Source organism: Heterodontus francisci, chromosome 6 (assembly GCF_036365525.1).
Source record: "Heterodontus francisci isolate sHetFra1 chromosome 6, sHetFra1.hap1, whole genome shotgun sequence".
NCBI classification, from domain to species: Eukaryota; Metazoa; Chordata; class Chondrichthyes; order Heterodontiformes; family Heterodontidae; genus Heterodontus; species Heterodontus francisci.
In genome coordinates this window covers 26,716,727-26,859,402 of record NC_090376.1, presented here as the reverse complement: position 1 = coordinate 26,859,402, position 142,676 = coordinate 26,716,727, and the positions used below count along the sequence as shown (strand labels likewise).

General features: G+C 43.9%; 2 protein-coding genes across 3 annotated transcripts; one reads left to right on the top strand and one right to left on the bottom strand.

Annotated features, from left to right (window-relative positions):
* Positions 1-24,747: 24,747 nt before the first annotated feature.
* Positions 24,748-97,750, top strand: dnajb13 (DnaJ heat shock protein family (Hsp40) member B13). 2 transcript variants are annotated; one of them, XM_068033368.1, is made up of 8 exons: positions 24,748-24,900; positions 26,931-27,034; positions 42,939-43,100; positions 67,071-67,225; positions 71,342-71,455; positions 83,800-83,913; positions 90,570-90,646; positions 95,026-97,750. In XM_068033368.1, the coding sequence occupies exons 1-8, from the start codon at positions 24,833-24,835 to the stop codon at positions 95,177-95,179; spliced, it is 948 nt and encodes a 315-aa protein (XP_067889469.1). In that variant the 5' UTR covers positions 24,748-24,832; the 3' UTR covers positions 95,180-97,750. The 2 variants fall into 2 exon arrangements, with proteins under 2 accessions (XP_067889469.1, XP_067889470.1); XM_068033369.1 differs by lacking the exons at positions 90,570-90,646; positions 95,026-97,750 and adding an exon at positions 85,892-86,034.
* Positions 97,751-102,494: 4,744 nt separating this feature from the next.
* LOC137371204 (dicarboxylate carrier UCP2-like) lies at positions 102,495-130,871 on the bottom strand. The gene is made up of 8 exons (XM_068033371.1): positions 130,718-130,871; positions 130,147-130,307; positions 112,716-112,944; positions 111,724-111,931; positions 110,679-110,876; positions 107,911-108,012; positions 103,755-103,935; positions 102,495-103,196 (listed from the first exon to the last, which is right to left on the bottom strand). Exons 3-8 carry the CDS (start codon positions 112,839-112,841, stop codon positions 103,097-103,099), a joined length of 915 nt encoding a protein of 304 aa, XP_067889472.1. The 5' UTR covers positions 112,842-112,944; positions 130,147-130,307; positions 130,718-130,871; the 3' UTR covers positions 102,495-103,096.
* Between the last annotated feature and the right edge of the window lie 11,805 nt (positions 130,872-142,676).

The following is a 142,676-nucleotide window of genomic DNA, read 5'->3' as shown; positions in this document are numbered from 1 at the left end:
TCTACGAATGTGTTCCAGTCCTTCATTAGCCCCGTGTCCTTTTATTGACTGGATATTTTCGATGGTTGCCTATCAAATTCAAATGCTTTTCCACCCTAACAATTGAGGCTCATCGATCATGTATATATTGCATATTTCTTGTGCTAGCGTGCATTACGTTATGTTTATTCCCACATCAAATTCTTGTCTGCTTTCCCTAACACATCTACTACCCAGTAAAGAAAGTGTAAAAATAGTCATACACCCTACTGACCATGTAAACAAAAATATATCTATCAAAATACTCTGACAATTTCAAAAAAGTCACATTTCCAACCTCACTGAAGATCCATTACTTTTAAGCCTCTTGCCTGCTGTAGTGACACCACTTATAGAGCCACCCAAATGGCTCAACTTTATTTTAATGGAGCCTATGACTCACCATTGTCCTGGCAGATGATCTGGAGTAAAGCATGTACATTTGATATTGAGGGGGTGTGGAGTGTAGGGAGAAATGAGTCATTCATCCACCACCAGAAAAAAGATACCACCTAAGTAAGGGGAGAAAAAGAAACATCAAGAGTACTTGTTACAATTTGAACTAGTTCTAAACAGTACTTGGGCCTCTGGGCTAAAAAATATGGCCTTTTACCACAGGGTTATATTGAAAATAGCATTGTATACTTTCTGGCACTTTTTGGAAGACTGACATAATATATTCCAGGCCAAATTAATAAATCAAATACATACAAAACTGACCTAAATAGCAATATAATACTTAACTGTATGACATAAACAATATTTAGACCAAACTGAAGTGGTACAAGCAGAATAGTTTTCCAGAATATAACCTTATCTCAAAGTTCTGTCCTGCCACAGTTGCTTGGACATGGATTCAAACAAATGAACAAAATATTTCAAGGCCTTTATCATAAAAGATGCCTTTCTTATTAGTGGTGCAAATTTTGAGGCAGTGGCTTGTTTAGCAGCTTGTGCCCTGAACAGGGCTGCCAGAAAAGATAATGGCGCTCTCATTGTGGCAAATTTGCACATATCGGGCAGGATTTTGTGCGGTTGTTTAAAGCAGGAACGGTGGCGTGGGGGGCAGAGAATCGTGGAATCATCCACCCGGAAATCCAGTGTTGTGACGTTGGCTCCAGATTTCGTCAGCAGCAGAAAAGCGCCAAGGCGGCATTGCTGCCCTGACATGATGAGAATCTATTTTAAGTTGCTGATCAGTTGTTCATAAAGCATTTACATCTAAATTATCCTTGATTTAATGGTTGGCTCTTGATTTAGTGGACAGTGAGCAGCACGCCAGTGCCTTTGTGTTCACAACATTAAAACCTGGTGGCACTGAGGCAAAAGGCTTCTGTGCTGTGATGGGGAGGCAGCCATGAATAGTGCTGCATAGGGGAAGAGGGTGGTTCGGAGGCCATTGTCAGACTTTGTTGCTGTATGCTTTGCGAGAGAGGTCGAGGTCTTGGGGAACTCAGCAGGAGGAGTCGGCAAATGGAAGTTTGGGTTTGGGGACTGTATTGGGTGACCAAACTGCTGTGTGAGTTGTTTGGTTGCCCGTACTTCTGGATGAGAGAGTCGGCTGTCACCAAGGGTGGGAACTGAGGGCCATCAGGGGGTGTGCTGGGAGACTTATTAAAAACTCAGTAGCCAAGGCAGGTTCATCTTTGCATCGGCAGCGATCTGTAGGCCCGCTGATCACCTGGCATGGGTTTCATCCATCCTGCCTTTTTGGACATCTGTGGTGTGATGCGGCACCTTCGACGGAAGGCCAGGAGACAGCTGCATCTTCCCATGAAGCTCCACGATGAGCAGCAGCAGCCAGCCATGCCAAGAAGGGCCCACCCATGCCAGAGAGTATATCAGACTCGAATCAGCCACCTCCAACTGTTCAAGCGCCATTGTCAGCGAAGACTGCGGCTCCCCAGGAAGGCCATTACCGACTTATGCGCCCTGCTGTAGGCGAGTTGTGCCCTATGGGATTTGGGGGTCACCCCATTCCAGTAGCCCTGAAGATCACAGTGGCACTAAACTTGTCCTCATCTGGATCTTTCTGGGGATCCACCAAGGACGTGTGGGGTTTCCCAGGCAGCAGCCCGCATCTGCAACAAGGAGGCGACCAATGCCCTGTTCAAGAGGGCCGGCGACTATATCCACTACCGGACCAACCCTGACAGTCAGGTCAAGAGAGCCATCAGATTTGGGGCCATTGCTGGCTTTCGCCAGTTGCAAGGTGTGATAGACTGCACGCACATGGCCATCAAGGCTCCCACAGTCTAGCAAGTTGCCTTCAACAACAGGACGGGCTTCGATTCAAACTACGTTCAACTGGTCTGCGACCATAGGAAATAGGGGCAAGAGTAGGCCATCCAACCCCTCGAGCCTGCTCTGCCATTCAACCAGATCATGGCTGATCATCTACCTCAATGCCATTTTCCCACACAATCCCCATATCCCTTGATATTTTAATATCTAGAAATCTATCAATCTCTGTCTTGAATATACTCAATGACTGAGCCTCCACAGCCCTCTGGGCTAAATTACAAAGATTCACCACCCTCTGAGTGAAGAAATTCCTCCTCATCTCTGTCCTAAATGGCCTACCTCTTATTCTGAGACTGTGTCCCCTGGTTCTAGACCCTCACTCAGCCAGGGAAAACATCCTTCCTCCATCAACCCTGTTGAGACCTGTAAGACTTTTGTAGGTTTCAAGGAGACGGTGGCGTAGTGGCATTGTCACTGGACTAATAACCCAGAGACCCAGGGTATTGCTCTGGGGACATGGGTTTGAATCCCACCACAGCAGAAGGTGGAAATTGATGTCAATTAATAAATTTGGAATTAAAAACTAGTCTAATGAAGGCCATGAAACCATTGTTGATTGTTGCAAAAACCCATCTGGTTCACGGGGCGGCACAGTGGCGCAGTGGTTAGCACCGCAGCCTCACAGCTCCAGGGACCTGGGTTCGATTCCGGGTACTGCCTGTGTGGAGTTTGCAAGTTCTCCCTGTGTCTGCGTGGGTTTTCTCCGGGTGCTCCGGTTTCCTCCCACAAGCCAAAAGACTTGCAGGTTGATAGGTAAATTGGCCATTATAAATTGTCACTAGTATAGGTAGGTGGTAGGGAAATATAGGGACAGGTGGGGATGTTTGGTAGGAATATGGGATTAGTGTAGGATTAGTATAAATGGGTGGTTGATGTTCGGCACAGACTCGGTGGGCTGAAGGGCCTGTTTCAGTGCTGTATCTCTAATCTAATCTAATCTAATGTCATTTAGGCAAGGAGATATGCTGTCCTTACCTGGCCTGACCCACATATGACTCCAGACCCACAGCAATGTGGTTTACTCTTAAATGCCCTCTGAAATGGCCTAGCAAGCCACTCAGTTGTATCTAACCGCTACGAGGTCAATAAAAAGGAATGAAACTGGACGGACCACCTGGCATGGTCCTAGGCACCGGAAACAACAACAGCAAACCCAGCCCTGTTGACCCTGCAAAGTCCTCCTTACTAACATCTAGGGGCTTGTGCCAAAGTTGGGCGAGCTGTCCCACAGATGAGTCAAGCAACAGTCTGACATAGTCATACTCACGGAATCAAACCTTACAGATAATGTCCCAGACACTGCCATCACCATCCCCGGTTTTGTCCTATCCCACTGGCAGGACAGACCCAGCAGAGGTGGCAGCACAGTGGTATACAGTTGGGAAGGAGTTGCCCTGGGAGTCCTCTACATCGACTCTCAACCCCATGAAGTCTCATGGCATCAGGTCAAACATGGGCAAGGAAACCTCCTGCTGATTACCACCTGCTGCCCTCCCTCAGCTGATGAATCAGTACTCCATGTTGAACATCACTTGGAGGAAGCACTGAGGGTGGCAAGCGTGCAGAATGTACTCTGGGTGGGGGACTTCAATGTCCATCACCAAGAGGGGTTCGGTAGCACCACTACTGACTGAGCTGGCTGAGTGCCAAAGGGCATAGCTGCTAGACTGGGTCTGTGGCAGGTGGTGAGGGAACCAACACGAGGGAAAAACATACTTGACCTCGTCCTCACCAATCTGCCTGCTGCAGATGCTTCTGTCCATGACAGTATTGGTAGGAGTGACCATCGCACAGTCCTTGTGGAGACGAAGTCCCGCCTTCACATTGAGGATACTCTCCATCGTGTTGTGTGGCAGCACCACCATGTTAAATGGAATAAATTTCGAACAGATCTAACAATGCAAAACTGGGCATCCATGAGGCACTGTGGGCCATCAGCAGCAGCAGAATTGTACTCAACCACAATCTGTAACCTCATGGCCCAGCATATCCCTCACTCTACTGTTACCATCAAGCCAGGAGACCAACCCTGGTTCAATGAAGAGTGCAGGAGGGCATGCCAGGAGCAGCACCAGGCATACCTCAAAATGAGGTGTCAGCCTGGTGAAGCTACAACACAGGACTACTTGCATGCCAAACTGTGTAAGCAGCATGCGATAGACAGAGCTAAGTGATCCCATAACCAACGAATCAGATCTAAGCTCTGCACTCCTGCCACATCCAGATGGTGGTGGAATTAAACAACTAACTGGAGGAGGTGGCTCCACAAATATCCTTATCCTCAACAATGGGGGAGCCCAGTACATCAGTGCAAAAGAGAAGGCTGAAGCATTTACAACAATCTTCAGTCAGAAGTGCTGAGTTGATGATCCATCTCGGCCTCCTCCTGAAGTTACCAGCATCACAGATGCCAGACTTCAACCAATTCGATTCACTCCGTGTGATATCAAGAAACGACTGAAGGCACTGGATACTGCAAAGGCTATGGACTCTGACAATATTCCGGCAATAGTACTGAAGACCTGTGCTCCAGAACTTGCTGCGCCCTGAGACAAGCTGTTCCAGTACAGCAACAACGCTGGCATCGACCCAGCAATGTGGAAAATTGCCTGGGTATGTCCTGTACACAAAAGGCAGGACAAGTCCAATCCAGCCAATTATCGCCCCATCAGTCTACTCTCAATCATCAGTAAAGTGATGGAAGATGTCATCAACAGTGCTATCAAGCGGCACTTGCTTAGCAATAACCTGCTCAGTGACGCTCAGTTTGGGTTCCGCCAGGGCCACTCAGCTCCTGACCTCATTACAGCCTTGGCTCAAACATGGACAAAAGAGCTGAACTCAAGAGGTGAGGTGAGAGTGACTGCCCTTGACATCAAGGCAGCATTTGACCGAGTATGGCATCAAGGAGCCCTAGCAAAACTGAAGTCACTGGGAATTAGTGGGAAAACTCTCTGCTGGGTGGAGTCACACCTAGCGCAAAGAAGGATGGTTGTGGTTGTTGGAGGTCAACCATCTCCGCTCCAGGACATCACTGCAGGAGTTCCTCAGGGTAGTGTCCTAGGCCCAACCATCTTTAGCTGCTTCATCAATGACCTTCCTTTAATCATTAGGTCAGAAGTGGGGATGTTCACTGATGAATGCACAATGTTCAACACCATTCGTGACTCCTCAGATACTGAAGCAATCTATGTAGAAATGCAGCAAGACCTGGACAATATCCAGGCTAGGGCTGATATGTGGCAAGTAATATTCGCACCACACAAGTGCCAGGCAATGATCATCTCCAACAAGAGAGAATCTAACCAACTCCCCTTGGCATTCAATGGCATTACGATCACTGAATCCCCCACTATCAATATTGGGGGGGTTACCATTGACCAGAAACTGAACTGGAGTAGCCGTATAAATACTGTGGCTACAAGAGCAGGTCAGAAGCATCGGAATTCTGCGGTGAGTAACTCACCACCTGACTCCACAAAGCCCTGTCCACCATCGATAAGGCAGAAGTCAGATGTGTGATGGAATACTCTCCACTTGCCTGGATGGGTGCAGCTCCAACAACACTCAAGAAGCTCGACACCATCCAGGACAAAGCAGCCCGCTTGATTGGCACCCCATCCAGAAACATTCACTCTTTCCTCCACCGATGGACAGTAGCAGCAGTGTGTACCATCTACAAGATGCATTGCAGCAACACACCAAGCCTCCTTAGACAGCACCTTACAAACCCGCGACCTCTACCAACTAGAAGGACAAGGGCAGCAAATGCATGGGAACACCACCACCTGCAAGTTCCCCTCCAAGTCACACACCATCCTGACTTGGAACTATATCGCCGTTCCTTCACTGTCGCTGGGTCAAAATCCTGGAACTCCCTTCCTAACAGCACTGTGGGTGTACCTACCTCACATGGACTGCAGCGGTTCAAGAAGGCAGCTCTCAAGGGCAATTAGCGATGGGCAAGAAATGATGGCCTAGCCAGCAACGCCCACATCCCATGAATGAATTTTTAAAAATCACCTCTCATTCTTCTAAACTCTAAAGAATACAGGCCTAGTCTCCTCAATCTCTCCTCATAGGACAATCCCGCCATCTAAGGAATCAGTCTCGTGAACCTTCATTTCACTCTCTCTGATAAGCATATCCTTCCTTAGGTAAGGAGGCCAAAACTGTACACCATAAGCATTTCCTGCAAGGATTTACCCGCTTCCTGGAAGCAGTCACCACACCTACCTCCTTCGACAGTCCCAGGTGCCACAGCTTTTCAGGCCCGCCGCTTGCCTTCATGGTTGGATTCTTGGGGACAAGGACAAGGGAAGTAAAAGCAAAATACTGCAGATGCTGGAAATCTGAAATAAAAACAGAAAATGCTGGAAATACTCAGGTGGTCTGGCAGCATCTGTGGAGAGGGAACCAGAGTTAACATTTCAGTTCTTGACCTTCAGAACTGGTAAAGCTTAGAAATGTAATAGGTTTTCAGCAAGTGAAGCGGGGGTGAGGGGGAAGAGAACAAAAGAGAAGGTGTGTGATAGGGCAGAGGGCAGGAGAGATTAAATGACAAAGATGGATGGGACAAAGGCAATGGGAGTGCTAATGGTGTGGTGAAAGAGAAAGCATGAGTCCAGAGAGAGAGTGTTAATGACGGAATAACAGCTCTGTCCAAAAGCACAAACATGAAAAACCAAGTTTAAAGCAGGCACATGGTTAAAATTTAAACTAAAATAAAATAATAATGAAAAGGGCCAATCACACTCTGAAATTATTGAACTCACCATTGAGTCCAGAAGGCCAAATTGGAAAATGAGGTGCTTTCCCTCAAGCTTGCATTGATGTTCACTGGAATACTGCAGCAGGCCAAGGACAGAAATATGGGTGTGGAGCAGAGTACTGAATTGAAATGGCAAGCAACTGGAAGCTCGGGGTCATTCTTGCGGACTGAGCAGTGGTGTTCCGCAAAGCAGTCACCCAATCTGCATTTGGTCTCCCCAATGTCGAGGGGAACGCATTATGAGCAGCGAATCTTCTTTGGCCTCCTTGTCTCGGGAGACAATGGGTAAGCGCCTGCAGGTGGTCAGTGGTTTGTGGAGCAGCGCCTGGAGTGGCTATAAAGGCCAATTCTAGAGTGACAGGCTCTTCCACAGGTGCTGCAGAAAAAATTGGTTGTCAGGGCTGTTACACAGTTGGCTCTCCCCTTGTGCTTCTGTCTTTTTTCCTGCCAAATGCTAAGTCTCTTCGACTCGCCACACTTTAGCCCCGCCTTTAGGCTGCCCGCCAGCTCTGGTGATCGCTGGCAACTGATTCCCACAACTTGTGATCAATGTCACAGGACTTCATGTCGCGTTTGCAGACGTCTTTAAAGCGGAGACATGGACGACCGGTGGGTCTGATACCAGTGGCGAGCTCGCTGTACAATGTGTCCTTGGGGATCCTGCCATCTTCCATGCGACTCACATGGCCAAGCCATCTCAAGCGCCGCTGACTCAGTAGGGTGTATAAGCTGGGGATGTTGGCCGCCTCGAGGACTTCTGTGTTGGAGATACGGTCCTGCCACCTGATGCCAAGGATTGTCCGGAGGCGGCGAAGATGGAATGAATTGCGACGTCGCTCTTGGCTGACATACATTGTCCAGGCCTCGATGCCGTAGAGCAAGGTACTGAGGACACAGGCTTGATACATGCGGACTTTTGTGTGCCGTGTCAGTGCGCCATTTTCCCACACTGTCTTGGCCAGTCTGGACATAGCAGTGGAAGCCTTTCCCATGCGCTTGTTGATTTCTGCATCGAGAGACAGGTTACTGGTGATAGTTGAGCCGAGGTAGGTGAACTCTTGAACCACTTCCAGAGCGTGGTTGCCGATATTGATGGATGGAGTATTTCTGACGTCCTGTCCCATGATGTTCGTTTTCTTGAGGCTGATGGTTCGGCCAAATTCGTTGCAGGCAGCCGCAAACCTGTCGATGAGATTCTGCAGACACTCTTCAGTGTGAGATGTTAATGCAGCATCATCAGCAAAGAGAAGTTCCCTGATGAGGACTTTCCGTACTTTGGTCTTCGCTCTTAGACGGGCAAGGTTGAACAACCTGCCACCTGATCTTGCGTGGAGGAAAATTCCTTCTGAAGACTTGAACGCATGTGAGAGCAGCAGGGAGAAGAAAATCCCAAACAGTGTAGGTGCGAGAACACATTGTCCACCTTGCTCGTAATGTCTTCATAGAATTCCAAAAGATTTGTCAAGCATGACCTGCCCTTCATGAACCCATGCTGCGTCTGCCCAACGGGACAATTTCTATCGAGATGCCCTGCTATTTCTTCCTTGATAATAGACTCAAGCATCTTCCCCACTACAGAGGTTAAGCTAACCGGTCTATAATTCCCCATCTTTTGTCTACCTCCCTTTTTAAACAGTGGCGTCACATCTGCTGTTTTCCAATCTGCTGGGACTACCCCAGAGTCCAGCGAATTTTGGAAAATTACCGCCAGTGCACCTGCTATTTCTCCCGCCATCTCTTTTAGTACCCTGGGATGCATTCCATCAGGGCCAGGAGACTTATCAATCCTTAGCTCCATTAGCTTGCCCAACACTACCTCTTCCGTAATAATGATTGTTTCCAGGTCCTCACCTACATTCGTCTCTTTGTCAATTACTGGCATGTTATTAGTGTCCTCCACTGTGAAGACCGATACAAAATACCTGTTCAATGCCTCGGCCATTTCATCATATCCCATAACTAAATTCCCCTTCTCATTCTCTAAAGGACCAACGTTTACTTTAGCCACTCTTTTTCGTTTTATATATTTATACAAACTTTTGCTATCTGTCTTTATATTTTGTGCTAGTTTTTTCTCATGTTCTATCTTACTTTTCTTTATAGCTCTTTTTGTGGCTTTCTGTTGACCTTTAAAGTTTTCCCAATCTTCTAGTTTCATGCTATTTTTGGCCACTTTGTATGCCTTCTCTTTCAATTTGATAGCCTCCCTTATTTCCTTAGACACCCATGGCAGATTACCCCTTTTCTTCCAGTCCTTCCTTTTCACTGGAATATACTTTTGCTGAGCACTTTGAAAAATTGCTTTGAAAGTCCTCCACTGCTCGTCAACTGTCCCACCATAAAATCTTTGTTTCCAGTCTACTTTAGCCACGTCCTCCCTCATTCTATTGTAGTCCCCCTTGTTCAAGCGCAGGACCCTGGTATTGGATTTTATCTTCACACTCTCCATCTGTATTCTAAATTCAACCATACTGTGATCACTCCTTCCAAGAGGATCCCTAACTATGAGGTCATTAATTATTCCTGTCTCATTACACAGGACTAGATCTAGGATAGCTTGCTCCCTCGTCGGTTCCATTACATACTGTTCAAGAAAACTATCACGGATACACTCAACGAACTCCTCCTCAAGGCTATCCTGACTGAGCTGGTTTGACCAATCTACATGTAGATTAAAATCCCCCATGATAATTGCCGTACCATTTTTACAGGCATTAGTTATTTCTTTGTTTATTGCCCGCCCCAATGTGATGTTATTATTTGGTGGCCTATAGACTACGCCTATCAGTGACTTTTTCTTCTTAGAGTTTCTAATTTCCACCCAAATGGATTCAACCTCATTCTCCATAGAACCTATATCATCTCTCAGCACCGCCCTGATGTCGTCCTTGAATATCAGAGCTACACCACCTCCCTTACCTTCCTGTCTGTCCTCCCGAATAGTCTGGTACCCCTGGATGTTTAACTCCCAGTCGTGACCAACCTGTAACCATGTCTCCGTAATGGCTACCAAATCATATTCATTCGCGATGATTTGTGCCGTTAACTCATCAACCTTGTTACGAATGCTATGAGCATTCAGGTAAAGTGCCTTTATGCTAGCTTTCTTACCCTCATGATTTCCAACATCTCTAATAATATCTCCTGAGTTATCCTTCCTTTCAATGGTCAATCTCTCTGCTCGAAAGCCACACTGTGCCTCAGGGTAGACACGCTCGGCCAGCTTCTGGAGCCTGTTTAAAGCGACTCGAGCGAAGACTTTCCCCACTATGCTGAGCAGGGAGATTCCATGGTAGTTGTTGCAGTCACCGCGGTCACCTTTCTTTTTATAGAGGGTGATGATATTGGCATCGCGCATGTCCTGTGGTACTGCTCCCTCATCCCGGCACAGGCAAAGCAGAATACAGAATACAGTATACTAAATTGAAAGAAGTACAAGTAAATCGTTGCTTCACCTGGAAGGAGTGTTTGGAGCCTTGGATGGTGAGGAGAGGAGGTAAAAAGGCAGGTCCTGCGATCGCATGGGAAGATGCCGTGGAAGGGGATGAGGTATTGGGGGTAATGGAAGAGTGGGCCAGGGTGTCGTGGAGGGAATGATCCCTTCAGAATGCTGACAGGGGAGGTGAGGGGGAGATGTGTTTGATAGTGCCATCATGCTGGAGGTAGCGGAAATGGCTGAGGATGATCCTTTGTATACGTAGGCTGGTGGAGTGGAAAGTGAGGACAAGGGGAACGCTGTTGCAGTTCTGGGAGGGACGGGAAGGGATGAGGGCAGAAATGCCCATTGAAGACTTAGCTACTGATGCCTGTGAGGAACCTTCACAATACAGCACAGAAGAGATACAACACTTGCCACGGTTCCAATCGAGTGACCATCGAGCAGGCCATTGGGGCTACTGAAGCTGCCTCGAGCAACTTGATGGAACCCTCTTCTCCCTTCTCTGTCACTCCTTGTCACTCAGGTGGAGGAGTGTCACTCAGGCATCTAACCGTCATGCAAGGTCTTCCCCCTCTGCAGTGCTAGATTGTGCAGAGCACAGCAGACCACCATAATACGTGAGACCCTTGCTGGGGCATACTGCAGGGCTGCGCCGGATCTCTTCTCCGCTGCACTATGAGGGTTCCTCACAGGCATGAGCAGCCAAGTTTTCAATGGGTAGCCTTTGTCCCCGAGAATCTATCCCTGAAGACGAGTGGGGAGGCCTGAAAATCTGTGGCACCTGGGACTGTCGATGTATGTAGGTGTTGTGGCTGCTTCCCGAGAAATGGGCGCACACCCGCAGGAAACGCTTTCGGTGGTTGCAGACCAGTTGAACGTTGATGGAATGAAAGCCCTTTCTGTTGATGAAGGCGGCTGGCTGGTCCATGGGAGTCTTGATGGCCACGTGTGCAATCTATCACACCTACTGGCACCTGGGAAATCCAGCAATGGCCCCGAATCCGATGGCTCGCTCTGTCTTACTGTCAGGGTCAGCCCGGTAGCATAGTGCATAGTCACTGGCCCTCCTGAACAGGGCATTAGTCAACTCCTTGCTGGAGCACTGGGCTGCTGCCTGGGAGACCTCACACATGTCCCCAGAGGATTCTTGGAATGATCTAGACGCATGAAAGTTTAGTGCCAATGTGATCTTCAGAGCCACTGGCATAGGGTGACCCCCAAATCCCATAGGCCGCAACTCATTCTGCAGCAGGTCATGCACGTCAATAACAGCCTTCCTGGAGAGGCATAGTCTTCGCTGACAATGCTGCTTGGACATTGGGAGGTAGCGGATTCGTGTTTGGTACATTCTCTGATGCAGGTGAGCCCTTCTTAGTATGGGTGGCTGCTGCTGTCATTGTGGAGCTGCCTCTTGACCCTCCCTCTGCCAGAGGCGGCGCATCACACCACGGGTATCCAAAAGCACAGGGTGTATGAGACCCATGCAAGGTGACCAGTGGGCTTACAAAGCGCTGGCGATGCAGAGACGACCTGTCCTGGCAACGGAGGATTTTTGCTACTTCTCGGAAAAATCCCTGATGGCCGTCAGAGCCCACTCTTGCTGATGGCCAACCCTCTGATTCAGCAGTATGGGCAAACACACATCTCACCCAACAGTTGTTCACCAGATACAACCATCCAAACCCAAGCCCCCACCTTGCAAAGCCCCCGAGATCCCGACTCCCCCCTTGCAGAGCACATAGCACTACAGTCTGAAAATGGCCTCTGAAACCCCTTCTCCCCCATGCAGTGCTGGTCATGGCTGCCTACCCCTCACGGCACTGAAGCCTCGCCTCAGTGCCGCCATCTTTCAGTGGTCCTGAACCCGAAGGCAAATGAGTGCCGCCTACAGTACACTTAATCCCAAGCCCCCCATTAAATCATGACAAATGAGACGCTAATCTATTGATATTAAGTGTTCTACGATTTAAAATACATTCCCGTCGTGTTAGGGTGTCAATTCCAACTTGGTGCTTTCCTGCCGCTGACTAAATCCAGAACTGATCTCATGATACCAGATTTACGGGCAGACACTTCCGATGCAATTCCCTGTCCCCCACACCACAATTCCCACTTCAAACGGCCGCACAAAATTCTGCCCTAAGTATTTGTGTCACTTCCTCCATTTGACTCTTATTTTCAAGGAGTATTAAGCCTTATTCTTCCTTTCAAAATGAATCACCTCACACTTATCTGTCTTGAAATTAATTTGTTAATTGAGACTTTAGAGAAGATACAACACAGATTCACCATAAGAACATCAAGAAATACGAGCAGGAATAGACCATACAGCCCCTCCAGCCTGCTCCGCCAACCAATACAATCATGGCTGATTTTGGACCTCAACACTTTCCCGCCTGCTCCCCATATCTCTTGATTCCCTGAGAGATCAAAAATCTGTCAATCTTTGCCTTAAATTTACTCAACAGTAGAGCATCTACAATCCTCTGGGTTAGACAATTCCAAAGATTCAGAACCCTTTTAGTGAAGAAATTTCTCCTTATCCCAGTCCTAAATAATTGACCCCTTATGCTGAGACAATGCCCCCATGTTCTAGATTCCCCAGTCAGGAGAAACAATCCCTCACTGTCTATCATGTCCAGAATCTAGGACAATTCTACCATTCCAGAAACCAGTCTAGTGAACCTTTGCTGTACCACCTCCAATGCAAAAATAACCTTCCTTAAACATGGAGACCCAAACTCCACACAGTACTCGAGGTGTGGTTTAAGCAAAGCGCTATACAATTGTAGCAAGACTTCCTTATTATTCTTGTACTCCAATCCCCTTACAATAAAGGTCAACATGCCATTTGTCTTCCTAATTGTTTGCTGTACCTGCATGCTAACTTTCTATGTTCCTTGTATGAGTACACCAAGTCTCTCTGAACATCAACAGTTAAAACTTTCACGGCTGTTAAAAATATTCTGCTTTTCTATTAGTACCAAAATGAATAACCTCAAACTTTTCCACATTATACTTCACCTGTCTATATCTCTTTACATCCTCCTTATGTCTTCCTCACAGCTAACATTCCCATCTAGCTTTGCATTATCAGCAAACTTGAATACATTACTCTTGGTCACTTCATCTAAGTCATTGAGATTGTAAATAGCTCAGCCCAAAGCAATGATCCTTGCAGCACTTTATTAGTTACAGCCTGCCAACTTGAAAATGCCCCATTTATCCCTACTCTTTGCTTCCTGACCAATCTTCCATCCATGCTAATACATTACCCTCAACTCCATGAGCCCTTATCTTGCATATTAACTTTTTGTGTGGCACCTTATTGAATGCCTTTTGAAAATCCAAGTATATTACATCTACTGGGTCCCCTTATCCACTCTAGTAGTTACATCCTCAAAAAACTCTGATAAATTTGTCAAACATGACATCTCTTTCGTAAATCCATGTTGACTCTGTTGATCACACTATGATTTTCCAAGTGCATTGTTAAGACTTCCTTAATAATAGATTCCAGCATTATCCCTGATGACTGATGTCAAGCTAATTGGCCGGCAGTTCCCTGTTCTCGCTCCCTTCTTTCTTGGATGTTTGTCTGGACTGAAGAAATATAAGTACTTGAGAAACTTGGGTGTTTTTTAAATTAGAACAATGCAGATTATGGGCAAAATGATAGATATTTTTTAAATCATGGAAGAATGGGACAGGATTGACCACAGTTGGAAGATGAGGGGCCATACATACACATTATGGTATAAGGTAGAAATGTTTTACAACACACTCTGCTTAAATATTGCAATGTTTTAAGCATTTTACAATCCAGCAACTGGGGAGCAATGTTTCATTAGTTACTGCATGGTAATTACAGCCCTTTTTCCTAAAGGAATAAAAGAAATAATGATTGTACAAAATCTTTCTAATTAAAATAAAACTAAATGTTCTATAAATCTTGATTACCATTTGTTGTGTGCCTTTAAATTTAAACCAGTTAGGGTTGCTAAATCAGCTCAATTTCCCCCACCCCCATGTGTATTCTTTATAAGCAACTCACTCCTTGATTTGAAGGTGTGAGTGTTCTACTTGTAACTTGACCGGATCTGCCTGCAAGCACAAGTCCATATGTCAAAACATCTGCTGATGCATATTCAGTGCAAATTCTTGGAAATGACAGTGCACCCAGATACTGTATATGCATGATAGGAAGGACCATTGCACAAGAAAATGGTAATTCTGTGCTGTACAAAAATCCATCGGCATCACAGATGATTTGCAAAGGTGCCTGGCAGATTCTGTCAGATTACTTCAAAAAGCAGACTTGACAGGGGTATACAATTAGCTATATTTGTACAGAAGGAAAATACTGCTGATGCTGGAAATCTGAAATAAAAACAGAGAATGCTGGACGTACTCAGCAAGCCAGGCAGCATCTGTGAAGACAGAAATAGTGTTAAAGTTTCAGGTCAATGACCTTTTATCATGTAATGTTTAACTCTGTTTCTCTAAGCGCAGATGCTGCCTGACCTGTTGAGTATTCCTAGTATTCGCTAATATATTTGTAAATAGGGAAGCGTCCCGTTATAGTCATAGAGTCATACAGCACAGAAACAGGCCCTTCAGCCCATCGTGTCTGTGCTGGCCATCAAGCATCTATCTATTCTAATCCCATTTTCCAGCATTTAGTTATGCCCCAAAGAGTTCATCCAGTGATTAAGTGAGACATGCACTAAAAATATGCCTTTAGAATGGCATTCCTAAAATAGAGAATGCGATTTTGGAGCAATTCCCAGAAAGGTGGACTGAGCAGGATGAAAAGGGAGAGATGGTGAAAACAGTCACAGAGTTTTAAAGAGGCTTTGAACACAATACGGTGGTATGGCAGAGGAAGTTCCAGAGGTAAGGAGAAATAGTAGATGAAGCAAACAGACTAGGAAGGTCCCAGGTTCCATCCCCGATCTTTGCTGAGCTAGCTGTAAACACGGTTGCTGTTTTTAATGCAGCAATATGCAGCAAGACCTGGACAATATCCGGCTTGGACTGAAAAGTGGCATGTAACATTCGCGCAACACAAGTTCCAGGCAACGACCATCTCCAACAAGAGAGAATCTAACCATCTCCCCTTGACATTCAATGGCATTACAATTGCTGAATCCCCCCACTATCAATATCCTGGGAGTTACTATTGACCAGAAACTGAACTGGAGTAGCCATATAAACACTGTGGCCAGGTCAGAGGCTAGGAATTCTGTGATGAGTAACTCACCTCCTGACTCTGCAAAGCCTGTCCACCATCTACAAGGCACAAGTCAGGAGTGTGTCGAAATACTTTCCACTTGCCTGGATGAGTGCAGCTCCAACAACACTCAAGAGGCTTGACACCATCCAGGACAAAACAACCCGCTTGATTGGCACACCATCCACAAATATTCACTCCCTCCACCACCGACGCACAGTGGCAGCAGTGTGTACCATCTACAAGGTGCACTGCAGCAACTCACCAAGGCTCCTTAGACAGCACCTTACAAACCATGACCTCTACCACCGAGAAGGACAAGGGCAGCAGATGCATGGGAACACCGCCATCTGCAAGTTCCTCTCCAAGCCATACACCATCCTGACTTGGAACTATATCGCCATTCCTTCACTTTCTCTGATTCAAAATCCTGGAACTTCCTTCCTAACAGCACTGTACGTGTACCTACACCATATGGACTGCAGCGGTTCAAGAAGGCAGCTCACCACCACCTTCTCAAGGGCAATTAGGGATGGGCAATAAATGCTGGCCTAGCCAGCGACGCTCACATCCCAGGAACGAATAAAAAAAAATTGTTATCCATGGATCGAGAATGGAAGTGCACGTGTCTTAGTCACAGCGTTAACCTCCTTTCACTATTTTCAAAGGTCCACTCACACAAATAAATAATTGTTACAAGAATGCAGTACCAGAACATGGGAAAGCAAAAACATCCAACTGTTCAATTTTCTTGCCTACATAAATAAGATAAAAAGACATTTATGAAATCCTTAACATACACAAAGAAAGTTAATTGCTAAACGTTTCACAATGGGGATTATTTCATTCCATTTATATCTGCCAGTTGCACTCTCTGATATCGCTTGAATAAAAATAGCAAAGTTTTTCTTGCATAGGATGATTCATATTAGGGCAGCACAGTGGCGCAGTGGTTAGCACCACAGCCTCACAGCTCCAGTGACCCGGGTTCAGTTCTGGGTACTGACTGTGCGGCGTTTGCAAGTTCTCCCTGTGACTGCGTGGGTTTCTGCCGTGTGCTCCGGTTTCCTCCCACAGCCAAAGACTTGCAGGTTGATAGGTAAATTGGCCATTGTAAATTGCCCCTAGTGTAGGTAGGTGGTAGGAGAATGGTGGGGATGTAGTAGGGAATATGGGATTAATGTAGGATTAGTATAAATGGGTGGTTGTTGGTCGGCACAGACTCGGTGGGCCGAAGGGCCTGTTTCAGTGCTGTATCACTAAATAAAATAAGTAAATATATCAGAACTGGTCAGTAAGTCTGTAGGAAGTTAGTTCATCCTTAAAGCCACTCCTGCCCCCACCATTGGAACAAAGGGTGTTTAAACAATAGTTTATGGTGCATATTTGGGCTGAGGACCGTGATCTGCAGCTATAGTCACGTTTTCACCCTCCTACAGAGGCCAATTGTGTGCTCTGTTTCCCCCGTTCCTGTAATCAGCTCCATATAGCCACCAGGCCCATCCGAACAGTGATATTTCAACTAAACGTTTGTCCCAAAAGATGAAGTACAAATAAACTCCAAAAGCATATTTACCCATATTGTAATTGTCATAATTGAGGGGAGTAAATTCATTTTTATATTTATCTACCTGTTAGTAGGTAAGGAAATTGCCAGGATCTAGTCAAAATATGTCACTGTCTGTAAACACATCTCTCAGACCAGTTTCAGTTTTAAGTAACTTACCTTTTGTTCCAGCAGCTTTTTCTGAAGCAGCGATAGTGCGAGCGAGGTGTCAGCTGGGAAGGTGAGTTTCAGTTTTAAGTAACTTACCTTTTGTTTCGGCGGACCACGGGGACTGCTGGGTAAGTAAACTTATATATTTGGGCAGTGGCTAAACCCGAAACACTACACGTGTAGTGTCTCCCACCCATCCTCTTCCTCCAACCAAAAAAAAAAGGACTCTTGTGTGGAGGGTTTGGTAAGGTAAGGTTTTCCTTTTTTTTAAAATCTCTGTTGTCAATTTAGTGCAGAGGGGATGGAAGCTAGGGCAGTTGCATGCTCCTCTTGCAGGATGTGGGAGGTGAGGGTCACCACTGGTGTCCCTGCTGACTTCACCTGTGAGAAGTGCATCCAACTCCAGCTCCTCGCAGACCGCATTAGGAAACTGGAGCTGGAGCTGGATGAACTTCGGATCATTCAGGATGCTGAGGTGGTGATAGAGAGCAGTTATAGGGAAGTAGTGACACCTAAGTTACAGGATAAAGGTAGCTGGGTGACCGTCAGGGGAGGGAAAGGGAATAGGCGCACAGTGCAGGGATCCCCTGTGGCCGTCCCCCTCAATAATAAGTATACCGTTTTGGATACGGTTGAGGGGGATGACCTACCAGGGGAAAGCCACATTGGCCAGGTCTCTGGCACTGAGCCTGGCCCAGTGGCTCAGAAGGGAAGGGGGGAGAATAGGAGAGCGATAGTGATAGGAGATTCAATGGTTAGAGGAACAGACAGGAGATTCTGTGGTCGTGAACGAGACTCCTGGATGGTATGTTGCCTCCCGGGAGCCAGGGTCAGGGATGCCTCGGACCGAGTCTACAGGATTCTTAAGGGGGAGGGGGAGCAGCCAGAGGTCGTGGTACATATCGGTACCAATGACATAGCTAGGAAAAGGGATGAGGACCTGAAAAGCGAATATAGGGAGTTAGGTTGGAAGCTGAAAGGCAGGACGAGCAGAGTAATATTCTCAGGATTGTTACCGGTGCCACGTGCCAGTGAGGCTAGAAACAGAGAGCGAGTGCAGCTGAACACGTGGCTACAGAACTGGTGTAGGAGGGAGCGATTCAGATATGTGGATCATTGGGATACCTTCTGGGGAAAGTGGGACCTGTACAAGAATGACGGGTTGCATCTGAACTGGAGGGGCACCAATATCCTGGGCGGGAGGTTTGCTAGAACTCTTCGGGAGGGTTTAAACTAGTTTGGCAGGGGGATGGGAACCGGAGCTACGAATCAGTGGATGGGGTAGCTGTTGAACAGGCAGATACCGAGAGCAGAGAGTCTGTGAGGAAGGTTAGACAGTTGACAGGGCAAAGTTGCAGCCAGTATGATGGGTTGAAGTGTGTCTATTTTAACGCAAGAAGTGTCAGGAATAAGGGTGATGAACTTAGAGCATGGATCAGTACTTGGAGCTACGATGTTGTGGCCATGACGGAGACGTGGATATCACAGGGGCAGGAATGGATGTTGGATGTTCCGGGGTTTAGATGATTCAAAAGGAATAGGGAGGGAGGTAAAAGAGTTGGGGGAGTGGCATTGCTAATCAGGGATAGTATCACAGCTGCAGAAAGGGAGGTCGTCGAGGAGGGTTTGTCTACTGAGTCATTATGGGTGGAAGTCAGAAACAGGAAAGGAGCAGTCACTTTACTGGGAGTTTTCTATAGACCCCCCCAATAGCAACAGAGACACGGAGGAACAGATTGGGAGGCAGATTTTGGAAAGGTGCAGAAGTAACAGGGTTGTTGTCATGGGTGACTTCAACTTCCCTAATATTGATTGGAACCTCCTTAGTGCAAATAGTTTGGATGGAGCAGTTTTTGTCAGGTGTGTCCAGGAAGGTTTCCTGACTCAATATGTAGATAGGCCGACTAGAGGGGAGACTATGTTGGACTTGGTGCTTGGCAACGAACCAGGCCAGGTGGCAGATCTATCGGTGGGTGATAGTGATCACAACTCCCTGACCTTTACTATAGTCATGGAGAGGGACAGGAGCAGACGGGATGGGAAAATATTTAATTGGGGGAGGGGGAATTATAATGCAATTAGGCAGGAACTGGGGAGCATAAATTGGGAACAGATGTTCTCAGGGAAATGCATGACAGAAATGTGGAGGTTGTTCAGGGAGCACTTGCTGTGACTGCTGGATGAGGCAGGGAAGGGATTGCAGGGTGAAGGAACCTTGGATGACAAGAGATGTGAAACAGCTAGTCAAGAGGAAGAAGGAAGCTTACTTAAGGTTGAGGAAGCAAGGATCAGACAGGGCTCTAGAGGGTTACAAGGTAGCCAGGAAGGAACTGAAGAATGGACTTAGGAGAGCTAGAAGGGGACATGAAAATGTCTTGGCGGGTAGGATTAAGGAAAATCCCAAGGCATTCTACACTTATGTGAGCAACAAGGGGATGGCCAGAGTGAGGGTAGGGCCGATCAGGGAGAGTGGAGGGAACTTGTGCCTGGAGTCGGAGGAGGTAGAGGAGGTCCTAAATGAATACTTTGCTTCAGTATTCACTAGTGAGAGGGACCTGGTCGTTTGTGAGGACAGCGTGGAACAGGCTGATATGCTCGAACAGGTTGAGGTTAAGAGGGAGGATGTGCTGGAAATTTTGAATGATATGAGGACAGATAAGTTCCCGGGGCCAGAAGGGATACAAAGAACAAAAGAAAATTACAGCACAGGAACAGGCCCTTCGGCCCTCCAAGCCTGCGCCGATCCAGATCCTCTATCTAAACATGTCGCCTATTTTCTAAGGGTCTGTATCTCTTTGCTTCCTGCCCATTCATGTATCTGTCTAGATACATCTTAAAAGACGCTATCGTGCCCGCGTCTACCACCTCCGCTGGCAACGCGTTCCAGGCACCCACCACCCTCTGCGTAAAGAACTTTCCACGCATATCCCCCCTAAACTTTTCCCCTCTCACTTTGAACTCGTGACCCCTAGTAATTGAATCCCCCACTCTGGGAAAAAGCTTCTTGCTATCCACCCTGTCTATACCTCTCATGATTTTGTACACCTCAATCAGGTCCCCCCTCAACCTCCGTCTTTCTAATGAAAATAATCCTAATCTGCTCAACCTCTCTTCATAGCTAGCGCCCTCCATACCAGGCAACATCCTGGTGAACCTCCTCTGCACCCTCTCCAAAGCATCTACATCCTTTTGGTAATGTGGCGACCAGAACTGCACGCAGTATTCCAAATGTGGCCAAACCAAAGTCTTATACAACTGTAACATGACCTGCCAACCCTTGTACTCAATACCCCGTCCTATGAAGGAAAGCATGCCGTATGCCTTCTTGACCACTCTATTGACCTGCGTTGCCACCTTCAGGGAACAATGGACCTGAACACCCAAATCTCTTTGTACATCAACTTTCCCCAGGACTTTTCCATTTACTGTATAATTCACTCTTGAATTGGATCTTCCAAAATGCATCACCTTGCATTTGCCCTGATTGAACTCCATCTGCCATTTTTCTGCCCAACTCTCCAATCTATTTATATTCTGCTGTATTCTCTGACAGTCCCCTTCACTATCTGCTACTCCACCAATCTTAGTGTCGTCTGCAAACTTGCTAATCAGACCACCTATACTTTCCTCCAAATCATTTATGTATATCACAAACAACAGTGGTCCCAGCACGGATCCCTGTGGAACACCACTGGTCACACGTCTCCATTTTGAGAAACTCCCTTCCACTGCTACTCTCTGTCTCCTGTTGCCCAGCCAGTTCTTTATCCATCTAGCTAGTACACCTTGGACCCCATGCGACTTCACTTTCTCCATCAGCCTACCATGGTGAACCTTATCAAACGCCTTACTGAAGTCCATGTATATGACATCTACAGCCCTTCCCTCATCAATCAACTTTGTCACTTCCTCAAAGAATTCTATTAAGTTGGTAAGACATGACCTTCCCTGCACAAAACCATGTTGCCTATCACTGATAAGCCCATTTTCTTCCAAATGGGAATAGATCCTATCCCTCAGTATCTTCTCCAGCAGCTTCCCTACCACTGACGTCAGGCTCACCGGTCTATAATTACCTGGATTTTCCCTGCTACCCTTCTTAAACAAGGGGACAACATTAGCAATTCTCCAGTCCTCCGGGACCTCACCCGTGTTTAAGGATGTTGCAAAGATATCTGTTAAGGCCCCAGCTATTTCCCCTCTCGCTTCCCTCAGTGACCTGGGATAGATCCCATCCGGACCTGGGGACTTGTCCACCTTAATGCCTTTTAGAATACCCAACACTTCCTCCCTCCTTATGCCGACTTGACTTAGAGTAATCAAACATCTGTCCCTAACCTCAACATCCGTCATGTCCCTCTCCTCGGTGAATACCAATGCAAAGTACTCATTTAGAATCTCACCCATTTTCCCTGACTCCACGCATAACTTTCCTCCTTTGTCCTTGAGTGGGCCAATCCTTTCTCTAGTTACCCTCTTGCTCCTTATATATGAATAAAAGGCTTTGGGATTTTCCTTAACCCTGTTTGCTAAAGATATTTCATGACCCCTTTTAGCTCTCTAAATTCCTCGTTTCAGATTGGTCCTACATTCCCGATATTCTTTCAAAGCTTCGTCTTTCTTCAGCCTCCTAGACCTTATGTATGCTTCCTTTTTCCTCGTGGCTAGTCTCACAATTTCACCTGTCATCCATGGTTCCCTAATCTTGCCATTTCTATCCCTCATTTTCACAGGAACATGTCTCTCCTGCACGCTAATCAACCTCTCTTTAAAAGCCTCCCACATATCAAATGTGGATTGACCTTCAAACAGCTGCTCCCAATCTACATTCCCCAGCTCCTGCCGAATTTTGGTATAGTTGGCCTTCCCCCAATTTAGCACTCTTCCTTTGGGACCACTCTCGTCTTTGTCCATGAGTATTCTAAAACTTACGGAATTGTGATCACTATTCCCAAAGTAGTCCCCTACTGAAACTTCAACCACTTGGCTGGGCTCATTCCCCAACACCAGATCCAGTATGGCCCCTTCCCGAGTTGGACTATTTACATACTGCTCTAGAAAACCCTCCTGGATGCTCCTTACAAATTCTGCTCCATCTGGACCTCTAACACTAAGTGAATCCCAGTCGATGTTGGGAAAATTAAAATCTCCTATCACCACCACCCTGTTGCTCCTACATCTTTCCATAATCTGTTTACATATTTGTGATATATTTGGGATATACCCAAGGATATTACGGGAAGCGAGGGAAGAGATTGCTGTGCCTTTGGCGATGATCTTTGCGTCTTCACTGTCCACTGGAGTAGTGCCGGATGATTGGAGGGTGGCAAATGTTGTTCCCTTGTTCAAGAAAGGGAATAGGGATAACCCTGGGAATTATAAACCAGTCAGTCTTACGTCGGTAGTGGGCAAATTATTGGAGAGGATTCTGAGAGACAGGATTTATGATTATTTGGAAAAGCATAATTTGATTCGAGACAGCATGGCTTTGTGAGGGGCAGGTCATGCCTCACAAGCCTTATTGAATTCTTTGAAGCTGTGACAAAACACGTTGATGAAGGAAGAGCAGTGGATGTGGTGTGTATGGATTTTAGCAAGGCGTTTGATAAGGTTCCTCATGGTAGGCTCATTCAGAAAATAAGGAGGCATGGAATACAGGGAACGTTGGCTGTCTCGATACAGAATTGGCTAGCCCATAGAAGACAGAGGGTGGTAGTAGATGGAAAGTATTCAGCATGGAGCTCGGTGACCAGTGGTGTTCCGCAGGGATCTGTTCTGGGACCTCTGCTCTTTGTGATTTTTATAAATGACTTGGATGAGGAATTGGAAGGCTGGGTTAGCAAGTTTGCCGATGACACGAAGGTTGTTGGAGTTGTGGATAGTGTGGAAGGCTGTTGTAGGTTGCAACGGGACATTGACAGGATGCAGAGCTGGGCTGAGAAGTGGCAGATGGAGTTCAACCTGGAAAAGTGTGAAGTGATTCATTTTGGAAGGTCGAATTTGAATGCGGAATACAGGCTTAAAGACAGGATTCTTGGTAGTGTGGAGAAACAGAGGGATCTTGGGGTCCATGTCCATAGATCGCTCAAAGTTGCCACCCAAGTTGATAGGGTTGTTAAGAAGGCGTATGGTGTGTTGGCTTTCATTAATAGGGGTATTGAGTTTAAGAGCCGCGAGGTTATGCTGCAGCTCTATAAGGCCCTGGTTCGACCACCCTTGGAATATTGTGTTCAGTTCTGGTCGCCTCATTATAGGAAGGATGTGGAAGCTTTAGAGAGGGTGCAGAGGAGATTTACCAGGATGCTGCCTGGACTGGAGGGCATGTCCTACGAAGAAAGATTGAGGGAGCTGGGGCTTTTCTCATTGGAGCGAAGAAGGATGAGAGGTGACTTGATAGAGGGGTACAAGATGATGAGAGGCATAGATAGAGTGGATAGCCAGAGACTTTTTCCCAGGGTGGAAAGGGCTATCACCAGGGGGCACAATTTTAAGGTGATTGGAGGAAGGTTTCGGGGAGATGTCAGAGGTAGGTTCTTTGCACAGAGAGTGGTGGGTGCGTGGAATGCGCTGCCAGCGGTGGTAGTCGAAGCAGATACATTAGGGGCATTTAAGCGACTCTTGGATAGGTACATGGATGATAGTAGAATGAAGGGTAGGTAGTTAGTTTGATCTTAGAGTAGGTTAAAGGTTCGGCACAACATCGTGGGCCGAAGGGCCTGTACTGTGCTGTACTGTTCTATGTTCTATGTTCTAGACCAGGGTAACTTCCAGTTGACCATGACCAATGCAACAGGAGATCCCAACATTTCAATATTGAAAGTGAACAAGAATTTTAATGTGACTCTAGGAATCAAAATCAGAGATAACCCAAACCTTAAAAGGCACTGCTTTTGTTGTAATAAAGGAGAATGCATCAGGTTGCAAAGTGTTTGACAAACTTTTTTGTTAGTTTTGACACTTTCCGATGAATAACGTGGCTTTTTTTTAACAATACCAAAACAAAGGTTGTTTGAAATTGTTTCAATATCAAACCAATTAAACATACTGACTTTAATTTTTGCATTATCAGACGTGTTTAAAAAGAATAGATTAAGTAATTTCAAAAACACATGGTTACTTTTTTTTAAAAAAGAAAAGACCTTTAACAGAAAGCAATTTTGCAGACAAGCTTGCACAAGAACTACAATTCCCAGAAGACCGTGCGCTGGTCGCCATGGCACCCGCAGCAACCGCTGCCATCTTGCGGCCGTTGTCATAGCAACGGAGGCCCGCAAGGAAGAGCACGTCGTGGAGAAGTGAGCAAAGCACCATCATTTTAACATAATACAGTGGAAAACTGCTCAACAGAAGATGGGTCAGGATTACTACAGCATTCTGGGCATCATTAGGGATGCGAAGGATGCGGATATAAAGAAAGCGTGAGTGATAATATCGGTCCTTGCATTACAAATAGGAACAGGAGCAGATCGTTTCGCCCCGCACACTTGTGCCACCATTCTGTGAGACCGTTGCTGATCTGCGACCTAACTCCTTAGCCCCATATCCGTTAATACAAAAAAAAATCAATCTTAGATTTAAAATTTACAATTGGCCTCGCATCAATTGCCATTTGTGAAAGAGAGTTCCTAACTTCTGCCACCCTTTGTACAGGAGTTTACTAATTTCATTTCTGGAAGGTCTGGCTCTAATCTTCAGACTATGCCCCAGTCCTCGACTCCCTAGCCAGCGGAAATAGTTTCTCTCTATCTACCCTATCTGTTCCTCTTAATATCTTCAAGCTTTGATCAAATGCGGTGGGTCAGATTGAGAACGTGGTTTAAAAGGCATATGGGATCCTGAGTTTTGTAAATAGAGGCATAAGTACAAAAGCAAAGAAATTATGATGAACCTTAATAAAACACTGGTTTGGCCTCAACTTGAGTATTATGTCAAATTCTGGGCACCACACTTTAGAAAAGGTATGAAGGCTTTAGAGAGGGTGTAGAAAAAACTTATGAGAATGTTTCCAGGGATGAAGGACTTCAGTTACATGGATGGATTGCAGAAGCTGAGGTTGTTTTCTTCAGAGGAGAGAATGTTGAGAGGAGTTTTGATAGAGGTGTTCAAAATTATGAGCAGTCTAGACAGAGTGGAAAGAGAGAAGCTGTTCCCATTGTCAAAAGGGTGGAGAACCAGAGATCACCGATTTAAGGTGATTGGCAAAAGAACCGATGGTGACATGAGGAAAAAGTGTCGTATATCCGTAGGCGTATTAGAGTTTAAGTTTTAATAAAATTTCATTTTTTTTAAACCTCAGAAAACCTGTGTGAATTGGTTTCTTTGTCTTATAATTGGAAAGTTGTGAACAAGGATTCACAAAGGGGGAGCTCAAAACACAGTGTGTTTAAAATTAAACCCTGTTACAATAAGACCCGGTAAAGATATAACAGACCCCGAGACACCTTTCTAACATAGTCATACCAATGGTCAAATATTGATTTTAATTGGGATGTTTTCTTCAGCTGCATTGTCAATATAAGGATGTAATGAATAAAATGAGTGACAGTGGAAAAACTTTTGTCTTTCTTAATGGCATTGTGAGGGACAGCCTCAAATTGCCAGTTCTGGGCATTTCTGAATTGCACTCCTTTTTGTAGTGTTTATGGGCTGACCCGCCTCAGGATCCAGCATGCTCCACTCAACTATAATAAAAGCAAAATACTGCGGATGCTGGAAATCTGAAATAAAAACAAGAAATGCTGGAACCACTCAGCAGGTCTGGCAGCATCTGTGGAAAGAGAAGCAGAGTTAACGTTTCGGGTCAGTGACCCTTCTTTGGAACTCCGAAGTTCCGAAGAAGGGTCACTGACCCGAAACGTTAACTCTGCTTCTCTTTCCACAGATGCTGCCAGACCTGCTGAGTGCTCCACTCAACACTATTTTTGGCTTTGAATGCAGAATTACAGCAGACTTCAAAATGCTGGAAATACACCGAAAAGTATCAAGAATCAAAATTACCTTACAGCCATGAATAATGAATGTGATCACAAAACACTGATAACAATTCAGAAATCCAGTGTAATAAAAAGGAATGAAACACATTTAGTCACCTTGAACCAGTGGCCTTAGCCACAAGTCTTTATTTTCAAATGAAAGATCATTGACCTGAAATGTTAACTCTGTTTCTCTCCACAGATGCTGCCAGACCTGCTGAGTATTTCCAACATTTTCTGTTTTTATTTCCATCTTTACTTGGGGCTATTTTTCAGTTGTGTGCCGTATTTTGAGTTATTAAATTTTTTCAAATTGTGTCGGCTTTTTTGAAACTGATCGTCAGCTTTTGTGAGTTTTGTAAGGTGGCGTGTATGAGAGTGGGCAGTGCAATTCTTTATTAAACCATTGGGGAAATAAATGGTAAGTGAGAAGAATCTTATTGCATTTTACTGAGGATGTATATCTGCCATTGTAGGTACCGTAAATTGGCCCTAAAGTACCATCCAGTCAAAAGTACAGATCCATGTGCAGAGGAAAAGTTCTTACAAATTGCAGAAGCTTATGATGTTCTAAGTGATTGTGAGTATTGCAATCTTTATAATTGGGAGCTGTAAAAAAAAGTATTGTTATGACAAGGCGGGAGCAGTGCACAGTCGTTTCTATTTCTGCTTCTCCACAGGTTACAACATATATTTAAATGTTTACCCAGATACCAATACGGTCAATCATATACTTTTTATCCCAGAATAAAATACACAAATCAGGTTTCTTTAATAAACAACAAAATTATCAGTTTATTATAAAACAAGTCTTAACCAGTAACGAAACAAAGCATTAACACACAGATTGAAATATGAAAGTTCCCTTTTTACCATAGGTCCACACACACACACACATATACCTGGTTAACCGAAAAATAAAGAGATTTTCCCTTTAGAGCTCTGTTACAAAAAAAGACAAAAAAGAATCCTTTGGTCAAATACTTGCTAATTCTTGACGAACAAAGAGAAAATATGGAAAGATGTCAGATGTCCCTTTTTTTTGTCTGGCGGCATCAAGGATTTATCCGGCAAGTTTTTCCAGCATCTCTGGAGAAATGTGGCAACAGGGGTTTCAAGCAGGCCTTTCAGGAGGAATACAGCATCAATTTCTCTATTTCTTACACTCGCTTCTAAGAGCTTCTCAAAGAGATGGAAAAACTGGCAGGCTTTTCAAAGAGCTGGAAAAGGCCGAGTTGGAGGTTTGCCCTTGGCAGGTTGATTTTTTAAATTCCTTTTCAAAACACTGGCCATACCCCAACTGACTGTCCAAAGTGAAACCAAAACAATATCTCAAGAGTCAAGCCTCCTGACCCCTATAAATATTGACCTGTCACTTTTCTGCAAACATCTTCCCAAGGTCAAAACGTCCCTGCTGGGTACTTATCTGAAGACAGGTTACTTCCAGTTAGGGTTGTTTACAAACCAAGTCCAAAAGACCTTTCGATGACCTTTTTAAAAAAAACACAAAGTTCAACATTTATAAAATCTTTACAATTTAAATAGAAGTCCTAAAAAAAAAGCATAGTCATAACAGTATATGTCCGCTAAAGCAAGACAAGTATCTCTACACATTTTAATGATATGAGCATTGCCACCTTAGTATATCTTATCGTATACCTTGATTGGCCCTGATGTATTCTAATTGTAGCATTTATTGGTTTTAAAATGAATTACAAAATTAAATTATTACTTTTGTCATTTTGTAAAACAGTCGAGGCTTGAATTGGAAGGTTTTAGATGTGCTTCACGAATTCCAACTTTTTAGATACATATGGAGTTATGCTTTTTAGATCTAGCAGTCACAGAACTTGACAAGCAAGCAATAAAAATAAAGTTAGCGATTGGCAATGAAGGTCTCCATCACATCAACACTTCTGGACCATCAGAAGCGGGCCAGAAATACCCATCCAGACTCTGGTCTATGCTGGAAGACCAACTGAGAGTCAAGGTCAATTTCAGGATCCAGCGACTTGAACTGATGGCCTATAGACAACAGCCCAAAGAAACTATTGACCAGTTTCTTGGTAGATGTCGAGAAAAAAGCAAGGATTGCAATTTCTTAGATGAAGAACTCTCCGAGAGGATAATTGAGCTCGTAATTGCATCAACTCCAATAGAGGCATTCTAAAAGGATATGCTTTATAAGGAAAAAGGATACAGCATTGACAATCTCCTCAAAGATGACAGAAAATATGAAGCAATAGTTGAGACAATATATACAAGCACTTGGAGCAGCAACAACCATAGATGAGGTAGCCAAGGCACCTGTACAGGGCAAGGCGTGCGGCAAGTGTGGTCTAGTGCATCGGCCACATAACTGTTCTGCATTCAGAGATACCTGCAAGGCATGTAGTTTAAAGGGACACTAGGCAAGACTGTGTAGGAAATCTGGCAGCAAAGAAGCTTCAGAAGCCACAGCTCAATCAAAAGCAGATCCTGCCTTGTGGCAAAAAGAAAAAAGAGTTCACCAAGTACCAGTTCAAGGACAGGCATGTCCATGAGATAGGCAAAGACCTGGACAGTGAAGAATGCACTGAAAGTGAACAAGCTTTCCATATGGTGACAGTTGCACAGCACATGGATGCAAATACACAACTGGCAGCCTTCACCGCAGTCAAAATTATATGTCCTAACAAAAGTGGGAAGCACAAACTATGACTGAAGACAGATAGTGGGGCAACGTAGGAAATAGGAGCAGGAGTAGGCTATTCTGCCCCTTGAATTTGCTCCGCCATTCAACTAGATCATGGCTGATCTTCTATCTCAACACCATTTTTCCGCACTATCCCCATATCCCTTGATGCCTTTAATGTCTAGAAATCTATCAATATCTGCCTCCACTGACCTCTGGGGTAGAGAATTCCAAAGATTCACCACCCTCTGAGTGAAGAAATTCCTCCTCATCTCAGTCCTAAATGGTTTACTCCTTATTCTGTGACTGTGTCCCCTAGTTCTAGGCCCCCCACCCTCCCTCAGCCAGGGTAAACATCCTTCTTGCATCTATCCTGTCGAGCACTGTAAGAATTTTGTATGTTTCAATGAGATCACCTTTCATTCTTCTAAACTCTAGAAAATACAGGCCCAGCTTCCTCAATCTCTCCTCATAGGACAACCCCACCATCTCAGGAATTAGTCTGGTGAGCCTTTGTTGCACTCCCTCTATGGCAAATATAGGTAAGGAGACCAAAACTGCACACAATACTCCAGGTGTGGTCTCACCAAGGCTCTATACAATTGCAACAAGACATCTTTACTCCTGTACTTAAATCCTCTTGCAATAAAAGCCAACACACCATTTGTCTTCCCAGTTGTTTGCTGCACCTGCATGTTACTTTCAGTGACTCATGAACAAGGACATTCAGGTCCCTTTGGACATCAACACTTCCCAATCTCTCACCATTTAAGAAATCCTACCAAAGTGGATAACTTCACATTTTTCCACATTATATTCCATTTGTCATGTTCTTGCCCACTCACTGAGCCTGTCTAAATCCCCTTGAAGCCTCTTTACACCCTCCTGAAAACTCACATCCCACCTAGTTTTGTGTCATTAGCAAACTTGGAAATATTACATTTGGTTCCCACATCCAAATCATTGATGTAGATTGTGAATAGCTGGGGCCCAAGCACTGATCCTTATGGTACCCCACTAGTCACAACCTGCCAACAACCCTTTTATTTAGAGATACAGCACTGAAACAGGCCCTTCGGCCCACCGAGTCTATGCCAACCATCAACCACCCATTTATACTAATCCTACATTAATCCCATATTCCTACCACATCCCCACCTTCCCTCAATTCCCCTACCACCTACCTATACTAGGGACAATTTACAATGTCCAATTTACCTATCAACCTGCAAATCTTTGGCTGTGGGAGGAAACCGGAGCACCCGGCGAAAACCCACGTGGTCACAGGGAGAACTTGCAAAGTCCACACAGGCAGTACCCAGAATTGAACCCAGGTCACTGGAGCTGTGAGGCTGCTGTGCTAACCACTGCGCCACTGTGCTGCCCATTCCTACTCTCTGTTTTCTGTCCGTTAACTAATTCTCAAATCATGCCAGTATAGTGCCACCAATACCATGTGCTCTAATTTAGTTTACTAACCTCTTGTGTGGGACCTTATCAAAATCATTCTGATAATCCAAATACATCACATTCACTGGTTTCCCCCTTATCTGCTCTGCTAGTTACATCCTCAGAAAACTCCAACAGGTTTGTCAAACATAATTTCCCTTTCATAAATCCATGTTGACTCTGCCCAATCCTACCATAATTTTCTAAGTGTCCAGTTATCACATCCTTTAGAATAGATTCCAGCATTTCCCGTTTTTTTCTCTCCTTTCTTAAATAGTGGGGTTACATATGCTACCTTCAACTGAAGGAACTGTTCCAGGATCTATAAAATTCTGTAAGATAACCACCAATGCTTCCACTATCTCTACAGCCAGCTCTTTCAATACTCTGGGATGTAGATGATCAGGTCCAGATGATTTACGAACTTTCAATCCCATTAATTTCTCCAGTACTACTTTTTTACTAATACTAATTTCAAATAGCCGTTTGGTAGTGCAGAACTTGATTATTGCTGAAAGTAGAGACATTTTGTCGAAGCTTTTCGTTTTGCACTCATCAGGACAATTTGCAAGAATACCAATGTAAGCGAAACAACAAATTTTTACTGTATGAGAAGAGAGTGCTGATTGGTTGGCAAGTGGACTGATTGGTAGAGGCATTGCCCTGGTGAATGTACCAGTTTATGGTGACTGACAGTTAACTGCCAAGCTTTGTTTGCAATTTAAACCAAGCAGCTTGACTCTGATTGGTCAAGGCATCACCCTGAGGAATGGACCAGTGAATGACTGTCACTTATTTGTTTAGCTGAGACAAGTGTAATGTGTGTACATGCTTTTTCTGTCTGCAAAGAACAGGGCCCTGTGTATTAATATATGTAGCTTCCAGTACGCGCAAATGCACCACACTGCGAGCCTGACTGACAATCTTTAATTGGTTGTCAGCGTAATTCTTAGCACACTGAGGATTATTTAGCAAATGTTGTCCAATCATGGAATCACATCTAATGTTGGACACTTTTTAGTTTTGCAAGCACGGGTTGGTTGGGTACGGCCTGTACTTTGCCCGTTGCGAACAGCGGAAGGGACATGTTGTTTGATACGATCCGCCAGTCTTTGGGATGCCTTTGCATACCTATAGATGCTTTAACAGTCTGTTTTTATGTTTCTCACTAGTTAATTTTTATATTCTATTTTCCCTTCATCAATTTCTTGGTCCTCCGTTGCTGAATTCTAAAATGCTGCCAATTCTCAGGCTTACTACTTTTTTGGCAACTTTATAAGCCTATTCTTTTGATAGAACATATAGAACAGTACAGCACAGTACAGGCCCTTCGGCCCACGATGTTGTGCCGAACCTTTAACCTACTCTAGGATCAAACTACCTACATACCCTTCATACTACTATCATCCATGTACCTATCCAAGAGTCGCTTAATAGAACATATAGAACAGTACAGCACATTTTTAACTTCTCTTGTTAGATCACTTGTCCTGTAGGGTTTTTTTGCCTCAAAGGAATGTATATTTGTTGCAAACCATGTACTAATTCTTTAAATGCTAGCCACTGCCTGTTTACCATCATACCTTTTAATGTAGTTTCCCAATCTATGACAGCCAACTTGTCCCTCATACCTTCGAAGTTTTCTTTGTTTATATTTAAGACCCTAGTTTCAGACATCACTTTCAAACTTAATGTAAAATTCTTCATATTATGGTCACTCTTCCTTAAAGGCTCCTTTACAATGAGATTATTATTTAACCCTTTCTCATTGCACAATACTAGATCTAAAATAGTCCATTCTCTAGTTGGTACCTCAACATACATTCTAGAAAACCATCTTGTATAAATTCCATGAATTCGTCCTGCACAGCATTAGTGCTAATTAGATTTACCCAGTCTACGTGTAGATTGAAGTCCACCATGATTACTGTATTACCCTTGTTACATGCACCTCTAATTTCCTGATTTATACCATGCCCTACATTACCACTACTGTTTGGTGGTCCAAAACAACACCTACTGATGTTTGCTGCCCCTTGCTATTTCTTAGCTACACCTAAACTGATACTACATCTTGAACTTTGGATCTCAGATCCTCTCTCACTAATGTACTGATCTCATCCTTTATTAACAGTGCTACCCCACTTCCTTTTCCTTTTTGCCGATCCTTCCTAAATGTCGAACACCGTTATATATTCAGTTCCCACCTTTGGTCACCCTGCAGCCATGACTCCATAATGGCAATTAGATCATTTTTCATTTTTTTTATTCATTCATCGGATGTGGGCATCACTGGCTAGGACAGCATATCTTGCCCATCCCTAAATGCCCTTGAGAAGGTGGTGGTGAGCTGCCTTCTTGAACCGCTGCAGTCCATGTGGGGTAGGTACACCCACAGTGCTGTTAGGAAGGGAGTTCCAGGATTTTGACCCAGCGACAGTGAAGGAACGGCAATATAGTTCCAAGTCAGGATGGTGTGTGACTTGGAGGGGAACTTGCAGCTGGTGGTGTTCCCATGCAACTGCTGCCTCCGTCCTTCTAGGTGATAGAGGTCGTGGGTTTGGAAGGTGCTGTCTAAGGAGGCTTGGTGCATTGCTGCTGTGCATCTTGTAGATGGTACACACTGCTGCCACTTTGCGTCGGTGGTGGAGGGAGTGAATGTTTGTGGATGGGCTGCTGATCAAGCCGGCTGCTTTGTCCTGGATGGTGTCGAGTGTTGTTGGAGCTGCACTCATCCAGGCAAGTGGAGAGTATTCCATCACACTCCTGACTTGTGCCTTGTAGATGGTGGACAGGCTTTGGGGAGTCAGGAGGTGAGTTACTCGCCTCAGGATTCCTAGCCTCTGATGTGTTCTTAGCCACGGTATTTATATGGTGACCCCAGTTCAGTTTCTGGTCAATGGTAACCTCAGTATGTTGATAGTGGGGGATTCAGCGATGGTAATGCCATTGAATGTCAGGGGGAGATGGTTAGATTCTCTCTTGTTGGAGCTGGTCATTGCCTGGCACTTGTGTGGCATGAATGTTACGTGCCACTTGTCAGCCCAAGCCTGGATATTGTCCAGGTCTTGTTGCATGCAGGGACGGACTATTTCAGTATCTGAGGAGTTGTGAATGGTACTGAACATTGTGCAATCATCAGTGAAATCCCCACTTCTGACCTTACGATAGAGGGAAGGTCATTGATGAAGCAGCTGAAGATGGTTGGGCCTAGGACACTACCCTGAGTAACTCCTGCAGTGATGTCTTGGAGCTGAGATGATTGACCTCCAACAACCACAACCATCTTTCTTTGCGCTTGGTATGACTCCAACCAGCGGAGAGTTTTCCCCCTGATTCCCATTGTCTCCAGTTTTGCTAGGGCTGCTTGATGCCATACTCGGTCAAATGCTGCCTTGATGTCAAGGGCAGTCACTCTTACCTCACTTCTTGAGTTCAGCTCTTTTGTCCATGTTTGAACCAAGGCTGTAATGAGGTCAGGAGCTGAGTGGCCCTGACGGAACCCAAACTGAGTGTCACTGAGCAGGTTGTTGCTAAGCAAGTGCCGCTTGATAGCACTGTTGACTACACCTTCCATCACTTCCTACCTATTTACTTCTATTTGTGCCATCAAATCATTTACCTTGTTGTGAATTCTGCATGCGTTCAAATAGAGTGCTTTTAATTTTGCCTTTTTAACATATTTCTGTATTTTGACCCTGTTTGATGCTGGCCTTTGTTTCCACTGCCTTCTAATTTTGCTTACTACTTTTCTTACTACCATTACCAGCTTTGTTTCTCTCCTGTCTGAAATCCTCTCAGGTTCCCATCCCCCTGCCAAGCTAGTTTAAACCCTCCTGAACAGCACTAGCAAATCTCCCTGCGAGGATATTGGTCCACCTGCCCCAGAGCAAGTCCCAATGCCTCAGAAATCTAAAGCCCTCCCTCCTGCACCATCTCTCCAGCCACGTGTTCATTTGCTCTATCCTCCTATTTCTGTATTCACTAACATGTGGCACTGAGAGTAATCCTGAGATTACTGCCTTTGAAGTCCTGCTTTTTAATCTCTTTCCTAGCTCTCTAAAATCTGCTTTCTAATCCTGATCCCTCTTTCTACTTATGTCATTGGTACCGGTATGGACCACAACCTCTGGCTGTTCACCCTCCCCCATAAGAATGTGCTGCAGCCGCACAGTGACATCCTTGACCCTGGCACCAGGGAGGCAACATGCCATCCTGGAATCATGTCTACGACCACAGAAACGCCTGTCTCTTCCCCTAACTATTGAATCCCCGACCACTATTGCTCTTCCACTCTTCTTCCTACCTCCTATGCAGCTGAGCCAACCGTGGTGCAACCAACATAGCTCTAGCCTCTGAGGAACATCGCCCTCACCAGTTTCCAAAACGGATAACCGGTTAGTGAGCGAGATGGACTCAGGGGACTCCTGCACTACCTGCCTGGTCCTCCTAGACTGTCTGGCAGTCACCCATTCCCTCTCTGCCCACACTCTCTTAAGCTGCGGTGTGACAACCTCTCTAAACATGCTATCCATGTAGTTCTCAGCCTTGCGGATAGGAACATAGGACTTAGGAGCAGGAGTAGGCCATTTGGCCCTTTGAGCCTGCTGCACCATTTGATAAAATCATGGCTGATCTGGTTGTCGTCTCAACTCTACTTTCCTGTCTGCCCCCCATAACCCTTCACTCCCTTGTCTATCAAAAATCGATCTAACTCAGCCTTGAATAAATTCAATGACCCAGCTCCGCTGCTTTCTGCGGAAGAGAATTCCACAGACTAACGACCCTTTGAGAAAATAAATTTCTCCTCATTTCCACGTTAAAAGGGGACCTCTTATTCTTAAGCTGTGTCGCCTAGTTCTAGTCTTCCCAATAGGAGGAAACATCCTCCTGGTATTCACTCTTTTAAGTCCCCTCAGGATCGTATATGTTTCAATAAGATCACCTTTCATTCTTCTAAACTCCAATGGGTATAGGTCCAACCTGTTCAACCTTACTTCATAAGATAAGCTATTCATCTCCGGAATTAGTCGAGTGCACCTTCACTGAACTGCATCTAATGCAATTATATCCTTTTTTAATAAGGCAACCAAATCTGTACACAGTACTCCAGTTGTTTCACCAAGGTCCTGTACAGCTGCAGTAAAACTTCCCCACTTTTCTACTTGATTCACCTTGCAATAAACGCCAAAATTCCATTTACCTTCCGAATCACTTGCTGTACCTGCATACTAACCTTTTGTGATTCATGTACCAGGACACCCAGATCCCTCTGTACCACTGAGTTCTGCAATTTTTCTCCATTTCTTCCTGCCAAAGTGGACAGATGCACGTTTTCCCAAGTTGTACTCCATCTACCAATTTTTTGTCCACTCACTTAACCTATCTATATCTTTTTGTAGATTCTTAACCTCTTCTTGACAACTTACTTTCCTTCCTTTCTTGGTGTCATCGGCAAATTTAGCTACCATATATTCGGTCCCTTCATCCAAGTCATTGATAAAAATTGTAAATAGTTGAGGTGCCAGCACTGATCCCCTGGCACTCCACTAGTTACAACTTTCCAACTAAAAAAGACCTATTTATCCCTACTCTATGCTTCCTGTTAGCAAACCAGTCCTTTATCCTTGCTAATATGTTACACCATGTGCTCTTATCTTGTGTGGTAACCTTTAATGTGGCACTTTATCAAGTGCCTTTTGGAAATCTAAGTACACCATATCTACAGGTTCCCTTTTATCCAACTTGCTTGTTACTTCGAAGAAATCTAATAAATGAGTTAAACATGATTTCCCTTTCACAAAACAATGTTGACTCTGTCTGATCCCATTATGATTTTCTAAGTATCTTGCTATAATCCTCCTTAATAATGGATTCTAGTAATTTCCCTTTGTCAGATGTTAGGGCTAACTGGCCTATAGTATCCTGCTTTCTGTCTCCCTACTTTCTTGAATGATGGTGGTACACTTGCTATTTTTGGATCTGCTGAGACTCTTCCAGAATCTATGGAATTTTGGAAGATTATAACCAAAGCCTTTACTATCTCTGCAGCCACTTATTTTAAGACCATAGTATGTAGGCCATCTAGTCCTGGGGAATTGTCAGCTTTTAGATCTAATAGCTTTCCCAGCACCTTTTCCCTGGTGATGGCGATTGTTTTAAGTTCCTCCCTCCCTTTCACCTCTTGATTTTCAAGTATCTTTGACAGGTTTTTTAAGTCTTCTACAGTGAAAACAGACGCAAAATACCTGTTCAGTGCCTCCGCTATTTCCTTGTTTTCCATTATCAATTCCCCAGACTCTCACTCTGGAGGATCAACTCCAACTTTAGTTACTCTTTTCCTATTTAAATACTTGTATGAACTCTTACTATCTGTTTTTATATTACTAGCTAATTTTCTCTCATGCTCTAATTTCTCCCTCTTAATTTTTTTTGTCATTCTTTGCTTGTTCTCAAAATCTGTCCAATCTTCTGACCTACCACTAATCTTTGCAAATTTGTACAGTTTTTCTTTCAATTTGATACTATCCTTAACTTCTTTATTTAGCCACGGATGATGCATCTTTCTCAAAGAATCTTTCTTTCTCACTGGGATAAATCTTTGCTGAGAGTTACTAAATATCTTCTTAAAAGTCTGCCATTGCATCTCTACTGTCCTTCCTTTTAACCTAGTTTCTCATTCATTTTAACTAGCTCTGCCTTCATACCCTTGAAATTACCTTTATTTAGGCTTAAAACACTGGTATTAGACCCACACTTCTCCCTTTCAAACGGAATTCTATCACGTTATGATCGTTGTCACCTGGAGGTTCCTTTACCATGAGGTTATTGATTAATCCTGTCTCATTGCACATTGCCATGTCTCGAATAGCCTGCTCCCTAGTTGGTTCTAAAACATACTACCCCAATAAATTGTCCTGAATACTCTATGAACTCTTTTCCCAGCTACCTTTGCCAATCTGATTCATCCAATCTACATGTAGATTAAGGTCACCAGTGACTATTGCGGTACCTTTCTTACACGCCCTATTTATTTCTTCCTGCATACTCTGTCCTACAGTGTAGCAACTGTAGCATTGTGAACTGTGAGGAGGATAGTGTAGAACTTCAAAAGGACATAGACAAGTTGGTGGAATGGACAGACAGGTGGCAGATGAAGTTCAATACAGAGAAATCTGAAGTGATTCATTTTGGTAGGAAGAACATGGAGAAACAATATAGAATAAAGGGTGCAATTCTAAAGGGGTTGCAGGAGCAAAGGGACCTAGGTGTATATTTGCATAAGTCATTGAAGGTGACAGGACAGGTTGAGAGAGTGTTTCATAAAGCATACAATATCCTGGGCTTTATTAATAGGGGCATAGAGTACAAGAGCAAGGAAGCTATGTTGAACTTGTATAAGACACTAGTTCGGCCTCAGCTGGAGTATTGCGTCCAATTCTGGGTGCAGCACTTTAGGAAAGACGTGAGGCATTGGAGAGAATACAGAAAAGATTCATGAGAATGGTTCCAGGTATGAGGAATTTCAGATATGAAGATAGATTGGAGAATTAGGACTGTTTTCCTTGGAGAAGGGAAGGCTGAGAGGTGATTTGATAGAGGTATTCAAAATCATGAGGGGTCTGGACAGAGTAGATAGAGAGAAACTGTTCCCACTTGAAAAGGATCGAGAACAAGAGGGCACAGATTTAAAGTATTTGGGAAGAGAAAGAAAAGAGACATGAGGAAAAACTTTTTCACGCAGTGAGTGGTTAAGGTCTGGAATGCGCTGCCTCAGAACGTGGTGGAAGCAGGTTTAATTGAAGCATTCAAAAGGGAATTAGACAGTTATATGAAAAGGAAGAATGTGCAGGGTTACAGGGAGAAGGCAGGGGAATGGAACTGAGGGAGTTGCACTTTCAGAGTGCCGGTGCGGACATGATGGGCCGAATGGCCTCCTTCTACTCTGTAACAATTCTGTGATTCTGTGTTCAGGAGCCTATAAACTACTCCCACAAGTGCCCTCTTGCCTTTCCTATTCCTTATTTTTCCTATTTCTAATCTCTAATGCGCCACAGTGACTCCCGCCATCGCTCGAGTTCTGAAATTTGGAGCTCAAGTTTCTGTAGCTGGTAACACTTCCTGCGCGTGTGGTCATCTAGGTCACAGGAAGCGTCCATGACTTCTCACATGTCACAGGATGCGCATTCCACATGGCTGAGCTGTCCTGCCATGCCTTAACTTTACTTTGCACACTATTTATTCTAAACTGGAGACTAGAAAGTAGAATTACTCATCAGCTATTCACCTTCGCCAATGTCACCTTTTGTTCCTGACGTCACGTTTCAAACTCTGCCTGTGCTTCATGCTCTCCGCCATTTTTTGATGCCCCAAATGCCAACATTTTATCACTGCGGATAGTCAAAGACATGTACCTAGCGAAGTGGAAGTCTCTGTTACAGCCAACGAGAGCTAGACCCATTGCATATAACGATTCACCAAACTGCTGCATGGGAGCATTGATGTTAAAGTGCAGATATAGAAGTTCTGCATGGTCACCACAAGTATTCTATGTTGTTGACACCAGTGGTCCAGTGGTAGCAGAACTACCAGTATACAGTGAACTCCTGATCATGACGATTCACGAGATCAGTAAAGCAGCAATGCTAGATAATCAAAGCAAGTGTAACCCTATTGAGTCTGTTCAAGATCTGCAACAGAAATACTTGGATAGATTTGACACCATGGGCAGTTTTATAGGAGACGCTGTCCTTCATCTGAAAGACGACACAGTTCCCTCTGTAGATTCATCAAGGAAGTACAGTGTCAACATAAAGGACAAGCTAAACACTGAGCTTGACATGATGGAACGATAAGGGATAATTTACCATGTTCAGCAACACACTGATTGGTGTAGCTGTATAAACACTGTAATTGAGAATGACGGTACCATTAGAGCATGTCTGAATCCTAGGACATTGAATCGTGCACTCAATAGATGTCCTCACAGTAGTCACTGTTACACTGGAAATTGTAATGTAGTGGTTATGCTTCTGGATTAGTAATGCAGAGGCCTGGACATGAGTTCAAATTCCACCATGGCAGAATTTGAAATCAGGTTTAAGAAAATCTAAAAATAAATGGCTCATATCAGTAAAAGTAACCATGAAGCTGTTGGAATGTTGTAAAAAGCCAGCTAATTCACCAATGTATTCGAGTGAAGTAAACCTGCCATCTGTACCCATTCTAGCCAATATGCCGCTCCAATCCCACACCAACGTGATTGTCTTTTAACTGCCCCCTGAAATGGCATAGCAAGCCACTCAGTTGTATCAAATTGCTCCAAAGAATACACCACAGGATTGCAGCTGTTCAAGATGTCCCACCTCCAGTCATCTAAGGATGGGCAATAAATACCAGCCTTGTCAGCAATGTATACACCCTGAGAATGAATATAAAAGGATACCCATTGGGCGGCACAGTGGCGCAGTGGTTAGCACTGCAGCCTCACAGCTCCAGCGACCCGGGTTCAGTTCTGGGTACTGCCTGTGCGGAGTTTGCAAGTTCTCCCTGTGTCTGCGTGGGTTTCTGCCGGGTGCTCCGGTTTCCTCCCACAGCCAAAGACTTGCAGGTTGATGGGTAAATTGGCCATTGTAAATTGCCCCTAGTGTAGCTAGCAGGTAGGAGAATGGTGGGGATGTGGTAGAGAATATGGGGTTAATGTAGGATTAGTATAAATGGATGGTTGTTGGTCGGCACAGACTCGGTGGGCCGAAGGGCCTGTTTCAGTGCTGTATCTCTTTCTTTCTTTTGGGCCTCCTTATCTCGAGAGACAATGGATACGCGCCTGGAGGTGGTCAGTGGTTTGTGAAGCAGCGCCTGGAGTGGCTATAAAGGCCAATTCTGGAGTGACAGGCTCTTCCACAGGTGCTGCAGAGAAATTTGTTTGTTGGGGCTGTTGCACAGTTGGCTCTCCCCTTGCGCCTCTGTCTTTTTTCCTGCCAACTACTAAGTCTCTTCGACTCGCCACAATTTAGCCCTGTCTTTATGGCTGCCCGCCAGCTCTGGCGAATGCTGGCAACTGACTCCCACGACTTGTGATCAATGTCACACGATTTCATGTCGCGTTTGCAGACGTCTTTATAACGGAGACATGGACGGCCGGTGGGTCTGATACCAGTGGCGAGCTCGCTGTACAATGTGTCTTTGGGGATCCTGCCATCTTCCATGCAGCTCACATGGCCAAGCCATCTCAAGCGCCGCTGACTCAGTAGTGTGTATAAGCTGGGGGTGTTGGCCGCTTCAAGGACTTCTGTGTTGGAGATATAGTCCTGCCACCTGATGCCAAGTATTCTCCGAAGGCAGCGAAGATGGAATGAATTGAGACGTCGCTCTTGGCTGGCATACGTTGTCCAGGCCTCGCTGCCGTAGAGCAAGGTACTGAGGACACAGGCCTGATACACTCGGACTTTTGTGTTCCGTGTCAGTGCGCCATTTTCCCACACTCTCTTGGCCAGTCTGGACATAGCAGTGGAAGCCTTACCCATGCGCTTGTTGATTTCTGCATCTAGAGACAGGTTACTGGTGATAGTTGAGCCTAGGTAGGTGAACTCTTGAACCACTTCCAGAGCGTGGTCGCCAATATTGATGGATGGAGCATTTCTGACATCCTGCCCCATGATGTTCGTTTTCTTGAGGCTGATGGTTAGGCCAAATTCATTGCAGGCAGACGCAAACCTGTCGATGAGACTCTGCAGGCATTCTTCAGTGTGAGATGTTAAAGCAGCATCGTCAGCAAAGAGGAGTTCTCTGATGAGGACTTTCCGTACTTTGGACTTCGCTCTTAGACGGGCAAGGTTGAACAACCTGCCCCCTGATCTTGTGTGGAGGAAAATTCCTTCTTCAGAGGATTTGAACGCATGTGAAAGCAGCAGGGATCTCTTAATAAATAAAAAAATAAAGAGCTGCCTCTGTGTTCCAAGTTATGTTAAAGTCTGCTTCCATTTGATGGAAAAGCTTTTGTTTTATTTGTTCATGGGATGTAAGTGTTGCTGGCAAGGCAAGCATTTATTGTTTATCCCTAATTGCTCTTGAGAAGATGATGGTGAGCTGCTTTCTTGAACTGCTGCAGTCCATGTGGTGTAGGCCCATTACTATGCTGTTAGGGAGGGAGTTCCAGGATTTTGATTTCGCGACAGTGAAGGAATGGCGATATATTTCCAATTCAGGATGGTGTGTGACTTGGAGGGGAAGTTGCAACTCTCACCTCACCTCAGCTATGTGGCTACCTTGTTCATGAAGCAGGGATGCTCAAGATAGGTCTCTGACATGTTCAGGAAAGGCTGTTTGAGCCGGTAATCTGAGTCCTGATGTCAGATTAGGTGCATGCATAACACATGAGGCACAGTTATACCTGCCTTTCTTGTCGAGCTAAGATGTACTCTTTTGCCTCCTTCAATCTGTGCCATTGGAACCCCGCTAAGACTTTCTATATTGCCTGTCTTAGATGGTGCAAATAAAGTGGCATCTGTAAGCAAAACAAATGTAATAAATGGAATTGGAATGAAATGCTTTGAAATGCAATAACTGATGGCTAGATAGTAACAAAAATTAATGGCACTAATAAAACTGTAGATAAAACAGTTAAGAAGTCACCAAATTTAAAAAGTGAAACTCAGCTTTAAGAGGCCTATTCCTACAGTCCAGGCCATCTGTACATTACTTCACCCACGTAAAATGGGTGAGCAGCACGGTCGTGACAAAGACACAACATCCTAAATTTAAACGAAATCTATATGTATAATGAGGTATGCACCTGTCACCAATGCAACCTTGATGATGGCAGAAGTGTCCACCTTACAAATGTGGAACACAGTAAATCAGACTCAGTAGTCAGCATGCCCAATTTTGTGACCCACCCTCACCCACCAACAATCTCTGCACTGTCAGCAAAACCTCCCAATTCAGTGGTTTTATTTTTTATACATTATTGTTTTCTTCATAACTTGATTGTAATGGACCTTTTAGACCTACTGCAATTTGGTTTTGATTATACCATCTTCTAAAATATTAAATTCTGAAGTATCTTACTTGATGCCTAAATTCAGTCTTTGGCAAACAATAATCCTGCTACTTACAAGCATTATATCAGTGATGATACATTTGTATGGTCCATTGGTGGGAGCACCAAAACATAGGACAAAGCCTCCTAAATAAATATCTCTTTGCCATGTGCCAGTCTATCATATAGTGTACCTTACTGGGTCTTACAAATAATTTAATTGTAATTTTAACATGATTGAGCATTATAACATTTTAGTGGAGTTTACAAATTCAAATACATTGAAGTGTGAGAAATACTCAACCTTATAATTTTTTTCAGTAAGAAAGAAAGCTACTTATGATAAATTTGGTGAGGAGGGGTTGAAAGGAGGCATTCCCATTGAATTCGGTGAAACTGGTGCTTGGACAACTGGATATACTTTTCATGGAAATGCCAACAAAATCTTCAGGGACTTCTTCGGTGGAGATAATCCATTTGCAGGTACTTACATTAGCTTTTAGAAATAACAATGTGAAAAGTGATGTTAACACAGAGATGACATTGTGTGTTATCTACTGGGTCATGTATGCACTTCCCTACACATGCCAACTAGAAATAAATGCCAGTGGGTGGCAGTTTGTAAAAATACATGCTATCAATTGATGCCAGAATGTGACTTATTTCACACAAAGAAAGAACTTGTTTTTATATGGTGCTGTAACAGTCCTGCCTGGTAGCAACTGGGTAGCCTCATACTTTGAAAATAAAGGTATGTTTGTCCAATGTTTCCTCATAACTCAGACCTTGACACTTGTGGCTGCCCCAAGTGCTTGAATGTCTCCATTGTGTCTCAGCAACCAGAACTTCATGCAGTATTCAAGCTTTGGTCTGACCAGAGTGCTGTACAGTTTGATCACAACTTCCCCTGACTTGTTTATAAGAGTAGATTTTCCCATTTCTTGACAGCATTCCTGTGATAGGCTGATAAATTATGAGGACAGATTGTATAAGCTTCCCCTGTATTCCCTTGAGTTTAGAAGGTTGAGGGGTGATCTAATTGACATGTTTAAAATGATAAAGGGGTTTGATAAGGTAGAAACAGATAAACTATTTCCTTTGGTGGTGGATTCTAGAACAAGAGGGCATTATCTTAAAGTTAGAGCTAGGCCATTTACGAGTGAAATCAGTAAGCACTTTTTCACACAAAGTGTAGTGGAAATCTGGAACTCATCACCCAAAAAGCTGTGGAAGCTGGGTCAATTGAAATTTTCAAGACTAAGATCGATAGATTTTAGTTGCATAAAAGGAGTTGAGCTACAAATCAGCCATGATTTAATTGAATGGCTGATCAGGCTCAAGAGGCTGAATGTACCTACATTCCTACAATGTGTACTGACAGCAGGCCAAGACTCAGAATATCTATCCTCTACAGTGTAACTAGAACAAGTAGACAAAATGTTAATATACCCTTTTTCAGGAAATTGCTTCTCAAAGTCTCTTAGCAATCTGTTGGAAACATAGGGCTGAATTTTGAGGTCCTGCCAGAGGTGGGAATGGAGGTGGATGGGGGTGGGGGTTAAAATAACCGTGCCAGCTGGCATACTTTTTTTCCATTCCTGGCGCTGGCGACTTTCACCAGGGCGGGGGTAGGGCGACCCTGCGAACCCGCCAAATCTGGTAGTAACGGTAATTAAGATTGTTAAAGAGCTCATTGCAAGCTAACTGAGGGCCATGTTCCGATTTTGGCAGGGGTGCACATGGTGTCTGGGCAGACCAGGTGTTTAGAGGTGGTAACACAGCGGGGAGCCAGTCATGGCTACACAAACAAATTGGGGAGAATGGGGGAAATCGACCATTGGCACACATCAGCATAGGATCTACCACTGAAGATAGAGCTACCTTAGAGTCATTTATTTATGGGCACAGAAGGAGGCCATTTGGCCCATCAAGTCCATGCCAGCTCTCCACAGAGCAATCCAGTCAGTCCCACTCCCCGCTCGATCCCTGTAGCCCCGCAAATCTATTTCCTTCCAGTGGCCATCCAATTACCTTTTGAAGTCATTGATTGTCTCCACTTCCACCACCCTTGTGCACAGGGGGTTCCAGGTCATTACCACCCGCTGCGTAACAAAAGTTCTTCCCCACATTCCCCCTGCATCTCTTGCCCAAAACCTTCAATCTGTGTCCTCTAGTCCTTGTACCATTAGTTAATGGGAACAGGTTTTTCTTGTCTAACATAATCTTGTACAGTTCTTCTCCTCTCAATCTCCTTTGCTCTAAGGAGAACATCCCGTGCTTTTCCAACCTAACCTTGTAACTAGAATCCTCCATCCCTAGAACCATTCTGGTAAATCTCTTCTACACCCTCTCAAGGACCCTCACATCCTTCCTAAAGTGTGGTGACAAGAACTGGATGCAGTATTCCAGTTGGACCCTAACCAGAACTTTATAAACGTTCAGCATAACTTTCCTGCTTTTGTACTCTGTACCTCTATTTATTTACCTTGAGATGACCGAGAACCAGTTTGAAGGAGACTGCGACTCTCCAGGCAGGTGGTCATAGAAATGTGTGCCCTCATTGCAGAAGACCTTACACCTTGCAGCACTACTCACCATCCCTGCCAGTTGCCATCAAAGTCACTGTGGCCTTGAATTTCTTTGCCTGTGGCTCCTTCCAGTGATTAGCTGCGGACCTTGGTGGCATCACACAAGTGGCTGCATACCACTGGATTTCACAGGTTACCAATGCCTTCTTTACGAAAGCTGGACAGTACATACTATTCATAATAGATGGGGCACAAAGGCACAGAGGATAATGGGTTTTGCTTCCATCACTAAATTCTGCCAGGTGCAGGGCATCATCGATTGCACCCTATTGGCCATCAAGGTACCGAGTGAACAGTCAGTGAGATTCATCAACACTTTCAACGTTCAGCTAGTCTGCGACCACAAGAGCTTCCTGTATGAATGCACTCGCTTACCTGGTAGCTGCCATGACTCCTTCATCCTCTGGTAGTCCAGGGTGCTGCAGCTCTTCATTGCACCCTCCAAACTATGTGGATGGATTCTAGGGGACAAAGGATATCCCTTGAAGAGATGGCTACTCATCCCTTTACATGACCCCGAGACAGAGGCACAGAGGCGCTACAACCGCAGCTATCTGCTCACTAGGACAGCCATTGAGCATGCCATTGGACTTCTGAAGAACTAGTACCAGTGCCTGGACTGGTCGGGTGATGCCCTGCAGTGCACTCCTACAAGGGTTTCGCACATGGTGTGGTCTGCTGTGCTTTCCATAACATGGCCCTCCAAAGAGGTGTGGGCCTTGAATAGTGTGAAGCACTGGATGGACAAAACTCATTGGAGGAGGAGGAGGAGCAGGACGTGGAAAAGGAGGAGGAAGAGGAAGTGGAGGAAGATACAGAACACAAAGGTGGTCCAGCTGCACAGGGAGGTGTGCCCGGGGCTAACACGGGGCGTGAGGGTCTTGTCAGGCTGCCATTAACATCAGGAAGCATCTGATTCAGGCTAATTTCCGCTGAGCCCCTCTGATCCAGGAGGACCGGCAGAGTATGCAACTCATTTTGAGCTGCCTGTGAAGGGCTTAACTCTTACCACCAATGAAGGAAACCGCAGTTGCCCAGAGGTGTCACTATTACCGCTCACGGACTTTTGCTCCCCTTCATCACTGCATCCCTCTTCTCCTGTCCTAAAAGGAGGCTCACATATCTGGCTTCTTTTGTCAATATTTATATGGTGCTCAAAAAGACAAAAAGTGCACAGTTGCAAGGGATAGCCACACTCAGTGCTCTTCCTGACGCGGTGGCCTCCACTCTCGGACACATCTACGTGGTCCTCTCCTTGTGGCCTCAGAGGACGTGGAGGCAGCCTGCTCACTTCTCTCGGCTTGCAGCTGAGATGCATGTGGCAGTCGACCTTGTCAAGGAGTGCCAGTGGGTGCATCTCCAGAGGCTGCTGCACTGGCATCTTTGCAGGGGCAGCATCTGTCACTGTACCCTGCTGCACAGATGGTCTCTCAGTCATACAGGCCAAGGAGGTTGCTGATGATAATGGCACCCCATGAGGGGTAGCACCCTCCTCCTCATCCTCGGTGACAGCCTCAGCCTTTGGAGGGTGCTCCAGGTGGCTGGAGGGGAGCACCAGCTGGAGCACAACTGGCATTCGCTCTGGATATCTGTTAGGCCTTAGCTCCACTAAGGCTACATAGCGTGGCATGCATCCTGTGAAAGTCAGTGCGCAGTTCCTGCATGCGCTCCGTGTGCTGCCGCATATGGCTCTCAGTGAGGTTGGTCACTCTCTCAAAGCCCTAAGCCATTGTGGTGCACATGAACTGGATGTACTCCATTCTCAGCCCATGCCCCTACATAGCCTCAGGGAACTCTGTCATGTGGGAGCACATCTGTTGCTACTGGTCTAGGTAGAGCCTCCTTTCCTGTGACTCCCAAGGCCCTGCATTTGTACCCAGCACGCAGGGCTGAGGCTATCCGCCATCCTCAAGGGGGACTGCCCACAGCTTCCTCTGCTTCAATCACCTCCAAATGCCTCCTCGTGACGTGCTCATCACCCAGTGCCACACTTTCTGTGCTGGTGGAGGGTGCGCTTATAAGATGTGATGGTGCTTGATCCGAGCATTGCTCTGGCTGCGCTTGTCCAGGTGAAGATGAAGGAGTTGGTCGTATCACCTCGATGTCAGCACCTGTGGGAGACACAAGAAGAGATCATGAGAGCTAGCCATGGAGAGCAGAAGGCTCTGCAGTGCTGACGCTTCCCAATGCAGCACAGTTTTCGGCATGCTGTTAGACAGGCTGGAGTGCAATGCACCCCCTTAATGTACGCATAACAGTCTCTAATCACCATCTTCACCATGATGCCCATCTCGCCTTGCCTGACTTCCTCGTGGTCAGTGACCCTGGCAATCTGCAAGGCTTCCTCTTCCATTCTGGAGATGATGTGCTGGTATGGAACCCCTCCACCCTTCTGGACCCTCTTGTGGGCATTATGTGCCTGTTTCTCCTGCTTCGGCAAAAAAAGAGAGCGATCAGGCACTGCTGCCTCTACAGCCAACGCCAGAGGCTCATTGACATAAGGGTGCAGCTCTAACAACACTCAAGAAGCTCAACACCATCCAGGACAAAGCAGCGTGCTTGATTGGCACCCCATCCACAAACATTCACGCCCTCCACCACTGATGCACAAGGAAGCAGTGTGTACCATCTATAAGATGCACTGCAGCAACGCACCAAAGGCCCTTCGACAGCACCTTCCAAACCCGCGACCTCTACCATCTAGAAGGATGGAGGCAGCAGATGCATGGGAACACTGCCATCTGCAAGTTCCCCTCCAAGCCACACACCATCCTGATTTGGAACTATATCGTCGTTTCTTCACTGTCACTGGCTCAAAATCCTGAAACTCCCTCCCTAACAGCACTGTAGATGTACCTACACCACATGGATTGCAGCGGTTCATGAAGACAGCTCACCACCAGTTACTTCAGGGCATTTAGGGATGGGCAATAAATGCTGGCCTAGCCAGCGATGCCCACATCCCAGAAACGAATACAAAAAAAGAGCTGCATGTATCAATGCTGGCATGTATCAGTGCTGGCAGGTTCTCAGCAGCAATAGGGCTCTAAGCTATGCTGAGGGACAGCAAGTAACCTGGCACACACTCCTGTCATGTTCAGAAGCAGCATGTACCCTCAGGCTCTTCAGGCTGGTGTGTCTGTTGGAGGTTATATACCTCGAAGCTTGTCCTGAGTCCCTGTTGCACTCACATTGCCAGAGTGTGTATGGCCATTGAACCTCCTGCACTGGAACCAATTTCTGCAGGCTACACTCCATCTGCTCACAGTGTCAGTGGCCTACATCCAGGCTTGCTTGGTCTGGGAAGGCGGTCTCCTCCCGCCATCCTTCAAGAAGAGGACCCCCCTCCTCTCCCACCCTCCCTCTAGGAGGACCTCCAGGTCAGCATCCGCAAAATGAGGGGCTGTCCTGCCCCGGGTTCCAGACCTCTGCCTCTCCTGAGACATCTTTCTTCCAGCAAGTAATGCAGTGAAACGGCAGCTGGTCTGTTTAAATCAAGCCTGCGCTCTTTCAGTACCCCCTCCATTCCAGCCCTCGCGGCTGCTAATTGGTTGCCCAACCTGTCCTCTAGTGTGAAAATTGGAGGCTGTGCCTGCTTCAACTCTGCGGGTAGGATTGGGACCCGGAAACAGTCCTGACATCTATTTCCCGCCTTCCAGAAGAAAAATCCTGCCTGTAGACTGTCCTGGTATATTACATGAAATGATTTCTTGAGTTCTTATACTCATCTTATCCAAAAGAGGCTCGTGAATAGAAGACTGAATAGTTGGTGAGGTTTCCTAGACAAGAAGATTATTTTCTCTTTTGAAGATCTTTGGAGCATTGTACAATAAAAAATGTTAAATTTTAACCTAGACAATGTGTTAATCATTAAAAGTTGTTGACTTCCTCAAAAGCTCTTCCCTTGCCCTCAAGAGACTGGTCAGGGCTATAAATTACAACACTCTTCTGTCAAACTATGTATATTAATATTTCAAACCAGCTGCATCACTATTCAAAATAACTATATTAATTGCTTTCTGAAGACAAGATTTTATTCTGTTACTAGCAGGTTGATCATCGTCTGTCTTCCATTTGAAACTTAGGAGAGAGCAACTTCCATTTTGAACTTAGCTATTTTAAATTGTATAAATGAGTGCCAGCCATGGCTCAGTTGGTAGCACTCTCACCTTTGAGTCAGAAGATTATGGGTTTATGTCCCACTTGATGTTCATTGTAAAATTTGCAGCCAAGCAGCAAGTTGGAAGTTGCCATGTAGGCCGAGCACAAGTTTGCCCCTTTAAGTTACTGCGCATGTGCGGCCGCGCAATAAAATGTAAAGGTCCTCGCACTTAAATGAATAGATTGCACACAACAAAAACAATTAGAGGGGACTTTGGTCCAACTCCAGGACTTGAGCACAAAAATCAAGGCTGACACTCCAGTGTCCTATTGAGGGGAGTTCAGCACTGTTGATGGTGCTCTCTTTCAGATGAGACATTAAACTGAGGCCCCGTCCACCCTGTCAGGTGGGTGTAAAATATCCCATGGCATTATTTTGAAGAAGAGTAGGGGAGTTATTCCTGGTGTTCTGGACAATATCTATCCCTCAATCAACATCATAAAAACATTATCTGGTCATTATCGCATTGCTGTTTGTGGGGGTTTGCTGTTTGCAAATTAGCTGCTGTGTTTCCTACATTACAACAGTGACTATACTTTAGAAGTACTTCATTGGCTGTAAAGCGCTATGGGACATCATCCGGTCGTGAAAGGTGCTTTATAAATACAAGTTTTTCGTGAAAATATAGATGTAAAATTTCTACCATACTTGTCTGCTGTTGTAAAAGTAAACATTGATATCAGTTATAGAATGCATTACTTCACTTATCTTTCACTTCCTGGTTAACAAGGCATGGTTCCACAAGTGACTTTGACTCTGCTGCCTTAGTCAAATCATGGCTATTCCTGACCAAGTCTGGGTATTGCATGACTATTCAACCAAGGATTCCTCACAGCTGAGAAAACACTCCTGACTTTACTGAGCATCAACTTGGATTTCCTGCAGGAATTTCTGAGCAAAGCAGAAATCATGGCTTATTTCCTTTCTTACCGCCCCAATGCTGGTGACGCAATAGCAAATTGCGGCACTCTTATGCAGCAGCCTTAGCTGAAATTGAGATTGTTTATGTCACAGCTCCAGCGACCCGGGTTCAATTCCGGGTACTGCTTGTGTGGAGTTTGCAAGTTCTCCCTGTGTCTGCGTGGGTTTCCTCCGGGTGCTCCAGTTTCCTCCCACATGCCAAAGACTTGCAGGTTGATAGGTAAATTGGCCATTAGCAATTGCCCCTAGTATAGGTAGGTGGTAGGGAAAATATAGGGATAGGTGGGGACGTGGTAGGAATATGGAATTAGTGTAAATGGGTGGTTGATGGTCGGCACAGACTCGGTGGGCCGAAGGGCCTGTTTCAGTGCTTTATCTCTAAAACTAAAACCCAAGTGGGCAGGTGAACCTCAGTTTAATATCTAATTCATAACATAGCCCTCTGAATTTGCACCACTCCCTCAGATATGTCAGCCTGGATTATGTGGTCAAGTCTCTAGAGTGGGGCTTGAACTTATGACCTTCTGACTCAGAGGCGAGAATGCTACCACTGAGCCAAGGTTGTCATCCTAGGTGTATTTTTATTCCTGCTGCATGTATTTTTAAATTAAAGGCAGTACTTTTAATTTACGCTAGTAATTTGCCTGTGCTGTTGTTCACAGACATTTGTTGAAGTTTTTTATTGGCAAATTGGTGCCTTGGATGGGAGAAGCACTTCAGAAACTGACTTCATGGAGCCATCTAGTAGCCAAAGGCTGCAACTACATTGTGACAGTTAAAATAGCAAAACTAAATAGGAAATGTTGACATGGCAATTTACAATGGTAAATGGATACTGTTAGATAATCATGCACGGTGTCCTGAAATATCATTTGGGTCAGACCTGTCAAATCGGACACAACAATACATATTTTAAAAATTGTTTTAGCCTTTATTCATGACAGATTTCGTGTATCCCAGCAAAGCATGAAACGTTCACCATAGCAGTAAAAGAACATTAGAGTTAATTATGAGGTAACCTTATCTTAAGGATGCTGTAGTTATCCTGGGACACGGCCCTCTCTGTTATCCCTGTTCTTATCACTATTATTGACACTCAGCATCCTGCTCCAGCAACGACTTCACTTGTCTTCCAGGCTTTACCGAAACTTCATCACATGAAAAAGTAAGTCTTATTTAAGGAACTACTCTTTTTTGCTGAATTAGTACTCTGGAATGCAATTGAAATTTATATTAGTAAATAAAAATTATCATATCAAACAGCACATACATCCCACAATCAACTATTGTTCAACCACATGGATCTGCTAGCCAAAAATCTGATCATTATTCATTTTTAAGAATCTATCACCTTCCAAGTCTGCCTACCTCATTCTTTATTCAATATTTCATTACAAAGGCATACCTTATTTGTTTTTTCACCATCAACATTCATATCATCTAACCACAAATTTCACTTCATTATTCATTCAGTTACTCAGTAAACCATCTGTTTAAACTATTTTGTTACATACAACTGCAAAACATTAATTATACACTAGTTAGTTATTTTAACACATCGGGCCAGATTTTGCTGGAGTGCGGCATCTCAAGATGTGTCCCATCAGTTAGACATACATTTCCACATTCAGGTTTTTAAAAATTGCTGAGAAAATTGCTAGAAGTGCGAGCATATAATGCAACAGTGAGGGCACCAGAGTATCTGTGACCTTGGTGCACAACGGGACAAGCTGTAGCTCTTTAACCAATGAGATTTCAGGATTGAGAAATAAACTGAGAAGTATGGTAAAATAGTAATGGTCAGGTACAGAAAGATAAATAAAGAGAGGGAGAAGTAGATTGGATTGAGAGAGAGAAAAGAGAAAGGAAAAATAAGATTTAAAAAAAATCTCCTGAAACAATTCACAACCTGAAAGGATGAGACCTTACTTTCTGGGCAAGATGGGTTAATTATCATGTTGTTAAAAGGGTACTTACAGTATTAATTACTAGACTTGCATTTCTGTGGCGAGTTTAATGGGCAATTAATGTGAAAATCTTACAACCATGGAGATATTAAGAGATGGAGCTAACGGCAGATTGGCCTGCAACTTGTGATTTGCAATTCGCAAGCTATCTCTTCCTTGCCACAAGTTGATGGTTGAATTGCAGATTAATAACAGCAGGAACTGTTCAGACAGCGCTATTTTTCAGCAAAATCTGACTCAGTGTTTAGTTTAGTTTAGAGATACAGCACTGAAACAGGCCCTTCGGCCCACCGAGTCTGTGCCGACCATCAACCACCCATTTATATTAATCCTACACTAATTCCATATTCCTACCACATCCCCACCTATCTCTATATTTCTGTACCACCTACCTATACTAGGGGCAATTTATAATGGCCAATTTACCTATCAACCTGCAAGTCTTTGGCATGTGGGAGGAAACCGGAGCACCCAGAGGAAACCCACGCAGACACAGGGAGAACTTGCAAACTCCACACAGGCAGTACCCCGAATCGAACCCGGGTCGCTGGAGCTGTGAGGCTGCGGTGCTAAGCACTGCGCCACTGTGCCGCCGTGTGTCTTAAGGATTAGATTATCATGTTTGACAAATGAAATTCAAAATTTACATTTGTACAAAATGAAGTCTAGAAATGCTAAACTAGCAGATTCCCTCATCAATCATGTCAACTCATGGATTTCTCCTGCTACACTGGTTACCCCTTTTCATACTGGTTTACCATAGTCTCTGAGAACTTTATGAGTGCATTACAAGAGACAAAAGACAATTCAGTCAATACATTTAGTCATGTTCTTGTGAAATATGTAATTTAATCGTTTTACATTTTATTTAAACCTTAATTTGGAACATTCGAAAATACAGTGAAAAACAAAGCATTTTGAGCAATTAATGGAAACCCAGTGGCCAGACTGTACAACCACAAGATGATAAACTATCACTACAAAATAGCAGCAATCATGTATTACACAGTGACAGCTTTAACATTAAAAAGTCCTATCACAGTGCCACGTATGGCATTAATACGTATCACACATAGAACATAAGAAATAGGAGCAGGAGTAGGTCATTTGGCCCCTCAGGCCTGCCCCACCATTCAGTAAGGTCATGGCTGTTCTGCCCCAGACCTCAAATCCTCTTTCATGCAGCTCCTCATAGCCCTCAACTCCCTGATATTTCAAAAATCTCTTTAAATACTTACAATGATCTAGCCTCCACAACTGTCTGGGCATTTCAAATATTCACTACCCTCTGAGAGAAGAAATTCCTTCGCATCTCAGTTTTAAATGAGTGTCCCCTTATTCTGTAACTATGTTCCCTAGTTCGAGATTCCCCCACTAGTGGAAACATCTTCTCAACATCTACCCTGTCAAGCCCCCTCAGAATCTTGTACATTTCAATAAGATCACCCCTCATTCTTCTAACTCTAATGAATAAAGGCCTAACCTGTTTAGCCGTTCTTGATAAGTCAACCCCTTCATCCCAGGAATCAGCCTAGTGAACCTCTTTTGAACTGCCTCCAATGCCAGTATATCCTTTCTTAAATACGGGAACCAAAACTGTACACAGTACTCCAGGTGCAGCCTCACCAACACCCTGTACAGTTGTAACAAGACTTCCCTATTTTTAAACTCCAGCCCCCTAGCAATAAATGCCAAAATTCCATTTGCCTTCTTAATTATTTGCTGCACCTGCATGCTAACCTTTTGTGTTTCATGCAGAAGAACAGCCAGATCCTTCTGTGCTGCACTTTTTTGAAGTCTCTCTCCCTTTAAATAATAGTCTGCCTTTTGATTCTTCCTACCAAAGTGCATGACCTCACACTTTCCTACATTAAACTCCATCTGCCACGTTTTTGCCCACTCACTCAACCTATCTATATCCCCTCGCAGATTCCTTATGTCCTCATCACAACCTGCCCTCCCACCTATTTTTGTATCATCAGCAATTTTGGATTTATCACACTCTGCCCCCTCCTCCAAGTCATTAATATAGATAGTAAATAATTGAGACTGATCCTTGTGGCACTCCACTAGTTACGTCTTTCCAACCTGAAAAAGACCCATTAATCCCAACTCTCTGCCTTCTGTGAGTTAACCAATCCTCAATCCATGCTAAGGGCGGCACAGTGGCGCAGTGGTTAGCACTGCAGCCTCACAGCTCCAGGGACCCGGGTTCGATTCTGGGTACTGCCTGTGTGGAGTTTGCAAGTTCTCCCTGTGTCTGCGTGGGTTTTCTCCGGGTGCTCCGGTTTCCTGCCAAAAGACTTGCAGGTTGATAGGTAAATTGGCCATTATAAATTGTCACTAGTATAGGTAGGTGGTAGGGAAATATAGGGACAGGTGGGGATGTTTGGTAGGAATATGGGATTAGTGTAGGATTAGTATAAATGGGTGGTTGATGGTCGGCACAGACTCGGTGGGCCGAAGGGCCTGTTTCAGTGCTGTATATCTAATCTAATACATTACCCCCAATACTGTGAGCTCATATCTTGTACAATAATCTTTTATGTGGAATCTTATCGAATGCCTTCTGGAAATCTAAATACACTACATCTGTCGGTTCCCCTTTATCAACTCTGCTTGTTATATCCTCAAAGAACTTCAGCAAATTTGTCAAACATGATTTCCCTTTCATAAAACCATGTTGACTATGATTGGGTTAAGCTTTTCTAAATTTCTTCCTTAATAATGGACTGTAGCATTTTCCCAACGACCGATGTTAGTCTGACTGGCTTATAGTTTCTTGCTTTTTGTCTCCCTCCCTTCTTGAACAGGGGTGTCACATTAGCGGTTTTCCAATCGGTTGGGACCCTCCCGGAATCCAGTGAGTTCTGGAATATTTCGACCAATGCTTTCATTATCTCTGCAGTCACTTCATTTAAAATCCTTGGATGTAGGCCATCAGGTCCTGACGATTTGTCTGCCTTTAGTCCCATTAGTTTGTCAAATACTTTGTCCCTCGTGATAGAGACTGTTACAAGATCATTCCTCCCATTAGCTCCTTGCTAATCTGACATCTGTGGGATGTTTCTAGTGACCTCCACCGTGAAGACTGATGCAAAATATTGATTTAAATTATCTGCCATTTCCCTGTTCCCTGTTATCAATTGTCCAGTCGCATCCTCCAAAGGTCCCGCGCTCACTTTAGCTACTGTCTTTCTTTTTATGTACCCATATTCTCTTGCTGTTTGTTTTTATATTTCTTGCCAATTTACTTTCATAATCAATTTTCTCCCTCTTTATTAGCTTTTTAGTCATCCGCTGCTGGTTCCTAAAAAAATTCCCAATGCTCTGACCTACCACTAGTTTTCGCCACTTTGTATGCCTCAGTTTTTGATTGGATCTTCTCCTTGATCGCCTTTGTTAACCAAGCGTGGTTCATCCTTCTCATCGAGTCCTTCTTTTTGACCGAGATAAATTTTTGCTGAGCGTTATGAAATACCTGCTTAAACGTCTGCCACTGCTCATTCACTGACCTTCCCCTTAGTCTATTTTCCCAGCCCACTTTAGACAACTCTTTCTTCATACCTCTGGAGTGCAGGTTAGTGGTGAGGCTGATTGTTACCAGAAAATAAAAGGAAGGGACAGAACGTGTGAACATCATATTGCACCAAGGAATCGTACAAGAGTAGGGAAATTTAATAATAGAACAAACTTAAAGGCTTTGTATCTGAATGCACAAAGCATTCGGAATAAAATAAATGAGTTAACAGCGCAAATAGAGACAAATGGGTATGCTTTAGTGGCGATTACTGAGACGTGGTTGCAGGGAAACCAGGTTTGGGAATTGAATATCCAAGGGTACTCAGTATTTCGGAAGGATAGACAGGAAGGAAAAGGAGGTGGTGTAGCTTTGTTAGTGAAGGAAGAGATCAGTGCTGTAGTGAGAAATGATATAGGCACCGGAGATCAAGGTGTAGAATCAGTCTGGGTAGAAATAAGAAATAGCAAGGGAAAGAAGTCACCGGTGGGAGTAATCTATAGGTCCCCAAACAGTAGTTCCGCAGTGGGGCACAGTATAAAGCAGGAAATACTGGGGGTTTGTAAGAAAGGTACAGCAATAATCATGGGTGATTTTAATATGCATATAGACTGGATTAGTCAAATTGGCAAGGGTAGCCTTGAGGGAGAGTTCATTGAATGTATTAGAGATTGGTTTTTGGAGCAATATGTTGTGGAACCAAACAGGGAGCAGGCTATTCTAGATTTGGTGTTGTGAAATGAGTTGGGATTAATAAATGATCTCATTGTTAAGGATCCTCTAGGGAAAAGTGGTCATAGTATGCTAGAATTTCAAATTCAGTTTGAGGGCTAGAAGCTGGAGTCCCACACGAGCGTTCTGGAGTTAAACAAAGGTAATTATATAGGCATGATGACAGATTTGGCCCTAGTCGACTGGGCAGGAAGACTACAAGGTAGGACAGTTGATGAACAGTGGCAGATGTTTAAGGAGATATTCAATTTATCCCAACTAAAATATATTCCAGAGAGGAAGAAAGATTCTAGGAGGGGAAAATACATCCATGGCTAAGCAAGGAAGTTAAGGATAACATAAAGACAAAAACTAAGGCATACCATATTGCAAAGGCCAGTGGCAGGCTGGAAGATTGGGAAACTTTTAAAGATCAACAAAGGGTTACTAAAAAAGTAATAAAAAGAGCAAAGGTAAATTATTAAAGAAAACTAGCGCAAAATATAAAAACAGAAAGTAAAAGCTTCTATAAGTATAGAAAAGGGAAGAGAGTAGCTAAAGTGAATGTTGGTCCGTTGGAGGATGAGACTGGGGAGTTAATAGAAGGGAACACAGAAATGGCAGAGTCACCAAATCAGTATTTTGCTTCAGTTTTCACAGTGGAGGACACTAGTACCATCCCAATAGTACCAGGTAATGCAGAGGTTATAGAAAGGGAGGAACTTAGAACAATCATCATCACCAGGGAAAAAGTACTGAGCAAACTATTGGGGTTGAAGGCAGACAAGTCCCCAGGGCCTGATGGCCTACATCCTAAGGTCTTAAAGGAAGTGGCAGTGGAGATAGTGGACCCATTGGTTATAATATTCCAAAATTCTCTGGATACGGGAAAGGTTCCAGTGGATTGGAAAAAAGCTAATATAAACGTCCTTATTCAAAAAGGGAGGGAGGCAGAAATTAGGAAACTATAGACCAGTTAGTTTAACATCTGTCGGGAAATTGTTAGAATCCATTATTAAGGAAGTAATAACAGGACATTTAGAAAGTCAAAACGCAATCCATCAGAGTCAGTATGGTTTTATGAAGGGTAAATAGTGTTTGACTAAATTGCTAGAGTTCTTCGAAGCTGTAACAAGCAAAGTGGATAATGGGGATCCTGTAGATGTAGTTTATCTGGACTTCCAGAAGGCATTTTATAAGGTGCTGCACAAAAGGTTAATACACAAGGTAAGTTCACATAGGGTTAGGAGCAATTTATTAGCTTGGATAGAGGATTGGCTAACCAACAGAAAACAGAGAGTCGGGATAAATGGGTCTTTTTCTGGTTGGCAAGATGTAACTAGTGGGGTGCCACAGGGTTCGGTCCTCGGGCCCCAACTATTTACAATCGATATAAGTGACTTGGATGCAGGGAGAGAAGGTACAATAGCCAAATTTTCAGATGACACTAAAATAGTTGCAATAAAGAAATAAAAAATCTACATATGGATAGGTTAGATAAATGGGCCAAAATTTGGCAGATGGATTTTAATGTGGATAATTGGGCGGCACAGTGGCGCAGTGGTTAGCACCGCAGCCTCACAGCTCCAGGGACCCGGGTTCAGTTCTGGGTACTGCCACTGCGGAGTTTGCAAGTTCTCCCTGTGACTGCGTGGGTTTTCGCTGGGCGCTCTGGTTTCTTCCCACTGCCAAATACTTGCAGATGATAGGTAAATTGGCCATTGTAAATTGCCCCTAGTGTAGGTAGGTGGTAGGGAATATGGAATTACTGTAGGGTTAGTATAAATGGGTTGTTCTTGGTCGGCACAGACTCGGTGGGCCAAAGGGCCTGTTTCAGTGCTGTATCTCTAAATAAAAAATAAAATAAAGTGTGAGGTTATCCATTTTGGTCGGAAGAATAGAAAGGCAAATTATTATCTAACTGGAGAGAAACTTCAGAGTGCTTCGGTGCAGAGGGATCTGGGTGTCCTCGTGCATGAATCGCAGAAAACTAGTTTGCAGGTACAGCAGGTGATAAGTAAGGCAAATGGAAGGTTGGCATTTATTGCTAAAGGAATAGAGTATAAAAGTAGGGAAGTGTTGCTGCAGCTGTACAAGGCATTGGTGAGACCGCACCTCGAGTATTGCGTACAGTTTTGGTCCCCTTACTTGAGAAAGGATGTAGTTGCATTGAAGGCAGTTCAGAGGAGGTTCACTAGATTGATTCCAGAGATGGGGGGCTTGTCTTATGAAGAGAGATTGAGCAGTTTAGGCCTTTACTCTCTGGAGTTCAGAAGAATGAGAGGAGATCTAATTGAGGTATATAAGATGATTAAGGGGATTGACAAAGTAGACATAGAGAGGATGTTTCCTCTGGTGGGGCAATCTAGAATGAGAGGTCATAGTTTTAGGATAAGGGGTAGCAGATTTAAAACAGAGATGAGGAGAAATTACTTCTCTCAAAGGGTCGTGAATCTGTGGAATTCACTACCCCAGAGTGCGGTGGTTGCCGGGACATTGGGCAAATTTAAGGAGGAGATAGACAGATTTTTAATTAGAAATGGGTTGAAGGGTTATGGAGAACGGGCAGGAAAGTGGAGTTGAGGCCCAGATGCGATCAGCCATGATTGTATTGAATGGTGGAGCAGGCTTGAGGGGCTGAATTACCTACTCCTGCTCCTAGTTCCAAAGTTCTTATGTTCTCTGTAATTGCCCTTGTTTAAGTTGAGGACACTGGTTTGAGACCCGAGTTGCTCGCCCTCAAACTGAATTTAAACTTCTACCATGTTGTGATTGCTATCCCCTAGAGAATCCTTAGCTACGATATCTCTTATTAATCCTACCTTATTTCGATAAGATCCCACATAAGAGATTAGAATGCAAAATTAAAGCACATGGGATTGGGGGTTAAGGTACTGACATGGATAGAGAACTGGTTGGCAGACAGGAAACAAAGAGTAGGAATAAACGGGCCTTTTTCCGAGTGGCAGGCAGTGACTAGTGGGGTACCTCAGGGATCAGTGCTAGGACCCCAGCTATTCACAATATATATTAACAATATAGATGAGAGAATTAAATGTAATATATCCAAGTTTGCAGCTGACACAAAGCTGGGTGTGAGCTGTGAGGAGGATGCAGAGAAGCTCCAGTGTGATTTGGACCGGTTGAGTGAGTGGGCAAATACATGGCAGATGCAGTATAATGTGGATTAATGTGAGGTTATCCACTTTGGTGGCAAAAACAGAAAGGCAGATTATTATCCGAACGGCGATAGATTGGGAAAGGGGGAGGTGCAGCGAGACCTGGGTGTCCTTGTGCTCCAGTCGCTGAAAGTAAGCATGCAGGTGCGGCAGGCAGTTAAGAAGGCAAATAATATGTTGGCCTTCATTGTGAGAGGATTCGAGTACAGGAGCAAGGATGTCTTGCTGCAATTATACAAGGCCTTGGTGAGACATATCTGGAGTATTGTGTGCAGTTTTCGTCTCCTTATCTGAGGAAGGATGTTCTTGCTATGAGGGAGTGCAGCGAAGGTTCACCAGATTGATTCCTGGGATGGCAGGACTGACGTATAAAGAGAGATTGGGTTGATTAGGCTTATATTCGTTAGAGTTTAGAAGAATGAGCAGGGATCTCATAGAAACCTACAAAATTCTAACAGGACTGGACAGACTAGATGCAGGAATGATGTTCCCGATGGCAGGGGAGTCCAGGATGAGGAGTCACAATCTAAGGATAAGGGGTAAGCCATTTAGGACTGAGATGAGGAGGGATTTCTTCACCCACAGAGTGGTGAACCTGTGGAATTCTCTACCACAGAAAGCAGTTGAGGCCAAATCATTAAATATATTCAAGAAAGAGTTAGATATAATTCTTAGGGCTAAAGGAAGCAAGGGATATGGGGGAGAAAGCGGGAATAGGCACTGAGTTTGGACAATCAGCCATGATCGTATTGAATGGCGGTGCAGGCTCGAAGGGCCAAATGGCCTACTTGTGCTCCTATTTTCTATGTTTCTATTATACGTTACTAGATCTAGAATAGCCTGTTCCCTGGTAGGTGCTGCAACGTATTGCTCTAAGTAACAATCCCTGATGCACTCTACAAATTCGTCTTCCATGTTACCTCTGCCAATCTGATTTGTCCAGTTAATATGCAGAATAAAATCACCATGACAATTGTAGCGCCCTTCTTACACGCCTTCGTTATGTCCCGGTTTATACTTTGCCCTACAGTGAGGCAACTCTTCAGGGGCCTATAGACGACTCCCACCCGTGACTTCTTCCCCTTGCTATTTCTTATTTCCACCCAAACTGATTCCACATCATGATCTATTGTACTTACATCACTACTCACCACTGCACTGATACCTTCCTTTATTAACAAAGCTACCCCACCTCCTCTTCCTTTTTGCCAATTTTTCCGGAAAGTTGAATACCCTTGAATATTGAGTTCCCAGTCTTAGTTTAGTTTAGTTTAGAGATACAGCACTGAAACAGGCCCTTCGGCCCACCGAGTCTGTGCCGACCATCAACCACCCATTTTTATACTAATCCTACACGAATCCCATATTCCAATATCATCCCCACCGGTCCCTATATATTTCCCTACCACCTACCTGTACTAGGGGCAATTTATAATGGCCAATTAACCTACCAACCTGCACGTCTCTGTGATAGCTATCAAGTCATACTCATTCATTTCTATTTTTGCCGTCAACTCATCTATCTTGTTACAAATGCTGCGTTCATTCAGATAAAGAGCCTTAAGCTTTGACTTTTTACCATTATTACTCATTCTGGTTCTAATTTCTGCTGCACTCTTCTGCTTCCTGTCATACTTTGATTACTGTTCGCCTCTTCACTACCCTGCATCTCTGCTTTCTCGTTTCTTTTTGATTTTTTAAACTTCCCTTCAATTGAACCCTCCCTCCCCCCACCCCACTAATTAGTTTAAAGTCCTATTTACAACCCTATTTATACTATTCGCCAGGACACTGGTCCCAGCATGGTTCAAATGAAGCCTGTCCCAACAGAACAGCTCTCTCCTTCCCCAGTACTGGTGCCAGTGCCCCATGAATCGGAACCCATTTCTCCCACACCAATCTTTGAACCATGCGTTTACCTCTCTAATCTTATTTACCCTACGCCAATTTGCACGTGGCTCAGGTAGTAATCCGGAGATTATTACCTTTGTGGTTCTGCTTTTTAATTTAGCCCTGAGCTGCTCATAGTCCCTCAGCAGAACCTCTTTCCTAGTCCTACCTCTGTGGTTGGTACCTACGTGGACCACGACAACTGGATCCTTTCCCTCCCACTCCAAGTTCCTCTCCAGCCCAGAAGAGCTGTTCTTAACCTTGGTACCAGGTAGGCAACACAGCCTTCAGGACTCCCTGTCTTTGCTGCAGAGAACAGTATCTATTCTCCTAACTATGCTATCCCCTATTACTACTGCATCCCCACTTGAATGGCCCTCTGAACCACGGTGCTGTGGTCAGTTTGCTCATCCTCCCTGCAGCCTGTGTCCTCGTCCACACCGGGAGCAAGAACCTCATACCTATTGGATAAGGGCACTGGCTGAGGCTCCTCCAAAGATAAATTCTGGATCACCATACCTGCCTCACCCGCATTCACACCCTCTTGTCCTTGACCACGGTCCAAATTTGATGTAATTAATCTAAGGAAAATGACTGTTTCCTGAAACACAGTGTCCAGATAACTCTCCCCCTCCCTGATGTGTCGCAGTGTCTGCAGCTCGGACTCCAGCTCATCAACCCTGAGCTGAAGGTCCTCGAGCAGCCAACACTTGCTGCAGATGGGGTCACCGTGGATCGCACCAGCATCCACCAGCTCCTCCATACTACAGCTGCAACACATTGCCTGCGCAGCCATCTCCATTCTATTTAATTAATTAATTTGGATGTTAAATATTTTAAAAGTGAATTTCTTAAATGTACTCTTCAGCTGTAATTCAGCTCTCTGCTGCTCTCACATGCGTTCAAGTCTTCAGAAGAAGGAATTTTCCTCCACACAAGATCAGGGGGCAGATTGTTCAACCTTGCCCGTCTAAGAGCGAAGTCCAAAGTACGGAAAGTCCTCAACAGGGAACTCCTCTTTGCTGACGATGCTGCTTTAACATCTCGCACTGAACAGTGTCTGCAGAGTCTCATTGACAGGTTTGCGGCTGCCTGCAACGAATTTGGCCTAACCATCAGCCTCAAGAAAACGAACATCATGGGACAGGACGTCAGAAATGCTCCATCCATCAATATTGGCGACCACGCTCTGGAAGTGGTTCAAGAGTTCTCCTACCTAGGCTCAACTAACACCAGTAACCTGTCTCTAGATGCAGAAATCAACAAGCGCATGGGAAAGGCTTCCACTGCTATGTCCAGACTGGCTAAGAGAGTGTGGGAAAATGGTGTACTGACACGGAACACAAAAGTCCGAGTGTATCAAGCCTGTGTCCTCAGTACCTTGCTCTATGGCAGCGAGGCCTGGACAACGTATGTCAGCCAAGAGCGACGTCTCAATTCATTCCATCATCGCTGCCTCCGGAGAATACTTGGCATCAGGTGGCAGGACCGTATCTCCAACACAGAAGTCCTCGAGGCGGCCAACACCCCCAGCTTATACACACTACTGAGTCAGCGGCGCTTGAGATGGCTTGGCCATGTGAGCCGCATGGAAGATGGCAGGATCCCCAAAGACACATTGTACAGCGCGCTCGCCACTGGTATCAGACCCACCGGCCGTCCATGTCTCCGCTTTAAAGATGTCTGCAAACGCGACATGAAGTCCTGTGACATTGATCACAAGTCATGGGAGTCAGTTGCCAGCATTCGCCAGAGCCGGCGGGCAGCCATAAAGACGGGGCTAAAGTGTGGCGAGTCGAAGAGACTTAGCAGTTGGCAGGAAAAAAGACAGAAGCGCAAGGGGAGAGCCAACTGTGTAACAGCCCTGACAAACACATTTTTCTGCAGCACCTGTGGAAGAGCCTGTCACTCTAGAATTGGCCTTTATAGCCACTCCAGGCGCTGCTCCACACACCACTGACCACCTGCAGGCGCTTATCCATTGTCTCTCGAGATGAGGAGGCCAAAGAAGATAAAATAATATATATAATAAAGTTTTCAATGAAAGTCACCCCATGTACTGAATTTAATTTTTGGTCGGTTTCAGTTCGTAGTTTTTCGATATTCCACCCTATGTTTATCCATTTATTTTTCTTCCCTGAGCTAGAGGGGAGTAAAAAAAAACCAGACATCCAGTCTGAAAAGTATGTCTATAGGAACAGGTACAGGAGAGGATTGAACTCAGCTGTTATCTATAAAGAATAAATATTCAAGCAAGTTCTAGAGGCAATTCTTGTAGAATTGTATCTAAGTCTCACAACTTTAAATGAGAAGTGGAAAAAATTTGGCATTTTTTTGAGTACAAAATCAAAAAGAGCATTCGACCTGTAAAGCATCTTTCATCCACAGACCATGTACAATTTGATATATCTAACCAACCCACTCAGTCTCCATACAGAAGTGAAAGCCTACAAAAAGATAAAGGTCTGTGATATTTCTTCTTGGTTCTGAGAGGTAATCATGTGAAAATCTAGTATGTTGACATGACAACTTACATCATTCAGCTCAGACCAGTTGAATTCTATTTGTAACATTGTCCAAGCAGCTGAGGAATTTGATGCCCAATATTCTTATGACCTACAATACTATTCTTCATCAGCCTTTTATCTGGAATCTATTTAGTTTCAGATTGACAACCTCCTCTGTCATACTCCCTACTTGACATGAAGTTATGGATAAACCAACATTCTCTCCAGCTTAACATTGGGAAGACTGAAGCTATCATTGTCCACCTCGCCATCAATTCTGCTCTATCTTTAAAAAGCTGTCAAAACCCAAGATGACTCTTCCATGATTGCTCTGTATCAATTTGTTCATTCCTTTTGTCCATTTTCTCCCCTCTGTAAAGTGCCTTAGGATGTTTTCTACATTAAAAGTGCGATGCAAATATAAGTTGTTGTTAAATGCCAATCCAAGTCTCAAATGCCATCCATTAATGTGTCACCTTGCCAGCTGTGTGCTGCCAAGCACTCAGTGGTGATATAATTTATTAACTGACCACATTGAATTAGAATCCAGAGACAAAAACGATGGTGATCTTTGATGGGTCAATGCTGATGGAAACCATAGTTGGTAATATCAGTTCCACTCAAAGACTTTACCAACCCCAGGCGCTGTGATCCGTGGCAGTGGGGGGCCTGAGGATTGGTCCAGATGAGGCCCGCTGTGGACCTCAACGTTGGCAGGGCCCCACCTGATCCTCCTGGCAGCGAGGCTCCATGGCGGGCCCCCACCTCATGACTGGCCGACAGGACACATTTAAATAAGTAAATTAATGAAATAAATAAATTAACATACCCTCACCTGGAATCTTACTGGCCCGCCGCTATCTTCAGCGCAATGGCAGGCACCCCCACGCCTTCAGATCCCCATCTGGGGAACCGCAGCGCCACACTGGTGGGAGGGGTGTGGCAGTAAGTTTGCCAGTGCAGAGGGTGGGGGGGGGGGGGTGGGAAATGTAGACGGGATCAAATACATGTAATGGGTGTTGGCGATGGTGGGAAGAGTTGAAGCTTAAACTTTGTGGGGGGAAGATCAGATGTAAAGGTGTTTTGGGGGGGGAAAGGGCAAATATTTTTCGAAATTGTTATTGGGGCGTGGGAAAGGGGTGTTAGAAATTTATTTATTTAATTTTGGGGGGATATTTCTTTAAAAATTTAAATTTGCTAACAGGGCTGGCTGCCCTTGAAAAATGGCGCCAGCGCCTGTGCACAGGCAGCTGACGCCATTGCCGGAGAGGGACAGCCATCCCCCTCCACAAGATTGGGGGGTGGGGGTGCAGGCCGTTCAGGCTGTTTAAATGAGCCACCGTACTTGAGATCACGGCGGCTCTTTGGTGTCCCGTCCATATGGGCGGGCCACCATTTTTTGAGCTCGGCGCCAAAATCGGCGACGGACTCTTAACATCCAGCCCAAAGTGTCATGTCTCCCTGGATGATGCAGTGACATTAAATAATTCTTCTAATAAATAAGAGACTTTTCAGGTGTGTATTTTTTTGCTTTTTGTTGAGGCAGGGATGTCAGTGTTAATTTTTCACTTTTTGCTCCCAGGTTAGGTAAGTCACAGAACAAAGTAAATCTTCCTTTACTCTGTCCATCAATGTGTTTAACCTCAACTTCAGACGGTCTGCCTCTGCACTAGTTTCAAAGCCTCTGTTTACCATTCCAACTATTTCTGTGGCTTCACTGAAGTAAGATGGCCAATTTAGTGCTCAATTATGGTCAGTTTTTAAAAATGATTTTCCATGTTGGAAATTCCCATAACACAATTTTAGACTTGAAAATAAAACAATTGCTACAGCCCCAAATATAAAATACTTTTACAATTAATAATGGAGCTAGTTAACATTTTTGGACATATGGTTGGGAGGATGGAAAACAGGGGTGGGGACTTGCCTCACCTGGTCGCTTCCCATTCTATCGCATTAGACATTTTCATTGTAAAGCTTCTGCTGAATTCTGGAAGCACCTGCCCAAAAATAATGATAGTAATGCCAGAGTGACATCATGCATTCATTTTCTGTCCTTACTGCCATAGCAACATTGCATGCATGGAATGCCAATACTCCTCTTAATTCAACTTGTCTGATAATTCAATTTTTTAAGCACTAAATTGCTGTTTGGCTGGGTTATTTATATTGCTTGATTTACTTTTTTTGAGTGCTTAAAAATGACTTTGAATTATCAGAAGTATATAGTAGAAACCCAGCATTGCCAGGGATGACGGAGACATATTAAAAATGAAAATGCAGTGCAGGGAGATAATCCATTGGGAGCTCACAAAAAAAATGTTCCACTTCAGTAAATGCACACCTGCCAAGCAGGCAGAAGTTCTGTCCCACCATGATTTCTGTTTTACAGCAGCCAAGAGGGAAATTCTCAGCTGGAAGGTTTAATATTTTGAAAGTGCTATTTATAAACAGTTTGTTTTGTACCTTGAAGTACAGACTCTGGAAATGCTAAAATTGAATGTAATGTGAACATTTTCGAATTTGAACACTGTGGTAGCAGGAACATCACTGTGCCCACCCAAGTCATGCACAACTGACCTTGAAAAATCTTCCAGGATCAAGCCTCTTCAGGATATTCAGAGTGAGTTTCCGGTATATAATCCACCAGTGACTGGGAACTCACAGTTTGACGGTGTGAAAAGTATCTGGCAAGGTCTGAACAGCGGGTGAGATGACTGGACAACAGTTTCCTGTTTTCCACACATCTGCATACCACTGACAGAACCCAGCCCACTGGCTGCAAAATCTACATTATGGTATCCATGTTTCGCTTACGGCATGAGATGACTTTAAACAATGCAATAGTACTATGTGGCAAGCTGCATTATTTTTACAGGCAATTGAAAGGTGAAGTGAACTTAGTCAGAAAAGCTCTCAAAGAAAGCATGCAAAATTGTAATAAATGCATCAAGCGCACTGTGACAGTTACCATTACTGAAGGTTACCACCCTTTACTCTGATTGCAGACTTTTTTGATTCAAAAGGAGAGATAAGCGTGGGATTTGGAGGGCTACGAGGTCGAGGAGTTAAGAAACAAGATCCTCCTATTGAAAAGGATCTGTATTTATCTTTAGAAGACTTGTATCATGGATGTATGAAGAAGATCAAAATCTCACGCCGGGTATGGTGCTATTATTTCAATGAGCTACCATGAATATTATAGTTGTTGTACTTTTTACTTATTACACAGGTTGGGATTAAAGATTTGCAGGGGAATGGATCCAGTGAGCCTAACTACAGCACTCTAACTATTGTCCGACTGAAATCAACTAACTCAGAATTAATCAGAAATTCAGCCTCAGACCTTCAGGCATGCATGACATAGTATTTCAATAGGTGGTACACTTACTCACTAAATCACTGGGTGAGGAGAGTTCTTTTTATGGATGCTGAAAGAGAAATTATAATTTGTATATTAAGTTAGAATATCTCGCCTCCACAAAGGTCTGTTTTTATCACCTGAAACTAAAATGTCTGTTGGGGAGACAGAGTTGTTACATGTGATAGTGCACATATTGGTGCTCAAATCATCTTTGCCAAGTGGTAGTTAAGACATAGGTGCATGGATCTGATTACCAACAGACCAAGTTCCTGGTCTTGGCTATGCGATTCCCAGCACTGCCCACTGGACAGCAATCAGGATTGGCAACTCAGGGCATTTTTCATGTCATTAGAGTCATTTATGGCACAGAAGGCCATTCGGCCCATTGAGTCCATGCTGGCTCTCCATGGAGCTATGTAGTCAGTTCCTCTCCCCGGCTCGATCCCTAAAGCCCTGCAAGTTTATTTCTCTCAGGTGGCCATCCAACTTCCACTTGAAGTAATTGATCGTCTCCACTTCCACCACCCTTGTGGGCAGCGAGTTCCAGGTCATTACCACCCGCAGGGAGGCAACACACCATCCTGGATCCACGTCTGCGGCTACAGAAATGGCTGTCTGTTCCCCTGACTGTCGAGTCTGCTATCACTGTTGCTCTTCCAATCTTCCTTGTACCCCCTTATACAGTTGATCCACCTGTGTTGACCTGGCCTTGGCTCTGGCTGCACTCGCCAGATGAACCATCACTTTCCTAAGTATTGATAACTGAATACTGGTTGGGGAGTGAGATGCACTGAGGGGACTCCTTCCTGCCTGTTCCTCTTTGACTGCCTGGCAGTCACCCATTCCTTCTCTTCCCTCATACTCTTAAGCTGTGGGGTGACCACATCTATAAATGTGCTATCCACGAAGCTCCCAACCTCACGGATGTTCCGCAGTGACATCAGCTGTTGCTCAAATTCTGAAACCCGGAGCTCAGGCTGCTGCAACTGATGACACTTCCTGCACATATGGTTATCCAGGACATGGCAAATGTCCTGGAGTTCCCACATAGCACAGGATGTGCACTCCCGAGGTTGGAGCATTCCTGTCATTTCTCTATCTATTAGATAATAAACCTTGGTACTGCGAATAAACCCTGCTACCAATAAAACTAATAATAAAAAAACAAAATACTGCGGATGCTGGAAATCTGAAATAAAAACAAGAAACGCTGGAAATACTCAGCAGGTCTGGCAGGATCTGTGGAGAGAGAAGCAGAGTTAACGTTTCAGGTCAGTGACCCTTCTTCAGAACTGGCAGATATAAGAAATGTAAAAGATTTTAAGCAAGGAAAGCAGGGGTGGGGCAAGAGGTAACAAAAGAGAAGGTATTGATAGGACAAGCTCACAGAATAGCTGACCAGAAGGTCATGGAGCAAAGGCAAAGAATATGTTAATAGTGTGCTGAAAGACAAAGCATTGGTACAGATAGGGTGTTAATGGACTGAAAACTGAACAGCCACAAGCATAAACATGAAAAAAGTGAGTAGGCACAGTAGAAATAAACTGAACAAACTAAAATAAAATAAACACAAAAAAGAAAAAAGGAAAAAAACTAAAAATAAAAGTAAAATGGGGGGCCCGTCTTGCTCTGAAATTATTGAACTTACTGTTCAGTCCAGCAGGCTGTAGCGTGTCTAATCGGTAAATGAGGTGCTGTTCCTCGAGCTTGCATTGATGTTCACTGGAACAGCATCTCATTTACCGATTAGGCACGCTATAGCCTGCCGGACTGAACATTGAGTTCAATAATTTCAGAGCATGATGGGCCCCCCATTTTACTTACATTTTTAGTTTTTTTTCTTTTTTTGTGTTTATTTTATTTTAGTTTGTTCAGTTTGTTTCTACTGTGCCTACTTACTTTTGTTTTCATGTTTGTGCTTGTGGCTGTTCAGTTTTCAGTCCGTTAACACCCTATCTGTACTAATGCTTTGTCTTTCAGCACACCATTAACATATTCTTTGCCTTTGCTCCATGACCTTCTGGTCAGCTATTCTGTGAGCTTGTCCTATCAACACCTCTTTTGTTACCTCTTGCCCCACCCCTGCTTTCCTTGCTTAAAATCTTTTACATTTCTTATATCTGCCAGTTCTGAAGAAGGGTCACTGACCTGAAACGGTAGCTCTGCTTCTCTCTCCACAGATGCTGCCACAAAAACTAATAATCCTACCAATAATAATAAACCTTACCAATAGTAATAATAACCTTACTATTGCTAATACTAAACTTTACCAATATTAATCTACCTTACTTCTATTAATATACCCTACCAATGCTAAAACATAGCCATTATTAGTAATAATCTCACCAATAGTAAATAAAACCTGCCAATATTAATAAACCTTATTTAAAATAAAAGATATGTCTCACCAGCTACTCACATGTTACTTGTTATTTCTACGTAATATTTTTTAACATTTTCAAACTCCTAGTTGTTTAGACTCAGTCCCTAAGCAGCAATGCTCAACAGCCAATCAACTCGCTGCTTTCCTGTGATGTCACGGTTTGACTTTTTTTTCAAACTCTGACGCATAGACGTAGTTGGCTCCTTGCAGGTCCGCTGCTGCTTCCACCACTTCTGATTCCCTCCAGATAGGTGATGACCCCGAACCTGGGTCTCTCTTTATCCGCTCCCAGTAGTTGGCTCCTTTGAAGGTCTGTCACTGCTGCTGCCGCTTTTGACTCCCTCCATTTAGGTGATGGCCCCAAGCCTGGCGTTCTCTATATCCATTCCTGGTAGTTGGCTCCTTGCAGATCTGCTGCTGCCGCTGCCGCTTCTGACTCCCTCCGGATAGGTGAAGGCCCCGGGCTTGGGTCTCTCTTTATCCACTCCCGGTAGTTGGCTCCTTGCAGGTCCTCTGCCGCCACTTCTGACTCCTTCCAGATAGGTGAAAGCCCTGAGCCTGGGTCTCTCTTTATCCAATCCCAGTAGTTGGCTCCTTGCAGGTCAGTCACTGCCACCGCCGCTTCTGACTCCCTCCTGATAGGTGAAGGCCCCGAGCCCGGGCCTCTCTTTATCCACTCCCGGTAGTTGGCTCCTTGCAGGTCCTCCGCCGCTGCTTCTGACTTCCTCCAGATAGGTGAAGGTCCCGAGCCTGTGCCTCTCTTTATCCACTCTAGGTAGTTGGCTTCTTGCAGGTCTGTCACTGCCACCGCCACGTCTGACTCCCTCCAGATAGGTGAAGGCCCCGAGTCTGGGTCTCTCTTTATCCACTCCCGGTAGTTGGCTCCTAGCATGTCCGCTGCTGCTGCCACCATTTCTGACTCCCTCCATATAGGTGAAGGCCCCGAGCCTGGGTCTCTTTTTATCCGTTCCCAGTAGTTGGCTCCTTGCAGGTCCACCACTGCTGCTGCCACTTCCAACTCCCTCCAGATAGGTGAAGGCCCCGAGCCTGGGTCTCTCTTTCTCCACTCCCAGTAGTTGGCTCCTCGCAGGTCCGCCACCACCACACCCAACTCCCTCCAGGTAGGTGAAGGCCCCAAGCCTGGGTTTCTCTTTCTCCACTCTTGGTAGTTGGCTCCTTGCAGGTCCGCCATTCCCAACTCCCTCCAGGTAGGAGGTCAATTGAAGGTTCTATTCGCAACCTGGCAGAGATCAGCTGACTCAGCTCATACATTTCAGTTAGTTTTTAACATGCGAACATTCCCAGTCTGTATAGCTCCAGCCTTTTGGTAAGCAGAAAACCAAAATAAAATCTATGACATTTACTACATCCTCCAAGGACAACATTGTATTTTTTATAGGTCTGAAAAAATATGGAACTATCCTTTAATTAAGAGAAATGATACATTTCTGACTGAATTGATTACAATGTTATTTTGTTAATAGTATGAAGTGTTTAATGAAAATTCCTGTTTTTTGTTATTTTTTAATCAGATTATGAACGAAGATGGTCACACTTCAAGCATTAAGGATAAGATCCTGACCATTCAGGTTAAACAAGGCTGGAAACCAGGAACCAAAATCACATTCCCAAATGAAGGAGACCAGGTACAGTTTGTGTAATCTCTCCTCATAACTTAACCCTTGGAGTCCAGTTATCATTATGGTAAATCTACACTGCATTCCCTCTAAAGCCAGTATATCCTTCCTAAGATGTGGTGCCCAGAACTGCTCATAGTATTCCAGGTGTGGTCTAACCAGGGTTTTGTATAGTTAAAGCATGACTTCTACATCCTTGTATTCTAGTCCTTTAGATATAAAGGCCAGCATTCCGTTAGCCTTTTTGATTATTTTCTGTACCTGTTCATGACTTTTAATGATCTATGTACCTGGACCCCAAGTCTCTTTGGCCATCCACTGTTACTAGCTTTTCGCCATTTAAGAAGGTATCCTGTTCTATTGTTTTTTGCGTGGTATTGATTGAGGGGGTGGCGAGGAAGCAGACATGCTGTTGGAGAACAACACACATGCCGCTCCCATTCCCACTGCCATTCCCATGGGGCTGTGGTTCAGCACTGCCATTGATTTGCAGGTGAGCAGACTGTAATGATGAGTCACACATTGAAAGCCCTTAACATTTAATATGTCCATGGTGTACACCTGCCTCTCCAAGGTGAACATCTGCCCTCCAAGTCAGAGCAGAGGTTTGAACCCAGATTCTGAGCGCCAGCCATTTGAGCTTCCACTAAACCATTGGCTCCTGTTGTGACAGCACAGCTACAGTGTTCCTGGAGGTGGTTACACTCTCAGAGGTAGGCTGTAGAGTATTGATGCCCTGGGAGTTGACACCACACAGGCTAGAAGTGGACTCCTTCACACTTTCAGCTTTGGTATTGAATCTCCTTGGCAAGCTTTCCAATAGCTGATATAACTGCTTGAGTGAAGCAAACAGTTTTCTTCTCATTGCTGGGCCCCTGAAATGTACACCTCTGTCATCCTCAGCAGAGAGAGGAGCAGATCTCGCCCCCTGGCAAGCTGTCTCCTGGCTTGTCCCTGCCATCAATACCTACTACTGTAGATTTTACACAGAGTTTTAGTGAATCCTGAAAACAAATTAAAAAAATTAAATGCACTTTCAGCAACGGTTTCTCTTTTTACCCACACACAATCAACTCTTGAATCCTCCAAGGATCTATCTCAGTTCTCTGTCTTCCTCACGTGCACATTGCCCCTCAGTGACATTATCCAAAGGCATTGGGTCCCTTCCGTATTTATGTGGTGACTCTAAGCTCCATCTCTCCACCCTCCCTTGATATCCCAATCCCCTCTAAACAGTCAGTTCATATCATAGTTATGAACAGGTCAAAGTTTACTGCCCAGATTAGCTCAAAACCTGGGCATTCTGTTTGATCCAGACTTGAGCTTCAAACACTAACTCCTATCCATTAGCAAGACTGCTTACTTCCATCTCTACAATAGCATTCACCTCAGCCTCAATGAAACTCTTATCCACACTTTGGTCCCTCTAGTATCACTTCCTTCACCATTTACTTACCTCCTATCCCCCACCTTCTGTTCATTTAACTATTAAAACTCAGCCACTCATAACCTTTCCTCTATGAAGTTTCACTCACCCATTATCCCTCCTCTGTGACCTACACACCCTGCTCCCAGAATGGCAGGGCCGTGGGGAGTGTTGTTGAGCAGAGAGACCTTGGGTGCAAGTACATAGTTCCCTGAAAGTGGCAACACAGGTAGACAGGGTGGTGAAGAAGGCGTATGGCATGCTTGCCTTCATCTGCCGAGGCATCGAGTACAAGAGTTGGGACGTCATGTTATAATTGTACATAACGTTGGTTAGGCCGCATTTGGAGTACTGTGTGCAGTTCTGGTCGCCGCACTACAGGAAAGATGTGATTAAGCTAGAGAGGGTGCAGAAAAGATTCACAAGAATGTTGCCTGGTTTGGAGGGCTTGAGTTATAAAGAGAGATTGGATAGGCTGGGTCTGTTTTCCCTGGAGCGAAGGAGGCTGAGAGGGAACATGATAGAGGTATATAAAATTATGAGAGGCATAGATAGGGTAGATAGCCAGAGTCTGTTTCCCTGGTAGGGGTGACTAAAACTAGAGGGAATAGATTTAAGGTGAGAGGGAGGAGGTTTAAAGGGGATCAAAGGGGTAAATTTTTCACACAAAGAATAGTGGGTATCTGGAATGAGCTGCCTGAGGAGGTGGTGGAGGCAGGAACAGTAGCAACATTTAAGAGGCATCTGGGCAGGTACTTGAATGAGCAAGGCATAGAGGGATATGGAATTAATGCAGGCAGGTGGGATTAGTATAGATAGGCATTATGATCGGCACGGGCGCGGTGGGCCGAAGGGCCTGTTTCTATGCTGTACGACACTATGACTCTATGCATTGAATACTTTCCATATTTTTAAATCCCTCCACTGCTTCACCCCATCCCATATCCACAACCTCCTCCGCCATTCTCTACCCTCGAACATCCTTTGGTCCCCTGACTGCCTTACATTCAGTCTCCTCCCCTTTGTTCTACCATTGGTGGCAGAGTCTTGAGCTACCTTGTATTTATTCTCTAGAAATTCTCCCTAAACCTTTTGGCCTCTCTACTTCTCTTCATCTTGAAAAACTCTTCAAAACCCATATTTTCAGTCAGGCTTTCAGTCACATCTTCTAGCTCTTCCATCATGGCTCAACAATAGTTCCTTTATTCATTGTACCTATTATTGCTCCCCTACTGTAAATCATCTTGGGTTGTTTTGTGCATTAAAGGTATGAAAAATTTAATTTATTATTGTTTTTCATGTACAAGGCGCAGATAGGCCATTTCTGAAATTGTTATTTTTGTCTTGTGCCTGCAGTTCCAAAAGCTTCGTAAAAACAAAAAGGCACTGAATAAAAGATGTCATGCTCGTTGCAAAATATTTAAAACAAAGACAGATCATTCTGGAAACCCTATGCTGCCCTCTATGATTTTACAGTACGCACTCAGTATCAGTTACAGGATTCATAAGCACTCTAGATCAGGACTAAATTTAATCTTGCTAAATTTATATTTTAAGGTTCTTTAGACTTTTAAAATTAAACTAGATGCTTATATTTTAAATGTTTACTCACAAGTTTTGCTTATATTAATCTCTTCTATCTCAATTTATTAATTTTATAATTTGCCGCAGATGACAATGCAGTGAAAGTGGATGGAGTGTTTTTTGCGGCTTTGAGGAGAGTGCATCAGTTTCTAACACAGTTTACTTAAGTGACTGCTAACTGTGATGCCAGCCACATTGCCTTGACTACTAAGCTTGAGATTCAATTTGATATTCATCCTTAGTATGCACCCGCTTAGCCTGTCATGTGTTTGAGTTTTGTGTTACTTGACATTCGTATTCATCTGATATGTGCTAGCTGTAATGAACTGCAGCAGCTCATGGTTCTTATTTCTTGTGCTGAGTCACGTTAAATTACATATTTTTATGAATTTGTCGTGCTGCTTATTTTTTTCTCTTCTCTCCTCTCTCTGCTCCTCTCTCCGCTCCTCTCTCCTCCTTCCTCTCCCCATGTCACTGTGGCCCTAAATGTTTATGCTACAAGCTCCTTTCAGGTTGTGACAGGTGACATCTCACAGTTTTCAGTCTACCACTGCATCAAGGAGGCCAACAAGGCTGTCTACACCAGGAGGAAAAGCTGCATTACTTTCCCCATGGATACAGTGAAGCAGAATGAGAGAGCACCAGGCATTGCTTGCAGCCCAGTCTTTCCCAGGGTGTGAGGTGACATAATCTACATCTTCACTGCCTTGCGTACTCCCACAACCAGCTTGGCATCTTTCTCAATCGAAAGAATTCCATTCCCTCAACATCCAGATGGTTTGTGACCACAAGCACCGCATCATGCAGGTCTGTGCCAGGTTTTCTGGCATCATGCGCCAGTCCTCGGTCCTACCTTTATTTTGTCCAGGCCATCATGTTACAGGCTGGCTACTGAGTGACAAAGGCTATCACCTGTAGACATGGTTTATGACTCCTGTCAACCTGAGCAGAGCTATAGAGCGGGCTAAAATGAGAGCCGTGCTGCCACCATTAACATCATTGAGCAATTGGAATGCTCAGGCAATGCTTCTGTTGCCTGAACTGTTTGAGAGGAGCTTTGCAGTACAGACTTGAATGGGTATCCAGATTTGTGGTCGCATGCTACATGCTCCAAACTTTATCATTATGAAGGACCTGTCCTTAACCATCACCTAGGCAGCAATAAATGCAGCAGGAGATGAACATGAAGAGCAAGAGAGACATTGACTAGCAGTGTCTGTAGCTGTCAGAACTTTAAAAGAGCAACTTATTGAAGAATGCTTCACCTAAATCATCCGTCCCATCCCCGATACATCAACAGTCGCATTATCCTTAATACTGTCCTTACTACCATGATGCAGTTACCTTCCTTCAGTCCAGCTTTATAGGTCTTGCTCTCACTTCATTGCAAATTTAAACATCAAAGACAAATCCAGAATAAAAAACAACTTATGAAATAAATTTCATTTATAGCTACCATTTAACAGAAATAACTATGGATCACCCTTGTGCAAGCACTTAGTGCCTGTCTTGTGTGCTTGATTACCTATCCTAGTTCTCCTATGAAGTGTTTTTCTTTATTCTTTCATGGGTTCTGAGTATTGCTGGCAAGACCAGCATTTGTTGCCCATCTCTAATTGCCCTGAGAAGGTGGTGGCGAGCTGCCTTCTTAACCATTGCAGTCCATCTGGTGTAGGGATGCCCACAGTGCTGTTAGGAAGGGAGTTCCAGGATTTTGACCCAGTGACAATGAAGGAACGGCGAAATAGTTCCAAGTCAAGATGGTGTGTGGCTTGGGGGGAACTTGCAGGTGGTGGTGTTCCCAAGTGTCTGCTGACCTTATCCTTCTAGGTGGCAGAGATCACAGATTTGAAAGGTGCTGTTGAAGGAGACTTGATGAGTTGCTGCAGTGCACCATGTAGATGGTACACACTGCTGCCACTGTGCACTGCTAGTGGAGGGAGCAAATGTTTAAAGTGGTGGATGGGGTGCCGTTCAAGTGGGTTGCTTTGTTCTGGATGGTGTCGAGCTTCTTGAGTGTTGTTGGAGCTGCACCCATCCAGGCAAGTGGCGAGTATTCCATCACACTCCTGACTTGTGCCTTGTAGATGGTGGACAGACTTTGGGTGGCATTTTCCCCAGCAGCTACACCTTGGGCAGTGGAAGGCTGTTAAGCTTCCATTAATAACCCTTAAAATGGCTGTGATGGACGATCTCGAGTTGCTCTGGACCTTGAGGCTGCTGACTGCAGCATCTTGGTGTTGGTTGGGCACTGGCCCACCTGGCTGTGTGGCAACAACAAGGGCACTGGTGGAGTGGGTGTCAGGGAGTTGGAGGCATCCTGAGAGCAAGTGCTTCTCCCATGGAGCCAAGTGCACTCACCTGGGAGTGTGCCTCAGTACTTCTGCGGCTCTGCGCAAGAACAGAGTGCAGGAGTGATGAGATGCTCTGGAATGCTCTTGTCAACAGTCGCCCTCAAAACTCAAGATGGCAGTTGCCAGAGCTCCATTGCAGCTGTGAGAGATAGCAGGAGAGGCTCCATGACGGTGGATGCCACTGTCGTATTGAAGGAACTGACTGCTCAGTCCATGGTGGACAGAATAGTCTCCATGTTCTGTGGGAAGCTGTGACACAAGTTAGAGCTGGTCTTCTCCATGCTCTGTGACATGGTGTCTAAGCTCACTGGCAGGCTGCACAATGCAACTAACACTTCTTGATGTATGCTCATTACTTCTTCAGTAGTTTGGGCCCTCAAAGTCAGCATTTGAGTCCTCTGCAGCAGAGCTGGTGTGCGATCTCATCCCTTGTGCCTGGTGATTCAACATGTGATGACCCATCCTCCAGCTTAACCTCTAAAGTAGGCATGATGCCAATATCTGAGTTTGTCCTTGTAGGCTGAAATTGAGTCATGCTGCATCATCAGGAAGGCTGGCCTCCTCTTTCTGAAGTGGCAGATAAATAGAGAGGGACAAGGGTTAGCTTTTAGTGTGTAGGTGGAAGCATAAAATTACAGAGAGACATTGATAGATTAAGTGAGTGGGAAAACTGTGGCAGATGGCTTTCAATGCAGGTAAATGTGAGATCATCCATTTTGGACCAAAAAGGATGGAGCCGAATAAGTCTTAAATGGTGAAAGACTAGGATCAGTGGAGATCCAAAGAGATTTAGAGATCCATGTATACAGATCACTAAAATGTAGTGGTCATGTACAATAAGTAATCAAAAAAGGATAATGGAATGCTAGCCTTTCTATCTAATGGTCTAGAATACAAAGGGGAGAAAATGTTGCTACAGTTTTGCAAAGCTCTGGTTAGACACATCTGGAGAGTTCTGGGAACCAAACCTTAGAAAGGATATATTAGCCATGGAAGGAGTGTAGCACAGATTCACCAGAATATACCAGGCTCCAACGGTTAAATTATGAGGAGAGACTGCATAAACTAGGCTTGTATTCCCTGGAATATGGCAAGTTAAAGGGCAATTTGTTTTTTAGCAATTTGAAAGGAATTGTTCAGGTTGATAGAAACTTTTTACGCTGATGGGGGAGTCTAGGACAAGGGACATAACCCTAAAATCAGAGCCTTGCACATCAGGAAAGACATTAGGAAACATTTCTTCACACAAAGGGCTGGATTTTGTTCTCAGCCCGATGTTGGGTTTCGTAATGGGGGGGTGGGGGGGCCGGCAGTGGCCACCACGGAGCCTTATGCTGGGTTTGCTGAGCCCGATTTTCCCGGTGGTGGCAAGCCTCTGTGGTAGAACCTCTGCTGCTCTATGACGGGACCCTACTTTTAAAATTTAAAATACCTCTCTTCATAAATTTAAATTTAATTTGGCGCGATCTTACTTTCAGTTCCTAATCTTGAGCTCGTTGTGTAGCACTCACGCGCCTTCACTTTCCCATCCAGGAGAAGCTGGTGCCACCAAAGTGGGGAAGGGGTCAACTGTGCATGATTTGTATGGGAAAGGGTGTGAAGGGATCAACTCTGCATGATTTGTATGAGGAAATCATAGAACCATAGAATCATAAACGTTTACGGCACAGAAAGAGGCCACTTGGCCCATTGTGTCTGTGCCAGCTGAAAAACGATCCACCCATTCAAATCCCACCTTCAGGCGGGATAGAGGGGGATGTAAAAGGTGGGGGAGTTGCATTACTTGTTAAGGAGAATATCACAGCTGTACTGCGGGAGGACACCTCGGAGGGGTCGTGCAGCGAGGCAATATGGGTGGAGCTCAGGAATAGGAAGGGTGCAGTCACGATGTTGGGGATTTTCTACAGGCCTCCCAACAGCCAGCGGGAGGTAAAGGAGCAGATATGTAGACAGATTTTGGAAAGATGTAAAGGTAACAGGGTTGTAGTGGTGGGTGATTTTAACTTCCCCTATATTGACTGGGACTCACTTAGTGCTAGGGGCTTAGATGGGGCAGAATTTGTAAGGAGCATCCAGGAGGGCTTCTTGAAACAATATGTAGATAGTCCAACTAGGGATGGGGCCGTACTGGACCTGGTATTGGGGAATGAGCCTGGCCAGGTGGTCGAAGTTTCAGTAGGGGAGCATTTCGGGAACAGTGACTATAATTCCATAAGTTTTAAGGTACTTCTGGATAAGGATAAGAGTAGTCCTCGGTGAAGGTGCTAAATTGGGGGAAGGCTAATTATAACAAGATTAGGCAGGAACTGAAGAATTTAGATTGGGGGCGGCTGTTTGAGGGTAAATCAATATCTGACATGTGGGAGTCTTTCAAACGTCAGTTGATTAGAATCCAGGACCAGCATGTTCCTGTGAGGAAGAAGGATAAGTTTGGCAAGTTTCGGGAAGCTTGGATAACGCGGGATATTGTGAGCCTAGTCAAAAAGAAAAAGGAAGCATTTGTAAGGGCTGGAAGGCTAGGAACAGACGAATCCCTTGAGGAATATAAAGACAGTAGAAAGGAACTTAAGCAAGGAGTCAGGAGGGCTAAAAGCGGTCATGAAAAGTCATTGGCAAACAGGATTAAGGATAATCCCAAGGCTTTTTATACATATATAAAGAGCAAGAGGGTAACGAGGGAAAGGGTTGGCCCACTCAAGGACAGAGAAGGGAATCTATGTGTGGAGTCAGAGGAAATGGGCGAGGTACTAAATGAGTACTTTGCATCAGTATTCACCAAAGAAATGGACTTGGTCGATGATGAGCCTAGGGAAGGGAGTGTAGATAGTCTCAGTCATGAAGGAAGGGCAGTGGATGTTATCTATATGGACTTCAGTAAATCCTTTGACAAGGTCCCTCATGGCAGACTGGTACAAAAGGTGAAGTCACACGGGATCAGAGGTGAGCTGGCAAGATGGATACAGAACTGGCTCTGTCATAGAAGACAGAGGGTAGCAGTGGAAGGGTGCTTTTCTGAATGGAGGGATGTGACTAGTGGTGTTCCGCAGGGATCAGTGCTGGGATCTTTGCTCTTTGTAGTATATATAAATGATTTGGAGGAAAATGTAGCTGGTCTGATTAGTAAGTTTGCGGACGACACAAAGGTTGGTGGAGTTGCGGATAGTGATGAGGATTGTCAGAGGATAGAGCAGGATATAGATCAGTTGGAGACTTGGGTGGAGAAACGGCAGATGGAGTTTAATCCGGACAAATGTGAGGTAATGCATTTTGGATTGATCTAATGCAGGTGGGAAGTATACAGTAAATGGCAGAACCCTTAGGAGTATTGACAGGCAGAGAGATCTGGGCGTACAGGTCCACAGGTCACTGAAAGTGGCCACGCAGGTGGATAAGGTAGTCAAGAAGGCATACGGCATGCTTGCCTTCATCGGTCGGGGCATAAAGTATAAAAATTGGCAAGTCATGCTGCAGCTGTACAGAACTTTAGTTAGGCCACACTTAGAATATTGTGTGCAATTCTGGTCGCCACGCTATCAGAAGGACGTGGAGGCTTTGGAGAGGGTACAGAAGAGGTTTACCAGGAAGTTGCCTGGTCCGGAGGGCATTAGCTATGAGGAGAGGTTGAATAAACTCGGATTGTTTTCACTGGAACGACGGAGGTGGAGGGGTGACATGATAGAGGTTTACAAAGTTATGAGCGGCATGGACAGAGTGGATAGTCAGAAGCTTTTTCCCAGGATGGAAGAGTCAGTTACTAGGGGACATAGCTTTAAGGTGAGAGGGGCAAAGTTTAGAGGGGATGTGCGAGGCAAGTTCTTTACACAGAGGGTGGTGAGTGCCTGGAACTTGCTGCCGGGGGAGGTGGTGGAAGCAGGTACGATAATGACGTTTAAGAGGCATCTTGACAAATACATGAATAGGATGGGAATAGAGGGATACTGTCCCCGGAAGTGCAGAAGGTTTTAGTTTATGCAGGCATCAAGATCGACGCAGGCTTGGAGGGCCGAATGGCCTGTTCCTGTGCTGTACTGTTCTTTGTTCTTTGTCCTACATTTGGTCCATAGCCCTGCAGGTTTCGGCACTTGAGGTACATATTCAGATTTCTTTTGAATGAGTTGAGGGTTTCTGCCTCAACTACCTGTTCCAGACCCCCACCACCCTCTGGGTGAAAAACCATTTCCTCACTCCCCTCTAATCTTTCTACCAATCAGGGGAGGGAAGGGGTCAACTCTGCATGATTTTTATGGGGAAGGGAGCAAATGGGTCAGCTCTGCATTGTGTTGAACCGTGCATGGCTGGCAGCCTTTTAAAAATGGTGCCAGCACCTGCTCCTGCATCAGCTGACTACGTGAACATCGCCAATGCCACCTGTGCCACATGATTTGGGGGTGGTGGGGTGTGGCCGCCATCAATATGTTAAGTGGCCGCCCACTTAAAAAGATTTGGAAAGCGTAGAGGGGAGTTAAGGAAATGGTTTTTCACCCAGCGGGTGGTGTGGGTCTGGAACAGGTAGTTGAGGCAGAAACCCTCAACTCATTCAAAAGAAATCTGAATATGCACCTCAAGTGCCGAAATTTGCAGGGCTACGGACCAAATGCAGGAAGGTGGCATTTGAATGGGTGGATCGTTTTTCGGCCGGCACAGACACAATGGGCCAGGTGGCCTCTTTCTGTGCCGTAAACGTTCTATGGTTCTATGATTTCCCCATACAAATCATGCAGAGTTGATCCCGTCCCACCCCTTCCCATACAAATCATGCACAGTTGACCCCTTCCCCACATTGATGGCACCAGCTTCTCCTGGATGGGAAAGCGAAGGCGCATGAGTGCTGCACAACGAGCTCAAGATTGGGAACTGAAAGTAAGATCGCGGCAAATTGAATTTAAATTTATGAAGAGAGGTATTTTAAATACTAAAAGTAGGGCCCCGTCGCAGAGCAGCAGAGGTTCCACCACAGAGGCTCACCACCGGGAAAATCAGGCTCAGCAAACCCGGCATAAGGCTCCATGGTGGCCATTGCCGGGCCCCCTCACCACGAAACCCAAGGTCGGGCTGAGAACAAAATCCAGCCCTTTGTGTGAAGAAATGTTTCCTCATGTCTCGCCTGATGTGCAAGGCTCTGATTTTAGGGTTATGTCCCTTGTCCTAGACTCCCCCATCAGCGTAAAAAAGTTCTATCTACCTGAACAATTCCTTTCAAAATGCTTAAAAACTCAAACAAATCACCCCTTAACTTGCCATATTCCAGGGAATGCAAGCCTAGTTTATGCAGTCTCCTCATAATTTAACCACCACGGAGCCTTATGCCGGGTTTGCTGAGCCCGATTTTCCTGGTGGTGGTGAGCCTCTGTAGTGGATGCTCTGCAACGGGACCCTAATTTTAATATTTAAAATACCTCTCTTCATAAATTTAAATTTAATTCGCCGCGATCTTACTTTCAGTTCCCAATCTTGAGCTTGTTGGAGTCTGGTATATTCTGGTGAATCTGTGCTACACTCCTTCCAAGGCTAATATATCCTTTCTATGGTGTGGTTCCCAGAACTCTCCAGAGGTATTTAACCAGAGCTTTGCATAACTGTACCAAAATTTTCTCCCCTTTGTATTCTAGTCCATTAGATAGAAAGGCTCACATTCCATTATCCTTTTTGATTACTTATTGTACATGACCACTACATTTTAGTGATCTGTATACATGGATCTCTAAATCTCTTTGGATCACCACTGATCCTAGTCTTTCACCATTTAAGACATATTCATATTCATCCTTTTTGGTCCAAAATGGATGATCTCACACTAACCTGCTTTGAAAGCCATCCGCCACAGTTTTCCCACTCACTTAATCTATCAATGTCTCTCTGTAATTTTATGCTTCCACCTACACACTAAAAGCTAACCTTTGTCTCTCTCTATTTATCTGCCACTTCAGAAAGAGGAGGCCAGCCTTCCTGATGATGCAGCATGTCTCAATTTCAGCCTACAAGGACAAACTCAGAAGGAAATCTGCCATCCTTACCTGGTCTGGTCTACTTGTGACTCCAGACCCACAGCAAAGTGGTTGACTCTTAACTGCCCTCTGAAATGGCTTAGCGAGCCACTGAGTTCAAGGGCAGTTAGGATGGGCAATAAATGCTGGCCCATATCCTACAAACAAAAAAAAAAATATTTTTCCTACAAGGGTATTAAGAGACATGGAGTCGGGGTGGATGGATGAAGTTAGGGTACAGATCAGCTATGATCTCATTGAAGGGCGGAACAGACTCGAGGGGCTGCATGGTCTACTCCTGTTCCTATGTTCCTGTGTTTTGGCATTTCTGTCAAGTCCTGGAAGCTAGGCTACTGACATTGACCTCGTCTGTGATGTCTTTTCACTGGCAATGGAGATATTGCCTGGAGGGCTTTCTGCCCCTGGGGGCTGTGGGGGGTGGGGTGGGGAAACAGGATCTCTCACCTTTGCCCACCAGCATCATCAGAGGATATGATCTGCAGGTCTAACAGCCAACTCTGTTCAGAAATGTTTACTTCATTCTGCAACCAGAGTGAACCTCCCCTTTAAGAGGTTTGGCTGCCGTTAAGTGTTGTCACATTTCATCTCCCCTCTGCCCAATAGGTATGCAACCAATGGTAGCACTGGCTGCACATCTGATTCATTATAACAAGCTTGCAGCATGAGTATTATGTGCTACCTGGCATGTGGAGTGCAAGTCCTGACCCCTGTGCTTCTGTTTTTTGTCACAATCAGATTTCTAGGCCATTGACCCCTTATCCAAGTGACCATTATTTCCTTCCAAGCAGGTTATTCGACAACATAAAATATACCAATACAAATTGCAGAGAACCTTATCATTAAAAGCTGTTGATCAAAAATTTGTGCATCGTTCTTAGGATTAGTTGAAGAATGGTTGTGACTATGAAATGATGAAATAATTAATGAATTTTAACCACTTTTTTTTACTGGTTAAATTAGATACATTACGTTTGATTCATGCAGGGTCCAAATAATATTCCATCAGACATTATATTCATTGTGAAAGAGAAACCACATCATTGGTTCTGTCGAGAAGAAAATGATCTAATTTTCTGTGCTCCTATTTCCTTGGCAAAGGTACGTGCAATGTTCAGGCAGATTGTGGTGTCACTTCAGAGCTTGCATTAGGACTGTGGAATAGAAGTATATTTTTCTCTTGCAGGATATTATTTTACAGATGACATCGATAAGTACTCCTAAGTCTCAGTAAATATGTATCAACAGCATTATTGTAAAAGTCATTTTAAAGGGCTATTCTTCAGGGCAGATTTGTGTGGAGTCCAAGATATGGCTGAGATTTTAAATTGTACCTTTTCATCGTCTGCACTATGATGCAGAGCTACCAGTGCTGTTACATTGAGGCTGCATTTTGTGGGATCAAAAAGCAGCTCTTAGGTTGGATAGAAAATTGGTTGCATTCTCGTAGTTATTAGTGGTAGCACACATGTGTGGGTGTCAGTTACTAGTGCCGTCCTGCAGGGATCCATGTCAACTCTGTAGCTGTTCATCTTTATGAATGATCTGAATAAAGGCACTGGGGAAGCAGTCCATCTACTTTCTGTAACTCAGGATGACTTCTACTCATTGAACGCATCAATCTCCCTTATCGCATATACTGACAAACTATTCCAGAAAAACAAGGACTCTCTGCGAAAAAATGATCTGAATAAAGGCACTGGGGAAGCAGTCCACAGTTTTGCTGCTGGCACAAAAATATGTGTGGGAATTAGAGCTTCAGACAAAATAGCCTGCAGTTTGGTTTAGCCACATTGGGGCAATGGGCCAATGTATGGCAAATGTTATTCAGTGTCGACAAATGCCTTATGATGTATTTGTGCCGGGGTAATTCCAGATATGTATGCACCATGCAGAATTGCCCACTCAAGGCTGCTGAGTGGGAGAAAGATCTGGGGTTTGTAGTTCATGAAACATTGAAGATCCATGACCAGTATCAGGAAACCATAGTGAAAGCAGATAGGGTGTCAGTGGTATAGCTAGAACAATTGAGTATAAAACCAAAAGTGAAATTCTTACCTTGTAGAAAAGCTTAGTCTGGCCACATCCCTGCCCATTTTTGCTCCCCCCACCCCCCCCCCCCCCCCCCCCATCCCCCAACATGGTGGGGAATTATTGTGGCCAGGTAACAACAGATTCAGAGGTCAGCCACTCAATTGATACCTAGTTTAAGGGCTTTTATTTATCAAGAAAGAGTCGGGGACTTTTTGTTTTGATTCTGGTTAAGCATAGACCTCAGGGGGTAATATTGTGATCTCTAAAATAATGAATGGATTTGATTCCGTCCAGGTGAACCTTAGATAGGCAGTGGGCGGACTGGGTGACCTCAGTACAAGGTACAAAAGTATTGAGTTAGGTTAGGTGTCAGGAGCTACCTTTTTCACAAAGAGTCATCGCTTTTCTGGAATAGTTTGTCAGTATATGTGATAAGGGAGCTTGATGCATTCCATGAGTAGAAGTCATGAGTTACAGAAAGTAGATGGGTTCACTAGGACTAGTGATATCATCACTTCTTCTGGAGCTTATTTGATTGCCTTCAGGGGTCAGAGAGGAGTTTCCTTGAGTTTTCTTTCCCTAAATTGGCTTAAAGTCTTTCCTCTGAGTTTTTTTTGTTTCTTCAGGAGATTGCATTACCCGGGCTGGTGGGGAAGTGGTTTGATGGTGCATGTCGGTTGCATCATTATGGGATAGAGCTGACTTGATGAACCAATTAGTTCTTTCCTTTCATTTTTCATATGTCTATAACCTAGAATTTATGAACTTTTTTTGCATATTTAAGGGCCCCTAATTTACAATATCCATATTACAGAAAACCAAGGCCCACAGTCCATTTTACTGCTCCCTGTGTTTCTTTCAATTTCAAACATAGCCTTACATATTAAAACTTTATCTTACAGTTTCTTTGCTTCCTGCATAGTTAGATATATAAAATATTATGTTTTGAGCAAGTATTATGTAAATTGTATTTCATTTCAGATGTATTATGAGAGATTAATTGAGTAATTGATTAATTAAATAAGAGAATTTTCCTCCACACAAGATCAGGGGGCAGGTTGTTCAAACTTGCCCGTCTAAGAGCGAAGACCAAAGTACGGAAAGTCCTCATCAGGGAACTCCTCTTTGCTGACGATGCTGCTTTAACATCTCACACTGAAGAGTGTCTGCAGAGTCTCATCGACAGGTTTGCGGCTGCCTGCAACGAATTTGGCCTAACCATCAGCCTCAAGAAAATGAACATCATGGGACAGGACGTCAGAAATGCTCCATCCATCAATATTGGCGACCACGCTCTGGAAGTGGTTCAAGAGTTCACCTACCTAGGCTCAACTATCACCAGTAATCTGTCTCTAGATGCAGAAATCAACAAGCGCATGGGAAAGGCTTCCACAGCTATGTCCAGACTGGCCAAGAGAGTGTGGGAAAATGGCGCACTGACAGGGAACACAAAAGTCCGAGTGTATCAAGCCTGTGTCCTCAGTACCTTGCTCTATGGCAGCGAGGCCTGGACAACGTATGTCAGCCAAGAGCGACGTCTCAATTCATTCCATCTTCGCTGCCTCTGGACAATCCTTGGCATCAGGTGGCAGGACCGTATCTCCAAGACAGAAGTCCTCGAGGCGGCCAACATCCCCAGCTTATACACACTACTGAGTCAGCGGCGCTTGAGATGGCTTGGCCATGTGAGCCGCATGGAAGATGGCAGGATCCCCAAAGACACATTGTACAGCGAGCTCGCCACTGGTATCAGACCCACCGGCCGTCCATGTCTCCGCTTTAAAGATGTCTGCAAACGCGACATGAAGTCCTGTGATATTGATCACAAGTCGTGGGAGTCAGTTGCCAGTGATCGCCAGAGCTGGCGGACAGCCATAAAGGCGGGGCTAAAGTGTGGCGAGTCGAAGAGACTTAGCAGTTGGCAGGAAAAAAGACAGAAGCACAAAGGGAGAGCCAACTGTGTAACAGCCCCGACAAACAATTTCTTCTGCAGCACCTGTGGAAGAGTCTGTCACTCTAATATTGGCCTTTATAGCCACTCCAGGCGCTGCTCCACACACCACTGACCACCTCCAGGTGCTTACCCATTGTCTCTCGAGACAAGGAGGCCAAAGAAGAAGAAGAAGAAGAATTGCAGCATCACCTTGCCTAGAATATCAGATGAGCAAGCTGTCACATTCATTTAGGTGTGGGTCTTTAAAGTATAGACAAATATGAAATTTAAGAGAATATTAAGAAGCATCTTTCCTCTTTTTCCATAAAATTGTAGAAGTTTATACAACAGTAGGAAACCATTTGACTTATTGCACATGTGTGAGCTCTGTTAAAGCATCCATAGTGAATCCTACTGTCCTGCTTTCCTCATTGCTCTGTATCTTTCTCTGCTTCAAATCTTTATCTACTCTTCCTTTAAAAGATGTAATGGTGTCTGTCTACCCATTGTCTCTTGAGACAAGGAGGCCAAAGAAGAAGAAGGTGTCTGTCTATGTTACTCATGTTGAAACATTCCATGTTTTAAGAAGCCTTTAAAGACATTCTCCTAACCTCTCTCTTCACGCTCATAGATACAATTTTAAATCATTGCCCCTTCATTCTAACTCTACAATCAGTGGATATATTCTTTCTCTAAATTTCTCCTAATCTCTCCCATCATATTTAAATTTATGATTCCTTGCCACCAACTTCCCAGCTGAAGGGAATGGTAGTTCTTTATTCACCCTATAAAACCATTCATAATTTCTATTGGATTATCTCTTAGCTTTCTTTGTTCCAGTGAAAATACATATAGAACCCTCCTTCAAATTTGAATAAAGATAGAATCCTTCCAAAATTTGCCATTCCTACATTAATCCTCTTTCTGTTAGTTACTTTTGAGTTCACTTACAGATATATGTTTATACTAGAAATGTAGCTGCTCTAATCATTTGTAGTACATTCCAAAGCATATACCATTAAATAATTTCAACATTTCATTGTGCAAAATTTCACTTGTAATTTATGGAGACGCACAAAAAGATATTGGCAAGAAATGCTGAGCTGAGCAAAATAAGCTTCAGGTGAGGAGCAATATTAAAGCCCCATGCTCCTGAGAAAAAGTCCCTAAGGGTAAAACTTATTTAACGCATTACCAAGAAAACATGGGTAATTTTAAGTTTTTTTATGGGTCATTTCAATTTTTAGGTGCTTGTTGTATTACAAACATTTTAATGCTATATCTTAAGGTTACCGACAAAACAAGGTGATAGCCAAAATAATTTTTAAAATATATTTTGAACAATTTCATTGGTTCCCCATTTCTACCTTGCTAGTTTTTTTGTTGGTAGCTGTTTGAATATATCATTAGAGCCAATCTCTAGCAAATGTGTCATGAATTTTGCATGTGTGGCAGTTATATAAATAGATATCATGCAAAAGAGCATGTTATGCATCGTTGTCTCCTCCAGTACATGTAATTTAGAATTTTTGAAGAATAATGAGATAGTAATCTGACTGTAATTACTTTGGAAATCATTTCAGGTAGAATAACACATCATAATTAGAAGAACATTTTGGATGGTCACCATATTGGAAATCCCTTATAGGATTGCATTGGCACTTCATCTACATTATCCATATTTCAATACAAAGTGATTTCTGACAACGCAGCCGGCCACTGATGTCATCAGACTGCGCCAAGGTGTGCACATGCGCAGACGGTCTCCTGCTGTCTGCGCGTGCGCTGCGTTCTGACTTGCCAGGACTGGTTAGCGCATGCGCTGATGACATCATTGCGTGACGTGTGCATCTTCGGGGAACGCGCCTGGTCAGCCTCTGCGCATGCGCTTTATGCATACAGCATTGCAACGCTGACGGGTATTCACCCATGCGTCAAGCTCCGCTCCCCACCACCCCCCCCCCCCCGCTGCTCTCTCTGGCCGCTCTGCTCTTTCCGGCTGCTCTGCTCGTCCCCGGCCCGCTCGCTCGCTCGCCCCTGTCCCTGGCCCGCTCGCGCCCCCCAGCGCCCCCCCCCCCCCCCCGCCCCCCCATCCCTGGCCCACTCCGTCCCCACCCCCCTGTCCCCGTCCCGCTCTGCCACCGCCTGCTCCGCTCCACTTCCCCCCTCCCCCCCGGTCACCGGGCCGTTCGCTCTCTCCCTCCCGCCATTGTGTGCTGCCATGTGTTTAGGTTAGGTTGCCTTCATTTGCCTTCATGCTGCATTTGCGCATGTGCCACTGCAGCACCACCTAGTGGTAGCGTTGTCAGCGAACGCAGCCATTTCAATATTACATTTCATTCAAAATTCAATAGTAGCACAGCTGCAACAAAATAAACTGTTAATTTCTTCCAAATTTCTCTCCTTCTGCCTCTCCTCCTAAAACCTGCAGCTTGTGCTTGAGCTCTCCAGTATTTCTCTTCGTGCCTTAACCTAAAAAGTGGCCAACAGCAAGCTAATCAACTATGAAGGACATGACAGCTGACTCAGATCTTGCCTTCACCTGACTTCCACACTCCGTTTCCAGTATGGGGTTGCTAAGTACTGAGCAGGATCACTATCAGAAACTTTGGCTGATTTTCTTTTTTAAAATAATATACTATTCAGTTTAACGACATTGATGTCAACTGGAACATCCTACCTTCACCTCAGTTGAAGTTAGCTACTTCATTACAGACTAGTGATGCAATGTTGAATTTTCTTGATCTATATGGTTCAATACCATAGCACATGATGTAGTACTCAATTTTAAACAATACTAATGATCACTGACCTGAAAAGTTAACTCTGCTTCTCTCTCCACAGATGCTGCCAGGCCTGTTGAGTATTTCCAGCATTTCTTGTTTTTATTTTATACAATACTATTCTTGTAACCTAGAAATAACTGTTTGCAATATTAGCATATGAACTCTTAATGATATTCCCTTATCTACTATTTTAACAGAGGCATACATCCATTGAAACTGTTTAGAATCCAATTAAATAATCCAAAGTAAAATTTAAAATTACATTTCTGGCTACTCCAGTGCAGTGCTGAAACTAACTGAGGTGCACAAATTGACTTGAGCCCTAAATTTTGGGGAATCGCCTCATCTGCACTCAATGCTTCTTTTGAAGGTGTGACAGCTCAAGGACCCAACGTGTAGCGAACATTAGGAGCAAACCAGATGGCCTGGCACTTAATGCTGAAGTCCATGAATGTGTCACATGTTTTGTGATTTATGGAAATATTTTTGTGCCCTTCTCATGATTTGTACCCCCTTGTAAATAAGAAATTATCAGCAATACAGATTAGGAAAGTCCTGAACCCAGTTTCAGTCCTAGGTCTGAATTAGCTGATTTCAACTAGACAGTGGAAGAGTGGCCGTAGTTTTCCTGGACTAGAGGGGTGGGGGGGCGCGGGGTGGGAATCAATCAGGACTGCTATCCACCAATCCTGCTGGAAAACATACACGGATAGATGCTTGGTGAGGACAAGATTGAACTCAGCTACTGCCTCCACAATCAAATAGTCTGTCAAGTCTTACTGACAAGACATACAAAGATTTGCTTGAGGCGCTGGAATTCTGCCAGTGGCTGTGGAACTGTCCTATAGCATGAGTGAGTGCAGTGATTTCAAGACATAAAAAACAGAAATTTATCAAACTGTCAAAAAAATAACAGGAGCTGAAGAATTCATGTTCTCATTTTTTTTTTAGAGATTTTGTACAATTCATATGTTTTAATATTTAATGGGAAATTTGGATTTTAGGCCCTAACAGGCCATACCGTGGAAATTGAGACACTCGATGACAGATTTCTCAGCATCCCAATCAATGACATTGTCCAGTAAGTATTCATAAGATATTTTCATGCTGTTTTATTGTAGGCAGGAATCCATAAGCTTGTCCTCTGATTCTTCAGCCAAGTGGTTATTCTTCAGGTATCAATGTAGAGCCATAACAGTTTTACTCAATCCTCAGTTCTCCCCACATACATACATACATACGCAAACACACACACGCACACACAGCAGTTGGGGCCATTGTATTAGCAATCATGAGCAGGAATCCTGGCTGTTTCTTTCCATTCCTAGCTCAGGAGCACTGAGGCAAGTTGTTGTGCCACTTCTACATGCCAGTTGCAATATATTTGTATTTATCATAGGAACCTAAGAACGTGCAAAACTGCAAAAGACCATTTTGTTTATGTGGTCAGCTCCAGAGTTCTAAATGTACAGTTCATTACCTATACCTTTCAATAATTTTCTTATCAAATACTTATACACCTTCTTTATAAAATTGTTGATATTAGTAGCCTTCATCTCCTCCCCTGGCAGTCCATACATGTACCACCCTTTGTCAGGACAATCTCTAACATATTAATCCATGATAAATGTCAGGCTCAGCAGACTGTAATTTCTAACACAATCCTTTTACTCTTTTTAAAAGATAGGTATTCTCTCCAATTTTCTCTCCCAATTCTGCTGACTCTCCAAAAATCCCAGCAAGCACATAACAAATTTTGAATGCCATTTTCTTAGAAATTTTAATTGTCCTTAAAATTCGCTCCTCATTTTGTCACTGGGAGAGAGTAAACTGCTTCTTCCATGAACGCTAACACAAGGAAATTGCTTAGAATATTCATAATTTCCTGATTGCCCATTATCCGTATTTGTGCCTACTTCCTTCTAGCGAAATTAAGAGGGATCTGGCTCAGATTAAGTGGAAGGGAACACTGACAAACAGAACTGTAGATCAGCAATGGGGAGTATTGAAACAGGAAATGAAAAGGGTTCAAATCAAATATATTTCATTATGGAAAAAAAATATTTCAAAGGCTGGGTCTCCATAACTGAAGAGAGAGACTAAATCAAATTTGAAATTAAAAAAGGAAAAATTGACTGTTTACAGAGTAGATGCTAAAAAAGAAAATCAGGACAAATATAAAAAATATACAGAAGGTGCAAAGAAGACGGGTAGAAAGGGTAGAAGAGAGTATGACAGAAAATTAGCAATCTAAAAGTCAATAAAAGGATTTTTATAAGTATATTTTACTAAAAGGATAGTGAAGGTAGGGACAGCTACTAAGAGATAAAAGTGGCAGGTTTGTAGTGGAGATTTATGGAATGGTGGAGATGTTGCCTCAGTTTTCATAAAGAATGGGGATTTTGACATTGTCAAACCACCAGAGGCAGGGGTGGGGCTAATAACCTTCTGTCTCATAGGCAAGAGTTTTTTTAAATTCGTTCATGGGATGTGAGCATCGCTGGCAAAGCCAGTATTTATTGCCCATCCTGAATTGCCCTTGAGAAGGTAGTGGTAAACCACCTTCTTGATCCCCTGCATGTGGTGTAGGTGCACCCACAGTGCTGTTAGGGAGAAAGTTCCAGGATTTTGACCCAGCGACAGTGAAGGAATGGTGGGCAATATAGTTCCAAGCCAGGATGGTGTGTGACTTGGAGGGGAACTTGCAGGTAGTGGTGTTCCCATGCATTTGCTGCCCTTGTCCTCCAAGGCGGTGGAGGTCACAGGTTTGGAAGGTGCTGTTGGAGGGGCCTTGATGAGTTCACAGAATTCACAGAATTGTTACTGCACAGAAGGAGGCCATTCAGCCTATCATATCTGCACCAGCTCACTGAAAGAGTAGTTTACCGAGTGCCATTCACCACCTTCTCCCCATAGCCCTGCATATTCTTCCTTTTCAGATAACAATCCAATCCCCTCTTGAAGGCCTCGATTGAACCTGCCTCCACCATACTCTAGGGCAGTGCATTTCAGATCCTAACCACTCACTGTGTGAAAAATCTTTTCCTCATGTCGCATTGCTTAGTTTGCCAATCACCTTCAGTCTGTGTCCTCTTGTTCTCGATCCCTCCACCAATGGGAACAGTTTTTCCCTTTCTACCCTGTTCAGACCCCTCATGATTTTGAACACATCTGTCAAATCTCCTCTCAACCTTCTCTTCTTCAAAGAAAACAGTCCCAGCTTCTCCAGTCTTGTGAACCTTTTCTTCAGTCTTTCCAATGCCTTCACATTTTTCCTGAAGTGTGACATCCAGAACTGGACACAAACTCCACTTGAGGCCGAACCAGTGTTCTATACAAGTTTAACATAACTTTCTTGCTTTTGTACTCTAGGCCCCTATTAATGAAACCTAGGATGCTGTATGCTCTATTAACCGCTCTCTCAACCTGTAGTGCCATCTTCAATGATCTATGTACATCTACACCCAGGTCCCTCTGCTTCTGCACCCCCCTTTAGAATTGCACCCTTTATTTTATATCGTCTCTCCACATTCTTCCTATCAAAATGAATCACTTCACACTTCTCTGCATTAAATGTCATCTGCCATGTTTGACCTGATACCATGAGCCTTCATGGGGTCAGGAGTCAATGTTGAGGATTCCCAGGACCACTCCCTCCCAACTTTATACACTGTGCTGCCACTTCTGGTGGCTCTGTCCTGCCGGTGGGACAGGACATACCCCAAGATGGTGATGGAGGAGTCTGGGACATTGGCTGTAAGGTATGATTCGGTGAGTCTGACTATGTCAGGCTGTTGCTTGACTAGTCCGGGACAACTCTCCCAATTTCGACAGAAGTCCCTCCGTAATAGGTGAGGAGGACTCTATAGAGTCACAGAATCCACAGAATTGTTACAGCGCAGAAGGTAGCCATTCGGCCCATCATGTCCGCACCTGCTGTCCGAAAGAGCAGTTCACTTAATGCCACTCCCCCACCTTGTGCCTAGGTCAATGCTGGGTGGTCTGACTGGTCTTATTTGGACTTTTCTGTAGTGGTTTGTTACAACTGAGTGGCTTGCTGGGCCATTTCAGAGGGTTGATATTGCTGTGGGTCTGCAGCAACATGTAGCCCAGACTGGGTAAGGATGGCAGATTTCCTTCCCTGAAGGACATTAGTGAACTACAATCCCATAGTTTCACGAGCATCATTACTGAGACCAGCTTTTTATTCCAGATTTATTCATAAATATAAATTCATCAGCTGCTGTGGTGGGATTTGAACTCATGTCTCTGGAGCATTAGACCGTGCCTCTGGATTACTAGTCTAGTAACATTGCTACTATGTTACCATTCCCATCTCAGTACTGCCACTGAGCCAAGCTGACAGTTGCTTTTTTTCAATGGAACTTAGAAAGTGAAGGAGTGATCTGTTAGAGGTCTTCAAGATAAGTTACAACAAAGTAAATAGTGATAGATCAGTTCCAATAGCCAGTGAGATGGTAACAAGAGGGCACAAATTTAAGATAATCACAAAAACAGTTAACAGACAAGTTAGAACAAAATTCTTTACATAAGGGTGGTTAGAATGCCAATTTCCCTACCACAATCCATTGTTGAAGGAGAATCCATAAATTGTTTTAAAGGAGAATTAGAAAGTTGCTCGAAAAGTAATATTAAAGGGTATAAGGAGTGAGCAAGTGAATGTTGTGGACAAGGTGGCTTACGGAGAAAAACATTGGCACATACTTGATGGAAGAAATAGGCAATGTCCTGCTGTAACCTTCTAAGAATTTATAATTTACACATACAAAGTGCTTAATATTTAAAAGGTTATTAAATGATTACCCATTGCATTACCCTTATTTGGGCAAAAAAAATACTGGTGAAATTAATTTTTTTTAATTCCGGGGAAAAAAATTTGCTCAGAGTTTGAGTTAATAATTTTTAACAATATTAACTTCTGCCACAAATCACAAAGATTGTTACTGAATTTCGGCACTCTTCATTGCAGGCCAGAAAGAAATAACAGCTCAAATATTAGACGTATTTCGTTCTAGGGTTTTGTGTTACTCATTCTTTGATTTTAGATTAATATTGGTCAACTTGCCACTAACATATCATACGCAGTCAACCCAGAAACTCAAGATCTGCTTTTTGAAAACATTGGGATATTGTCTTTTTCCTGCCCTTTGATGCCCTGGCCAATATTTACACCTTAACCAACATCACTAAAAGAACAGATTATGTAGTTCTTATTACATTGTTGATTGTCAGACCTTGCTGTGCACAAATTTGCTGCTACAAACTTTACAACAATGACCACACCTCAAAAGTACTTCATTAGCTGTAAAATGCTTTGGACGTCCTAAGATTGTGGAAGGTGCTATATAAATGCAAGTTTTCCTTTCTTATTTCTCTTTATACAATCTAGGAAAAGTGCCCTGATTCCTAGTAATTCCTATTATTTTCTTTTTTCCCTAGTCCTAAATACACTAAAGTAGTCCCAGGAGAAGGAATGCCCTTATCCAAGGATCCATTACAAAAAGGAAACCTTGTGATCCAGTTTGATATCAAATTTCCGGAAAAGCTCACACCACCAAAGAAGAAGCTGATTAATAAAGCGTTACACAAATGAAGTCAACAAAAGCAATAAGAAAGACAGTTATTAAAGAGTCAGGATTGTATCTATCCCTCTGTATTGATATATAGCACATTAATTTGTTTATAACATAAATGAAAGTGTGTGTTTTTAAATAGGAATTACTGAAGCAAACTTTTCCTGTTTGGTTATAGTGTGTTACATTTCCTATAAGAGTTGATGAATTATGGTGAGCCTTTGTTGTAATTAAATTACACAATTATAGTCTTCGCTGATCCATGTGTTCCAGTCAGAGAAACAACTTTTACACAGATCAACTGATATTTATTTTAGAGATGAAAATAAAAATTGTGAATGCTGGAAATCGAAATTAAAACAGAAAATGCTGAAAATACACTTCAGGTCATCGGAAAGAAAGAATTTGATGAGAATTTCCCTAGGACTCTCCCAATCTCCCGCTATAACTTCTGTGGAAGATCAGGGAAATTATGGAAAAAAGGCCATTTTTAGCTGTTTACGCCCTTTCTTCTGGGGTTTTTTCAATTACCTACCAGAGAACCTCCCAGCAAAATGTTCATCTGTTTTTACTTTTTATTTCAGCAAGTCCCTATCTTGAGAATTAATTTTTTAAAAAGGCTTGAATAGATAAACTAGTCTGGGTTTTTATGACATAAATATATCCCTGGTTATTTTGGCAGTATTCCTAATTTTGGTTTAGTTGCTCCAGGTGCATAATTTCTACATCCAGTTCTACACAGCCATAATGGCTTTGTTAATTATTAGGTAGTACGAATGAACTGAGCAAACTTCCTTTTTTGCATTAAATTCCTTTGTATTTCAGTGGGAATCCTAAAAAGTCACAATGGAAGTAGGTTTAAAACGAACCATCGTATCCTGACTTCAATCATGTGTTGATTTAAACATTGTTTTTGTGGAGCTTTTAGTTTGATTGCTCGCAGTATCACAAAGAGCAAACGGCGAAGGAGACTCATCAGATGAACAATGATCCTTTTCAGTGAATTTGTAGGAACAAACTAATTTGACTTTAACACAGCAGCAGTGTCTTTTTTTCTTCATCTAGGATGTTCTCATTGACTCGTTATTTGTTACGCATTGGCCTGGAAATGTGCTGAAGGATGGCATTTTGATATTTTCAATGGCTATGAAAATAATAGGTGCAAATATATACATCTCCTCCATGGCACAGGATCTCATAGTCAACACTGTCCAATTCGTTTTATGCACTATGACAGTCTAGAGGAGTGAACGTACATAAATGTTCGATTTTTAAAATATTATGGGAAATGTTATCTCCTGTTTAACATTGTGTTTTATTTGCTTTGGGACTGATCATGCAATTGCTCAGTACCCGTTTGCATAGGTTGCAGATAACCTTGAAAATTGCTGGAACTCAGCATCCATGTAAAACAGGTGCTGAATGATTGGCTCTTCTGTCATGTTGTTCTCAGATCTTTAAAGGGGAAGCTGGGTGGAAGCTGCAACAAGTAGCTGTATTTTAACACGTTGATTTCCTTATTTTATAGGGCCCACACCTGCACCCCAATAGGTAGATCTTGCCTAACGTTGCATAGTTTATGGACATCAGTTGCTGATATCCCCATTGGCCCTTAAAGGTGCACATCTTTTTAGGCTGAAAATGTTTGGGAGGTAGCAAAGCCCAATTCAGCAACCAAGCTTTGGACATCCTGCTGCACGAAGTCCCTCCAAAAATTCCATATCTTTCCCTGGCACTTGCCTCATGCTGAATCAGGTATTTTGAAATCTTGAGGTGCTATTCAATCCGATTTGAACTTTAACTCTATATCATCTCCATCAAAAAGACGCCCCTAGTTTTGCTGCTATAATATCGCCTGTGTCAGCCCATCTGCCACTGAAACACTCATCCATGTCTTTGTCACCTCCAGACACAGCTTTTCTAATGCTGTCCTGGTAGGCATCCAAATCTCTGCTCTCTCAACTTCCGGCTCATCTAAAATGGATGCTGCTGCCTGTATGCTGTCCTGAACCAAGTCCTTGTTGACCTACATTGGCTCCCATGCCCCCAGCACCTCCAATTTAAAATTTTCATTCTCGTGTTTAGGTTTCTTCATAGCCTCACCTCTCCCTATCTCTCTAACCTCCTCCAGCCTTACAATCTACCCCTGTGCTCCAAACTCTCTATTCCTCTGGCCTCTTGTGCATCCCAGGCCATACCTTCAATCATCTAAGCCTCTCACTCTGGGATTTCCTCTCTCAACCTCACCTCTCAGTCACTCCTCTTTAACCAAGTTACTGGTCATTCCACCTAAGAATATATCCTCCTTTTGCTCAGCGTCAATTTTTGTCTGAATACATCTCTGTGAAGCACCTGGACACATTTTACTGTATATTAAAGGCACTATATAAATGCACATTATTGATAGTATTGGTGAGTGGATTGTTTTTTGACTCAAGTGAAGTCTTATGAGGAAAGGTTAGACAGACTGGGCTTGTTTTCACTGGAGTTTGGAAGAATGAGGGGAGACTTGATTGAAGTATATAAGATCCTGAACAGTCTTGACAAGCTGGATGTGGAGAGGATGTTTCCTCTTGTGGGTGAGTCCAGAACTAGGGGGCACTGTTTTAAAATTAGGGGTCGCCCTTTTAGAACAGAGATGAGAATTCCTTTCTCTGAGGTTTGTGCGACTTTGGAACTCTGCCTCAGAAGGTGGTGGAGGCGGGGTTATTGAATATTTTTAAGGTGGAGGTAGATAGATTCTTAAATAAAAACAAGAAATGCTGAAAATACTCAGCAGGTCTGGCAGCATCTGTGGAGAGAGAAGCAGAGTTAATGTTTCAAGTCAGTGACCCTTTGTCAGAACTAGCAGGTTTTTATTTCAGATTTCCAGCATCCACAGTATTTTGCTTTTATTATAGATAGATTCTTGTTAGGCAAAGGAATCAAGGGTTATCGGGGATAGATGGGAGTGTGGAATTCAAAACAAATAGATCAGCCATGATCTTACTGAATGGTGGAACAGGCTCGAGAGGCCGAATGGCCTACTTCTGCTCCTAATTTGTATGAAGTTTGCAGTATATAAATTTTATTAACTTTATATAAATGAGCTGGATTTGAATATAGGTAGTACAATTTCAAAGTTTGTGGACGATACAAACCTTGGCAACGTAGTCAATAGCAAGCAGCAGACTTCAGAACAGACATGACTGGAGAGATAGGATACACTTGGCAGATGAAATTTAAATGCGGATAGTTGTAAAATGATGCATTTTGGAACAACATGGAGAGAAAGTATAATCTAACTAGTGCCATTTTGAGGGGACCAAAAATTGACAAATCTTTGAAGATGGCTGGGCAACTTGAAAAAGCTGTTAAGAAAGCATGAGAGATACATGGCTTCAGAAATTGGGGCACTGAATACAAAAACAAGGAAGTTATGCTAAACCTTTCCAAAGCTCTGGCAAAGCCTCAGCTGGAGTATTGCATACAATTCTGGACACCACACTTTAGAATGTTAAAACTCTGAACAAAGTACAGTGGAGATTTACGAGAGATAAGTGAGTTCAGTTATGTGGATGGATTGGAAAAGCCAGGTTGTTCTCCTTAGAGCAGAGAGAAGGTGAAAAGGAAACCTAATGGGAGGTATTCAAAATTGTGAGGAGTTTGATAGAGCAAGTAGAGAAAAGGTATTTTCTCTGGTAAATGGGTCAATAACCAGCAGTAAAATAATTGGCAAAACAACTAGAAGGTTGTTAAGGTCTGGAACATTACCTCAATATGGGAAAATTAGATTCCATAGCAACTTTCAAATCACAATTGGACATGTACTTGAAGTGGATTAATTTGGAGGGCTATGGAACTAAATGGGACTGATCTTTCAAAAAGCTGGCACAGAATGGCCTGATTCTGTGTTGTAAGGTTCTATAAAGGCTTCACTGATTGATATTAAAATCCAAACAGAGTCTAAATTCAATTGTATACTTAAGAACATCTCAGGAAGCTCAGGTTTCTGGTATTGTGGTAGATTCCCAGCACTCAGACCTTCTAAAGGTTTAACCCCACACCCACCATACTTAACTAGCATTTGTAACACCATTTAGGATTATTTAAAGTGTTTTTTTTCTCCATTTCTCAATTGACTTTGAAATGGGAGCAGAAAAGATTTCAACCTAGTTTTGTCTTCTCAATCATCTTTTAGAAGATTCATCTTGCGTTAATTCTTTTGAGAGATGTGGGGAGATGTCATCTTGCACAAGTTATAAACACTTTGTAAATTGATCATGGTCTCCTGTACCTGTACTAAATTTTATTTGCACAAACAATGGCACAGAATTTGCTGGAGCAGAACATCTTGCAACAATGTTACTTTTTTTTCCCCTTCAACCTGTAGCTCTGGGGAAAAAAAAAAACTTTGCTCTTCGAATTGCTGCAAGTGCAAGCTGAAGTCAACAGGTGAGCTACGGCTTTTGAGAGACCAACAGTGGAGCGGCATAAATTGTTCTGCAATTTATGGGAATTTGCAACTCATGACATATCTCTCCCTTGTCACAAGATACTGCATTAATTATACAGTAAACAGCATAGATATTAACTCACTATTATTTTCCCAGCAAATTGAGCAAAAATATTTATGGGAATTTATTACTATATGTGCCAAATAGTCACTTGGTACTATAGAACTTGAGTATTGCTGAAAACAGAGACATTTTGTCAAAGCTTTTCATCTTGCATTCATCAGAACAATTCGTAAGAATACCAAATGTAAGGAAAAGCAACATGTTTATACTATATGAGAAGAGTGCTAATTGATTGGCAAGTAGACTCTGATTGGTAGAGGTGTTGCCATAGAGAATGTACCAGTTTATGGTGACTGACAATTAACTGCCAAACTTTGTTTGAAATTTAAACCAAGCAGCTTTACTCTGATTGGTCAAGGATTGCCCTGAGGAATGAACCAGCTGAAACAGAACATGTACACACATTGCGCCTTTCTGTCTGCAAAGGACAGGGCCTATGTATTAATATAGGTAGCTTCCAGTAGGTGCAAATGCGCCACACTGCGCGCCCGACTGACAGTCTTAAATTGGTTGTTAGCGTAGTTCTTAGCACACGGAGGGTTATTTAGAAAAGTTGTCCAATCGCGGAATCACATCTAATGTTGCAAAACTCAAAACAGTGTCCAATTTTTTTTTTTTTTTTTAATTCATTCATGGGATGTGGGCATCGCTGGCTAAGCCAGCATTTATTGCCCATCCCTAATTGCCCTCGAGAAGGTGGTGGTGAGCTGCCGCCTTGAACCGCTGCAGTCCACGAGGTAGGTACATCCACAGTGCTGTTAGAGAACCTTTGACACTGGGTCAAAACCTTATTAATCAAAAATTAAGCAAAATAGAAAAAAAGGTTGCTGAAATCAGAAGATAAATACATGAGTATATTACTTTTACAAGTATATTAAGGGCAAGAGGATAACCAGGGAAAGAGTAGGGACCAAAGTGGCAATATGTGCGTGGAGCCGGAGGACATAGGTGAGGTTTTAAATGATTACTTTTCATCTGTGTTCACTATGGCGAAGGACAGTATAGGTGTAGAGATCAGGGAGGGGGATTGTGATGTACTTGAACAAATTAGCATTGAAAGGGAGGAAGTATCAGCTGTCTCAGCGAGCTTAAAAGTGGATAAATCCCCAGGGCCAGATGAGATGTATCCCAGGCTGTTAAGTGAGGCAAGGGAGGGGATAGCAGGGGCTCTGACACAAATTTTCACATCCTCTCTGGCCACAGGAGGTGCCAGAAGACAGCAAATGTGGTACCAATATTCAAGAAGGGTAGCAGGGACAAACCAGATAATTACAGGCGAATAAGTCTAACATCAGTGGTAGGGAAACTATTGGAAAAAATTCTGAGTGACAGGATTAATCTCCACTTGCCGAGGCAGGGATAGTCAGCATGGCTTTGTCAGGAGGAGATTGTGTCTAACAAACTTGATTGAATTTTTCGAGGAGGTGACTATATGTGTAGATGAGGGTAAGGCAGTTGATGTAGTCTAGATGAACTTCAGTAAGGCTTTTGATAAGGTCCCACATGGGAGATTGGTTAAGAAGGCAAGAGCCCGTGGGATCCAGGGCAATTTGGAAAACTGGATCCAAAATTAGCTTAGTGGCAGGAGTCAGAGGGTGATGGTCATGGGTTGCTTTTGCGAGTGGAAGCCTGTGAGCAGTGGTGTACCGCAGCTGCTTGTAGTGTACATTAATGATTTGGATGTGAATATAGGAGGTATGATCTGTACATTCGCAGAGGACACGAAAATTGGTGGTGTTGTAAATAGTGAGGAGGAAAGCCTTAGATTACAGGACAATATCGATGAGCTGGTAAGATGGGTGGAGCAGTGGCAAATAGAATTTAATCCAGAGAAGTGTGAGGTGATGCATTTTGGGAGGACTAACAAGGCAACAGAATATACAATGGATGGTAGGACCCTAGGAAGTACAGAGGGACGTTGGGGTGCTTGTCCATAGATCACTGAAGGCAGCAGCACAGGTAGATAAAAGGTGGTTGGGAAGGCATATGGGATACTTGCCTTTATTAGCTGAGGCATAGAATATAACAGCAGGGAGGTTATGATGGAGCTGTATAAAAATGCTGGTTAGGCCACAGCTGGAATACTGTGTACAGTTCTGGTCACCACACTATAGGAAGGATGTGATTGCACTGGAGAGGGTACAGAGGAGATTCACCAGGATGTTGCCTGGACTGCAGCATTTCAGCTATGAAGAGGGACTGGATTGGCTAGGGTTGTTTCCCTTAGAGCAGAGAAGGCTGAGGGGAGATATGATTGAGGTATACAAGATTATGAAGGGCATTGATAGGAAGAAACTTTTTCCCTTCGTGGAGGGATCAATAACCAAGGGGCATAGATTTAAAAGGTAAGGGGCAGGTGGTTCAGACGGGGGTTTGAGGAAAAAAAATTTCACCCGGAGGGTGATTGGAATCTGGAACACATTACCGGAAGGGGTGGTAGAGGCAGGAACCCACACAACATTTTAGTAGTATTTAGATGAGCACTTGAAAACACCATAGCATAGAAGGCTACGGGCCAAGTGCTGGAAAATGGGATTAGAATAGATAGGGGCTTGATGGCCGGCACAGACATGATGGGCCGAAGGGCCCGTTGCTGTGCTGTATAACTCTATGAAAGGCCATATCCAAAATCCAAACTGCCACTATGAGAGATTATAACTAAAACTCAAGAAAACAATTCTTCACTTTTAAACCAGGTTCTATTTTAAATGTAAAATGGGCAGTGTGTTATTGAATGCACAAGATCCAAGCACAAACCTGGAAACAGAATACACACTTTACCATGAGAATCAGTTTTTATTGATTTGAAGCAACAATGAAACATATTAAAAAGGAATATTTTACTTTAAGTGGAACAGCAACAGTACTATAAAAAGTAATAAAGTCAAGCACTGTCACTTCAGACTGGAATCAAGATCCTTCCTGTATGTTACTTGCCTCCACAGTAAAATTTTCCAACTGCTAATAGAGTTCCTAAAAACAAATTTACTATGAGTTTCTGCTTCCTGCTGATCTATCTTGTTTAGAATTGTATCAATTTATTGGAGGAAACAGAAAATTCATTGTTGAGACAATTCTATCAGTGTGTGTATGATCCGTGGTAAAAGAAGTCTGTGGTGGCTGTTTTCAGTAGTGTGATACATAGTGCCAAAGAAAGATATGAAAATCAGTAAAGAAATTAAATAATCAGAGAACAATGGAACATTAAGATTTAAAAACTGAAAACCATTCCCAAGGTCTTACAAAACCTACTTGGAGCAAATATGCAAAATTCTAAAGAAAGAGGTAGGAGGAACTAAAAAGAGTTATTATTGGTATACAAGTTGTGCAAATTCAGCAGCTAAAACTGAACATTACTTTTGTTTACAGAGAAGATTCTTAAGAAAATGTAGCTACCATCATAGCTCGTTTCAGCTGTTCATAGGTAATAAACATCACTATGTTCCATGATCCCAGGCGTAGAAATGATGGCATAAACCTGGAATGAAATAATAATTGCACTTAGATGCATGGGTACATTTGCTACACTAATTGCATACAGCAAATCAGATTTAGATTTAAAAGGATGTATTGTATGCTTTAAAGATTTTACAAAGTTTATTCTAGATGCCAATAACTGGTATCTATTTTAAGCTGAAATCTTGAAGTTATGCAATATTGCATTACTTAAAAATATGGAAATAGGAAGCAGCTCAGTTATAAACCAATTTAGTGTTTAATTTAAAATGATGGAATTAATGAAGTTAAAAGGATGCCCCAACTTCTTTCAATGTCCTTCCAAGCTCTCCACTTCCTCTCCTTTGGCCCTCCGTTGGAGCCAACAGTTGCTGGTGATCTGCTAAACAGCTTCCTTGTTTTTCCTCTTCCATACCCTCAAATTCCAGTTTCCTATTGGCATCTCAATTGCTGTGATTCAATCTTCATCTCATGAACATGCACCTCCCCAAATTAAGGCAGGGACATCCGGTAACAAAGGTGCAACCATGAGCCAACACTATGCTTTACCATATTAGAAACATTAGCGATGAGCACTTACCCTTTATAGAAGGCTGTAAGACCCTCCTTTGTAAACATGGTTACTGCACAGTTTAAGGCACTGTTGTATTGGCCAGGGGCAGAGTTCATGTATCTTGTCTTCACTACATCAACAGGCGAAGCAATAATGGTTGTGCAGAATCCAGCACCAATAGCAGAAGAGAAATGGCATGGAAGGTTATCTGTAGGGAAGACATTAAAACATTGCTTTGAAAAATATTTCTGCATCCAATTCAGTTAAAATGCCTTTTAGATTAACATTCCTCCAAAGTCCATTTTAGAACCTGTTAAAAATTGATAGAAATAGAAGTTATTCCAATTTATGGAGGCAGAACTTTGATGGCCCCATAAAACCCCATCAATATACAGCTCAGCATTTCCTATTAAACAGATTAATTATTTATTGATTTAAAAAAAAAATCTGGTGTAGCCCCAGGGCATCAGAGGACTCCAAATGCAGTAACACCATTGGCCATCTCCTACTTCAAAAGCAGTCACCATCTCCAGCTGGAGGAAAGCAGCTCATTCCTATTAGGTGTAGCTCTTCCCTGGGCACCACAGCCAGACAGGCCATTGGGAAGAGAAGGTGTACTTCTCACCTATGCTCCCAGGGAAGGCTCAAACAAAGCAACTTCGTAGAATTCACCTCCCTCAACATTTAACTAGAGTGGATATAAACTTTAAACAAAAAAAGAGACAGTAAGAGTCGTATATAGAAAAAGTATATTAGATTTTTAAAAAGTTCCATTTATATTAAAATAGCTCATGCTTCAGTTATGTTTGAACTGTTAAGATTCTGAATGGCAATCACGGCTTTCAATATTTCAAATTTGATAGAAATAGAATTTATTCATAGAGTTATTGTATTGCCTTCAAATTTGTTGCACAAGGTATTTTATAAATTTTCTAAGTGCCAATGAAACAAAATAGACAATATCAACATTTTATCCAGCCCTTGAACACAGGCTGAGGCAGACAAAATGGCGTGCGGTGACAACTGGCAGCATGCAGTTCAGCTGAAAAAAAAAATAGGTGCTGAGAGTTTCCCCATCAAGGGAAAGGCCTTTCAGTCAAGGTAGTAACTTTGACTGCATGGTACACCAATCCTCGACACGCAAGAGCTGTGGAAGAGGTCAAAGAACAGTCCTCATTTCCTCACTGAGCCCTCACCATCCGTAAACAAGAGGACACACAGACAAACAGACATCTCAAATTTGCCGGAAATTGAGACTTCATGGAGAGGTATAAACACAAAGGGCAGGATTTTTTCACCTTGCTCCCTGCCAAAATGGCAGGACCATTAGCAGGTCAGGAATCAGTTGACAGCTGCAGTAGGCTTTGCCAAGGCTCTTTAACGGAGCCAAAGTATTTACATCGCACCTCAAAGTTTCCTGGTTAATCGGGGTTGGGGGGTGGAGGTGTTAAGAAAAGAGACAGTGCCGGATGACATGCTGGATTCATCAAATGAATGATGTCTAATTAAAAAGGATCCTGACATGGGTTAGAATGGGTCAACTGGACATGGAATTTTGAGGCGGCAACAACCACAGGAAGGCTGCTCCCCGGGCCTCTCACTCTTACCTGGGGAGGTCCTGCTGCAGGTTCTGAGGGACAGCAGGGAGGTGAGCTTTCCCAAGAACAGGAGAATGAGGACAACTCTCCAATCCAGCAGGCGTTACTGGAAATGGTCGAGGACGTCAGCAGCAGGAACGTGGTCCCTCCAACCTAAAAATGATGCACCGAGTGGATCCAGGACCTCAGGAGGGCATGGCAGCCAAGTGGTATAACTCAGATACCAAGCCTCAGACTCGGACTTGCCCAGCATTTTCCTGCACAGCACTCTCTAGGTCAACATACCTTGCCACTCTACTCATTCCTCTCTCTGCAGGCACCTCATACCGCCATCTGAACAGCCAATACTCTCACCCTCATCCTATTGCCCTCTCACACCCATATGTCACACAGTCACCCTCCACAAATGTTGTCCTTCCCTGATACCCATAAAAGCCATTTCCAACACTCTGCTTTCCTTGCAGAAGAGAACACACAACCTCTGAGAGGCAGAGACCTGGAAGTTGGGGAGGGGGGGGGGGGGGGGGGGGGGCAGGCAGTGCTTGGTGGCTTTCCAGTGACTGGCACCTCAACAGTCACTGGCAATGCATGCCCAACTGCTCCATTGGGAAGGTCTCGTTTTAGGAGGCTGCAGAAGTCGGCAACAATCTGCCGTGAGAACCTGAGCATCCTGAGGCACTGGTGCTCATACAAGTGGAGAGTTGATCCTATAGACCCAGTGTTGGAGTCTTGCCTCCTTGGAGCTGGAACCCTCTGTCCATCCTCTCTGCCCTGTGGAGCAGCATGTGGCTGAGAAGGCAGCTTGTGCTGGTTTGGTGTTGCTACTCCTCTTGTTCTTTGGCAGAAATGCAGGTAGAGCTGCATAAGCTACTCCCGTGCTGTGATGAAGTGTAGCTGAAGGAGAGTGCAGTGAAAAGGCAGGCAAAATGACTTCCAGAAAATTGGCAATCACCTGTCAAGCACTGAAAGAGTGCTTTGAACAGTAACCTCTCACTTGACCATGGCTGCAGCACTTCAGTTTCACTGATCAAAGGCTACCCAGCCTGTCAGTTTCACTGAAGAAGCTCTCCCTGCCATGCACTTGCCTCATTGACCCTGGCGAATGGCTGACAGCTGGGGAAATAGGTCTGCTGGCTGTTAAAGCCAGAATCTTGGTTAAAATACAACTTAAATGAGCGATCTGAAATTTTAAATTCCTTATCCGACAGCTGCACAAGGGCTCCCTGCTCACCTGCAAACCCACCCGGGTGAAATCTGGAAGAGGGAGAGATGATGTTGGGCTCCCGACCCAACATCATTTATAGGGGAGTAAACTCCCTGCATACACCCAAATCCACCTCCCCTTGCCTGGGAAAATTCCCCTCTTCCCGATGTCTAACAATAGGAGCTGCCTAGAGCACTAGGTTGTAAGTAGGTTTTGCCTAGAAAATAACAGTCATACATTTTGTTTTTATATAGCATGAGTGGCCACAGGAAGTAGATACATCTCTGGAATACAGTGTCAGCCTATTAATATTACATGTAAAATAAACCAGTTTGTTGGTTTTCAATCTGCCTCATCTTGCTAAACTGCTCTGCAGTCCACCTTCTATAAAAAAGAAAACTGTACGTAGTGGAATGAGTAAGATCATATTCAGCAGACACAATGGGCCCAATTTTAACTGTGCAAGTGGGTGGGTTTTGAATGAGTTAAATCTCACCCCATGGATCTACTGTTAAGAGGAGATCGTGGTCATGCTACCTAAAAATTAAGTAAAGGGGAGACTCCAGATCATAGAGAATGAGGTCCACTTCCAAGGGTGCTCAGTGACACCAATTCTGAGAGAATATCTACAGTAGACCTGCAAAATTTGTAATTGTTTTATATACACTGTATTAAACTGAAATTCAAAGCATCCGATTGTACTTTAATGCCCTGGTCAGCCTGGAAACTTACTAAAAATACTGCCACTTGAACAGTTACTTGTAAGGTGGAGGATGGAGTAAACTCTTAATTACAGATGATACCATGAAGGTCAAAGCAATATTGTAACCTAGGTTTCAATTTCACATTATTGGTTCCCATATAAAAAAAGGGCATGAATTGATTTCTTTATAACGATACTTCCATTACTAACCACAGCAGTTATGCTATTGATCATATGCCAGAAGTACCCATCAGGAATGGGCAATGGATCAGTTGGTTTGTGTACACATTTCAAAGTACCACCTAGATCCAAGATACAGGAACCATTCTCAATACTTTGTGCAAATACAGATGTGCCCACCTGGCAGTCACATTGCAACAGGCACAACTCAACACTGCCACCAAACCAACTGCTTGCTCCAGGCAGCAGAAATACATTTGAAACAGTACAGGGTCCTTTACAACAAGTGTCACAGATTTCAGAAGACAATTTCAATGCACATTACACACTTTAAACACAAGGTTTCATTTCTTCTGGGTTGGTAAAATGAATAGATTCCTTACACTAGCTCAAGCTTATTCAATCCAAAAAAACATAAAATTCCACACTATTGACTGTGAACTGGTTGTAGTTTTCAATCCAATGCATAAGCATTAGAGAATCTCTTTCAATACTTACCACTCAACAGACCATTCTTCATCAACAGATCCTTGATCAGATCATAGGTAACGAGTTCCGTGCAGTTCACAATGGCATTACGGGCAATATTTGGTAGAGTACCTGCAGAAATAGTTATATCTTGATTTTAATAATATTCATAAACAATGTAGAAGTTCAGATCCTTCCTCTTATTCCTGCACACCCCACCCCCCAAAAAAGAAACCTTATTTTAACAGATTTGCATCCTCTAAAATATCACTACAGGTTTTACCGAGGCTAACAAATGGAAAAGGAAGGACTAGAAATAAAGAAATTAGTTGCAAAACATCTAACAGAGCATTTTTGGTTTTAGAGATGCCATACATTAAAGGTTTTCCTATTTTGTGCACATATGAAAGTAGATGACAGGATTACACAGTATAAATATCAGAGTTTAAAAATCTTTTTCTATGTACCTTAAAGAATACTAGTATAAAAGTTCTATTGCATTACTATGATGGCCTATCAAGGCATGCTATAAAGTTAGTGCTCAAATTTGGACAAGCAACTAGACTGCAGATGCCCAAATGCAGACCTGCTATAGGTATAGTGAAAAACCAACACATGCAAGTTCAGAGATGGGGCTTATAGTACTGCTAGTCACCCTGAACTGCAATGGATCCACAACCTCAAATGTGAGATCCATTGCTCGGAGGGATGGTCCTGAACAGGACCTGGAGCTTTGTAATAGATTCTTAGTGCTGGATATCAAGCTTACAGCTTAAGTCAGGTAAAGTACAATTAAAACCCCTTCATCCTTTCATATCTGATGCTCCCGTTGTACTGCATTGAGCAGCTTTGTACTGCTACTGCAGGAGTGGGACAAATACTGATTAGATAGAGTAGAAGGTCCATGAATGTTTGACTGAACATTGCTCACATGCTTCAGTAACCAGTCTCCAATTGTTACAACAGTTCCAAAGACAGCTGACAGGATAGGCCACTCTTTTCATTAGGTGATAGGCAGGTGGCACAGTAAGCCAGCCAAGCGTCTTTTGCAAGAAAGGCTGTGCTGCCAATATGAACCCTCCAATGTAATTGAGCAAAACATTTAAATCAAATTCCAGCTGGAGAAATAAAATGGCAGATTTCTAGCCTGTGCCACCTAGGACTGAATTTTTGTTAGTCTGCGGACTGGAGGCAGGCGTGCCAGTAACTCTGCGCTAATGGCAAGCCTGCTGGTCTACTGGCATGTTCCTGCCTCCAAGGTGGGGGGAGGGGGACAGTGGTGGAGCAGGACTGATGGGGGAGCGGCGTGGTGGGCGTGTGACTCCTACCCACCCGCCAGAGCGGAGACACTGGGCTGGATTTTAAGAACCTGCAGCCAATCTCGGTGGCGAGCTCAAAACATGGCGGCCCGCACACATGGGCCACATGCCAAAGAGCCGCCGCAATCTCCTGTGTGCAGGTGCTGGTGCCATTTTTAAACAGCAGCCAGCCCTGCCAGCTAGTTTAAAAACTTTTAAAGATACGCCCCTCCAAAATCAAATCAATTTCTAACGCCCCTTTCCCAACACCCCCCCCATAACAATGACATCAACTATTTGCCCTCCACCCACCCCCCCAAAAAAAACACCTACCTTTTAAATCTGACCTTCCCACCCCACCCCAGACTGCACAAAGTTTAAAGTTCACCCCTTTCCACCATCTCCTATACTCATTACGTTTATTTGACCCCTCCCCACCCCACACTGGAAATCTTAATTCCTCTCCCCTCCCTACCAGTGTCACGCTGGCTTTCCCGGAATGGGGAATTGAAGGCACGGGAGTGCCAGTACTTGTGCCAAAGATCGTGGCAGGCCCGGAAGATTTCAGGCATGTTTATTTAAAAATTTATTCATGCCATTCATTTAAATATTGAAATGCTGTTCCCATCGGCCAGCAAGGCAGGGGGGCGCGGGGGAGGTGGGGGGGATGGGAACCGCCTTGGAGCCTCACCACTGTTGGGAGGATTGGGCTGGGCCCTCCTGGCATCAGCCTCCTTGGTGGGCTGTTGCCGGATTCATATTCCAGCACCCCCTGCCCCCCACTCACCACGGAGCCCAGCGCAGTGGGCTTGGTAAAATCCAGCCCATTAAGTTTTCCAGATGGCAGGCAGAGCCCCTGCTGAAGCTGAAGCTTGGCCAACGGATGGAGTTGGCATCCCAGTGGCAGAGTGAGGAGCCAGTGATGCCTCATTTAATTTCAGCACCCCACCCCCACAGCTGTGATTGCCAAGGCGGCCACAGGCCATCCTGTGGAGGGATTCCCCCACCACGATGATGGCCTGGCAGCTGTGGCCACTTTTTAAATATTAAACTTTCTAAAGTCTCCAGAGGACGCCTCCATCTTGAAGCACCCTCTCATTTTCCTACCTACACCAGCAGCACCCGCCACTCCTGGTGGGGCTGCCGGCCACTCAAAGCCTCAGGCACTCCAGTTGGCTCTCCCAGCTGTGGGACCCGCCTACCAGCCTTAACTGGATGGAGGTCCCAGAGATGGGCTCTTAATTGACCGCCTCCTCCAAAAGCTCCCAGAGTCCCACATTTCTGGTTCCCGGCCTGCATTTCATCCTGACGGCAGGATTGGGAGCTGGGAACGAAAGTCCAGTCCTACTCTCTGAACTATTAAAACATACATTACCCCTCCCCCTAAAAATGGATTAAATCTTCCTTGAAGACGACAGCCTGCCAGGTAACAAAGTTAAAGTATCAGTTATTCCAATATTTTGCTCCAAATAAAATGCAGACTGCCTACAAGATACAAACCTTTCCATAACCCTCGGATACCTTCTTCCTTGGCGATAGTTTTGTAGGCTTCGATGGTGCCATTATATCTTCTGTTTGGACCAGACACGTTTGCTTGTGCTTGAAACCTTACTTTCACCACATCAGTTGGTTGAGCAAAGGCCACAGCCATGGCTCCGGTGGTGCAACCAGCAAGTAGGCGGCTTCCAACACCAACATCTAAAAGAACTCAACCACTTAGTAAAAATAATTTTTATACCAATTTTTAACAAAAAAAAAAGTGAACTTTTTTTAAAAAAAAGGAATTTTCCTGAAAGTTAGTTAAAATGGTGAAGAATTTATACTGTGCTCTATGAATGTGGACCAAATAGAGATACTAAAGAATTGTTTCAACTTCAGTTTCTTTCTAATTCTCAAATCTAATTTCAAGTACCCACAACCAACTGTTATTTGATTAGTATTTCCAATTATTGACAAAAGCTGCTTCATGTTGGTGTCAGTGGGATATTGCAACTGCTGGTCCTAGCGGAGGTAAATCAGCTAGATTCACTAAACTCAGCTTCCCAAGTCTGTTTGTTTTTTATTTAAAAGTTTAACGAGTGACCAGATAAAGAAAATATGGTCAGATTTTCACTCGTGTGGTGCCAGCTATGCAAAACCAATGCTACAAGAGATCAGCACAGCACAAGTATCAGAAATTAGTATAAAAACGGAGCTAAAATAGGCAGCCTTGTGCAATCCAAAATTAGTTAAAAAAAAAAAAACACAAACACTCTTGTAGACTGCTCAGTAACCAGTCTTTTCCAGATGCGAAATCTTATGAACACAGATGTGTCTGGAAGAATGCATCCGCATTTGATTTTTCCTTCACTCTTAATTCAAATTAATATATTTTTCCTGTGTCCAGAAAGCATAGTCAAGAAATTAATTTAGTTGGATTGAAAAGCATCCACAAAATTTCCCTTTTTGGGGATTCAGGCATCCCTCACTCTAGCTAATCACTAATAACAGCATAAACAACTCAAGATATATGACATTTTAGTAGTTAATTACAGGCTGTACTTACGTTCAGATCCTTTGGTATAGAACTGCTTCACAGAATCATAAAGTCCAATGCGCACTGAAGCGAAGCTCATCTGACGTTGGAGACCAGCTACCAGACCACTGTAGAGACTTCTTGGTCCCTCAGTCTTGATCATTGTAGCCATGGTGCCAAAGACACCTCTATACTTTAAGGGGGCCACTTCTGCAGCAGACTTCAATTCGCCTTGAATCTGTGCAGGACAAAAATCGGATGAACAGGCGCTTATGTGATTTGGGCTGAGCCCAACTCACATGTAGACTAGTCTAACACTTAGGCATCCCAGATCCAGCACTTGGTCATCACAGGGCAATTCCAGCTCAGGACTTGTAAACTGTTATTTGTAAAAAAATTACATATATAGAAATATTGTTAAGTAGTGGTTTGAGGAGCTGCGAGTTTCATCATTTGCTATTTCTTATTGTTGATAAGGTGCCAAAGTGGACAATGTAGCACAAGCACTAAATGCCAAGCAGAGACAAAAATGGCAGCTACTAAAATGACAAGTTCCAGCTAGTAGAACTAACATATAGATAGGTACAAGTTAGAAGGCACTTTTACACTGGCGCTGGTCTAGTTCAGCTCGTGGGAGAGCAGTATCCGACACCAACTCCCTACATTTACACTGCTAATACTGGTTCCCTTATGATGGCAGCATCATAGACTCATTTTATAGTTTTAGCAGTGAAAATGCAAAGAACTGGTGATAAAACTGCTCTTCCTTAATCTGAACTAAGTAAACCCCATGCGTGCTTAAAGACAATGAGAACTTGTAAGTCTATCTAGCAAATATTGCTGAAAAATCTTCAGTGCTTTTGGTACATTTTAAAAACAGTTTGTAAAATTTACTGAAAATGTTACTGTGAAGGTTGAAATTGAAGAATTCACAACAATGTATCAGACCAAGTCAAATGGTATGCCAATGCTGATGCTAATGTAAGTCATGTACTTACACTAGGACATTGCTGGGATCTTACCTGCAATCTAACTTTAGCAGTGTCCAAAGGGAAGGTAAACAGGTCAGCTATGCAAGCAGCTGTTCCAGCACCAATAAATTTCACTGTGGCTGTTGGAGGAACATCCGTGGGTTTGAATCCAACCATTTTGAGCAAAGTTATGATGATCAACGACTGAGGAGAAAAATCCTGCTGTGTCTTCCAGGAGTATAATATAGTGATCAACAAGACAAATGCACTCTGCCCGAGCCTGTGAAAAAAAAACCAAATAGTTTAGTTTTTACACTTTGTTTGCCAATCTGTAATGGTTGCACAATGATAGGAAATAGAAGACAGAGATAGAAGACTGAAATGAATTCCTCTGCTAAGGTCAAAGGAATTGCTCTTTGGTTACAACAGTAGGAGTGAGTTTCGGAAGACATAGCTTAGGCTCAATATTAGAAAGAATGTCTAGAGTGTCTCACCACTTCCAGATAAAAATATAAATTGTTATTGTATGAAAGTCAATGAAGCTACCTAGTCAAACTTATATCCCAGCAGCTCAAAAAAAATTCTTTACCTCCTATGGTTTTACCATTTAAAATCATCCATTCCTGGCATATACATGTATACAGATACATGAGATGAAAGATACCAGCCAAGTTGAAAAAGGTAAATAAAATAACTTTTCAACTTTGCTACTACCCTGCATCTTCACTCGAGGTTTTTTTTGGAGCAAGCCAAGTTCCAACTCAGAATTCTGAGTGGACACCTAGTGGGATACTAGCGTTTGTGGGTGTGGGTAACCCCTTCTTCCCCTCATTGCATTGGCTGTGCAAACCCTACAAAACGCTCCTGCTGTATTGGAGCAACCATTTTATTGACTGGTATAAAGATGACCACGGAAGGAGCATTCACAATGCAGCCTGTCAGACTGCTAAAATAAAAGCAAAATACTGCCGATGCTGGAAATCTGAAATAAAGTTCCGAAGGAGGGTCACTGACCTGAAACGTTAACTCTGCTTCTCTCTCCACAGATGCTACCAGACCTGCCGAGTATTTCCAGCATTTCTTGTTTTTATTTCTGTCAGACTGCTAATCAGCCGGTAAACCCTTTCACAACTTCACTGTTCTCCAAGGGAGGCAAGATCACAACTCTTAGCAAAATGTGAATAGTTTAGGAATTTTCCTTCAAGATTATTTTTCAAAAACAAAAATTGCAGTTTTTATTATTAGGAGATTTTATTTGAACATTCCTTTCCCTTAGACAAATTGATCTTATCCAATGTACACTCGACCCCTGTTCATTGTCATTTTTGCTCAAAAAAACTCCAACTATCCAGTTGTTCAAATTGAGAAAAGGCTAATAAAACAGCACAATGTTAAATGAATTGGCAAATATTTTGAGCGAAACAACTTTGCAATAACAGGCTGTAAAGCGAAACAATTGATTTGATAAGACACTGCCAACCTTTTGAATCCAAATTACTATTTATTAACTTCAATTAATTATGTTTATTGTTGGTGGCTGCAACTAACATTTATCATGATAGAACCATAGAATTTTGTAGTATAGAAGTTCAGCCCATCGAGTCTGTGCGGCAGCTCTTTCAATGCAGCCAGTTGCAGTCCCTGGCCCTTTCCCCAGATCCCTGCAATTATTTATCCAATTCCCTTTCAAAAATTACAATTGAGTCTGTTTCCACCACCCTGATCTGATAGTGCATTCCAAATCCTAGCCACTCGTTGTGTAATAAAGTTTTTCCTCATGTCGCCTCGGTTTTTTTTTGGCCAATCACCTTAAAAATCGAGCTGTTTGGTCATGAACACTTCAGCCATTGGAAACTTTTTCTCTTTATTTACTCTATCGAAAAAGCTTATAATTCCAAACACCTTTCAAATTTCCTCATAAGCCCTCTCTGCTCTAAAGAGAGCAACCCCAGCTTCTCCAGTCTATCCGCGTAACTAATGCCTCACCCCGCAAACATTCTAGTAAATCTCTTCTGTACCCTCTCCAAAGCCTTCACACATCTTTCCTGAAGTGCCAGGCCCAGAATCAGACACAATATTCAAACTAAGGTCACGCTGGTTCTTTGATTTAAGTTTAGCATGACTTCCTGGTGTTTGTGCTCTATGCCTCTATTTATAAAGCCCAAGACCCATATGCGACATTTACTGCTTTGTTAATCAGTCCTACCACTTCCAAATATTTGTGCACAAACAACCCGAAGCGTCTGTTCTTGAATCACCTTTAAAATTGTACTATTTAACTTGTATGGTCTATTAAAGTGCATCACTTCACATTTTTCTGCATTGAATTTCATTTGCCATGTTACAGTCTGCCCATGTCCTCTTGCTGGCTATTACTATCGTCTCACTGATTACTACATTTCCAAGTTTCATGTCATCTACAATTTCAAAATTGTGCCCTAGTCTAAGTCATTAATGTATATCAAAAGGAGCAATAGTCCTAGTACTGAATCCTGGGGAACACCACTGTATACCTCACTCCACTCTGAAAAACAGTCAGCCATTCACATTATATGAGGTTTTCAGAATTTCTACAACTTGAAGGCTTTCCAGCTAATAGTTCTGGGGGAAAAAAGTTTAAGAAATAATTATGGATTTTTTTGCACTGCATTAGCGTAACCATATGGTAGATTTGACTTCTTTACAGAAAAAAAAAAATCAAAGGAACTCTTCTCAGGAGTGTTGATTGTTTACAGAAGTGTTAAACCTCCCTTCCCTGCAAAGACGTGCAGAAGAACAAGTAGGATATCTTGACTAACACACAAGGGATATGCAGTGACCGCTCCCCCCATATGGAGTATGAAATTAGTTTATGCAGGTATTACAATTGACTGGGATTTATCTGATGTCAAGAAAGTAGGAGAATTTGGTTTGTCAACACTGAAATCAAGTCATTCTCATCAGGGAGAAGGAGGAGGAAACAAAAAAAAAATGCAATGAAGGATCATACAACTGGGACTGCCAGGGTAATGTGAAGCATTTCTAGATTTTGTAAAAAAAAAAGTATACAGCAATTTTTGACATTTGTCAAATAGGTAGAGTTTAAAACATTAATTTGTAGTTACATGTCACCCCCAATAGATTTCCTAAAATAACCAAATTTAATTTACCATCTGCTGACGATAGTCCTTTTATCAGTTCCCTTTTGGAGAAAATTGCAATCATGACACACAAGAGGTAATGAGACACTTTCTTTGAAAGCAAGTGATTTGTATCATTGCTATGCTTATTTTCAGATCTGCCACAAACTGCTGACTGTTATTCAGCTGAAGTAATGGGTTAGTTAAGCTGATGTAATGGGTATCGTGCTGCTAACTTTGGTTATTAGTCAAACACGTACATAGAACATAACTGCAGAAAGGGGAACAATTCCTCCATTTATGCAGTATATAAGAGGGTATCCAAGTTCCTTTCATGCAGTTCTGAAGTCCTGGATAACTGGGTAAGGTTTATCCCTTCAGTGCAATGAGACTGCTCCCCAACGGCCTTCAAGCTGTAAGTGAGGGAATGGGGGCTGGGGGCAAAGTTAAAAAGGGAGGGCAGAGTTTTACATATACTGTATATGTAAGGATCTAGAATTTTTACTGTAGCAGGATTTGCATTTTATTTATGCGAGGGGAAGAATGGAGTATGTGAAAATGTATGAGGACCACCCCTCACATTATTTTAGCTTCAGTAGGAGGACAGGATTTCTGTGTAACTATTACATGGACCATTTAATAAGCACAATCAGAAAATTCCAAATCAGAAAAAGCACAAACTAGAAGTTTGGTAAATTAGTCTCACACATTATAGAATCATAGAATGGTTACAGCACAGGAGGCCGCCATTTGGCCCATCATGTTGGCTGTCTACAAGAATCAGCTAGTCCCACTCCCCCACCCTTTCCCCTTAGCTCTGCAAATTTTCTCTTCAGGCACTTACACACTCTTTTGAAAGCCACAATTGAATCGGTCTCCACTACACTCACGGACAGTGCATTCCAGATCATAACCATTCGCTGCATAAAAAAGGTTTTTCCCTCAAGTTACCGTTGCTTCTTTGCAAATCACCTTAAATCTGTGTCCTCTGGTTCTCTACCTTCTGCCAATGGCACGAGTTTCTCTCTCATCGGCCGGAATTTTACCGGCATTAAACGTGTCTCTTCGGAGGCATCCGGATGGTAAAATGAAGCGCGATGACATCGGGTATTGTCCCCGGCGTCATTACGCGCAGACATCATTTTACCAACGTCGGAAGTCGGGCGTGAGCGAGTCTGCGCTCTCCGCCCGTATACAAGTAATTGAAAGGTAATTGAGGTAGTTTACAAAGCAATTGACTACAATTTTGCGTATGAGGTCTGATTTAACATCTGTAAATCGGCTCGTGGGGCGTGTCAGCCAGCCAGCAGCTACATAAGGGCAGCAGGCATTGATTTCGGAGGGAGTTGGAAGTACAATTTTCAGTTTTACTCTGAAATAATTCTAATGCTATTTGTATATCCTGACAAGCTGTGTGACTTGCAACTAGTGCTAAAGGATTCATCTGAGTGTTCTGCACTGCTGGTGGGGACCCATCAACTTTGATTTATGTGGTGAAAGTAAGGGGATCTCGTGAGCTGATTTTTAAACAATGAATGAGCACCTGGTCAATTTCATTGAGGTAAACCTTTTTCAAGGGTTTACACCAGACATTCCTGGATGTGGCTCCGCCCCCAATGATGTACATCTTCCCGCCCACACCAACTGATTCAGGTCTCAGTTACGCCACGGGGCCGCTAATTGGCTGCCCCGCGCGTGATGCCGGTGGATAGGAGACGCAGTGGGGGAACGGAAGCCGCATCTGTTTGAGTTCCACCTGTGCCGGAGCCAGCGATTATGGTAAAATTCCAGCCAACATCTCTGTCCAGACCGCTCATGAGAGGAGACTTGATGGTGCTCAAAATCAACAGGAAAACCACCCCAGCTTCTCCAATCTAACCACATAACTGAAGTCCCTCATCCCTGAAATGGTTCTTGCCATTTGTGGCGGCGCGCTGCAATAATCGCTGGTCTTCCTACACAGATGCACCATTGCTGAGCCCCCACGATATTTCACATGGGGGCTTATTTAATTGGAGGAGGCGGAGCAGCCACCCCCATTGACATGGAGGGGAAGGCCGCTGCGTCCCCGGCAATAGCATCTGGTGCCACCGCACAGGCGGCATTTTAAAGGCTTCAAGCCCTTAGAGGAAACTCTAGTTTTTAAAAAAGGGACATTTTTATAAATGTGATTTTAAAATTTTAATAAAAGCTGGAGGTCCTTTCAACTTACCCTCCACAAATGTCTGTTTTAGGGCCACTGACCCTAAATAAACTTTATTGCCAATGTGAACTCCCCCCCCCCCCCCCACCCCCCAACAACAACCTCGTAACATTTGCCCTTCAACCCCTTCCCACCATCCCCACAGCCAATGTGTTTTCCCTGCTCCCCACACCCCCCATGCCCTGATAATTTCACTATTCCCCCTCCCCACCAGTGTCACGCCTCAGTACTCCGAACAAAGTTCCAAAGACGCAAGAGTTACAGGTGGTGGCTGGAATATCGGTGTGGGTCAGCCGCCAGGACCAGGTAAGTTAATTTGCATCTTTTAAACTTCCCTGCCGCTGCTGGTAAAATACAGTGGGGCCTTCTCGGCGGAGGTCATGGCGGGCCTCTCCTGGAAGAGTTTTCCAGGCTCCCCCTACCCCCGCCACAACCCCCAACGCCAGAGGGCTCATAAAATTCAGCCCAATATTACCAATGAGGCCAAACCAGTGTTTTATAAAGGTTCATCATAACCTCCTTGCTTTTGTACTCTATGCCTCCATTTATCAAGCCCAGGATCCCGTTTGGCTTTTTAACCACTTTCTCAACCTGCCATGCCACCTTCAACAATTTGTGCACATCTACCCCCATGTCTCTATTCCTCCTCCCTTTAGAATTGTACATTGCCTTTCCTCATTAATGCAAACAAAATATTTCACTTTACATTTCTCTGCATTAAATTTAATCTATTATGTGTTCACCCATTCACCAGCCTACCTACGGCCTCTTGAAGTCTATCTTCACAGTTCACAATACTTCCAAGCTTTGTCATCTGCAAATTTTAAATGGTGTCCTGCAAACCAGACTCAAAGTCATTAACATATCAAGAAATGCAACAGTCCTAATACTGAGCCCTTCAGAATTCCACTATATACCTTCCTTCCATCCAACAAAAACTATCACCACTACGGTTTCCTGTCGCTTAGCCAACTTTGTATTGATGTTGCCATTGTCACTTTTATTCTTGGGGCTTCAACTTTGCTGACAAGCCTGTTATGTGACACTTTATCAAACACCTTTTGCAAGTCCATGTACACCACATCAACTGCATTACCCTGATCAACCCTCTTACCTCATTGAAAAACTCAAATGAGTTAAACATGATTTGCCCTTAACAAATCCATGCTGGCTTTCCTTAATTAATCCACACTTGTCCAAGTGACTGTTAACTTTGTCCCAGATCATCATCTCTAAAAGCTTTCCCACCATCAAGGTTAAACTGACTGGCCTGCAGTTGCTGGGCTTGTCCTTACAACTTTTTTTGCACAAGGGTGTAACATTTGCAATTCTCCAGTCCTCTGGTACAACCCCTGTATCTAAAGGAGGAATGGAAGATTATGGCCAGTGCCTCTGCAATTTCCACACTTACTTCACTCAGTATCTTCAGATGCATCCCATCCGGTCATGGTGACTTATTAACTTTTAAGTACAGTCAGCCTTTCTCATACCTACTCTATCAATTTTGTCTATCCAATATCTCAACTATCTCCTCTTGCACTATGACTTTCTTTTTTTGTAAAGACAGATGCAAAGTACTTAGTACCTCAGCCATGCCCTTTGACTCCTTAGTAAATTGCCTTTTTCGTCCCTTATCCTCTTCCTACCCTTTTACTATCTATATGTCTATAAAAAAAAGACATTTGGATTTCCTTTTATGTTAGCTGCCAGTCTCTTCTCAGAGACTCATTTCCTTTTGCACTTCCTTTCTGAAATTTCTATATTCAGCCTGGTTCTCACTTGAATTATCAACCAGACATCTGCCATATGCAACCTTTTACTGCTTCATCTTATTTTTTATCTCTTTCATCATCCAGGAAGCTCTGGCTTTGTTTATCCTACTTTTCCCCCTCATTGGAAAGTACCTCGACTGTACCTAAAACCATCTCCTCTATAAAAGGCAACCCATTGTTCTGTTACAGTTTTGCCTGCCAACCATTGATTCCAGTTACCTGGGACAGATCGGTTCTCATCCTTCTGAAATTGGTCCTCCTCAAAATTAGGATTTTTACTGTAGATTGTTCCTGGTCCTTTTCCATAGCTAACTGAAATCTTATGATACTATGATCACTGTTCACTAAATGTTCCTCTCCTGACACTTGATCCACTTAAACTCCTCATTCCCCAGAACCAGATCCAGCAATGCCTCCTTCCTCATTGGACCAGAAACATACAAATCGCTCCTGAACACATTTCAAAAACTCTTTCCACCTCCCCCCCCCACCCTCCTCCCTCTCTGGCCTTTACACTATTATTGTCTCAGTCTATATTTGGATAATTTAAGCCCCCCCATTATCATTACTCTGTAGTTTTTGCACCTCTAATTCCCCTGAAAATTTGCTCCTCTAGATCTTTCCTACTATTTGGTGGCCTACAGAATACACCAAGTAGTGTATGTTGTCCTGATGACACAAAGCAATCCTCAAAAATAATCCCTTTTTCTAGGCACTGACAACCCTCTTGTTGTCAAGTAACTTCAGGATGTCAAACCAGTTTTAATTTTACACATTTTTTTGTCTTTCTCTTCCCTCCCCATTTTCTTGTATTTCCTCAGATCACCTAGTTTGTTAGTTATTTCTCTTCAATGTATCAATGCTTCTGTTTGTTATTTAGCTGTGGTGATCTGTTATATCTTGCTATTCAATAGCTTTCAGGGTTTGAATGATGTTTTGTTTTATTATATTCCCCTTTTTATTGTATTAAATGTCTGTACCCTTCATATTTCAGTTTTAAAAAAAGGTTTTGACTCAGTTAAACTTACCTGTTCTCTCCATGCTTGTAGAACAACCTGATCGGTGTTTCCAGCATTTTGTGCTTGGTTTCAAATGTCTGTTACATACAGTATTTAGTTCTGTAGGTATTTGCTAAAGTGCTGTTCACTTTGTGTTGTCCAAAACATTACAGGTGTATCTTTAAACACAGCTTTAGAAGCAAGTGATGGAATATCCAGCACTCAGCACTTAGGTTTCACTAACCAACCTCTAAAAAGGCAGCCATTTCATTTAAAGCTTCCAGTTTAAAAAAAAAAGGTGACTTTGGAACAGTTCAAGGAATATGCCCTATTATAGCAGTTTTCAAGTATTGCACGTGATTGTATCAATTCCCCTTGCTCCGAACAGACAGGCCCTCCACTGCTGGTGGCATTTGCTAAATAGGAAGAGCTGATTTAAAGAAGTTTTCCCAGCTGCTGACTTTAACAAATGCAGCAAACTGACTTTTGATTTGCCACCAGCTGTACAAGATTCGCTGTAAGCATATCATTAACAAAGCTTTTCCCTGAGGCTTATTAATTCGCATTACAAATGAAACCTGTTTTGTAGCGAAAATATTTACATGGAAAGTCAGGCGAGTCCATGTGAGCCAGTAATAGATGACCTGTCAAAAAAATAAATAACCAACACACTGCTCTTACCACCATATAACAAAATTGCTGTAGGAAACCATATACTCGGAAGTGTAAAATTTATCAGAACACATGACATGGACTTGCCAGTAACAGCTCCAGTACCAGCTTTTCTATTGCTCCAGTATTTGATCTGGATCAGTAATAAACAATCATGGAACCCAGTCTTCTGTTCTGTCCAACATTAGTAGTTGGTGTGGAATAATTGGTCAGAGGAGGAGTAGGCGAACTTAAGACCGCCCAAGTCAGCCCACAGCCCTCCTGAACACGACTGTGACCCTGGTTGGAAAATGGGATGTGGGCATTGGTTCAGGGCAGCATCAGCTTCAACCGTCTCCACAGTTAAATAGTTTGTCAACACTCACGATCAAAGAACATCGAAGAAGAATAGATTTTGGGTGTATTGATGTATTAGTACTCCTGAAATGAGCCAGTTGAAAAAATATAGTTTTAAAAAGATACCGATCGACAGCACTTAGTTGTAAAAACTAGCTACAAAGGTTATAAATACTTAATTACCACTAACAGAAAACAGCGCAAATATACAGCAGGTCAGTCAGCATCTGTCGGGAGATCCAGTCAGCATCTGTCGGGAGATCAGACAACTTCGCATTCTAGGTAGAACTTTAGAATTGAAAACTGAAAGATCAATAAGCATTTTAGTAGAATTGGACAGCAAAAAAAAGGTAGAGACAATCAGAGTTGAGTGACCCATTTTCTGCTTAAAAGAGCAGTATATTATCAATTGATAGAAAAAAGATAATTTCAGTGAAGAAATGGAAGGACATTATAGAACAAAAGAACAAGTAAATAAAATTTAGACAGGAAGGCACCAAAGTAAAATAGATAACACTTGTGAAACTTGTGTTGCACTGAGTACAACAGTGCAGGAGGCCAAAAATGTAGAGGCCAGATTGGGAACGCTGTGGGGAGGAGTTATAAAGTTGCAAGCTATAGGGACTATAGACTCATGCTTGAAGACAGGAGAAGAGATGGTCAGTAAAACAGTTTACTAGTCTATACTCGGTCTTCCTAGTAGAAAAAAGATGGGTATAGTGAGCAACAAATATAGTATACTGTATTGGAAAAACTTGCTATTTCACATGAAAATAGCTTTTGGGCTTTGCACAATGGTGTGGGATGAGGGAGAGTTGGCAGGTGTTGCAGAGAAAATGATTGTGGAAGGAAGAGTACCCAGTAGGCAGCTGTCCCACTAGAAGGCAGAATGGATAGGGGGAAAATATAGGGTGGCATATGTGGCAGAAGATAACCATCAAATGCAGAAACTGGTGGGATGAAAGGATGGAAGGGAAGAACTAGCCGTGACCATGCAGCTCCTGTGGTTTGCCACTTTCACTCCTCCTTTCTTTCCCACCTCAGGCCTCTCCATTTTTGGCTTCTGACACTGCATTGCAACCAAGCTTCAAGAATATTAACTCATCTTTCTCCAGGGTACTTTGTAGCCCTCAAGTTTGAACACTGAATTTCGTAACTTCAAGCCTCATCTATTTCAATTTTCTTTACAGGTAGGTGATAGTGTGCAATGGTTTGATGTTTTGGATGTTATAGCTTTCATCTGCAAAAAGTTCTGCTGGGGGAGAAAGGAAAGGGTGTTAAACTGGTCTTTCTCCTTGCAACACTAGCCCACCCACTTTCTTGTTTGCAAGCATTTCACTTTAGACCAGAGTCTATAGGTTTTTGATTCCCCCACCACCAACCCCCAAAAATGAGAGAAACTTGTCATTTTCATGTTCTTTTGTTCCTTGAACATGTACTTTTCCACCACCCTCCCAAATCTACTGAAATGCTCATTTATCCTTCAGTTTTCTGTTCTGAAAAAGGTTCTATTTGCAGTTTTAACGTGGCTTTTGTCTCTACAAACATTGATTGATCTGCTGTATATTGCCAACATTTTCTGGTTTGGTTTCAGGTTTCCAGCATTTATTAGTTTTAAATTTAAAAAAAGTCAGATTTGTACTAGTTAGTTTTAAATTTTGTTCAAGGCTTAATAATTGCTAGCAAGAAGATAAAGGTAATCTGGCACCAGATACTGTCTTAAACAGTATCTGATTGCTTCAAGCAAAGAAAGAAAATGAGTAATGGAAGGGCTGGAACACAATTGGTCAATTCTGTTGCTAGGGCTGGACTGAAATGCAAGTAGCATCTGTTTCACCCTGTGAAACCGATACAGCAAGACAAATAACTACTTCCACTTCACATAGAACATTTATAACAGGAGATAAAAGAAAAACAACCCGAGACCACAATAACATCTTTTGCAAAATAGGACATTCAATACTTGTCTTTATACACTAAAATCCACAAAGTGAAAAATAAATGACAGCCATGGGCATTTCAAGGCACTAATTCCAGTTAAAACAACCCAGCTTTTAACTACAGCCAGGGCTGGTTATGGAAAAATATTCTTTAAATTACATGGCTGTTGTATGCAAAAAAAAACACAAGAAAAATAATGCTATGTTAAAGGCAGGTGGAAATATGGCTAAATGGCCATTCAACATAAACAGTAAAGAAAAAACCCTTCAGGTAGACACTAATTCTGCCTTTGAATTTCAAATGTTGCTGACTACCACCATTTATACAACGTCTTTAACTTCAAAATATCACATGGTCCTTCACAGAAGGCATATGAAGACATATCAAGCCAAAGTAGAGATTAGAAGGGGTGGGCTAAAAGCTTGGTCAAAGATATGGCTTTTAAATAAAAAGAGACAGAGTGATGGGAGAGATTTAGGGAATGATATGTGCTTGGAAGCTCATCTTGGGTTCTCAGTACGACACCAAGTTTGTGGACAACCTGGTTCAGCCTGAAACAGCTTCGAAAGAGCGGGATGGGGTTTGGTGGCTAGGGAGCAGAGTTTGTCGTGGGGACTGAAGTCAATGGTTTTGGTCTTCCCAATATTTAACTGGAGGAATTTTATGTTCACCTAATGCTGATGTTGGACAAGAGGTCTAACAATGTGGAGGCAGTGGACAGGCAGAGAGAGACAGGAGAGACAGGAGAGACAGGAGAGACAGGAGAGACAGGAGAGACAGGAGAGACAGGAGAGAAGTGTCATCATTCCGGTGGAAACTGGTATGTTCTCAGGTAATGTTGCTGGAGGGGCAGCATGTAGATGGGAAATAGGAGCAGGCCAAGGATCAATCCTCAGGGGACACCAGAGGAAATGGTGACAGAACAGGAAGAAAAGCATTGCAGGTGACTTTCTGGCTGTGACTGTATTGATAAGAATGGAACCAGGCAAATGCAGTCTTACCCTACTGGATGATGGCGTGGTCAACCATGTCAAAGGCTGCAGACAGGTGAAGAAGGATGAGGAGCGATAGCTTACCTTTGTCACAGTCACACAAGATTAACTTGTAACTTTGCTAAGAGCTGTTTCAGTGCTGTGTCAGGGATGGAAATTTGATTTTGGGGGGGGGGGGGGGAGGAATTCAAACATGGTGTCATAGGACAGATGGGTGTGGATTTTTGGGGGTGACAGCACATTCAAGGAATTGAGAGCAAAGGGATATTGGAGATAGCGCGAGGGAGGGGTCAAGTTTTTTTTTTAGGGATAATGATGGCAGATTTGAAGCAGTCAGGGACAGTACCATGGAGAGAGAACAGTTAACAAATCAGTTAACATGGGAGTCAGCAGTTTAGTGGAAATAGGATTGAGGGAGCAGGAGGTGGGTCCCATAGGCAAGATGAGCTCAGAGTCAGCATGAGGGGAGATAGGGGAGAAACCAGAGAAACACCACCAAGGGAGTCATTTCAACAGCAGGGCAAAATAAAAGAACTTGTACAGGAAACCCATCAAACCTTCAAATTTGTTTCAACAAAAATTAATAACATTAAACAATATGCCATTTTTTGTTTGTCAGCACTTTTCCGATTGGTCGGTGGGTTAATTTTGTGGGTGGAGCCGGGTGCATGCGGAGGCACACGCGAAGGACTGCAGTGCATGATGCACACGTGGCTGCCAACGGTTGTTGGTGGAGAAAAACAATGGAAGGTAAGGAGAGCCCAACATTAAAAAGTTACCCTGGCTAGAGGGGGGAGAGAAAAATGGCATGGATTGGATGGAATGGCATAGGAAGGATGGAGAGTCAGGACTGCAGCAGGACTGACCCGGGAAGGTACCCACCTACCCCACACCCACCCCCCCCACACTCGTTAAGGAGAGAAGCTGAGATCCTGTTCCACTTTGAGAGTCAGCGCTGTCTTGTGTTTATTCAGGCATAACCGATCCTATTGAATTTTTAATTAGATGATTTTCAAAATGTCAGCCGAGGAACTGCTGCTTGTGGGGGGGGGGGGGGGGGGGGGCGAGGCGGTCAGGGTCACTATGGAAATGTGGTGGGGTTGCGATGGCATGGGAAGGGTGGATGTGGTAATGGAATTGGTTAAGCATACTAATTTGACCACAAATATTCCACAGGTCGCTGTTAGTTCAACAGTATTCTGGTTTCTTTTGTCATAATTCAAGTCAGACTACAAGGCAAGCCCAATTGAAACAAACTGAAGGATAGAACTAGAAGTACTGGCAGCAATTACATTAACTCAGCAGTGAAAATTCAACCTTGGAGCCCATTAGTGTTTGTATTGATACAGTTTTGAATTTGGGAAAATTGAAATTCTATCAGCCGCTTCTAAATTTTTCTACAGAGCTCCGGCTTTGTGTAATTCATCGTCACCAGGATGAACACAAGGGAAAACATTACAAAGAAACAGATCACTATTATGAGGGGACTGAGTTATGGGAAAAGGTTAGAGAAAGAAAATAATTCTTTACTCTTGAAAGGAGGCAAATGAACGTGGGCCTTACAAGCTACTAAATGAAATAGTGAAGATAGATTTATTTCTCAGGAGGTAGACAATATTGGTAAGGCTGCACTTATTGCCCATTTCTTCATCAATTGTATTTACAACTGAGTGGCTCGCTAGGCCACATCAGAGGGCAGCAGCAGTCAATCATGGGAGATATGAGGGTCAAGGCCCCTTCCCTGAAGAACTAGTTAGGTGTTTACAACAATAAAAGTCCTGTTGTGGCAAAGTTTTAAAAAACAATACAAGTCATATTTTCCTCTAATGTCTCCCTGTGAGCCTACAAGCTGCCAGATTTAGCATCTCTAAACCAACTGATTCCCTCAGCTACCTTTGATTACACTTCCACCCACCCAGGTTCCTGCAAGGCAGCTATTCTATTCTCAGTTTCTCCATCCCACCTGTACTGATGATGTCACCTTCCACATCAGTGCTGCTGCTAACAATAATTTATATAGTACCTTTGGCATAACAAAATGTCCCAAGGCACTTCACAGGAGCATTAAACAAAATGTGACAAGCCATATAAGGAGATGACCAAAAGCTTAGTCAAAGAGGTGGGTTTTAAGAAGCATCTTAAAAGGAGGAAAGAGGGGTAGAGGGGTTTAGGGAGGGAATTCCAAAGCTTAAAGCCTTGGCAGCTGAAGGTATGGCTACCAAATGGTGGAGCAATTAAAATCGAAGATGTTTAAAAGGCCAGAATTAGATATTAGAGGGTTGTGGGGCTGGAGATTACAGAGATAGAGAGGGGAGAGGACATGGAGGGATTTGAAAACAAGGATGAGAATTTTAAATATCAAGGCATTGCTTAACCAAAGCCAATGTGGATCAGTGAGCAGAGGTGATGGGTGAATGGATTGGAGAGAGTTAAGACATGGGTAGCAGAGTTTTGGATGACCTCAAGTTTATGGAGGGTAGAACGAGAGAGATGGGCCACGCTGGTAGGTTGCCCTTTTCCCTCAACTGAGGATTCCCTTTCACTGTGGCTAACTGAACTAGACAGTGTCTGTCCCATTTCTCACACTTCTGCCCTCACCCTTTCTCCCAGAACTGCATTGGTTCCCTATGTCCTCACCTTCCACCCACCAGCATTCAACAGATCCTCCTCAGCCATTTCTGTCATCTCCAACATGATGCCACCGAACGCATCTATCCCTCTCCTCCCAACTCGCCAAAGGGACTGTTCCCTCCATAATACCCTGGTCCACCCTGCCATCATCCTCAACACCTGGGTTCCTTCCCAGGAGAGGCACCACCTGCCTTTTTACCACCTCCATTCCCAGTATCCAGGACTGGAAACACTCCTTCCAGGTGAAATGCAATTTGTATTGCTTTCAGATTAGTATACTGTGATTCGCTACTCATGATGCAGTTTTCTCTAGGTTGGAATAACCAGAGATTGTGTGATTGCTTTGTGAACACTTCTGTTCAATCTGCAAGTGTGACCAGTCACCTGTCATTTTAATTCTCCAAACTAGACCATGACCTCAAACTGAAATGAAACTCAGTGGGAACAGCACCTCATCTTTTGATTAGGCGGTTTATAATCTTCTGGACTTTTGAATGGAGTTCAACAATTTCAATCATAACCACTGCATCCATTTTCCCCCCCTTCAGACAGCAAGAGCTGGTAACGGTTCTGCCATTTTTTGTTTCCTTACTTGTTCCATTACCACGTCCTTTTGTCTTGCACCAACCATCCTTTTGTCATTGAATCACTCCTGCTGCCTATGCTTTCAGTATACCTTTCTTTTTGTTCTTTTCTCCATTCCCCTTATTTGTTTAAAAACCTGTTACATCTCTAACCTTCTCCTGTTCTAAAACAACCTGACATGTTAACTGCTTCTTTCTCCATAGTTTTAGTTTTTAGTTTTAGAGATACAGCACTGAAACAGGCCCTTCGGCCCACCGAGTCTGTGCCGACCATCAACCACCCATTTATACTAATCCTACACTAATTCCATATTCCTACCACATCCCCACCTGTCACTATATTTTCCCTACCACCTACCTATACTAGGGGCAATTGCTAATGGCCAACTTACCCATCAACCTGCAAGTCTTTGGCATGTGGGAGGAAACTTGAGCACCCGGAGGAAACCCACGCAGACACAGGGAGAACTTGCAAACTCCACACAGGCAGTACCCGGAATTGAACCCAGGTCACTGGAGCTGTGAGGCTCCGGTGCTAACCACTGCGCCACTGTGCTGCCTGGCCTGCTGAGTAGTTCCAGCATTTTCACTTTTGATGCCAAATTTATTGAATTCAGTTTCACAACTTGAAAAAGGCTTGCATTCATATATAATGCCTTTCATGACATCCCAAAGCAGTTTACAGCTAATGAAGTGCAGTCACTATTGCAATGTAGGTAACATGGCAGCTAATTTGCATACAGCAAACTCCCACAAACAGCAATGAGATAGTGACCAGATAATATTTTATTTACATTGATTGTGGGATAAATATTGGCTAGAATAACAGGGATAACTCTTCTATTCTTCCAACTAGTGCCATGGGATCTTTTACGTCCACCTGAGAGGGACGACAGAACCTCGGTTTTAACAGCTCTCCCAAAAGACCACACTTGCGACAATGCAATACTCCCTCAGAACTACACTGGAGCGTCAGCCTCGATTTTTGTCCTGACGTGGGACTTGAACCTCCAACCGGACTCAGAGGCAAGTGTGCTACCACCTCAGCCATAGCTACCATTGTTAGATTCAAAGTCAGAACGAGACCAGCACCATAACCACTAAACCAGCTTACCCAAATATCTAGTGCACAACTTCAAGCTAAATGGAAATGCAGGCAAATAGGACATATGTGAAACTGAAGGTTGCTACCCAGGTTAATAGGGCTGTTAAGAAGGCATATGGTGTGTTAGCTTTTATTAGTAGGGGGATCGAGTTTCGGAGCCACGAGGTTATGCTGCAGCTGTACAAAACTCTGGTGAGACCGCACCTGGGGTATTGCGTGCAGTTCTGGTCACCGCATTATAGGAAGGATGTGGAAGCTTTGGAAAGGGTGCAGAGGAGATTTACTAGGATGTTGCCTGGTATGGAGGGAAGGTCTTACGAGGAAAGGCTGAGGGACTTGAGGTTGTTTTCGTTGGAGAGAAGGAGGAGGAGAGGTGACTTAATAGAGACATATAAGATAATCAGAGGGTTAGATAGGGTGGATAGTGAGAGTCTTTTTCCTCGGATGGTGATGGCAAACACGAGGGGACATAGCTTTAAGTTGAGGGGTGATAGATATAGGACAGATGTGAGGAGGTAGTTTCTTTACTGAGAGAGTAGTAAGGGCGTGGAACGCCCTGCCTGCAGCAGTAGTAGATTCGCCAACCTTAAGGGCATTTAAGTGGTCATTGGATAGACATATGGATGAAAATGGAATAGTGTAGGTCAGATGGTTTCACAGGTCGGCGCAACATCGAGGGCCGAAGGGCCTGTACTGCACTGTAATGTTCTAAAAAAAAAAGAAACCTAGCTTTAAAAAAAAGCTCAAGCCTGATATCAGGAAGCCCAAAACTGAAATCGATGGTCTAAAATTCTGGGGTCATACTAGTGGGAGTTGAATGTAATGATAGTGGGACTGTCGGTTAGATTACACAGCAACAGTTTCCACATATTCACAGTATTTCCTTGATACATTTCTACTAATCTTGAATTTTGCAAGACAATTAGCTAAAGATTGTTCACTTTATGCACCGGAAATACCCAGTGTTAGGCAACACCACGGAGAGGGGAGATTAAAATGAGTCAGCGCAAGAACGCAGTAGTTTACAACATGCAATTACCAAACCGGAACCACGAGGAACCCAACTCGTGATAGATGTACATGCTACTAACCATTAAAAAGAGTTACAGTATAAATGATGTGCAAGTACCTGTTGTCAGATCCAGTTTGCCAGGGCAGACACAGAGGAGGGACGATCAGGATTCTCTAAAAGTATCCCGCTCGTTGAAGCTCTTTTTAACTATGATTTGGCTCTGCCGTTGTTCCATAGAAAGTTCAGAAATAAAACGCTGAATGATCATAATACAGGTTCTGAAACAAGAGGGGATAAAATAGCCCACTGTCATTACTCGGTGCAACACAATTCAAGCTGCTTATTACATTAAACATCAGTGTGTCACATATTTATTAACTAAACACAATACCCGGTCAAATGCATTACTCAATTTTTTAAATTCAATTTGTTTTTTAAAAAATTCATATAGAAGCATAAATACTTTTTTTTAAAAACAAAATACTGTAAAATATAATCCCATGCACTTTGATTTTAATTTAAGTAGAGATTGTAGCCCAAAAATTAAGGAAGCAAATACAACCGTTCAAGACAGGAGTTGCGTTATCGGCAATCTTTATAAACTTCACAAAGTCTTTAAGTAGATAAATAGTATATATATAAAAATGCGTCCAGCTACCTGGAAGAGTATAAATGAATTAAACAGTACCTGATAACTAAGTGAATCTTTTTCCTACGAGATAATAATGTATTTTTTTCCGCTGTGTGCAACCAGGGCGTTTTCTGCGGCTCAAAGTTCGAATTCTATCCTGGACTACCAGCTCCAACACTTCCTCTTACAGCCCTTTAAATACACAGAAGCCGGCTGAGCGTCAGAGCTAACCTCACTCATGTGCAACAATAGAGGAGGGGCTCACCTTTCTGCATCTCTCTCGCCACAAGCAACATAGCGCCTACAAGGCTCACCAACAAAGGACTTTTTATTTCCTCCTCTATCTCTATACCCCTAATGTTGTAAATTGAAGTTGCGCCGTTTTTGTTTGCAAGTATCTCATCACACGTTATTACAAAATAAACGCATACATGTTGCGCTGAGCTGCAAATGTCTGACGACGTGGCAGCATCAGAAATAAAGAGATAAGACAGTCAATCTCCCATGACATTTAATGCAGGGTATTGAAACCAATTGGTCTTTGTCTAGCAAAAAGTGAGGGATATTATTGGATCTGGGCTGACGGAGGACTGCAACAATGGAAGCCAGAAGGGGACGTTATAGATGGGAGCAGAGAGAAGGGGGGAGGGGGAGTAGGCAAAGAGGAAGGTGTGTGACCAGGAGATTGTGGCATTAGCCGCCAAAGAGGTGGAGTGTAGAGGAGGGTTTGAGAGTGGGAGAGGAGGGTTTGAGGGTGGGGGAGGAGGGAGAAGGTAGAGCAGGATGTGGGAGAGGGGGAAAAGAAGGGATGAAGGTAGAGCAGGGGATGGCGGGGCGAAGGTAGAGCAGGGTGCGAGGGTGGGGGAGGGAAGGCAGAGTGGGTGCGAGGGTGGGGGAGCGAAGGTAGAGCAGGACTCGAGGGTGGGGCTGGACAGAAGGTAGAGCAGGTTTGAAGCTGGGGGAGGAGGGAAGCTAGAGCAGGGTGTTTGGGGGAGGGGAGGGGGGGGGGGGTGAAGGTAGAGAGGAGTTAAAGGATTTTTAAAAATTCTTTCATGGGATGTGGGTATCACTGGCAAGCCAGCATTTGTTGCTCAACCCTATTGGCCTTGCTAGGCCATTTCAGAGGGCAGTTAAGAGTCAACCACATTGCTGTGGGTCTGGAGTCACATGTAGGCCAGACCAGGTAAGGGAGGCAGAATTCCTTCCATAAAGGACATTAGTGGCGCAGTTGGGTTTTTACAACAATCGATAATAGTTTCATGGCACCATTACTGAGACTAGCTTTCAATTCCAGATTTTTTCAGTAATTAATTGAATTTAAATTCCCTCAGCTGCCATTTGAACCTGTATCCCTAGGGCATTAGCCTAGGCCTCTGGATTACTAGTCCAGTTGATATTACCACTACACCATCATCTCCCCCTTTATGGGGAGGAGGGAAGGTAGAGCAGTGTTCGAGGGGTGGGGATAGTAGAAGCCATTGTAAGAGACCAGTGAAGAGTTAGAGGGCCAGAAGTTAAGAATTGAGGGGCAACAGCTGAAGTGCTGCAACCAGCGACACCTAGTACATTAAACTCGTCCAGCCTGGAGCTAGGGTTGGAAAGCAGATGGTTGGAAACAAACCTGCATTATAGTACCTTTCATGTCTTTGGGTTGTCCTAAGGTGCTTTATGGTCAACAAAATATGTTGAAAGTATTGTCACTGTTATGGCAGAAGACACACAAAAAGATTGTACACAACAAAGTCCCACAAACAACAATGAGAACACATATAGAATGAGAAAATGACCAGCTAATCTACTGTTTTGTTCTGTTGGTTGAGGGTTAAATGTTGGCCAGGGCACAAGGACAACAAATTATCCTGATTCTAACAATCAACCTTTCCCTAACACTAAACTGGCAACGTGGCCCTCATCCTAAAACGTGCCTTGGCATTGACCCCACTCCCAACCCAATTTTAAAGACAGTCCAACCCCTAACACAACTTTAAGTCAAAATTCAAGTTTTCTCATTCCAAATCCTGGAAGATTTTGTTCAGAAATAAGCATCTTGGAAAAGTGTCCCAAGATTCCCATGTATTACTGCAGCTATTTAGCTTTAGTTGTTTGGAGACAGATGGAACAAAGTTATAGGAATTTGTTAACATCCTCAACAATGAGGAAAGATTACTGGACAAGAACTAACAGACTATTGCTGATAAATACGATACAGAGTTAATAGAAATCCATCGAGGGGATTTGGTAAATGGACAATATGGATCAAAAGTCTTCTCCTCCCTAATATGTTACAATGTAACCATCACCTATCTGTTAAATTGAAATCTATAACACATATGTTATATAGACTCTACAACAACTTGCATTTATATAGCGCTTTTAATGATTCTCGGACTGAGAGTAAAAAATCATGAAGTGACATCACAGGACAAAAAGTCATGGGGTGAGTATATTGGTAAGCTTTTAATTTTATTTAAATTAATCAATAATAAAATAAGGCGGGATCAATTGATTAGTATAAAAATCTAAAGCCATTTTGATAATTTATGATGGCATTCAAGATGGCTCCTGGGCTGCAAGCTCCCTAGGAAGCTCCCTTGCTGTGCAACTCTATCCATGGCCATCTGCTCCCATTCTTAGTGTTTTCTTCCCCCAATCTACCCTCTTAAACTGTTTAAATTCCCCTGGCTCTTTATTCAGTACATTTTAGCCCTAACTACAAGCTAACAGCTAGTTTAATGTTACCTGGGCCCACTGCCCTCCCCCAGCCATACCTGCTCTTTGTTTTCCTCATTGAGCACTCAATGAAATTGAATGAAATCCGGACGAAATTGCAAAGTACAGCTGGAGATACTCTGATCTTTTATCCTGTTGTCTACACCGTCCAGAGTGTCCGCGGCCACGGCGTGTGGTAAGTCCATTGCAGAGAGGAAGGAGCAGCGGAACCCTAGGGTAATAAGACTATTACAGAGGGGAAGCCTTGAGAAAAAGGTGCCCCGAACACGTAAAAAGCCACGAGCGGCTCCTCGGCCACAACTTCAAAGCGCCCACGGGTGATGTGAGGCTCGTAGTGCATCTGCAGCGCAATGTCGGCAAATTCCTGCTGGTACTGGCGCCCGAGGCTGTCGCTCACCTCCCGGAGGACGCGGATGAGCTTTCCCGGTGTCGATGGTGGGAACTGATGAAATGGTTTATTACCTGCACCCCCTTTCCCCAACCCTTCCCCTTCCCAGCTCCACTCTCCCAGCTCTCCCCCCACCCCGCACCCCCCTCCCCCTCCCCCCTTCGCAACCCCTTCCCAGCTCCCCCCTCGCACCATCTTCCCCCTGCACCCCCTCCCCCTGCATCCCCCCTTCCCCCTTACAGCCCCCTTCCCAGCTTCCCCTCGCACCCCCTTCCCTCCACCCCTCCCCCTCGCACCCCCTCCTCCCACCGGCATCCTCCTACCCCTGTGTAGAGGCCCTAACAACCCCACTGCCTTGTGGGTGTCTCGGGAGAGACCAAGGCTAAGGGAGTAAACCCTAACAGAAAATCCGGAGCGGAACCCCGTAGGCGGTCATGTGTAACCTTTGGCATGTTTCCAGCAGTTCCTGCAGCCATACCGGTGCCAAACGTCATGCTCTGCACTCCTTTGGACCCCACCAGGAAGGCCGAGAGGGGGGCTTTGATGTTTGGGCAACTCTCAACCTCCATACATTCGCCCAGGCATGCGCCATGGAGAGGTCACTCCATAGTCGCCTCACAGTGACTGAAACAACACGGAAGGCAGCAGTTACGGGTTATAAGTCCAGCTCAATTGGCATAGAGATTGGGCGCCACGGGTTGCCTTTGTCGGTGAGAGAGTTCATCGCACCTCACAGGACAGCTACCGCCCACCTCAAACCGGGCAGCCCCCGTTCAATAAGGTTCTTTCCCGCCACAGTCCACCTGCTTCAATGGGTGCTTGGAGCTCAGGGTCATTGCCCGACAAGTGGACTGTAACACTGCACCAAACAACACGAAAAAAGGAAAGAAGGTACCAGCCCTCCGTTTTGCAAGCTGGAACGTTAGAACTATGTGTCCTGGCCTGTCGGAAGACCTTACACAAATCAACGATTCTCGGAAAACCGCCATCATTAACAACGAGCTCAGTAGACTCAATGTAGACATTGCAACACTTCAGGAGACATGCCTCCCTGCGAGTGGATCTCTAACAGAGTAAGACTACACCTTCTTCTGGCAGGGTAGGGATCCTGAAGAACCAAGACAGCATGGAATGGGCTTCGCCATCAGAAACTCCTTGCTCAGCATGATAGAGCCTCCCTCAAATGGCTCGAAATGCATACTGTCCATCCGACTGCTCACGGCCTCTGGTCCAGTACACCTACTCAGCATTTATGCTCCAACACTCTGCTCCCCACCTGAAGCTAAAGACCAGTTCTACGAGGAACTCCATAATATCATTAGTAGCATCCCCAACACCAAACACCTGTTTCTGCTGGGGGTCTTTAATGCCAGGGTTGGGGCCGACCATGACTCATGGCCCTCCTACCTTGGGCGCTATGGTGTTGGAAGGATGAATGAGAATGGACAGAGACTGCTTGAGTTGTGTACCTATCATAAGCTCTGCATCATCAACTTGTTCTTTCACAATAAACCCTGTCACCAGGTTTCATGGAGGCACCCAAGATCACGTCGTTGGCACCAGCTGGACCTCATTGTCACAAGGCGAGCCTCTTTAAACAGTGTTCAAGTCACACGCAGCTTCCACAGTGCGGACTGTGACACCAACCACTCCCTGGTGTGCAGCAAGGTTAGACTCAAACCAAAGAAGCTGCATCACTCCAAGCAGAAGGGCTACCCGTGCATCAACACGAGCAGAATTTTTTATCCACAGCTGTTACAAATATTTCTAAATTCACTTGTAAAAGCCCTTCAAAACACTCCCACAGGGGATGCTGAGACCAAGTGGGCCCACATCAGAGATGCCATCTATGAGTCAGCAATGACCACCTATGGCAAATGCGTGAAGAGAAATGCAGACTGGTTTCAATCTCATTTTGAAGAGCTGGAACCTGTCATAGCCGCTAAGCACATTGCACTGTTGAACTACAAGAAAGCCCCCAGCGAGTTAACATCCGTAGCACTTAAAGCAGCCAGAAGCATTGCACAAAGAACAGCCAGGCGCTGCGCAAATGACAACTGTCAACACCTATGCAGTCATATTCAGCTGGCCTCAGACACCGGAAACATCAGAGGAATGTATGCATTAAGAGAGCTTTTGGGCCAACCACCAAGAAGATCGCCCCCCTCAAATCTAAATCAGGGGACATAATCACTGACCAATGCAAGCAAATGGACTGTTTGGTTGAGCACTACCTAGAACTGTACTCCAGGGAGAATGTTGTCACTGAGACCGCCCTCAATGCAACCCAGCCTCTGCCAATCATGGATGAGCTGGACGTACAGCCAACAAAATCGGAACTCAGTGATGCCATTGATTCTCTAGCCAGCGGAAAAGCCCCTGGGAAGGACGGCATTACCCCTGAAATCATCAAGAGCGCCAAGCCTGCTCTGTACGAACTGCTTTGCCTGTGCTGGGATGAGGGAGCAGTACCATAGGTCATGCGCAATGCCAATATCATCACCCTCTATAAAAACAAAGGTGACCGCGGTGACTGCAACAACTACCGTGGAATCTCCCTGCTCAGCATAGTGGGGAAAGTCTTTGCTCGAGTCGCTTTAAACAGGCTCCAGAAGCTGGCCGAGTACGTCTACCCTGAGGCACAGTGTGGCTTTCGAGCAGAGAGATCGACCATTGACATGCTGTTCTCCCTTCGTCAGATACAGGAGAAATGCCGCGAACTACAGATGCCCCTCTACGTTGCTTTCATTGATCTCACCAAAGCCTTTGACCTCGTCAGCAGACGTAGTCTCTTCAGTCTACTAGAAAAGATCGGATGTCCACCAAAGCTACTAAGTATCATCACCTCATTCCATGACAATATGAAAGGCACAATTCAACATGGCGGCTCCTCATTAGACCCCTTTCCTATCCTGAGTGGCGTGAAACAGGGCTGTGTCTCGCACCCACACTGTTTGGGATCTTCTTCTCCCTGCTGCTCTCACATGCGTTCAAGTCTTCAGAAGAAGGAATTTTCTTCCACACAAGATCAGGGGGCAGGTTGTTCAACCTTGCCCATCTAAGAGCGAAGACCAAAGTACGGAAAGTCCTCATCAGGGAACTCCTCTTTGCTGACGATGCTGCTTTAACATCTCACACTGAAGAGTGTCTGCAGAGTCTCATCGACAGGATTGCGGCTGCCTGCAATGTATTTGGCCTAACCATCAGCCTCAAGAAAACGAACATCATGGGACAGGATGTCAGAAATGCTCCATCCATCATTATCGGCGACCACGCTCTGGACGTGGTTCAAGAGTTCACCTACCTAGGCTCAACTATCACCAGTAACCTGTCTCTCGATGCAGAAATCAACAAGTGCATGGGAAAGCCTTCCACTGCTATGTCCAGACTGGCCAAGAGAGTGTGGGAAAATGGCACACTGACACGGAACACAAAAGTCCGAGTGTATCAAGCCTGTGTCCTCAGTACCTTGCTCTATGGCAGCGAGGCCTGGACAACGTATGTCAGCCAAGAGCGACGTCTCAATTCATTCCATCTTCGCTGCCTGCAGAGAATCCTTGGCATCAGGTGGCAGGACCGTATCTCCAAGACAGAAGTCCTCGAGGCAGCCAACATCCCTAGATTATACACACTACTGAGTCAGCGGCGCTTGAGATGGCTTGGCCACGTGAGCCGCATGGAAGATGGCAGGATCCCCAAAGACACATTGTACAGCGAGCTCGCCACTGGTATCAGACCCGCCGGCCGTCCATGTCTCCGCTTTAAAGACGTCTGCAAATGCGACATGAAGTCCTGTGACATTGATCACAAGTTGTGGGAGTCAGTTGCCAGCGATCGCCAGAGCTGGCGGGCAGCCATAAAGGGGGGGGCTAAAGTGTGGCGAGTCGAAGAGACTTAGCAGTTGGCAGGAAAAAAGACAGAAGTGCAAGGGGAGAGCCAACTGTGTAACAGCCCCGACAAACATTTTTTTCTGCAGCACCTGTGGAAGAATCTGTCACTCTAATATTGGCCTTTATAGCCACTCCAGGCACTGCTCCACAAACCACTGACCACCTCCAGGCGCTTATCCATTGTCTCTTGAGACAAGGAGGCCAAAGAGAGAATTACAATCAGTGTTCAATTAATTAATCAGATCTAGGGGATAAAGTTAAAATTAAATAAATGATTCCGAATTTTTAATAAATTAAAATCTGAGATATATAGATAATAAGAGTTAAGCAAAAACATTTAAGTTAACTCCCTGTAAGGCCAAGGGAAGCAGCCGATTGGTGAGTGGTTGGTGAGTTTATTTATTTAGGTCTTAAGTTTATTTCTAGGAAGTCAGTTTATCATCTAATAAATAGAGGCATGGAAGGGCATCTCAGACCTGTGCAGTGCACATTCTGTTCAATGTGGGAACTCCAGGACACTTCTCATATCCTGGACAACCACATGTGTAGGAAGTGCTCCAGGTTTCAGAGCTTGAGCATCAGCTCGTGTCACTGCGGTGCATCCACGCTGAGAGTTTTGTGAATAGCACATTTCTGGATGTGGTCAACCTGCAGCTTAAGGGTTTTTTAAAATTCTTTTATGGGATGTGCACCTCACTAAAAAGGCCACCATTTGTTGCCCATCCTAATTGCCCTTGAGAAGGTGATGGTGAGCCTCCTTCTTCAATGGCTGTGGTATATCTGGTGTAGGTACACCCACAGTGCTGTTAGGAAGGGAGTTCCAAGTTTTTGATCCAATGACAGTGAAGGATTGGTAATATAGTTTCAAATCAGGGTGGTGTGTGGCTCAGAGGGGAACTTGCAGGTGGTGGTGTTTCCATGCATCCTTGTCCTTCTAAATGGTAGAGGTCATGGGTTTGAAGGTGTTGTTGAAGGAGCCTTGGCGAGTTGCCACAGTGCATCTTGTATATGGTACACACTGCTGCCACTGTGCATTGGTGGTGATGGGTGTGCCAATCAGGTGGGCTGCTTTATCCTGGATAGTGTCAAACTTCTCGAGTTTCGTTGGCTACACTCATCCACACAAGTGGAGAATATTCCATCACACACCTGATTTGTGCCTTGTAAATGGTGGACAGCCTTTGAGGAGTCAGGAAGTGAATTACTTGCCACAGAAATCCTAGCCTCTGACCTGCTCTTGTAACCATAGTATTTATATGGTTGGTCCAGTTAAGTTTCTGGTTAATGGTAACCCCCAGGATGTTGATGTTGGGGGCTTCAGCAATGGTAATGCCATTGAATATCAAGGATAGATGGTGAGATTCCCTCTTGTTGGAGATGGTCATTGCCTGGTACTTGTGTGGTGCAAATGTTACTTGCCATTCATCAGTCCAAGCCTGAATGTTGTCCAGGTGTTGCTACATGCAAGCACAGACTGCTTCAGCATCTCAGGAACATCATACAATCATCAGCGAACATCCCCACTTCTGACCTTATGGTGGAGGGAAGATCATTGATGAAACAGCTGAAGATGGTTGGGCCTAGGACACTACCTGAGGAAGTCCTGAAGCGATATCCTGAGGCACAGATGATTGGCTTCCAACAACCACAACCATGTTCCTTTGTGCTTAGTATGACTTCAACCAATGGAGAGGATTCCTCCTGATTCCCATTGACTTCAATTTTGCAAGGCCTCCTTGATGCCACACTAGGTCAAACGCTGCCTTGATGTTAAGGGCAGTCACTCTCACTTCACCTCGAGGCAGAAAGGGAATGGGTGACCGCCAGACAGTTGAGGACGATCAGGCAGCACGTGCAGAAGTCCACTGAGTGCATCTTGCTCTCCAACCAGTATTCAGTTCTGAGAGTGATAGTTCCTCTGGGGAGTGCTGCATAGGGGGCAGGAGGAATATTGGGAAAGCAATAGTGATAGGGTCTTCTACAGTTAGGGGAACAGATGTTTCCATGATCATAGACGTGAATACAGGATGGGATGTTGCCTTCATGGTGCCAGGATCAGGAATGTCACTGAGCAGCTCCAGAGCACTCTGAGGGGGGAGGGTGAATAGCCAGTGGCTGTGGTCCATATTGGTACCAATGACATAGGTAGAAAGAGGGATGAGGTCCTGCAGGCAGATTTTAGGCAGATAGGAAAGAAACTAGCAAGCAGGATCTCAAAGGTTGTAATCTCTGGATCATTCCCAGTACCACGCACTAGTGAGTATATAACTAGCAGGATACAGCAGTTGAATGCATGGCTGGAGAGATCGTGCAGGAGGGATGGCTTTAGATTCTTGGGACATTGGGACTTGTTCTGGGGAGATGGGGCTTGTACAGGCCAGATAGGTTGCATCTGAACAGAGCCAGGTCAAATGACCTTGTGGGGCAGTTTGCTAGTGCTATTGGGGAGGGTTTAAACTTGTCAGGGTGATGGGAATCAGGAGGTAACATTCGGGAGAAAAAACAAGGTGCACAAAGAATTGGGAGAGAGAAATAGCAGCCATTTTTTTTAAAAAGCCTAAAATAACAACTATTGGAGACCGCTAGATGAAAATTCAGCTTTTCTACACTAAATACATGACAAATGGCCAAGTATGTCTGGTGAATGCATAATTTGCATATATAATAAATAAAATGTATTTATGTACTGTCATGCTCAATAAAGGCATGTCCTATTCATAACTTTAAACATGGACTGTATTCAGCATAGAATCTTCGGGAGCTGAATTTTCACAGAATCACAGAATTGTTACAGCACAGAAGGAGGCCATTCGACCCATCATGTCTGCACCGGCTCTCCAATGAGCATTTCACCTAATGCCGTTCCCCCAACTTCTTCCTGTCACCCTGCACATTATTCCTTTTCAGATAACTGTCAAATTCCCTTTTGACTGCCTCAATTGAACCTGCCTCCACCACACTCACAGGCAGCGCATTCCAGATCCTAACTACTCGTTGTGTGAAGAAGTTTTTCCTCATGTCACTTTTGCTTCTTTTGCCAATCACTTTAAATCTGTGCCCTCGCGTTATTGATCCTTTCATGTGTGGGAATAGTTTTTCTCTATCTACTCCGTCCAGACCCCTCATGATTTTGAATACTTCTATCAAATCTCCTCTCAGCCTTCTTCTCCAAGGAAAACAGTCCTAACTTCTCCAATCTATCTTCATAACTGAAGTTCCTCATCCCTGGAACCATTCTCGTGAATATTTTCTGTACTCTCTCCAATGCCCTCACATCTTTCCTAAAGTGCGGTGCCCAGAACCGGACGCAATGCTCCAGCTGAGGCTGAACTAGTGTCTTATAAAAGTTTAACATACCTCCTTGCTCTTATATACGAATTAGGAGCAGGAGTCGGACACATGGCCCCTCGAGCCTGCTCCACCATTCAATAAGATCATGGTTGATCTGATTGTAACCTCAACTCTACATTCCCGCCTACCCCCAATAACCTTTCACCCCCTTGCTTATCAAGAATCTATCTACCTCTGACTTAAAAATATTCAAAGACTCTGCCTTAAAAATATTCAAAGACTCTGCTTCCATTGCCTTTTGAGGAAGAGAGTTCCAAAGACTCACGACCCTCTGAGAGAAAAATAATTCATCTTATCTCTGTCCCAAATTGGCAAACCTTCACTCTTAAACAGTGACCCCCAGTTCTAGATTTGCCCACAAGAGGGAACCTCCTTCCACATCCACCCTGTCAAGACACTTCAAGATCCTATATGTTTCAATCAAGTTGCCTCTTACTCTTCCAACCTCCAACAGATACAAACCTAGCCTGTTCAACCCCTCCTCATAAGACAACCCGCCCATTCCAGGTATCAGTCTAGTAAACCTTCTCTGAACTGCATCCAACACATTTACATCCTTTCATAAATAAGGAGACCAATACTGTACACAGTACTCCAGATATGGTCTCACCAATGCCCTGTATAGCTGAAGCATAACCTCCCTACTTTTGTATTCAATTCCCCTCACAATAAATGAGAACATGAATAAATTAGCTTTCCTAATTACTTGCTGTACCTGCATAACTACCTTTTGCAATTCATGCACTGGGACACCCAGATCCCTCTGCATCTCAGAGCTCTGCAATCTCTCACCATTTAGATAATATGCTTCCTGCCAAAATGGACAATTTCACATTTTCTCACATTATACTGCATTTGCCAGATCTTTGCACCCCAGAGTGCTGTGTGCACTTAGTCATTGAGTATATTCAAGTAAGAGATTTTTGGTTACATGGGATATGGGGATTATGCAGCAAGATGGAGGTGAAGTAAAATATCAACCATGATCTTATTGAATGGCGGAGCAGGCTCGATGGGCTGAGTGGCCTACTCCTGTTCCTATTGTTATGTTATTATACGGAGGTGAAAAATGTTCTTGCACTCTATGCCCCTATCAATCTTTTTCTTTTGGGCCTCCTTATCTCGAGAGACAATGGATACGCGCCTGGAGGTGGTCAGTGGTTTGTGAAGCAGCGCCTGGAGTGGCTATAAAGGCCAATTCTGGAGTGACAGGCTCTTCCACAGGTGCTGCAGAGAAATTTGTTTGTTGGGGCTGTTGCACAGTTGGCTCTCCCCTTGCGCCTCTGTCTTTTTTCCTGCCAACTACTAAGTCTCTTCGACTCGCCACAATTTAGCCCTGTCTTTATGGCTGCCCGCCAGCTCTGGCGAATGCTGGCAACTGACTCCCACGACTTGTGATCAATGTCACACGATTTCATGTCGCGTTTGCAGACGTCTTTATAACGGAGACATGGACGGCCGGTGGGTCTGATACCAGTGGCGAGCTCGCTGTACAATGTGTCTTTGGGGATCCTGCCATCTTCCATGCGGCTCACATGGCCCCTATCAATAAAGCCCAGGATACTGTATGATTTATTAATTGCTCTCTCAATCTGTCCTGTCACCTTCAATGACTTATGCACATATACACCCAGGTCGCTCTGCTCCTGCATCCCCT

Excerpts from the sequence above, each read along its gene's own strand:
- dnajb13 (XM_068033368.1), top strand. The coding sequence starts at position 24,833 with ATGGGTCAGGATTACTACAGCATTCTGGGCATCATTAGGGATGCGAAG. Across the intron at positions 67,226-71,341 it reads AGATCAAAATCTCACGCCGG|ATTATGAACGAAGATGGTCA; the intron begins GTATGGTGCTAT and ends TTTTTTAATCAG. Across the intron at positions 83,914-90,569 it reads CTCCTATTTCCTTGGCAAAG|GCCCTAACAGGCCATACCGT; the intron begins GTACGTGCAATG and ends TTTGGATTTTAG.
- LOC137371204 (XM_068033371.1), bottom strand. The coding sequence starts at position 112,841 with ATGGTTGGATTCAAACCCACGGATGTTCCTCCAACAGCCACAGTGAAA. Across the intron at positions 111,932-112,715 it reads CTGCTAAAGTTAGATTGCAG|ATTCAAGGCGAATTGAAGTC; the intron begins GTAAGATCCCAG and ends TGTCCTGCACAG. Across the intron at positions 103,197-103,754 it reads CTTACAGCCTTCTATAAAGG|GTTTATGCCATCATTTCTAC; the intron begins GTAAGTGCTCAT and ends ATTTCATTCCAG.